This window comes from Ziziphus jujuba, chromosome 10 (assembly GCF_031755915.1).
Source record: "Ziziphus jujuba cultivar Dongzao chromosome 10, ASM3175591v1".
NCBI classification, from domain to species: domain Eukaryota; kingdom Viridiplantae; phylum Streptophyta; class Magnoliopsida; order Rosales; family Rhamnaceae; genus Ziziphus; species Ziziphus jujuba.
The window spans coordinates 17,873,734-18,017,912 of NC_083388.1; the positions used below are offsets into that span (position 1 = coordinate 17,873,734).

The window sequence follows — 144,179 nt, forward strand, 5'->3', positions numbered from 1 at the left end:
CAAAGTATGCGATACACCCCAAGGGTACCAAGACGTATGGAATGCTCACTGGATGACATGGTGGTTTGGCATGATAAAGGAAGTTGCAAGATCCGAATAAAGGTACTTAAGTCACCGACAAGTAAAGTAGGGAGATGTAAACATGGATTTCATGCTTAAACTATCATTCACAAAGAGAAGGTACGACAGCGTTTAGAGAATCAAGCAAGATCCGGATAGCGACTAAAGTTCTACTTGGTGGTTGATGAGGTTAATGAGATGAGGATGATTCCTTAGGCATGGTTGGATGTTTAAGCATGGTTATTTTTCATTCTAGAAGCTAAGATCTTGATATCTTATTTCCTTGGAGATTTAAGGTTCGTATTGGTGGTGCTTTATCGATTCAAGGTGGTTGATATTGTTGGTGATAATTTACAATGATAAGGAGTATGATTTTTGGGACGTAGTTAGAATTTAAGAAGTGTGGAATACTTTTATGGGTTAAGGATCTAGTGATTTGTTCATAGTATTGGTGGTGATGCTAGAATTAGGATTTAAATTCTTTATTGCTTGAGGTGTGGATTCATGGAATTTATTTGAAATGAGGGAAACTTAGAGTTTTCAAGAATGGTATTTGGATGTTGAGAATTTTATTCATGACCTTGATGAATTTAGTTAAAAGAAAGATTGATGTTTGTCGAGGTTAAGACTATTGGTTAATCAATGAGGAGCAAGGGTTTTATAATTGATCGAGTTACGAGAGTTGGTTGTTGGTTTAAGGATGCATCCTTCAGGAGTTCTCATGGCTAGCTTCCAGGTACGACCGGTGTTGGTGGATTGTATAGTAGAGACCTAAATGGAAGATCCTAAGTTGAGGACAATTAAGGGCAAGGTACAAGAAGGTCTTGATCCGGAATTTTCCATAAGGAGGGATGGAGCCCTCGTGTATAAAGGACGACTTTGTGTTCCGGATATCCCAGGACTCAAGAAGGAGATTTTAGAGGAGGCGCACAGCTCGATGTATGCGATGCATCCTGGGAGTACCAAGATGTACCGGACGCTTGTTAAGTATTATTGGTGGATTGGTATGAAGAGAGAAGTGGCAGACTTCGTATTAAAGTGTTTGATTTGTCAACAAGTGAAAGCAGAAAGACAGAAGCCTTCGGGACTACTCCAACCTTTACCGATTCCCGTGTGGAAGTGGGAAGAACTCAACATGGACTTCGTATTCAAGCTTCCTTCCACACCTAGAAGGTACGACGGCATTTGGGTAATCATTGATCGTCTCACCAAGTCAGCACACTTCCTACCGGTACGAGAACATTTTTCACCCGAGAAGTTAGCTTAGTTGTTCGTGCAACGCATTGTAAGTCTTCATGGAGTACCGTTAGCCATCGTCTCCGATCGAGATCCGCGCTTTACTTCACGACTATGGCGGAAGTTGGCTGATGCACTAGGAGCAAGACTTAACTACAGCACCGCTTTTCACCCGCAATCTGATGGACAAGCAGAGTGCACAATTCAGACATTAGAAGACCTGCTAAGGTCTTGCATTATGCAGTTTCGTGGTAGCTGGGATGATCAACTGCCATTGATAGAGTTTTGTCCTCCTGCCTACCGTGAAGCAAGAAGGAGAGAGTTCGAGGAACTGCGACAGAGGAACATGACAGTGATCGAGTACGAGAGGAGATTCCGAGAACTATCAGAATTCTGCATGCACCTGATTCCCGACGATCACACGAAGAAGGTGAGGTTCATAGACGGATTGAAAGAGAGCATCGGCTACACCCTTTCCGGATCAGTACATCCCACCTATCAGTCCGCCAGGGATGCAGCGCTCGAGCTAGAGAGACAGGAGGAGATACACAGACCCTCAAGGCGCAGATCTTTCGAAGGTTCGTATAGCGGAGTACCTCGACAGGGGGCAGCAGCTTGTATCAGCAATCACGCATTAGTTCTCCGCGGATTTGTCCACTTTGTAGGGGGAATCATTCTGGGCAATGTCAGATGGATGGGTTCTGCTTTCGGTGTGGGCAGCCAGGTCACATAAGGAGGGATTGCCCTTATGGTAGTGGCAGTGTGCTAGAAGCAGGTCGACGGACACAGCATACAAGGGTATTTCCAGGATAGAGTTCCCAGGGGAGTCAGCCAGTAGGAGTTTCTTCGGGATCAGTACAGCCGTCTGCAGGATCGAGTCGAGGTAGAGGAAGGAGAACCCAGCAGACAAGTCAAGGCCGGGTGTTTGCTATGACGCAGCAGGGAGCCAGGACTACGCCCGACGATTTCACAGATCAAGGGATGGAAGCAGACCTGATCCTGTTGGATCTATCCGGACTTGAAGTAGTGTTGGGCATGGATTGGTTGGCAAGGAACTACTTAGTCGAGGAAGCAACGTGGGAACCCGAAGCACAGATGCGTGAGTAGTACCCGTATCTGTTCCAGTGACGTGCGGAAATTTCGAGGACGAAATTTTTGTAAGGGGGGAAGGCTGTAACACCCCGTCCCAAATCGCACCGGAATCCGTGCACGTTGACCGAGGTTGACCGTTGACCGAAGGGGGTCAAAAGTTGACTTTTTGACTCGGTGAGAATTTTGAGTTGACTAGGGTACCGTGGCGAAGTGCATGATGCCCTGAGTTCGTAGACTAGTAGCACGTCGAAAACGGAGCTACGGTTTGAAAGTTATGGGCAAAACAAGTTGAGGTGTAAACTGTCTAAAAGGTGCCGGGAGTTGACTTTTTCTTTTGATGTAATTGTGAGTTGACTCTTGTATGGTTGTAAAGTACTCGTCGATACGAGTTCATAGACTAGCGGCACGCTTAAATCGGACATGTGGTTAAAAAGTTATGGACGTTTGAAGTTTACCGGATACCGTATTATTTTAATGTTTTTGGGTCGTGAACAGTGAAATGCCACGTGTCAGCTTCTGAGTGGTCCACGTGGCATGAACAGTGTCATGCAGGGTTTTAATTTTGAAAAACTCTCGGGGAAGAGAGAGAAGAGAGAGAAAGAGAGAGAGGAGAGAGAAAGAGAGAGAGAGGACCCGCCGGCCGCCGGTCATTTTCACGTTTTTCCGGCCTAGTTACTGTACACGCGCCGGCCAGCCAGATTGCCCACCTCATTTCCGGCAAAACCTCCAAATTTCACGGCGAACGGCCGCCGGACGCGCCCGGATCGGACGTCCGAAGTTTGGCGGCGATTTTTCCCCCTCCACCGCCGGCCACCGCGAATCGGCACTATTCCGGCTAATATACAGTACACGCGCCATACACCCATCATCCTCTCCTCAAGTCCGGCCTACCCACCAAAAATCACGGCCATCGGACCACCGACGCGCCGGGATCGGAGCGTTTTCCGGCGAGGGGTCGAAAATCTTCAAACGGTGATTTCTCCGCCGTCCGACCTCCGTTTTGCTCACCGTCGGTCCCGTTGGATTGCTCTCCTCACGATCTACAAATCTGCAAAATTTCACAGCAAACGGCCACCGTCGGAAAATACTGTTCCGGTGACGGTTGCCGGTGACGTGGCGGCCCGCCGGAAATTACTGTTCCGGCGAGTACCCGAAAATTCCGGCCAGCTCCAGTCCGCAGTGTTCGACCTCCTGAACCCAAATCCGACTTCCGTTTCCGCCAATTCGCGACGGTTTGGGAGAATTGCGGAGCCGAAACCCGAAAAGCTTCCCGACGAAATTCAAACCCCGTCGGGTACGATCATCGAAAATTAAGACCGGATCTGTGATTAGCATCACTCGAGCTTCGATTCGGTATATAACTCGTAAATTCTAGATATCGTTTGTGTTTTGACCCCCCGGGTACCGGGTATTATTTACCCGAATAAAATATTAATTTATTTGACTGTCTGTGAATTTTGTTCTAGGAGCACCGGTGAGTCGTAGAATCGATCCCGTAGTGGATCATGGGTTAATTGCGTGCTCCAGGTGAGTGACCCACCTTCAAATTAATTTTGGGGAATTTAATGGATGAATATATTATGTGTGAATTAAATATTTGGAATTTAATTTCTATGTGCCAAATATTTATTGGATTTATTGTAGAAGTATTTATGAACTTATTGGATTTAAGAAAATGCGAATTCTACAAATTTATGCCGTGTGGAATTATTTTATGGTTTTGAGGATTTTGAAATTGGTGTGGTTTTAATGGTAAATTGGGCACGATTTGATTTTCAAATATTTCAAGGAAAATATTTGGTTATGTTGGTGATTTCAATTTTTATGAAATATGCCCATAAAATATTATGGGATTTGATTATGATATTTCGAGAAATTATTTATGCTTGGAAAAAAATGTGGATATTTGAATTGATGGATTTGGGAGTTGGTGGATTTGAAAATCATGGAATTTTTGGTATGGATTATAAGGAAATTGTGGAGAATTTCCCGGTTCAAGAGGATGGATTATGCCCGCTATGCTTATAAAAAATGTGAAATTTGTTTTATGATTTAAATTTATGGATTTTATAATTTTTAGATGCACCGTGCACGTACTGGTGTTCTGATTATGTGATATGGTATATGTGATATGGTTAGTGTGCACACGGTTGTGATTAGCGCGCAGGTGGGTGTGATTAGCGCGCAGGTGATGTGATTAGCGCGCAGGTGGGTGTGAGTAGCGCGCGGTTGATATTATGAGGGTGTCCTGTGGATGCCATCGGAGAGGGCGGCCACCCCCCTTTGGCCGGGACACCAGGTTAGCAGCGGCGCTGTGGGACGCCACGCGACCGTATGCCGGTTTCTTTCTATAACCTCCTGTCTAGCGGTACCTTGGGACGCTGGGTACTGTTGGCGCCACTGGTATATAGTGGGTGCATCAACTGATTTTGGAACTGTGTTTTAAAAATAAAATGTTTGGAAACTGTATTGGAAAAATAAAATTACTTTTACTGTTCGGATATTTATTTGATGTCTTGGTTTTCGGGGAATATGAATAAAGGGTTTTGTGAAAATGTTTTAAAAGGGAAACCTTTCCAACTGAGAGAATTGTAAGGGTTTTGAGAGACATTATTATTTCCAAATAATTATTATTTATATACCTATTACCGTGGTATGATAGTGTAGAGTAGTAGGGTCGCTCACTGAGATGATTAGCATCTCACACTCTTAAATTCCGTTCCTCTAGGTACCAGGTTGTCGGTGTTCACTCGGAGCGGACTTGATCTTCCTCGCTGTATTTGTTCGCGCAGTACCTTGTTCTTCTTTTACTGCAGTTGTAATATTTCGTTCACTTTTGCTGTATTCTGTATTTTGTAGTACTTCATAAAGCTCTGTATACTGTATGGGACACTTATGTATTTGTATTGCACTGGATTACTGTATTTTTATTTTGGAGTGCTGAAATTTGTGGAACCAGTTCGTCGTACTGTGGGAGGAATAAGGGAACAATTATAGAAGTGTGTTTTCAGTGCAGGAAATTTTGTGGTAAGTCCATCCCTTAGGGGAGGTTCTGCCGGATCTTCCACAGAAGGGTCCGGTAGGGTTTCCCTGGGATCAGGGCTTGTCTAGGGTTCCGGTGGGGAACTTTGGACGGGTCCTGACAGATGTGCCAGCGAGGACGCTGGGCCACAAGGGGGGTGGATTGTGAGATCCCACATTGATTGGAAAGGGGAACAAAACACTCCTTATAAGTGGGTGTGGATACCTTTTCCTTGAGAGGCCTTCCTGTGAGGAAGCAAAACCATGAGGGGTAGGATTGGGCTCACCACCTAGCTTTCAAAGCGGACAATATCTCGGCTGGACCTGGGAGGCGCGGGCCAGTGGGACTGGCAGGTGAAAGGGTGGGACCCCTAACCACTGAGAGGCCTTTTAAAACCTTGAGGGTTGGGTTGTAAGAAGATTCTCCAGAGCCAAAGTGGACAATATCTCATTCGGGTGGACTGAGCTGTTACAGTTGGTATCAGAGCCACTACCTAGATCGGTGTGCCAGCGAGAACGCTGGACCCCAAGTGGGGTGGATTGTGAGATCCCACATCGGTTGGAAAGGAGAACGAAGCATGTCTTATAAGAGAGTGTGAATACCTTTCCCTTGAGAGGCCTTTTAAAACCGTGCGGACTGGACTCAAAGCGGACAATATCTCATGCGGGTGGATGGGGCTGTTACAGTTTGGTACATTTTTTTTCTAAACCCATAAAATTTCACATTTTTTTTTAAACCATCATCATAGCTCTAACAATTTAAATAATTCAATTTTTACCACAATAAATCCAAATCCATAAATATTTAAATGTACAAATATATTTTTGAACATAATAATTTAATACAGTTATTTTTCTCAAATCTTTAAAATTGACCTATGCAAAAATCACGTTAAATCACATAAAATTCACATATAATTAAAATCACATAAATATATTTTATTATGCATAATATATTTAACAATAAATTAACACACTAATTTATTTAAAACCACAAATATAAATTTTATGTTAACAAAATAATTTATTTAAAACCATAAATATAAATTTTATGTAACACATATATTTAAGTCTACATCACAATAGAATCAAATAGCAAACTTTTCTTAAATGTTACACACATGTAATATTTTTCAGAAATTTAAATAACACAATATATGTATACATATATATATATATATATATATATATAAATATTTAACAGCCCAAAAATAATTTTTGAAAAAGGATCACTCTCAAATGCATTGATCACTAGAGATCCTCCAAAAATCGATCCCACAGTTTACATAGGTGCCTAAAATATCACAATACACAATAATAATTAAAATAATATTTTAATCGAGTATAATATGTACGGTTTACTCAGGAAGCTAACACAAATGTTGTCCAAAATATATAAATATACCAAAACGAAGCTTACAACAGAAGGATTACATATTGGATCTTACCTCTCGAAGATTGGATTGGTGGTGGTCAGAATCTAACCACAAAACTCAGGAACTAACTATTCTCAAATCTCATAATCTATTGAGATTTGGATGAAATGGACCTTGGACTTCGGTTTAGAGAGGTCAAAATAAGGGAGATAGGTCGGTGATCATGTCAGAAACTCATTTGAACGAAGGATTGGAGTGAGTCGTCACCGATAAACGTCACCGGCGCCGACGCGTCTAATGGCCACTTGCCGTGAAAATTGACGGGGAGGTAGGCCGGAGGGTGGGTAACACGATGATAAAGGCAGTGTAACAAAAGGGTAGCTGAATTAAGAGAAAATGGTTGGCAAAGCGGGAGGCGTGAAAATTTGACCGATCCTGGTGCATCGCCAACCTGCTGATAGTGAAACTTGTCCAGCCAATCGGTTTCAAGGCTACCAACCTAGTGGTTCGATATGTACACCAATGGTGGCCAGAGCACGGCAAACCAACAGTGGTCGATTCTCTCTCCTCTCTCCCTCTCACTCCTCTCTCACACACTTCTCCACCAATCAAAACTACCCGTGGATGCCATTGTGCACTCACAGGATTGGTTAAATGGTTGACATATGGCACATTGTCAATAGGCACTGTGCACACTTTTTTCACACACGCATAGATTGGTACGCGGTAAATACAAAATTTACAGATTTATAACTTTTTAACCAAATATCCAAATTAAGTCTGCCGTTAGTTTATGAACTCGTATTGATGAATATCTTACAACCATGTAGAAGTCAAAATCAAATTTTACAAGAATGAAAAGTCAAACATGGCACCACTCGAACGGTTCCAACCGCAACTTGTTTCGTTTATAACTTTTGAATTATAGTTCCATTTTCAGCATGCTACTAGTCCACGAACTCGGATCGACTCATACTTTATAATGATACCTTAGTTAATGCAAAATTCCATCTGCAACAAAAAGTCAATGTGGGCCCACTCAATCGAGACCTATTAATTTTGTCAAACTTGATAAATACATAAAAAAATTTCAACGTATTTCAGGATGGGATATTACATTCATTAACACCAAAGACATGTATTTAGTCAGGTAAGCAAAATTAGATTAGACCATGGATTAGCAAGCTGTTTAAGGAGCTTAAGCAACTGATCTACTTAGACATACTTGATGAAGTGGTATACTCGGATTTGACCACTCTCTCAACCAATGCAACAAACAACATATGTCAAGCTTCCATGGAACTACTTTAACTCAATGCAAGCGATATGGAACAAGCAAATGGTAAGTATTTATTCGACCAAAGTGTGTTAACATTACATTCACACCTATAATATTTTTTATGAAAAGCTCTTCGGTTTCATTGATAATTTGGGCAACAAAACTACATGGATTCATTCTTCTTTAATATATAATATAACTTGTATTCATACTTCTTTTATATATAATATATACACATAATATATCAATGAAAATTAAATCTTTTTTTTATCCATTTTTGTTTTGCAAAAACCTAACAACACTTATTCATAACCCAGTTTGAATAAATAGCTCATTAGTTGCTTAACATATTTGCAAAAGCGATGGCCGATAACAATAATATCAAGCCAAATAATTTTAAGTTTTCTTTAGAACCAATTCTACTTTACTTCAAACAATACATAATAACATTTTACATCCTTGCTTTTTTTTTTTTTTTTTTAATATGCCAACTTTGTTAAAAAGTTAAAAAATAATAATAATAAAGCGCAATTTAAGGTACCAGGAAAAAAGAAATGTATGGCCAAACGATATATATTTATATTTATGCTAAATCGTTTTGGATGCATTACTATCGGTGTCTCTTTATTTATTTAATTTGATTAAACTGGGAAGTTTTTTAAATTCATTAGCCCCATTTTTTATTTTTATGTTTTTTTTCCAACTCCAAGAAGCCACCTTGATAGCTGGATTCGCTGAGCAACCACCATTGGGACACGTCAACAAAATTCGAATGATCCAAAAATAAGAGTTTTTTTGGGAAAAAAAGAAAAAAAGAAAAAAAGAAAAAGAAATATATGATTATGAGGAGGAGAGAAACAAACAGGTTTTTGTTATAGTTGTTTGCTTGCAGATTGCAATGGGTGGCAAAAAGTCGGCCATTGCAACACTACCGCACAAATTCAAACCCTAAAATTATTTTTTTTTTGAAGGGGTTTTTGAATTATCCCTGAAATTTCAGAAAAGAATTGCCGGTTTCTCTCTCTCTCTTTCCCATTCTTTTTTTTTTTTTTTTTTTGGTTGCCTGGGTCCATGGATTCTATACTCGGGTTTCGGTTTCCGTCGAAATGTTCAAATTGGAACCCTAATTTCATGTTTGGTTGTCCAGAAATTGTCTGAAAGGGAAAAAAAAAAAAAAGAACAAAAAAACAAAAAAAACGAAGTAAAAGCTTTCAACATTTGAAATTTGCGAGTCTTTATGAAGGAGAGGCTTTACTTGATGCCACTCTTTGACTTCGTTGACGTGAGTTCTACTTATGTTTCTCGTGAACTGGAACAGCTTGTAAATCAAGATTCGAGGTTTTCCTTTTTCTTCAATTTTCTTTACGACCAAACACGGGGTAGTTAGTTGTTTTTCTTTTTTCTTTTTTTCTTCTTTTTTTCTTTGAATACAAGAAGAATCTCTTTTTTCGGAGATTGGGAGCGAAAGCAATGGACTCTGCTCATGGTTTTACTTCGTTGATCCAATTGGGCTTATCATCACCTTCTTCATCCTTTTCACTCCACCGGCATCCAATTTTCGCTCCTCCAATCTGCCAGAATCTCGCGGGAAGATTCTATCCTAGGGTTTGTCCCATAATCTATTGCAGACACCAAAATCCATACTTCATCGTCACAAAACAGAGTAAATTCCGAGAATTTAGGTTGTTCAAATCGGTTGAGTTGGACCAGTTTCTGACCAGCGACGATGAAGAGGAAATGGGTGAGGGTTTTTTCGAGGCAATTGAGGAATTGGAGCGGATGACGAGGGAACCATCCGATGTTCTTGAGGAAATGAACGAGCGGTTATCTGCCAGAGAATTGCAGCTTGTGCTGGTCTACTTTTCTCAGGAAGGTAGGGACTCATGGTGTGCACTAGAGGTGTTTGAGTGGCTTAGAAAAGAGAATAGGGTCGATAAGGAGACCATGGAGCTTATGGTTTCGATAATGTGTAGTTGGGTTAAGAAGCTGATTGAGGAGGAGCGTGATGTGGGTGATGTAGTTGACCTACTTGTGGACATGGATTGTGTTGGTCTGAAGCCAAGTTTTAGCATGATGGAGAAGGTGATATCTTTGTACTGGGAGATGGGTGAGAAAGAGAGATCGGTTCTGTTTGTGAAAGAGGTTTTGAGACGTGGAATAGCTTGTTCGGAGGATGATGGAGATGGACACAAGGGAGGGCCTACTGGATATCTTGCTTGGAAAATGATGGTAAGCTTCTTTTGATTCATTTCTAAATATTATGGTATTCAGTTTGTAGATACTCACTTCAAGATGCAGTTTTGGTTTGTTCTTGTATATAATGTAATGTAGATTGTAGAATGAGGCTTTTACTTCCTTATTGCTTGCTAACCTTAGATGAGATTGGTCTCGTGGATGATAATTTTTGTGCCATCTTCCACCACTGGTATTATATTTGTGGTTTGAAATTGATTTGATGTCCTGTGAATCGAATTAGAAGGCATTGCATGTAGTGCTTAATTCCTTTGTTATTGGATTTGTACTTGCTTGTTTCATATTGGCTGTAATAAATTTCATTTTGAATGTTGATCTTACTTGTTTCAAATTGAAATAGTGCTTGTATCCAATTGAAATAGTGGTAACAATACCTACCATGTTTCGGCCAAATGTGCATTATATAGATGAAATTGTAACATTTTATTTTTTGATAAATGAAATTCCATTATGAAATTAAACTGCAAATGCATCAAAAACCAGCCAAATAAGCGCCCATCCCATAACTTTAGCCAAGAAAAAGAGAAAAGAAGCACCCATCCCACAATTTAAAAGACTTAAAATCTTACTGACAAAAAACACTAAGATGTTAACCAAATAAACAACATAGTGCTGGTAGGCGGCCCTTACTAACAGGGGAGTAACCTATTCAATTAACAGCTCTCAACTGAAATTAGACAAAAAGAGGAAGCTACCACCTTGCAGATTTTCTATTCATAGGTCATCCATAATCATTACCCAATAACGAACAAGCAATTTCTCATCTTAATACCCTTTGTACTTTATGCACTTGATTCCACTGATTGCTAATATATATTGCAACTCTTCCATCCAAATTTTGTTAGATAAGAGTCAATGAAATATCTTGGAAGCAGTGGGACAAAAAGCCTTAAGGGGCAAAGAATGAAACCATGGAAGCTCACTGTTCTTAGCTTCTGTTTGGTGATTGGTAAACAAACTAGCAAATATCAGCTCTCATAAATCTCATACATGCAAAAGCTACTTTCAGAATTGAAATGGTCATGATTCTTAATTATGCTAGAAATATATAACCTTGCAGTATGAGCCTCAGTATCAATCTACCCATGGTAGGATGACGATTCTTACTTGCCTGATATTTTATGTTAATCACAACATTGTTCAATTACTTAACCATTCTTAGCCTACTTGACTTTGAACATTTAGTTTTTTGGACAAATGTTTATAGATTTAAGTCACATGTTTTAAAATCTGTACATTTCTCGTTTTTTCTTTTTTTTCTTTTTTTGGAAGCTTATATGAATAAATATGTGCAATGTATTTCATCAGGCTGAGGGGAACTATATGGGTGCTGTCAAGTTGGTGGTCAATATAAGAGAATCTGGGTTGAAGCCAGAAGTTTACAGCTACCTCATTGCCATGACTGCTGTGGTTAAGGAGCTGAATGAATTTGCAAAAGCCTTACGCAAGTTGAAAGGTTTTGCAAAGGATGGGCTGGTAGCTGAAGTTGACACAGAAAATGCTGGGCTTATCAAGAAGTATCAATCAGATCTTCTAGCTGTTGGAGTACGCTTGTCCAATTGGATTACTCAAGAGGGAAGCTCTTCACTCTCTGGGGTGGTTCATGAAAGGCTCCTTGCCATGTATGTTTGTGCTGGTCGTGGACTTGAGGCCGAAAGACAATTATGGGAAATGAAACTTGTGGGTAAGGAAGCTGATGGGGACCTTTATGACATTGTTTTAGCCATTTGCGCATCCCAAAAGGAGGCTAGTGCCATAGCAAGGTTGCTCACTAGATTGGAGGCTACGAGCTCTCTACGCAAGAAAAAAAGCCTTTCATGGTTGTTAAGAGGTTATATTAAAGGGGGACATTTCGATAATGCTGCAGAAACGGTATTTAAAATGCTTGATTTGGGTTTGCCTCCAGAGTATTTGGATAGGGCAGCTGTGTTGCAGGGTCTACGAAGGAGGATCCATCGATCCGGTGGCTTAGAAACCTACCTCAAGCTTTGTAAGCGCCTTTCTGACAACAATTTGATCGGACCTTGTCTTCTATATCTGTATATAAAGAAATATAAGCTCTGGATCATAAAAATGATTTGAAGATATAATAGATGGTTAGATCAAGATATAATAGCACCTAGAACCTAATTTCTGGGTGCTTTTTGCACGTTAATTTTGTACAGTTTTTGTATCGCTATTAGCAGTAAAGTTGTATGTGTGAACAATGTCCTGGGAAGACCAACCGAATTATGTAAAAATTGTTCTCCCATGTATTGTTTATGAGATCGAATATTTGTATTTGCTACTGTAAACTGTAATAAAGCTTCAACATAATGTAACTATACTTGGTATGAATTGCGCAGTATGTTTTCAGTGTTCTCCATTTCCTCCTAGTTTACTCCTTGAATGCCTGTTTTATGGTGAACTGCAACCTGTACTAGGTAAAGCCAGATTACAGGAGCATAACGCTTTGCTGATGAAAAGCCAACTTACGAGGAAAATCCTTGAAGCTGCCATAATAATCTTTTATCTATTCATTTTGCCCCACTCATTATTCAGCTACAAAATACACATTATTTATCATATCTGCTTAAATATTAGGTGGTCAGAAATGGTTAGTCGGGCTTTCTTTATCCAGGCCATTCTTTATGGACCTTGAAGACCATTAATATTATAATTGCGTTGGCATGGATTGGTTTGTAGGGTACAAAGATATCTTCTGAATTGCATTATTGGAGCTGGTGGTGAGATTTTTTAATGAGTGTTGCTACAGTCACTGAATTATTTAGCAGATTATGAATATAAGGAATCTTTTTTATTGAGTGGGTGCTATGGATGTTCACGTGTATATTATGTGATGTGTTATGACTTTCAAATATTTTATGCACCTTATAATGGGGTTGTTAGGGAGCTGAAATTAGCTGACATTATTAATATGTTATCCATAAACCTGTAAAGACGTCCATTTTCGCATTAAATTCCCTGTGAAGTGTGAATTATATCTAACTTTTTGCGTTTCTTTGCATTGATTTCTCTGGTACACCATGATGTCTGACCTGATAGCATCCAAATGGACCAGCTTGAACCTGAATACTTATATGGACCCGATCACAGTTCAAAATTTTTAGGTTTTATTAATTTAATTTTTTTAAGAACCAATACCCCATTGAAGAATGAGTTATTGCCAAAGATAGTTGATTTGAATTATTTGGGTATGTAAAGCTAACAATTTGTTGTCAATGTGTTTGAATGGCAGAGCTTTGGTTGCCCGGTTGGCTGTGCATATAAGTTTAATAGGAATGTTTTCTTTGCATTCGTTTGGTTGATGTGCAATGAGCGCCCCGTAGTTCCTGGATTGCCAGCTGAAGAGAGGACAGCCATGTGCAGAAAAGCTAGGCATAACAATTTTTCATAATATTATATGCACACCCATTGGAAATAAAAATCAAGGTAGTTTGAATCTGAGTAATGCTTCCTTCCATGATTGCATCTCTTTCAGTTTCAATGATTTTAAAAGGTATATTGAATGGAGGAATTTTCATCTCAAGAGAACCGACATGTTAGAATACTATCAAGCATTAATTAGTTCATCCAATGGCTTATCACTTGCAACATAACCATCTCTTGTTTAACCAAATTAGCCATGTGGATAAGAAAATTATTCTCTCATCTCAACATGTTTTGATATATAAAGAACTTAATTCCAATATTACATTATTATATTGAAAACTTATTAATATATCAAAGTTGTTAGATTGTTATTTGTCTAATTAGATTTTTAATTTAAAACATTAATCACATTTAATATTTAATACATTTTTTCAGTTTATGAAGAAACAAAGTGACATTAAGATGTAAAGAAATTATTATATGAAGTTGTGTATATATGCAATATTAAATCGTATAAATTACTTTTAAGAAATTACTAACATTACATTGAAAACGGTTTCTTACTTCCATATATTGATTTTATCATCCTTGCGTGTATGCATTTTAGGAAGCCTCGATTAAAAACAGAGTTTGGTTGTTTTCTTTAGATTTTGCAAATTGGCTTTGTAAGTATCAGAAGCAAACTGATAAAACGAAACAAACTGTTCAGAATGGTCACATGGGTTCCTTGACATGCCATCACATTTTCTTGGCACTATGCATTATACTACTCAGACCCCTGATTGGCATATATTCTTTTTCTTTTTCTTTCTTTCTTTTCTTTCCTTTTTTTTTTTTTTTTTTTTTTTGGGGGGGGGGGGGGGGAATTTTTTACTTCTCTTAATTTTTTGGTTGGAGATGGTGGGGTAGGTGTTGCAGAGGGTGGGGGAGTATATATTCTTGTTCTATCATTGTTTTTTTTCTAGATAAGGGCAACAACTTGTAATAACCTCTAGCTTTCTTTAAATTATTAACTTCATTTTTTTTTCTTTTTTTTTTTTGGGTTTTTAATGAGTAATATTTTAGTCATCCAACTGTAGGGCAAAAGCTCCTCGTGGAAGAAAGACCACCATATATTTACAATTCAATCTTAGTTATTAAAAGGTGTACTTAGATCTAAGGCTTTGATTTCCTAACATATTCATATAATTTGGTGCATATGAACCTTTTTCATCCATAGACTATTTTTATTTTTTATTTTTTATTTTTTGGTTCCAATGTTGACTTATTCATGCATATGCACAGATTCATTTATTATTTAGATTTGATTTTGTGTCTCCAAAGTTTTTAGAACTAGAGACCCTCATTGTTCCCTGGTGACAAATTGCAGAATCGTATACGATTTTTTAGACTATTACTTATTACTAATAGTGACTGATTAAATACTAGTGGTTGCAATTATACATATGATAGTGAATCCCACATTAAAATTTTCTTAAAAGAAATTAAAAATAAATATTATACTTACAGCCAACGCATTGTTGGTAATTACATATTGAAGAATCTCTCAACTAATTGAATAAGAATATAATTCTAAATTGGATACTATTTACATTTTTCTTTTTTTGAAAATAGTTAGTAAGCAAATTCATTGTTTTTTCTCATCTTTGTTTTTTTTATTGAAAAATTATTTTAACCTCGTTTTACAAATGAGGACGCAAATAATAGATTAAAAGTTTGGAAAATAATTATAAATTGAAGAAGTTGGCAAGGAAAAATGCTGCTCCTAGATTAAAGGGCAGGTTAGGTGTTTGATAAGACTCACAAACTAATTTTAGTTAGTGTTATTCACAACCTTACTCTATGTTCATGCCTTTGCTTAATATGCAATATCATTTCAATCCACCTTTTTAATTTATTTACTTATTTATTTTATTAGAAGCCAACAAACAAACAAAAATGGTGGTTTTTTATTTTTTATTAATATCTCAACTTAACCCACCTCTGTAATTAGTTTAATTGGCAATTAAGAATGAAGATAGCTTAACGAATAAAGTTTTGGGCTTGAGATAGCCTGATGAAAAAAAAAAAAAAAAAAAAAAAACTGTATTATAACGAGTTGACCGGCACACTTGAGTGGGTCCCACTTTACAAGAAATTGAGTACGTGGCATAAATGGAGTGGTTAATGATAGTGGGTTACTTGAACTGAAACTCTTTGATTTGGAGTGAGCCACCTAATCAACTGGAAATGGTTTCCGGTAACCAAAAACTCAATCCTTGGGGTGGAGGGGCTTTGCTTGCTTAAAGAATCTGTCCCCTCCCCATGAAAGAAAGTCCAAGAAAGATGCGAAAAGCATTTTCCTTTCTTATTTTCTCGAGAATCTAACGCCATATTGTATGCTTATACTGGCTTAATAATACTCTACTTCACTACCATTGCCCTTTATCTCTCTTGGGCGAATTCTTTTTTTTTTTTTCCAAGGCCAGAGGTAAACCATCCTCTCCTTCACTACTCTCTATTTTTATTCAACTTCGAAATTTTGATTTCAAACTGTTTGAAATTATATATGCATTGGATATATATTTCTCCGTAAAATTATAAAAAATAAAAAAAATGCGTGGTCTTAAGCTCCTAGACAGATTCAAGAGCGCTCAAGTTCACGCTTTTAGTCCCCCCGAAGCTTCCACCGGAAAAACCCATGTTGGAGCGAGCAAAGCTAAGCTTAACAGTCACCTAATAAAATCTTTTGGGTCAAACTCAAAACCCAAATCGGCCAACTCAATCTCAGTCGCTGAAGCTCTTCTACTTCTACCTTATGGACTCCCTGCAACTGAACTCCTTGAGCCCACCATAGATGCTTACCTTAAGCCAGTCGATTTCGTCGATACCTTGGCCGATTTCTATCGCCGCTTAGAGAGTTGCAAATCGCAGTCCCAGAAATCGTCTTTGTACGTCGAGCAGTACTCGCTCCTGCGTGGCGTCGGAGATCCGAAGCTGCTGCGCCGATGCCTCCGTGCAGCTCGGCAACACGCTGTGGATGTGCATTCCAAGGTTGTGCTCTCTGCGTGGTTGAGGTTCGAGAGGAGAGAGGATGAATTTGTGGGTGTCTCGTCCATGGATTGTGGTGGGCATATCCTTGAGTGTCCTAAGGCTGCTTTGGTATATGGGTATGATCCTAATTTAAATTGTAATCGTTGCCAATGTGGTTTTGACTCTTCTGAGACAATTAATGTCCCGATCTTTAAGGAAAATGATTGTTCGCTTTTGGAGGAAAGTGATATTTCGTTTTCCATTGGTGATGAAGAAATCAATTGTGTCCGGTACAGAATAGCTGCTCTTTCAGGCCCATTTAATGCTATGCTGTATGGTAGTTTCAAGGAGTCGAAAATGATCAACATTGATTTTTCTCATAATGGGATTTCTGCCGAAGGGATGAGAGCTGTAGAGGTGTATAGTAGGACTGGTAGGTTGGACTCTTTCGGTCCAAAGGTTCTTGTGGAGTTGCTTTCCTTTGCGAATAGATTCTGTTGTGAGGAGATGAAGTCTGCCTGTGATGCTCATTTGGCTTCATTTGTTGGTACTGTTGAGGATGCATTGGTTCTTATTGAATATGGTTTGGAGGAGACGGCAAATCTTCTTGTAGCTTTCTGCTTGCAGGTTTTGCTGCGAGGGCTACCAGATTCTCTGTATAGTCCGAAGGTGATGAAATTTCTGTGTAGCTCCAAGACTAGGGAGAGATTGGCCATGTTGGGGCATGCTTCCTTCTTGTTGTATTATTTCCTTAGCCAGGTGGCTATGGAGGAAAGCATGATCGACAACACAACCGTGATGCTGTTGGAGAGGTTAGGAGAGTGTGCAACGGAGAGGTGGCAAAAGGCGCTTGCAACGCACCAATTGGGTTGCATTTTGCTCGACAGAAGAGAGTTCAACGATGCCCAACGTTGTTTTGAGGAAGCTGCCAAGGCAGGTCATGTTTATTCATTTGCTGGTATTGCAAGAGCTAAGCACCATCAGGGGCAACAATATTCAGCCTATAAGTTGATGTGTTCCGTCATCTCCAAGGATAGACCAGCTGGGTGGATGTATCAAGAACGTTCTCTCTATAACATAGGGAAGGAGAAGGTTCAAGATTTAAGCAGTGCCACTGAATTGGATCCCACACTTTCTTTTCCATATAAATTTAGAGCTGTTGTCAAGGCGGAAGAGAAGCAAATTATGGCTGCCATTTCAGAGATTAACAAAATAATTGGGTTTAAGCTCTCACCTGACTCCCTCGAATTGCGGGCATGGTTCTTCATTGCACTGGAAGATTATGAAAGCGCTTTAACAGATATCCGTGTCATATTAACTTTAGAACCCAATTACATGATGTTTCACGGCAAGGTTAGAGGGGATTACTTGGTTGAGCTCCTAAGCCATCGAGTTCAACAACTGAGTCAGGCTGATTGCTGGATGTGCCTCTATGAGAGATGGTCTTCTGTCGATGACATTGGCTCTCTGGCTATCATTCATCAGATGCTGGAAAATAATCCTGTAAATAGCCTCTTGCGGTTTAGGCAATCTCTTCTTCTTTTGCGGTAAGTTTTTTCCAAATATTGTTTTAGCTTTCTATCTTACCCACTGCGGTTTGTGTTGTTGTTGTTGTTTTATGTATGTATCTATATTTATGGGCCCTGACGTTCTTATCTCATTTCAGAAGTTCCTCATACTTCTATTTTAAGTATTATTTCTGATTTTCCGGAGACCCACTTAAGTTGCATGTTCTAATTGGTAGAAACCAAAATTCTCTTCTACAACTTAGTTAACTCGTATCTGCTCATATCTGATTCTTCATATGTGTTTCTAAGAGGGGATTATATATCATCCCTTATCTGCGTCATTCTAATTGCTTGCATATTGGTTAGATGAACTATATCTATTGTTAATCTATGACAAGGGTTATCTCTTGAATTGTACATTCAGTGCCATGACTACTTCATGTTAAATGTGGATGTCTTAGGTTAAATTGTCAGAAAGCCGCAATGCGCAGTTTGAGGTTGGCTAGAAACCATTCTAGCTCTGAGCATGAAAGGCTGGTCTATGAAGGATGGATTTTATATGACACTGGCAATCGTGAAGAAGCTCTTTCTAGGGCTGAGAAGTCTGTTTCTATTCAGCGATCATTTGAAGCCTATTTCCTTATAGCTTATGCATTGGCAGACTCGAATCTTGATTCTGAATCATCATCTCATGTTATTGAACTTCTGAAGGAAGCTCTTAAATGTCCTTCAGATGGTCTGAGGAAAGGACAGGTGAGAATTATCTCTGCTTTGTTATTTGGTGGTATGATTCAATGCACTTTTGTGATCTTGCATTGTGATATATTGCAGGCGTTAAACAATTTAGGTAGTATTTATGTGGATTGTAGTAATCTGGATCTGGCAGCAGAATGCTACATGAATGCCCTAGACATTAAGCATACAAGAGCTCATCAAGGGTTGGCACGTGTTTATCATTTAAAAAATCAACGGAAAGCTGCATATGATGAGATGACCAAGCTAATAGAGAAGGCACAGAATAATGCATCAGCTTATGAGAAACGGTCAGAGTACTGCGACCGTGAGATGGCAAAAAATGATCTTGATATGGCATCAGAATTGGATCCACTGAGAACATATCCATACAGATATAGGGCAGCAGGTAATCTGATCCTTATCTCCCTTTTTTTGTTCCGTCTTGTTAGCTGTTCGTTTTATTGGCTTTTTTAATTTTTGTTATAATGGGGGTGGGGGTAATTCAAACTTGGAACCTTTGTCCAAAAAAATTGTAGCTTTGCTATTAGGCTGTTCCTGAGGGGGTGACTATGTCCTCTCCACCCCCTTCTACTAGGGTATTCATGTTGCATGCTTGCGTATTTCTTCTATCATTGTTATTTAAAAAAAGTCATCTGGTAAACCCAAAATTGAATTAATATGCCAAATTGCATGTCACCAGTCTTGATGGATGACCAAAAGGAACATGAAGCTGTAGAGGAGCTTACAAAGGCCATAGCTTTCAGGCCTGACTTGCAGATGCTCCATCTTCGAGCTGCATTTTATGATTCCATGGGGGATGTCTTTTCTGCTGTACAAGATTGTCAAGCAGCTCTCGCCTTGGATCCCAACCACTCGGACACTCTTGATCTGTATAAACGAGCACGCAATTCAGCTATTAATGAATGACAAGTAATTCACCATATTTATGATGCTCTCCATATCAATATGTGGGATGTGGGATTTGTTGTGGCCAGTGCTGAGGGATGAAATCTTGGGGACTCCATTCCTTAATCTAAAAATAATGTTCCAGAAATCAAGTTGTAAAGGTGGCAGGCAGGCAAAGTTGCCAAGCAAGGGGAAAGAAATGGGTCTGGGAAAAAAGGAGGAAGCATGGAGTTGGCATGTAGATATGGCATTGTAGATGGGATGGGGATAAATCAACAGTTTGCCAGCAAACTTTTAGACCACTTTAGTGAAAGGAGGTTATGCCACAAAAGAATCACGGCATTCTTATGTTCAACCTGGAGCATGGATTGAAGGTAGCTTTTTGTGTTGTAACTTATACCATGGTAAATTAAAAATTGTATAAGCATCACCTTAGGCATCTTGTCAGAATTACAATTTAGATTACCATTCCTCTTGTACATGAACAAAGCCTTAAAAACAATCAAATCTCTTGTTTGTTTTTACAATATAGTTGCACTTTTCTTTCGTGCTGGTTAAAAGTCCTTTTCATGCCAGAAGAACATGGAAATTCTCTCCCCTATGATTGGGGTGATTGTCTCCAGTTATTGTGGACCTGTAGATTCAAACAAGCAAAAGTGATGCCACTGTCTTAGAAAATAAAAATGTCTGGTGGTAGACAGGCTCATCTTTTTCGCTTAGTCTGTATGGCAGACCCAGAATCAAATTCTCATAAGAAAGTCCAAAATGGTATTCTTTCTCAAATTCCACTTTCATCAAGAATCTGATTGCTTTAAACAATAGTATGCCTCTTTTTATTTTATGCCAAACATGCTATGCCTCTAAAGAAGATAGGAAAAGATATAGGAAATGGAATGCTTTTGGAGGTTGTGAGGATAAAGCTGAGACAAGAATGGACAGAGAGAGACACCCAACATTTTAACTTTTAGAAACTAATAGTCAAAAACATTTTATTTGTTTCAGAATTATATTTCAACATGGTAAAGTATAAACTTCCCACAGCCAGAGATATCATCTCCCCTTCTCAGTTATGTACAGAGATATCAGTGCCCTATCTTGCATTAAATACAAGCATATCTACCCTATACACTTTTGCAGCTATAATGGAAAAACAATCCAAAAAAAGAATCAACACACTCGAAGAAAACTTGTAAGTAGGTACATGAAATGGTCATAAAAAAAATTTGGAAGAGAGGCAAGGATTAATTAGCTTTCTGTAGACATAATTTCAAGTTCAGCCCACCAAAGGGGAGATAATTTTGGTGTTGCACCATGAGGATCCATAGCTGTAATCTCTTTCAACCTTGATGTGATTTCTGTCATTGTCAGTCTCTGTTTTGGATCAGGAAGGACACAGTCTTTTATTACTTCAATTAGTTTCTCAAGCTCTTCTTCTTGGAAAGACTTCAAGGTTGGATCCACCATTTCACTCAAGGGGTGCTCCCCCTTCAGATAATCTGTTGCCCAGTTAGCAAGGGAGAAATTGTTCTCAGAATAAGGAATCCTTCCTGTTATCATTTCAAACAAAATCACTCCAAAGCTGTAGATGTTGCTTTCCATATCTGCTGGTGATGTTTCCAACTTGTTCATGGTAGGTGATGCCATCTTTGCTGCAGTTACTTCATTCCAAAACCTAAAATCTGATATTTTGGCTGCATAATCTTCTGTCAAGTATACAGAGGATGAATGGAGGTCCTTATGGACTGCAGGAGGAGTCAGTTGGTGCATATAGTCTAGACAGTACGCCATGCCCATAGCTATACGAAGTCTCATTCCCCAGTCCAAGTGTTCAGCTTCTTTCACTGCAAAATACAGAATTAATGCAATATTATCAGAACCATGGAAAAGTAAAGCTTCATTTACTACAAAGTGGGTGTCCCTTGTATTTCTGAACATGTCAAAAATTGTCATTGTAGTAGGCAACCCAATCATACTCAGCTGTTAGGCAAATTTTGCAGTAATGCGGCATGATTTTCAACTATCGTGACAATGGTATACCAGTTCATCTGCTACTCAATATTAACTCTAAAAGAATACATTCATATGCTTCTTGAACAACCACAGTGAGAAAGATAGTAAGCCATAACTATGATTGCAGATACATAAATACAGCAGTGTGACACAAGGGGAATATCCTCTCTATATTTGGATCATAAAAACCAAAGTTTCCACTATAACTTTAGCTTGAGAACTGGGAAAGTTTTAATGAGCATGACTGGTAATTCTTTTTCAGATAATTTGAGATGGTCTATGACAGTGCAATGAATTTTGGCAAAGTTAAACATGTTATACAGACAGAACATAAAATTATGTTCTTCATAACTATGGTGCTCACCATGTAGATGTTCAAACAATGTTCCATTTGGTGCATACTCGAAAACCATCATCCTTGTGAACGGTTTGTCATCTTCACAAAATCCTATAAGGTTCACAAAATTCTTGTGGTTCACTTTTGACAATGTTTCTATCTGGAAAATAAAAATTATAGAACATAAGTGACATTTACAAACCGTGAGACTGAACACATAAAGACAAATCAGAATTGGTTCTGTTATGTACCTTCTTTCTGAACTGTTCTTCCAAATTTTTTGACCAGTCTGCACGAGATATCACTGCACTAGATGTTACAGCTATTTCAACCCCACTGGATAGAGTTCCCTTGTATACTGTGCCACCCAAGAAAAAGCCAATTATATTACTGAAATCTTCACAGGCTGCTACAAGTTCTGATCGGTTGAGCTTTGGTACACCTGGAATGGGAACCCTCAAAATGAGTACTTAGATATGGTCATGACACTGAAGCAGATTATAATCTAGATTAGGGACAATTTATGACCTGTAAGGTCACAATTAGGTAGATGAAACAGGAAGCAATTATCCATGTCCGAAAGAACAACTACCTGTTACAAATGCTTTCTGCAGCTGCCCACTTAAACCTGTTGCCCATGGCTTCACAGTAACAACTTCACTACTTCGGAAGAAGACAATGGCAATGACTGTAACTAAAATGAATAAAGCACCACCAATGACTCCTGTCCAAATAAGAAGTACACGATGGTTTGGCTTCGATCTATCTTTAACCAACTGACTATGAGACTCTGTTGGTCCAGGAATAACAAGTGGTGGATTTGCTGGAGCAGAAGAGCTTTTAGTTGGTTTAATCAAAGGTGAAGGTGAAGGAGTCAGGAAGATACTGGGGGGAGAAGCTACTGGGGAAGATCTTGATGATTCAATAGGAGATGGTGAAGGTGAATCTGATAATGGTGACAACGAGAGTGGTGAATCAGAGGGTGAGGGTGAAGATGATGGTGAGGAAGAGGGAGAAAGTGAAGGGGATGTCGATGGTGATAAATGACCCTTTTCGTTATTTCTTTTGGCTCTGGATGAGTTTGGCTTATTCAATACCTGCAGAAACCTACGGTAGGCTACATCTCGAAGTCTGGCTGTTTTCCTAACATATGAAAGATCACATGAATGATTAGAGGAGGCAAATATATGCAACAGGACTAAAAATAACTAAAACAAAGCAAATATATACAACAGGACTAAAAGAAAAACTAAAACAAAATAACTTTCTGGAGAAAACTTGTGAAATGCCAAAAGGTACAGAATCTCCCTAATCTAACTTTTGGAACCAAGTCACTATCATTGCAAGTGTCAGTAAAACAGAAACAGTTTTCAGTTGTTACAAGAAAATAGTACTTGTTTGGAAGATTAAATTTTATTTCTCCCATTTTGGCCCATAATTTATTACCTGATGCCTCTAATAAAAATACTAACATGAATGTTTTAAAGTGCACAGCAGGAACCTCCAACTTCTATCTCTCTTTTCCAAAGCTCTCTCATCTTTTAATCCGATTCTAATTAAAATTCCAGTTGCCAAAGTTTCAAATAGGCAGTAATTATAATTCTTCCCACATAAGTTTTTCCAAAGTTGATTTCAATGTTGCTTCAATTACGTTGGTTTTTTCTTTCTTTTTTGAAATTAGCAATGTTTAAACGCAACATGGTAACACCAATTCGACACAAATCATCCTTTAACCCTTGAATCATTGCCTCCTCACTTTTTCCAAGTTATATTTTTAAGGAATAAGAAAATGTTCATGCTCATTTCGCATGTTTACCGAATGATTGATCTGCTTTTCCAAGAGGAAGTCAAAGTAACATCTCTCTGCTTGGCCTTGTCTACTTGAAATTCAGAATGTTTCTTAAGCTCATAGAATTCAGGAGATGAAGTATCAAGGAACCTGTTGTTGTCGAGTAAACTGCAAGAAGAATCACTAGATTTGCTTAGAAACTTGTAAAAAAAATATAAACTATTGTGAAAAGTTTGAAAGAATGAAATTACAGGGTAGTCAAGAACAGATTATTGCTGAGATCAGAGGGAAATGATCCACTGAAGTTATTGTATCCCAAGTCCAAAACCTCTAGCTCCTTCAATTCTCCCATCTCTTTTGGAATGTTTCCAGAAAAAGAATTGTTGCGTAAAATGCTAGAACAAAGAAGCACCAGATTCAACCAAAGCAAAGAAATAAAGTGAATTTCTTTTCTTTCTTCCTTTTTTTTTTTTCCCCCAATTCATGAAAGAATGGAGCTAATAATAAGATAATAGTAATATAGAGGAAGGGTTGTTGTGGTCAAATAAAGCTTACATAGATTTTATATAAACCAGCTTTCCAATTTCTGGTGCCAACGTTCCTCCAAGACAAAGATCCTTCAAATTTCTGCAAGATGGTCAAAAAATCTAACTTCAGGATTGCAAAATAAAGTTCTCCAACAATAATAGTGACAAATAAAAAAACTAACTTCAATGAACCATAAAAAACAATAGTTACTGTTCTCCAATATAAACATTTATTAGAATTTCCCTTGCATAAAGCATAATTAAGCATTCCTTTAATTATTTTGCAAAAGATGTTAGGTTGACAAATAACTGCAGTTTGGAACATTCTCCATATGCAAGAGCAAATTGGTGTTTTCGAAATTACACTGCGGTAAAAATCAATTTCATATAAAATAGGACAAATTATGAGATACTATTGAGAAGGAAAGCAAGATTTACAACAAATTAATAATACATTGACAATAGACAATCACTAATTTCAATCTTTTTACAGAAAAATGCAGTACTAATTTCATCTCGCAAACACTAACAAATTAATTACATATAAATGTTAAACATACAGTGACAAACACATTAAGGCATTGTTTGGTTAGAGTTTTGGAAACATTTTTCTTCTGCAGAACAATTATACGAGACACCAAATAAAATAAATAAATGAAAAACTAAAGATTAATAACATACAGGACCACCACTTTTCCATCAGAGCATTCAACGCCGAACCACGAACACGGATCAATGTCGTCCTCGCCATCGTTATTCCAGTTCAATAAAACCCCATATGGGTCCTGAACCACCCTCTCCCGGAAGCTCAACAAAGCTAAACCTGCATCCAAACAAAGCCATATCACAACACCCTTTTACGGCCATTTTCATTTCCCATTCAAAAAAAAAAAAAAAAAAAAAGCCACTTTGAACAACAATAACAACAACTATACGGACATGCAGAGCTCGTACGGACCTTCATCGTTGAGAGACAAACATAAACTCAGGTTATGGTGAAACCACAACAGCCATACGATCACCACCCCCATCACCATTCTGTGTTGCAGCCGATCAAATCTCCACCGTTCATCCATTTCCACACCCAAAAAAATAAATAAAATCAATATTTCTGGAGTACTACACTATACATATACAAGCAGCTGGAGATAGAGAGAGTTTTGGAGTCTGAAACCAAAAATTTAGACACGAACCGAAGAAAGAAAGCGCGTGGAATGAAATCGGTGAATCGGTGTTTTTATATCCCACATGCTTTAAATCATTATGAAAACCCCAAAAAACTTACCGATTCAAACCACCGAAATATTGGGTGGTGGCGGTCAAAGTTAAAGTGTCAAGCACAGGCTACGACCCGGTTTTGATAAAATGGGTTATTGGGTTGGCGGCAAATCCAGTAAATAGTAATGCTCATGGATTTGCTTCTTGTCTTGTAGGATTTGCTTCTTGTCTTGTAGCGACCAGCTTACTAAACCCATTTTCCATATATATATATATATATATATATTTATAGCACCGTCCTATCAAAGCCACGTGCTTCGCGCGTGCTTTTCCTTTTTTCTTTTTCTTTTCTTTTTTAAGAAAAATTATGTTACCGTATTATTCTTCTTTGTATTTTTTTGAACCCATTTTGACGTACTTAAAAAAAAAAAACCAAACACATATACTGAAATTTGATGGCTTTGACGATATCTGATCTCTCTCATGAGAGTTGGCATGTGCCATTTGATGAACGTTTTCAGTTTGATTAGTTTGATAATATATATGTATATATATATATATATATATTTGACAATGATTGATGAAAATAATATATAATTCAATATTTTTCTGCGGGAAAATAATTCAAGTATTTGGGGAATATGTAGTATTTTTTTTTTTTTGGGTGCCTAATGTTCTTTACACATGTTTAAGCCACTTCCATTGACCATTTTATACAGAGATCATACACATGGCCACATGTGGTCCAAATAATTTCCTTATATATATATATATATATATACATACAAAAATAGAAAGAAAAAATAAATTCATAGACATTCATCTCAAAAGAATTTAATATGGTTTTGGTATGCATTTAAAACTTGCGTTTTTCTTGTTTTCAAAAGCAAGCAAATGAAACATATACTGACTAAAAACAGATGACCGGACCACCATTTTTGTTCTCAAATGTATAGGTGACACAATTTTTTAAAATTTTTAAAAACTAAAAATTGTTCTCAAATTTGATTATTAACGATGATAGTATATTCTCTATCGTTTAAACTTTCAGAAATACATAATAATTTATCATGGTATTTGAACAGTAAATTTTGAGTTCATACATAGCAGCTTGATCGGTTGCATGTACAGTTGTAAGCCTCGTATATATATAATAAATTGTATGTTAGTTGGCTATATACAATTCATCCATTTACTACCATTTTATAAATCTTATAAAAACTGTTTCAAAATGATCATATATCAAATCTTATTTTCTTATAAATGTAAAAAATTGAACAGGCACACATTCCAATGGCCCAACAAAAAAGAACTCATAATTTACCAAAAAACAAAAAAGAACCCATAGCTAAAATTAGTAGAGTTAATTAAAAAAAAGGAATAATAGAGTTACGGCCTGCACAAGGCAACCCCATTAACAAAATAGTGGATTGTGGCTCATCATTGTTGTATTATTTTATATGATCAAATACAATGATTCATACCAATTTGTCAAGTTCAGGAAGGTGGGCTCTCAATCATCTTCTTCGTCATCATGACAATAATATCCCAGACCCACTTATGTGTATGCCATGTGTACCAACAGTAGTACTCTGTTTAATTTTTTTTTTTTTTTTTTAATTATTGAGTGAAGCTGCAGACTTAATTAAAATAGTATCTGAGTACGTCATGCAGTGTGACATTGATAATTAATGGGGTTGGTTTCGCACACAAAAAGAGTCATGGCGTGGAAGTTAAGTTGTGAGATTTGGACACATATAATTTTTTTCTGAAAAACTATTTTGTTTATAATATATGGTACGATAATATAAAATGTCATATGGGATGTTTTATTAATTGGAAAGATAATTTTAATTTTATATTGGTTATCTTGAATATTTAATAAATCAATAACTTTTTATTTTAAATTGCATAATCTTTTATATATATATATATATATAATTTTGATATAGTAGAAAAAAAAATTATAAAATATATACAAAAAGTAACCATATACAGTTTAAAAAATTATATAGATCTGATAAATTTATATATTGTATTTCATAATCTTTTTTATAAAGCTCTTATCATATTATATATATATATATATATATATATATATATATATATATATATATAGAGGGGTGTAATATGTAGTTATGATAAAGAAGATGGAGATAAAGAAATATAATCTTCTATGAATATGATTATAGTAGGGTAGAGTATGGTGGTGCATATCTTTTTAAGGTTTTACTTCCAAAACAAAGATTGTGCTGGGGACTATAAAGCTTTTTGTTAGTTGTTCTTTCGCTTAATGATGGGGACCTTGATGAAGCATGTTTTTCTTATTGGGGATAACCTTAAATTGTAGTCTTCAAAAAAAAAAAAGGTGAAGAAGAAGGAAAAAAGCCTTAAATTGCTGACTTGTCTTTTTCTCTCTGGAACAGCAACAAAATTTAAGAAATGGTTATATGTTAACATTAGTGATGAAATACCAATAATTAGATAGTTGATTATTTGATAGATTCCACATCAAAAAATAAAAAATAAAAAAAAACACACACACACACACACACACAAACCACCCTGCAATTATGTTTATCAGATTCGTCAATTTGTATATTTTTTTTTATGCTGTAATTAGTGCAGAATGGAAAGTTTAATTTGGAATTTAGCAAAAGCTCTTCAAAGTAAATATGAGTATGACATAAGAAATGCCCAAAAGCGGCTCAATGGTCGGACCTATTGATCAGATCAATACAGAGCGAGGGGCTAAGTCTGATATGGACCACATTTATAATAATTTTTAGAATTGCTCATGCAACTTTTTCTAGGTGTTGTTTCTTAATGGAATCGGACTCGTGACCTGAAGTGGGCCTTGGTTGGTCTCTAATTTTTTTGTTTTTTTTTTTTTTTCTTAACCAAAAAAAAGCTAAAAATAGACAACTTAACCTACTGGATTGAATGGAAAATGTTGTACGACCTATTTCATTAGCGACATCGAAGCGGCAATGTTAGTTTTGTGGGCTTATAAGGTTAAATACATATTTTACCACCTTCAACCTTCACATGTTTTGCTCCACCTCCAAAATTACAAAAACTTGAAATGTTCTTGGTCTCCAAAATTACAAACACTTGAAATATCATGTTCTTGGTCATATTAGTCCAATTATACGATTTTGTTAAATTAATTTGGTAAAATTATAGATAAGCACCGGTTATAAATGAAATAAAAGTTAAAACAGTATTTATATAAGTTGTATGTGGTTAATTTCATCAAATTTTTCTGTTGAAAATATATAATTGAACTAAAATGACAAAAAAAAAAAAATGATAGCTTAGAGGCAATATAAGGCTTTTGGTAGTTGGGATAAAATGTGTAATGGTAATTCAACCCTAACCCTAACTTGCAGGTCTGTAGGCAGATGCTGGGTTGACCCAGAAATTGGGTCATGTTAGTTTTGTGGGCCCAGTGGACGCGGTCATTGTACTCTTGGCTACTTTTTTTTTTTTTGGGAATGGCAGCCAATCTGTCTCAATTATTGTCCTTTGTTTTTTTTAATTGCAGACTATGCATGCTGACATGCACATGCACATGCTTGTTACGTTTTTTCAGAAGTGCATAGAGAGATGGCCATGGTTCTCATTTTCTTTTTGGTTCCGCATATAGTACATGTTTTCTGGTGGGTCTATTTTGGTATCTCATCCCTATCAACTCTAATTGGTGATCCATTAGGCTTATGATCAGCCTAGGCCCAATACCAAGCCCACGTGACCAACAAAATAAAGAGACGAAATAAAAGATTAACACACCTTCTAGCCTCAAAACTGCTTCTAATTAAAAATGACAAAAATCCTTGTTTAACTTAATCCACTGGAACTCCTCATAATAGGGGTGAGGGTTCCATTCTTGATTAAAGCGAGGAATAGGATGGGGAACAGGACAAGGTTGTCAGGGACGAGGATTGTAGTCCCCATCCAGTATAAATATAATTATATTTAAATATATTTTATTATAGTTTAAATATATTTTTATACTTTATTATAAAATCATGTTTTATAAATATTATATTTATATAATATATTCATATATATTGTATTTGTATAATATGTATTTTTATGTTAAAAATAAAAAATATATTTTAAAATTGATTTATTTATTTATTTATTTTTTTAATTTTTATGGGCTAATGGGAAATCCCCACCCCACACTGGCTCAAAATAAATGGGGAACGAGATGAAGCAGGGAAAAATAAATAGACAAGGAGCAATGAAGGCCACTCTGACCCGTTTTGCTCCGTTGTCATTCTACTTTCAACTTTTGAAAAATTATATCAAATGAAATCTAAGACTTAGGAACAATTATTTATTTCAAATGGTGATTCTAGTTCTATACCAATATCTCATTACATAGCTCATTTCATAAATTTTTCTTATTTAGTACACTATATAATCATTTAACCCAAAAAAAAAAAAAAAAAGTATAACATGTAATTAATCATATCACGTTTGACACATTGTGACTGAAAAATTGAACAATCTAATTAATATGTTCGAACAACAAAAGTCAAACATAAACACTAATAGAATGTTTGAATTTAGAAGCTCAATGGTCATACCTTCTCAAATTCTTAGTAACTATGGAAGAGTCCACGACTAAGGAATGCAGCAAATACACCAATATTTACCTTTCCAACATTTTTATTACTTAAATAAAATAAAATTAAAATTTTTAAAAAAAAAAAAAAAAAAAAAAACAGAAGAAGAAAAATTATACTTTACATCTTTGCATTTTGAGTTGAGTGTCGATTATTTATGTTAATAAAAAGGAGATGAAAATTACTACTTTTGGTATTCATACAAAGAGCATTTCCATATCGCTTGGATATAAAATGGTAATGGTTCAAATGTAAAAATATTTACTTTTTTAATAATAGATTTTTTTCAGAGCAGTTGATTTTAAAGTTCAAAAGGACTCTAGGATTAGCAGTGCTTCAATGGGAGCAATCCAAAGAATAGGTGACTCTCTAAGAAATCTGAACAAAAATCTTATATCGTATGAAGTGCCGGTAGATAAATTAAGGAAAATAGCAGTGGAATAAAAGAGTAATACGCCAATTGATGTAATATTACAGATTCTATAAGAGCTTGTACCTAGCCAAAAATGTGCCAGCAAAAATGATGGATCCCAAAACAGGTAGATTGCAAAATCTATGAGCTCTAAAGGATGTGAGGCAATAAGGGGTAAGGTAAATGAGTAGTTAGGAGATGAATTATTGTAAGACCTGTGAGCCATGAAGGATGCAAAGTAAGAATGAGCAAAATCAGTGAGCATTCTCACATTGTCCGAGTGTGAAACAGTAATATTCAAATATAAAAATAGTTACTCTTCTAACAAAATATGTCTTTTTAGAGTAGTTAGTTTTAGGGTTTAAAGAACTATCAGGTAAAACGTGCTTTAGCATAAGCAATCCTATAAGTCTAAACAAAAACCTTGTATCATCTTAAGCTAGTGGATAAATTAGAGACAGATCTATGAGTTCTTAAAGATGCAAAGTAAAAAAGGACAAGATCAATTCGTATTTCTATACCACCCGAGTGTGAAAAATTAATGTCACTATTTTAACAACAGAAGCCTTTTTCAAAATAGTTAGCTTTTAAAGTTTGAAAGAACTATGGAGTTAAGCATACTCTGGTTGGAGCAATTATAAGATGTGTGATCTTGTAGGAAGTTTAAACAAAAACTCTATACCATTTAGAGTAGAGTAGATAAATTGGAGACAATATTAATAAAATAACAAAGTGGGTTACCAGTAGATGGGGTGTTACAATGGATCTCACCATCTAATACATCTCATATTGGAGAATTTTAACCAATGAGGGATAGGTTTATTATTGGATTGTGCTATTTCATTCAATCACTTTCTTCTTTTTTCTGTTTTTTTTTCTATTGCTTCAGTGCCTACATAATAATCCTTTTTTTCACAAAAATTGCTCATTTTATTTTTCTTTTCACAAATAATAATAATAATAATAATAATAATCAATATTATGATCAAAATTTACTAATATAATATTGTTCATTTTGGAGCATTAAGCTTCTAATTTTGTTCTTACCCAAGAACTACTTGCATGCACAAAAAATATTATACTAGTAAGAAAAGTGCTTACACATATATGTTATTTCACCAATTACTTTTCAAATGATGTGAGACTGCTTACTAATCTTATCAATTTTTTTATTCCATTGACAGAACCTTTCCCGAGATCCCTTTCAGAATCTCTCGAATAGTCTAGCCTAATAAAATTTCACTGAGCAATCTCTAGAGAATATTCAATGAAATTTCACTTAAACTACAGACAAACAACATATGCTATAATAAATGATACCTCAATATAAATATAAAACAACAACAATATATAAATCCACAACTATGATCTACAACTACAATCCATCAGATTATAGGCATAACTGTACATACATAATAGAGTTATTACTGTATCCAATTTTCAAATTAGAGCATTCTAAGAGTATTGTAAAATTTAAAAGTATAACCGATTCAGATAAATCTAGAAATATAAAAATAAATAGGGAAAGAAAGATAAGTGTTACTGCTACCATGGGTATCATAGGATAATAGGTGATGCGCAAAGTAAATTGTCAGCTAATTGTTGGACCTGGAGGAACTAATTTAAAATAAATAAAACATGAGATAAAAATATCATTGATGGCATAGTATAATAGAAAAATAATATTTTATTATAAATCTTTCTCTCAATCTCTCGTTCCACCTTTTTAAAAGGTTTCCTGTTTAAAATCATTTCACAAAACTTAAACTTGTACCCTAAATCAATATCACACAACCAATGCTCTAATAATATAAAGTGAATGATTATTAAAATATTATAAACTGGATTAATCATGATATAAATATTGAGTATAAAATAATATAAACATTATTTTACAAAATAATTATAAAAGTGCAGTAAAAATCATAAATATATATAAAAAAAAAAAAACAATAATATAACAAGAAACATAAACAATGTATCATACAATATACCCAGCATTGTCAAGTTGTGCATGGTGTCCTAGAACACCACCGGACAGTAAAAGAAATGAAACTTGTTGGATAAAAGAAATGAAACTTATGGGATAAATCCATCTCACGACCCTTAGCATCTTAAAAGCGTCATGGCAATATAAACTTGTGAGATGAACCACAACTTCATGACCTTTAGTATACGAAAGACAACATAACAATAATGAACCTATGGGATGAATCCAACCTCACGACCCTTAGCGTACTACAGGTATCGTGGCAAACATGCACACTATAATATAATACTGATCCAAAACACAGGTACAATATGGTAGACCAATTAAAAATAAACAATACAATATCCATAAAACAATCTTTATAAGATCATACATTTGCAAATAATATTGTATCATAAAACATAATTTAATATTCAAATACAACTATTTGATTAAATATCTCAAAAATTTCAAATCATTATTTCATGTCAAAACTATAATATTACAGTAAATTATTTATCATCATAAATAATTTTTTAAGCACATAAAATTATAAAACACTTAAATATGCTTAAAAAATATAATTTCCAATATTTTTCTCAAAATTAATTAATTTTTAAAATGATTAAAACCTCAACTTAAATATCAAGATATTTAAATACCATGATCCACAAGTCCATTATAAACTCAATAGAATTGGAAACCATTTAAAATCTTGTCAAAAATCACATAAAATAATAACATATATATGTAAAAGTAGATATTTATATATGCATAAAATAAACATTTAAATCAAACGATATATATATATATATATATATAATAACCAAACCTTATATTGTACAAGCATATCTAAAACTATTTAAAAATATAACAACTTATAGATACCGTTGATGCTCACTCCTGTTTTTTGGCATGGTCACCTCCAGATTCAATACATGTGCTTATACTATAATAAAATATTTTTCAAGCTCCAGCAACTAAACCAAAAATATTAATGTGTACCAAATATATTAAAATAATTTATACAACTATAAAATTACATAAAGTGGATATCAAACAGTCCAATTATACTATAAACCTTTAGGATTCGACATTCAAAATTGAGATTTTTCACCCAAAGGCCAATTTTATGAAATTAAACCTTCCAATGGGTTCTGTTAATATCTAACTACATAAATATAACTTCAATTTTGTCCAATTTGATTAATTTTCATCCAAACACAATCCAATTTTAGTCGGTATTAACTAATTGACCCAAAAATGAAAAATTTTTACAAAATGATGTCCAAAATTTACAAAGTTTATATCAATAGAAAGCCCAAAAGATAAGGAATACATGATATGTTCACCTCGGTCCAAAAGTGTAACCGGTGGTAGAAAAAATTATCATAAAACTTGACCAAAACTCTCATTGATAGATCTCTCAAACCATGAGGAATTTTGATGAATGGAGCATGAAAATGGATTCTGAGAGTCCAAAAAAGGGGGGAAAGGAATATTGGTCAGGCTGAAATGGCCGAAAAATGGTCAACTGGTCAGAAAATGCCAAACAGCCACCACGGGCTTGGTTGCTTGTTTGCTACGAGGTGGGTAATGTGTGTGGCTGGTGTATGTAGATAGATGATGGCCAAAATTTGAGAAAACGACGATGAACCAATTGCGTGTTAAACAGGTTCAGGCAGACCCAGTTTGGACCCGTGGATTTGGAAAGAGATTTGTTGAGTTTGGAAGATAAAATAGATATTTTAAGATTTGTTCCCTGTTAGGCACACCTTTTTTTAACATTTATTTAGAGTTTAGGATTACTAACAGACAAAAATTTATAATTAATTTGAGTATTGATATAAAACTGATGTTAAAGAGTTTGCAGAACCATAACTTTTTATTCGTAATTCAAAATTTAGCATTCTAACAATCTATAAACTCGTATCAACGTGCTCGACGCAATGGTACTGATCAAACTAAAATTTGATCCTATAAAAAGTCAAATATGGGATCCACAAACTATCTAGTTGGTCAAAATCAATCAAAATTTTAAAATTTCAGGTATTTTTTAGGATGGGATGTTACATCCATCTTTGAGGACTCATAATTCTTACAACCAAAATTCTATTTATTCCACAAAAAAGGAAAAAAGTATTATCTTTACCGGACTTTGTTTGTGAATATTCTATTTAGTTTAATTAATTATATCATGCTATGATTGTATCTCTCCAAAATAAAAATTGAAAACAATTTACACTATTTTATAATGTGTGCCCCTTGAAAATTTTTTGAAATCCACTACGATATATATTATATGAACCCAAAGAAGAGTTAGTTACAGCAATAATTAGATATTCAAATTTGATTATTCACAAAATTTGGAAATTACTAAAATGAACATGGCATATATAAGTTTTTTTTTTTTAAAATACAATAATTTATATGTAATTATGTTATGATATTTTTATACTAAAATTAAATATTATATAATAAATTATCAATAATTTTTGTACTTTTTATTAGAATTTTTATTTTGAGTTGTTATTATAATATTTTAATTTGAATATGATTACTTGATAGAATAAAAGATAAATATAATATTATATTATATTAATTAATTAAGGATATTTTAAGCATTTAAATTTATTTATTTTGATTATAAAAAAATTGAATTTTTAAAATCATACTAGAATCTGATTCTAAAAGTTACTATATAGCTATCAAACTTCACAAATAATCAACCTTGTTATATTTTTATCAAACATCTAAGTGCTTAAAATATTTTTGACAATAATTCTAAAACTCTTAAAATTATTACCAAACTAAGCCTAAATAGGGGTGATGTAGAATGAGCTAGACAACAAGCAGATTGCACGGGTGCGTGATGACTAGATTTTTTATTTTTATTTTTTTGCAATTTATATAACATATAAATATATATCGAGTTGACAAAATATATTTGGTATATGATTTGAATTTTAAGAAAAAGGAATGTTTGAGTTGGTCCCTATGGTTGAGAGGAGAATTTCTTTGAAAATTTTGAATTCAAAATTGGTGTTGAAGTTATAGAGTTAGGAAGACACCGCCAAAAGGGAAGTAAGGAAGAGGGAATAATATGGAATGGAATGGAAGAAAGTCTTATACGGTTGGCAATTTCATGCCACATCATATCTAATGTGGTGCTTAGATGTCAAAGTATGTCCTTTATATAAAATAAAATAAAAATAATACACAAAAGGACTTATTTGACACTTTATCAGAGTACAGGGATTTAATTGCCAAAATATAAAATGTACGGACTAAATTGACACTACCCCAAAGGTATAGGTTTTCTTTTTTTGGTCTCTCTCTCTCTCTTCTTTTTTTTTTCAAATTATATGTAGTTTGTTTAGTTTAATAATTTGGTTATTAGACTTTCTATAAATTATAAATGTAAGGGAAAAAAAAATCGATTACAACCCCTCAAGCTTGTCATAATTCAAATTTAGTTTCCAATTTTTAGACATGTAATCATTGCCGTTTATGCATCATTTAATGCATGTCACCCTCTCTCCTATGTGCCAACTCAAATTACTTTTATAACACACCTTATAGTTGACAAAAGCCGATATTCAATCGTCGCATTTTCCATGGAGATCTAAGTAGATCTGCCATCCTTTTCCTCCCAGGGACGCTTCGATCTCCTTATCTATTTGTCTGGTGTCTTTTCTGAATGTGCTTTCCCTCTTCATAGTTGATACAGATCCAGTTTCAAATGGATCAGAAACAGACTCTCGTCATCCTTTTAGACGAATCGCTCAAATCCCTTTCACTCATTTCCAATCCAAACTCAGAAGAACAGGTGAACAATAGAGTCTTGGTGGGGAAAGCCCTAACCACCAGAAACTTCCGCAGGTTCACAATCAATGAAATTGCTTTAAAAACTTGGAATTTGAAGGGTAAGGTTCGCATCGAAAAACTTGAGGAAAATGTCTTCAAATTTTCCTTCGAATCTTCAGAAGACAAAGAGAGGATTTTCAAGAATCGACCATGGTCCTTCAATGGTGCTCATTTTGTCCTTAAAGAATGGCCAGGGTCCTTAACTCTTTTTGAGATTTCCTTTCGACTCTCCACCTTCACAGTCCAAATACATGGCATCCCTCCCATGTACCTCCATGAGGATACCACACTTTTGATTGGTGAACGGCTGGGCAATGTTTCGAAGGAGTCAGTTAACAAGAAAAGCATAGTGGCACAAAGATACCTCCGCCTCAGGATTGATATAGACGTGGACAACCCAATCCCAGTAGGTTTCTTTCTGGAAAGACCTGTAGGTGCAGACCCCTGAATTCAATTTAAGTTTGAATAGCTTAGTGATTTTTGCTATAAATGTGGACGACTCTCTCACACCACTGGCAAGTGCTCATTCGGCTCTCCAGCAACAATCACATCGGCGACCGATTCGAAGGCCCTACTCTATGGTCCCTGGCTAAGATCAGAGATGCAGGGAAACATGCGGTTTAACAAACCCCGGTTGGTGTCAATGAACCATGCCAGCTAAGCAACAATTTCAGATCTGTGAATTCAAAAGGTGTTGTGGTTCCCAACAAGCTCAGGCTAAAGAACACTCTACACCAACATTTTTCAGAACTCGAGGAAAATGGAAAGAGCAGCAGCAGCCAGAGCTGAAATAAGCAGAAAGAAGATTATGACAAGGTTAGAGCCTTGTGCCCTGGATTAGAAGCTCTGAGTCTTACTCTGAGAAACCTAGAGCTAAAGAAGGAAAAAGAGTTACAAGCAGCAGTATTCCATAAGATTAAAAAACCTTGTTTTAGTGTTATGGGCCTTAGTGATTGGGCTGCTAATTTTTTACAAGTAATTGCCTTGTGCAAAAGAGAAGATAAAAGAAGTATAGGCCCAATTGTCTCAGACTTTTGAAGCCTTTGGAATGAACCCTTTGTCTTCAAAAAAGGTCTCAGGTGTCAAAATAATTCAGGAAGAAACAGAAGCCTCAGTTAAAGCTTGTAAGCGACCACCTCCCTATTCTCCATCTGGACCCTTAAGAAGCTATTTGAGAATTGCAGAACCCATAAGTGAACGAATTATTGAAGACAGACATATCCAAACAACATCCCCGAAGCAGGAGATATGGGAAGACATTAATGATTCTGCACCTTAGACATACAAGAGAGCGAGCTCTTTGGAGTCTGTCAGGGCAGGAAGGGATGAGTTGGCTCCCATTTATGAAGAGGTTACAATTCAAACTCAGAGTGAGGAAGGCAGGGATGGTCATGCCACACCGAGGACTTGGAAAAAACACCCCAGCCCAGAACGAGGTCGACGCACATGGTCTTGGAAAAGAGAAGCGCGACGAAGGACTAGGCATCCCTAAGAACCAAGCCAATCCAGGATAGGAGCCTCAAGCTCTTCCTCTAAAAGACAATTGGATTTTCAGTAGGCCGAGGAGACGGGCCTAAACAAGCCCCCCCACGGCCATGAAGATACTTTTGTGTAATTGTCGGGGCTTGGATCATCCAGAGGTAATTCAAGTGTCAAAAACCATGTAAGAATTTCCAACCCTTCTTGTGCTTTTCTGTGTGAAGCTAAAGGTGGCAGGAAACTTTTGGAAAAGGTCGGTGGAATTTTAGGTTTCCTTAATGCTGAAATAATTGAGGCTAAAGGCTCTGCTGGGGGTCTCTGCCTCATGTGGTCAGGTGATTCTAATTTAAAGATTGCCTAGAGTAATGAGAGAATTATTTGTGGAGATGTATGTGATGCTGAAGGCAAATCTTTATGGCAATTAGTAGCGTGTCACGGAACACCTTACAACAGAGAAAAGAAAATTTTCTGGAATATGATGAAGGACTGCTTATTAGATTTGAATAGACCTTGGCTCTTATTCGGCCACCTGAATGAGATCATTGATAGCTTTGAAAAGTTTGGGGCCGTAATATCTGGAGAAGAAAACTTCACTTGAAAGATTTTATTCAAGATGTGGCCGAAGTGGACTTAGGCTTCATTGGAGGGCATTATACTTGGGATAATTGACAGAGTGGGCAGGCTTTAATCAAAGAAAGGCTAGATAGAGCCATTGCGAGCAGAGACTGGCGAGATAACAACCCTTTGACAGTAGTGGAACACCTACCCTTCGAAGAATCCGAGCACTATCCCCTTCTAATTCGGCCGGAAGGAAAAGAAAACAACAGAAAAAGGCCTTTCAAATTTTTAAAGGCTTGGATCACTGATAAATCAAGTTCATATGTCGTGGATAAAGTTTGGAACGCAGATTGTGGGTTAGGGATGGATCACAATAAACTTAAGAGAAGCCTATCGGAGACCTCAAAAGCCTTAAGAATTTGGAACAAATAGGTTTTTGGTTTTGCAAACATAAAGATTTAGGAGCTGGAAGCAAACTTGAAGTTAATTCAACAAGAGGATTCCAAAGATGTGGCTAAGGAGTCTTACATTCTGGACCAATTAAGAGTGCATCGTGAAAGGTAGGAATCCATCCTTTGGCAGAAATCGATAGACGTTTGGTTAAAAGAAGGCAATAAGAATTCCAAATTCTTTTATTCCAGCCTGCTTATTCGAAGGAAACAGAACAGTATCAATGCCATTAAGGAGGAGCAGAATTGGATATATGACTTTGAACAAATAGGCATGTACTTCATGAATCAGTTCAAAGAGTTGTACAAATCAGATTTCCCGAGGATCCCAGAAGAGGTTAATTTATTGGGCGAAAATTACATCACTAGGCAAGACAATCTGGATCTCATTAGAATCCCCACAGCTGAGGAAATCAAAGATGCTATTTGGAGCCTCCACACTCTAAAGAGCCCTGGTCCGGAAGGATTTTCGGGTATTTTTTGAGGAGCTACTGGAAAACAATGCAGGACAGGATTGTTAAGTTCACGCAGGAATGCTTCAGCTTCAAAAGAATCCCCTTCTCGCCTAATGAAACCTTCATCGTCTTAATCCCTAAAACAAATCAACCATAGAACTTCAACCATTTCTGACCGATTAGCATGTGCAATTTTGTCTACAAGATCGTGGCAAAAATTCTGGCAACAAGACTCAATTATCTTATGAATAGGATCATCTCACCTAATCAAGGTGCTTTCGTCAAAGGTCGATGGATCGCGGAAAATACTGTCATTGCACATGAAGTAGCCTATAAAATTCGAACTCATAAAGGGAAGAAAGGATTGATGTTAATCAAAATCGACCTGAAGAAGGCCTATGATAGATTAGAATGGAGCTTTATTGACAAGGCCCTTGAGGTGTGGGGATTTTCTCAGGACTTCCGATGGCTGATTCAAAGCTGCATTAGCTTGGTCAGCTTTTCTTTGTTGCTGAATGGAAGCAAATGCGGGTCCTTTAAGCTCAAGAGAGGCCTCCGAGAAGGAGACCCGCTGTCGCCACTGTTGTTCATCTTGAGTTCAAAGTTTCTAACTCGATTACTATCAAGAGAGGAGGATTAAAGAAGGATTCATAGCATTAAGATTGCCTGACTAGATATTGTAGCTGGACCGTTCAGCAGATCAGTTTTGAAAAATTGAATATCCTCTTCTCTAAGGGCACTCCAAGGAAAGTCAGGAAAGTGATCAAAGATACCTTAAGGTTTAAAGATATGGGAAATAACGTAGTCTATCTAGGAAACTCTCTAGTCATGGGAAGGAACAAGTCCAAGGAGTTTTTCAAGTTTAAAGACAAAGTCAGAAGCAGACTGGAAGGTTGGAACAGACATCTTCTTTCCAAAGCGGGCAAAGCTACTCTCATTAAGTCCATCGTTCAAGCCATTCCTACATATACAATGTCTACACACCTCCTCATTTTCGGAATTTGTGAGGATCTAGATAGGCTAGTGCGTAAATTCTGGTGGGAAACCAATCCCAAGGCTCAGGTTACTTGGCTCTGAAAGCATGGAAAGACATATGCAAGCCAAAGGATTTGGGAGGGCTGGGCTTTAGAAGGTTCAGGGACATGAATTTGGCTCTTATCGCTAAACTCCATTGGAAGATAGCTTGTGGAGAAGCTTGTTTATGGACCAGGCTGCTTAGGGCCAAATACCTCTCTAACTCAAATTTCTTTGGATATACCCTGAAGACAGGAACTTCTAATGTTTGGAGAGGGATTGTTAAATCTAGACAGATTCTTCGCAGAGCCTTTTACTTTCGGTTGGGTAATGGTTCCTCTATTGATCCTTGGACAGACCCTTGGCTTCCTGGTCTCCCTAATAAGGTCCCCACAGCAAAGGAGGGCTCAGATGCTTCAACCTGGCGCAGGGTTTTTGCACTATGGGATGAGAATTCTCATGCATGGAATGAAAGGTTAATCCGCAGCCTTTGTAATTCGGAATCGGTAGAATTCATCTGTCAGCAAGAGATGTCACCTTTTCAGTGTGAAGATAAGCTTATCTGGCAGGGGAATAAGGAAGGCACTTTCTCTGTTAAGAGCTGTTTTGAATTTTTGTTTGAATATGACAGGTAAAGAGAAGACAATGGAAAATGGCGGAAACTCTGGAAGCTTAAAATTCATGAGAGGCTGAAAATCTTTATTTAGAGAGCGCTTGCGAATGTTATTCCTACCCGAGAGGTTCTTTTTAACAAATTTGGCAAGGGTGAGCAATAATGCATTTTTTGCGATGCGGAAGTCGAATCGGCTTTCCACATCTTCAAAGAATGCCATTGTATCAGAAGGATAGCTTTTTTCCAACAAATGGGGATGTATGATAGAGAATTGGGAGGTGTCTAATGTTGAAAGCTGGTGGATCTTTGTCTTAACCCAAGACCCGGAATCTACCCCCAAAACATGGAGGGAGGGAATTTCACCATCTTTCTTTCCACACTTTTATACTATGCTTGGAAATGCAGGAACAAGAAGATCTTCTCCAATGTTTCTCCTAATTTGGATGTGATCATTCGTTTCAACTGTCTTGTGGAAGATTTCTTAGCTTCAAAGGCTTCAGTCAAGGAAGGCACTCCAAAGCCTACAGAATACTGGAAGGCCCCCCCTGAAGGATGGAGAAAAATCAATGTTGATGCTGCCTTTGTCAATGGCAATGCAGGCCTAGCATTTGTAGTAAGGGACAGCAACGGACACATCATACAAGTTGGTTCGAAGAAGGAGTTTTGTACCTCTCCTGAGGAAGCAGAAATTAAGGCACTAGTTTGGTCAACTAAGGAGGTTGCAAATTTGAAGTGGGATAATATTTTTTGGTCCTCAGATTCGACCTCGGCAGTCAATGAGATCAACCACGAGAACAACCCCCCTTCCTAGTCATCCAGATATGACCTCCCTTTTCTCAGACACCTCTTCTCTTCTTTTAACTGGCTTATCTTTTGGAACTCTAGGAATTCTAATAGGCTGGCAGATTTGTTAGCCAAGAAAGCCCTTCATGAAAACTTTTTGTTTGATGTTGGTAGTGATCTAGCTTCCCTCTCTTGTGATATTTTGAATATCCAAGCTCTTGACATGCTTGGATGTGGTGTTTCTTTGTAATTCCTCCTTTTTGTGGAGGCTTTTTGGCGGTTTTCGCAATACACCTCGTTTTCTATAAAATAAAAAAAAAAACTCAAATTACTTTTATATCTTTAATAAAAAAATTAGATTATCTTTAAATTCCAATGTTTCTACTATTTATTTATTTTAGTTAAAAATTATAGAAACTTTTTAGGATTAAACTTAAAAAGTAAATGATTTTTTTAAAATTCTTTTGTTAGTTATATTCATTTAATATGATTTTTAAACTATGGAAAAATGACAATGATTTTTAAAATAATTTTTTAAACGAATATCTAACTAAAGTTAAAAATAATAATAAGTGTTTAAAAAAAAGTAATAATATATATAAAACGGAAAAAATTATATAAAAATTATTATTTTATAATTTTACTCCTATATATATATAATATAATTTTTTTCCCTCTCACTTGCTATCTAATGTTACATTTTCTCACTTGTTATATATTATTAATTAATTTGAAACTTTTAATTAATGTGATTTAAACTATTTATTAATTTTTATTTTTATTTTTGGCCAAATGTTAATTTTAATTAGATAAGCTAGAAAAAAAAAATTAACAAACCTTTTCACTTTTGACAAATTTTTTTTCTAATTTATTTTACAACCAACAGTTAAACATAAATTCTTCATTGTATGTATTATTTTTATTTAAACTTGTGTTCAATTTAAATAATTAAAAATAAAATTTAAAAACAATTAATAAAATAAAATAATCACTTAACTAAAAACAACTATTAAATTATAAAATTATAAATTATTGCGATATCTATCTTTCACCGTAAATAATTTTTATTAATTATCTTAACCCACAAATCAAATTTTCACTTCTTCATCTTTATCCTCTCTATTCTTTAGCCCAAAAAGAAATGTATATGTATATTTTTATAAGTCAATTGATCAGATGAATGCCATGAAAAATAAAAATTAATATGCATGTTCTAATTGTACCAAAAATAATAAAGAAAAAAAACTATAAATTTTAATTTTACATTAAAACAGCATAAATTAATTACACATAAATGAAGTCGTCTGTGGGGGGTCTCTCCACCGGCAAAATGATTATATTTATTTTTTTTTTTTTTTTTTTACCCGAGAGAGAGAAAGGGAGAGCGGGAAAGAGAGCGGGAATTTAGAAAAAAGAGTAAAAAAAAAATTTCTCCTCTTTAATTTTGTTTTTGAGATTTTATTTTAAATTTATTTAATTTTTAAGCTGCAATTACACTTTTACCTATTAACTGTTAATTTTAACATAATCTTATTATCGGCAGAGATTGTAAATGGAATGTTTGAAAGTTAAAGGGGTTCAAATTAAATAAAAACAAACCCATAAACTGCAATTAAAATTAACAAAAAATATATATAAATAGAAAATAAAACACAATTTAAAATTGTATTAGTTTTAAAATTTTTTCTTACTTAATATTTTTGACTATTTAGCATATTTAACAAATTATAATTGCTGATAATAAACATTAATAAACCATTAAAATAAGAAAAATACACGTAATATAAAAGATAAAGGAAAAATACAAAAATAAAAAATAAAAATTGAATTTGTTATCAAATAAGATTTAACATCTATAAAATTGAATGCTTTAAGAATTTAGTATATAATTTCATATAAGAAGAAAAAGTGATTATAAGTAAAATAATAAGGATACATTTAGTATGTAAAATAAATATAAAAATGGAATGGTTATTCTATAGGATTAAGTATTCATATATTTCATGGTAATTTGTATTCTTTCATTTTAAAAAATAATTATTCCTTTCAAAATTCTCACGATATTTATTAATTTTTAAAAATAAACATACTTATCATATTTAAAATATATTTAAATCTAAATTGATTATTTTGTGCTAAAAATGCATAAATAACTATAAAATTTGACTTTTAATTAATTTTGAACAAATTTAATATTTATATTTACAAAGACTAAATATTGAATTTAGTTCAATATACTAACTAAACATATCAATAAAAATAAATATTCTAATTTTTTTTAATTTTTAAAAATATATTGCTATTTCGTCAAAAATAATTAGTCTGTATATCAAATATGATCTAAATGTTTATTAAAAAAAAAAAAAAACTAGAGACCACAAATAAAAATAAAAAAATTGTTGTTAATTTTTTAAAAAATTTACTTTTTATACACAAATAATTTTTTAATAAAAAATATATTTTTAATTTTAAAAAGTATCCTTTGAAATGACCTAAGTATGTTCATGCCACAAAAGCTAAACGTATTTTTGACAATATAATTAAGAAAAAAATTGTCTATCCAAAACAAAATAATACTACCTTATCAATTGTTTATTTGTTTTTTTTTCGTTTTAATCAATTTGTTAGATACCAATTTTTAAGCCAATTGAAAAATATGACCTTAAAAGTATTATCTACGTTCATCTATACATATTGTCATCTATAAATTGATGTCTACATGCAATCATTTACCAAACAACACAAAAAAAAAAAAAAAAAATTGAGAAAAATTAAGAAATTGATTTCGTCAATATATCTCAGTCATTTTCTATTGACAGTTTCTCATGAAAAATGTAGCTGTACAAATGATTCATCAGACAATAATTTTCCTGCAAGTCTCGATCAAATTCTTATCCAAAAAGACAAACCCATAAACAATTGGACAAGCGCATAAATTGGATTGGACATCAAGTTTAGGATATTGTATTCATAAGTTTCTATTTGTATAATATTTAATATTAATAAAATAACAACATGAATTAGGTGGGGCTTTACAAATCAAAATCTCCATCCACGAATGATTTTTTTTCCTTCAAAAGGGATGACCTCAATGTATTTACGGGGCTGAATCATAGTTTTGTTGTTGTTTTTGTTGTTGTTTTTTTTTTTTTTTTTTTTGGTTTAATGAATGGTTGAATCATAGTTTTCTTCTAAAGTTACCTACCAAAAAGGATATCCAAATCAAGATTTCAAAAATCGAGAATTTCCATGATATTTCTGTTTTTTGTAAAGTGGATAAGAAATTTAGATTCAAATAGAAACGGATAAAATTTTCAAAATTTCTATTAAAATTTTTGATATTTCCATAAAATTTCTATTTAAATTTCCGTCAAATATTCATATTAATTTTTTTATAATTTTGTTAACAAATCTATAATTTTCATAAAAATTTTCAAAATTTTCATGAAATTTCTATGGAAATTTCTATTAAATTTATTTTTTAAAATTTTTTATCAAAAATTAATAAATATTATTGATATTTAACTTTCTACTTATCCATTATTTTTACGATAATAAATTTAATAGTTCCATAAATATTCGTATATATAAATTATAATGTAGACAAAAATATAAAAATACATGTGAAATAAATGATAAATATTATAAAGTATATAAATATTATAAATATGTACAGGAAATATATATTTTATACAAATATAGCTAAATGAATTAATGGAATGTCATAGTAATAACTCATGGATATCGTTTCAAATTCAACATTAGAAGATAATGATTTTGCATACAGTCAATCAATATCATATAATGATTATCAACTAGAATAACCACATTTAATATAAAATCCATATGATTATATATTAACAATTATATACAAAATTATCAAGGAGATACAATTTTTAATAATTAATTTCTATATTTCACAATTCAAAATAAAAATGAGGAAGAAATAAACAATTTTTAACCATCCAAAAGTTCTATGTGGTATTGAGTTGACATTTTATGAAATATAATATAATTGTAATAATTATTTTATATATCTTAATTAATAAATATTTTTATCAAATATGTATTTTTTGCATTTTTTTAATGACAATATTATATTTATAACCATTAACATTTACTATATATTAATTGTTTAAGAGAAATATAAAATTCATTCAATATTTTAGGAATTTTTTTAGTCAATTTGATAATTAATTGATTAAATAAGCTAATTTTAAAATTTCAATAAAATTTTTACTTTTTAAAATCAATTTCCATAATTTTTTATAAATTTTTATTGGTATTCAATAATTTTTTTATATTTCCAGAAATATTTTCATATTTTTAACTTTCAATATTTCCGTCAATACCGATTATCCATACTTACCGTTCAAATGTTATATCATACTATCATAACAACTAATAAAAGTTTTTGTTGGAAACACAACTGTCCTGGTTAATGCATACTTTTTTTTTTTTATTCTAAAAAAAAGAGAGAAAAAAATTAAAACTAGAAGAAGGACAAACCATTAAGTGCATTATTAAAAAAAAACAAACATTAAAATGCTATACTAAAACCAATAATGCTACTAATATCAACTTGTTTATCAATTTTATTTATTAGTTGATATAACAAATAATATGATAATTTTTATTGGTTTGAGTTATATAAAATTCTAATCCAATAAAATAAAATATATTATTTTATTTATTTTTTTGATAACTTTTTGTCTACATTAAATGGTAAATTAAATTGGTACTTGTTACATTACTTTACTGAGGACTACGGCTGAGATTAGCAAGGTAGTCTGTTACTTTATTAAACCATACTATTCAGTCTTTTCTATGATGATATTTCTCATCATAATAGTTCTTTTCTATGATGAAAATCATAATAGTTGCAAAAAGAAAATAATGAACAATAGAAACCATAATAATAGTTGCAATTAATTATAATCCAAATAGCATCCGTAATGAGAACAAGCTCACCTGTAATAATCATTCACACGGTTTGAATGGTATAGTTAAGAACTGTCGGGTTTAAGAAAAGAAGGGTGTACTGAGAATTATTTGAATAAATTAATTAGTAACCATATCAAGAGGTTTATGGGAAATCCCATTCTCTGAAGGGTATAAAAGCGTATAAAAGCAGATTTTCATCAAATTTTTATTGGTATGTTATGTTGATTTTGTTTTTCTAATAATTGTCTTACCATTCTAGCTTAGTGAGACCAAAACATAGTTAACACATTAAAGAAGAAATTAGTTTTTCATAAATTGAAGGCAGGCATTCCTTCACCTTTCAACATTAATTTATTAGTCCATGAAGAAAAAAAACATTGCTTATATTATCAGAAATAATCTTTTGGGTCTCTGTTTTAACAATGGAAAGCCCCTGGAAAAAGCAAGTCTTGCCCAGAACTGGAAGCAACTTCAAAATCTGAAAGAGACATGCAAATTCAAAGTACATTTCGAAATCAATTTTGCTTGTAATAGTTTTTTCTTATGAAAAAGATTGTTACTGAACATTTTTTTAATCCCCAATCGCATCCTCACAGGTAAATATATATTTACTTCCAAGCAAGTTTTTAGATAACACACTTTTTTTTTTCTTTTTTTTTTCTGAATAACAAAATGTTTCATGTCAAAAATAAAATAAAATAAAATAAAATCTATCCTACTTTCTGGATCCACACCTGCATTAAAGGCAGAGTACAATAGAGTTTTTTTTTTTTTTTTTTTTTTTTTTGGTAATCGAGTACAAGAGAGTATAAGAACTTGAAATTTACCCCTTATATGCATCATGTCTGCGGTAAAACCAAAATATTATATTAAAATAAAAATAAATAAAAGAAATAAGATCCCTCCATTTGCAGAATGGACGCGTGGCCAGAAAATAGTAGTTGAGTAGTTGTATCAACCAATTGATTGACAGTTTGATCCCAGGCTTGTCGTAAACAAATAATGTGCATGTCACTTCCTTAAAAGATGGAAAACTAGAAAAGTGTAAGTGTTCCCAAACATGTTTGGTCCAACGCATATTTGGCATTTTTGCATGGTTATTTTATACTTTGGAAACCAATCCAATGGGCATTTGACATGAAGAAATATAATGCGGTATATCTAAGAGGAAACCATGAAAATTCAGAAGCACTAGTTGAAGTTCCATATGATTTATGGGCATGCATGAGATATCAGAGATAAGATGAGAGCAACATCTATGAGAGTGACAGAAAAAAGGAGTTGTTCTACAAACATAATCAATCACAGTGCAGAATTTTGTGTGCATTTTGAGAGGTTGTAGCCCAAATAGCAGAGCAGAGAAGAAAAGGATTCGGTAGCTACCTTTGAGTAGGGAGAGGGATAAGGTAGTTGGTTTTGTTTCAATTTCATATAGGATTATCCTGTCGTATTCCTGCAGAAGATACTAGTAACAATGTGCTTAATTGTTCCACACTTCGGCAGTGTAGCGGTTACCACACGTTTTCATTGCTCGTTTCCATCTTTTTACCACTTCCACTCCTTGAACTAAATTTAGTCTCTGTTTTGGTACTTGTAACTGGAGTTTTTATATTTGTAAATTCAAACTACTTTTCAATTTGTGATGAACCATAGGGTAATAAGGCAAGACGCATTGGTGAAATGTCAAGTGACATTTCAATCAATGATTTAAAACTAAAACCTTTACAGAGGATCTAACAAACATAATAGTTGTTATATTACCATATCTTTCAATTGTAAATTTGGAGATAGCTCTAAGAGATTAGAATCTGGGATAATCCATTTGTACATTCACAAATGAAAGAAATGGTGTAAATTCAAACTACTTTTCAATTTGTGATGAGCCATATGGTAATAAGGCAAGGTGTATTGATGAAATGTCAAGTGACATTTCAATCAATGATTTAAAACTAAAACCTTTATAGAAGATCTAACAAACATAATAGTTGTTATATCACCATATCTTTCAGTTGTAAATTTGGAGATAGCTCTAAGAGATTAGAATCTAGGATAATCCATTTGTACATTCACAGAATAAAAAGGGTATATTTAAAAAAAATTAAAAAAAAAAAAAACGTTACCGCCAAATCCCAATGCTACTTTCTCTCTATTTTCTTCTCTCTTTCAATCCTTTTCTTACTCTTGGATGAATCATATAGAAGTTGTGCATCTCATAACTAGCAACCCTTTACTTGTCCCATCAAGAAACTTTCTAGTTTTTATTGGCAAATGAATAAGCAGAGACACAATTATAAAGTAATTGAAACACACCCTAAAGCCATGGGGGGTCCAGAAACCTAACCAAAAAAAAAAAAAACCATAACCAGGAAGTTTAACAAATTCTTTTTTAAGATAAAAAAAAATGGATAAAAGGTAGGTAAATTTGGCATTGCACTTTACAAAATCTTAATCATGCAACTTTTAACTTGATGTATTAAAGAACAAAACTCCCAAAATTGGACCAAAAGAGAGCCAGAAAAGGAGAAAACTAAAGACCAGTCCATCAAAAGGGAAAAATACTGAAACTGACCAAAGATTTTAACACATTGTAAAGCACAAAGTAGCTGTCAAAATCTTAGAAAAAATTCTGCGTATGGAAATGAAATAAATGCAAGAACCTTGATAATAATATAAACAGCAATACTTAAGCTTGCTAAGGTCCATTTTTTAATGTCACTCACTCATTTTTTAAGTACAACATTATAAAGTTAAAGAAAAAATAAAAAAAGTCAGCAGCATAATCTTCACAAAGCGACAATCCAGCTGGTAGCTGGGTTTGGGGTGCCATTGTAAATTTGTAGCTCACCCTATTTATGCTGGGCCTACCCATTTTCTTACATACCCAACAAAAAAAAAAATGAAAAAAAAAAAAAAAAAAAACTACTACAAAACTGATTACCCAGAAGCTGAAAAAAAAAAAGGAAAAAAAAAATAATAATAAAAATTAAGATACAGAAACTCGAAAATTAAAAAATAATAATAATAAAAAAGCTCTCTCTCTCTTTTTTTTTTTTTCCCTCATCAATATTTTTTTTATAATGGTATTCTAATCAGACGGATGAAAGTGGCGCGCAAGAACAAGAAGGGCACCTGATGAGACCGTTCTCATTGCACGCGGTACAACTCTTGAAGCCACCTTTCTCAGAGTACAACTTGTGGCTGCCATTACACTCGTCGCACAGAATGAACCTATAGCCGCCGCACACGTCACACACACCGGGTTCCGCTGCGGGCAGGCCTTCCACTAGTTTCTTGAGCTCGCCCACCTCGTGCAGCTGCTTCACCTCCTCCGCGCCGCCTATGTACCTCCCTCCGATGAAAACCCTCGGCAGGGTCAACTTCGTTTGACCGAGGATTTGCTGGAGCTCCGTCAGAAAACCCGAGTACATTGACAGATCTCGCTCGTCGATCGAGACCCGAAACCCTCTCAGGATCGATTGTACGGCTCTGCAATCCTCGAATGTCGACCTCACCACGCGTAGGCTCGTTAAGTAAACGACGACACGTTTCTCGGCTCCGGGTATGGAGATCGTCGGGTCGGGTTGTTTCGGGCTGGTGGTGGTGACGATGGGGGATTGCTCTTGGGGGTTTGGGTTTGGGTTTGGGTTTTCGGCATCGGGGGGTTGGGTTAAGGAGAGCGGGCGAGTTGACCAGGCGCGGAGGAGTGAGTTGGCGAATCGGACTCGGTGGAAGATTGTGGTCGATCTCTTCAATGAAGTAGTGGGTAACAATTGTTGTGGGTCTGCACAGAGGGTTTGAATGTCCTTGAACGAAGAGCAAGAAAATGGAGATGACGGTGACGACGTGTCGTGAATCCGAGTGGTCGATTTTCCCCACGGCCGCCACATTTGCGGGGATGGGATCGAAAATTTTTTTAGACTCTTAGATTCAAAACCCAGATGAGAAAAACCGCAAAAGAAATTAGAAATCCAATAGAATTGGAACCCAGAAGAAAGAGAGAGATATCAATGGCGAACCTTGGGCTTTTTTTTGTAATTTTCTCTTTTTCTTTGCTGGGTTTGAGCTTTCAATTGCTTGAAGCGATGGCCTTGGTGGTACAAAAAAGCAGGTGGGTGTTTTTGCAGGTGTTGAGAGGGCTCAGGCTTTTTCTTTATTTATTTTTTTGTTTTGCTGTTCTGAGTTTTCACAGTGCTTTTTCGAGAGAGAAAGAGAGCGATGGATAAGAATGGAAATTGGGGAATGAGAGAAACAAAAGGCAGAGGAGGAGAACAAGGAAGGTTAGAATTTAGGGGTGAGGCGTTGGTTATGGTAGTTGAAATGGAGAGGCATGTGTGTCCTTTTTGGTAATTTTAGTTCAAAAGTGGGTTTAAAAGAGGAAAATTTTATGAGATAAGCTGTGGATTTGTGGGGTGTCTAATTATAGATTACACCAGAGGCTCTCTTTTGTTTTTGTTTATAGTAATTTTTAATTTTGTATAAACAAATTTTTTTTCCCCCCAAATTTCACACCCTTTTTTTTTTTTTTTTTTGTGTGTGTGGTCAATTTCATGTCTCCTACCTTAGAATGCTTCTCTTTCCCTCCCCCTATTGGCTCAATATTTTATTTGTTCTTTCATTATTTTTATTTTGACTTTAAGTCTTTGCTTGCAAAGCGTCTCCACCTTAAATCAAAGGCTATCTTATTTATTTATATTCTTAGTAATTGTTCTTTCACTAAAAATTTTATATGAATTTATTTTGGGATACGAAATTTTTTAGTAAGTGGTAAAAAAGAGTCAAACTTTTCAAGATGAAAAATAATATCTTTATAATCTTTTATTAACCTTGCAACTTCTTAATAATGAATAGGTAATGGTATCCATGTTCTTGCAATTATTATACTTCAATTTTTTCTTTTTCTTTTAAAGTTTTTATTTTTATTTTTTTCTTTTAAAGTTTAAAAAATTTCTAATTTAGAAGAAAAGAAAATGTGATAGTTGAAATTGATGATTTCATATGTGTAAATAATAAGAACATATCAACTAAATCAATCTTATTTAAAAAATTTATGGCATCATTATTTTGGCTTTTTATTAATTGAATATTATAAACGATTTAAGGAATAGGATTATGATAGAATAACAATCATATATTTGATGTCACTTCATATTTTCTTTTACCTTTTTGGTCCATCCTAACATTTATTTAATACCCTTTTCACTATTATCCTTTGGTAACAAAAAAAAAAAAAAAAACTTTAAATTGTAAAAATTAAAAAAAAAAAAAAAAAGTGCTATCAACTTTAACAATTTGTTAACTAGATCTGTCCTCAAAATGAAACTCTTGTCTCATTGTTCATTTCATTGAGAAGTTCCAAAATGATTTTGGTGCTTCTGCATATGTCCAAAACAAATATCCGTGAAAGATTTTGAAAGACTTTCAATCTTAAATTTTATAGAGAAGGAAGACAGAAAAAAACCCTATAAATTTATAAGATAGAAGAAGGTGATGAAAATGTACATAGTGATTGCAAAGAGTATGGAAGCTTATAGGCTTCCAGGGCATCCCATTAATGGCACATCCACATCCTATTTTGGATTTGTAGCCTATAATTCAACCAGTTTTAAGGAAAAAAGACATTGATAGGAGAAAAAGAAAAAGATAGGATAATAATAATAATAATAATAATAATAACCCAAAAACCAAAACTCCAAGTCCAAGCCAAACATGTGTGTATGGGGACCATATGTATAATTACAATGACAGAGAGGGGCAGAGAGACAAGGGCATGTTTGATAAGAGTTTGTTCTGAACCAGTTGTTTCCTAAAAAGCTAAAGGGTTAAAGTAGAAAGTAGAAAACCCACCAAGTTGGTGGGTTCTGAAAAGTTTCACATGGAGGCTTTGGTTTTGGGGGGGGCAACAGAGTAAAACACCCCCACATGCACTTCATTAACAATAACATAGAGATTGCCCATTCAACCACCCTCTTCTTCTTTTCTTCTTCATGTGAAACCAAAATTAGGATTTCTTATTTTGTTCTTTGACCACCTGGATGCCATTATTTGCGTCCTTTCTTACCTCCCAAAATCCTTTTCACATTCTATCCTCTCCCATTTCATTTCAGTTTCGACTTCATTGGATCTAATAAATGGAAAAATCTACAGTATTTCCAAAATACATATTTCTATAATGATGCACATATATATACGAGAGTGTGCACTTCCAAAAGTATTATATAATGAGGTAAAATTTCTTCTACTACTTTTCAGTATATTTACTCCATAATTTTATGTTTTTACAATTCATCATCAATCTCTTTTCTTTTCAGTTTTATAATGGTTAAAATTAATATTTTATGATTAGATAATGTTGTCATTGTTACTTTTATTTGTTAAAGTTAATTGAAAAAATTGATATATAGAAAATAGAAGGTTAATGATTATTTTTCAAAAGTGTGAATGTAATTTTAATTAGAGCAAAATTGATAAGATATTTTTTTTTTTAAATATTCTCATGTTCTATAAGATTATAACACCTCAAGTTGTCAACTGAACTACTATTTGTAAAATCAGTTTATGTTTTTTTTTTTAATAAGATTTGATTGATTATTATAACAATTTTTAATTTTTTTTTTTTTATTCATCTCATTCACTTTTTTTTTTTTTTTGGGTGAACGAGCCTATAAAGTAAAAAACATACTCTAAATTGTAGTGCTTCAAACAAAGGAAGTAGAAAGACCATTTCAATCTAAATTGTGATTTCCTTAATAATGAAGAAATAAAAACTATTAAAAAAAAAAAAGGGAAAGTAAGAGATTGTTTTTGTCGTTTGATAACCAGGCTAAAACCGCAAATTCCACGGCATGTCGTTGAGACGTACGACATGGTGTCCTTTTGCTTCCCCATCGAGTCGTTTTTTAAGCGTGTTAAAGTCTTTGCCTTCGGGTTTCTTTGCCGTGCAGAAAACAAAAAATATTAAAAAATAATAATTAAATAAAAAGCAAAGCGATGCAAAAAAATAAAATAAAAAAACGGAGTCTTCGTTCTTCAAAAACGACGAAAATAAAAAAATCAGAAACACAGCAAAGCAGCGCGAAGAGCCAATCAGCATTGCAAGGAAGGAACAAGAAGAAGAAGGAGAAGAAGAAAATGGAGGGCGATGCCTCCACCGAGAAGGAGAGCAGCATAAGCATCAACGTGAAGTTCGGCGGGACGACGATACCGATCACGAATCTGTCTCCGGAATCCACCATTAAAGACCTCAAGACCCTTCTCCAACCACTCACTAACGTCCTTCCGCGTGGCCAAAAGCTCATCTTCAAAGGTTCTTGCTATGAAATTCTCTCTCTCTCTCTCTCTATATATATATATATATATATATATATATTTTTTTTTTTTATATATAATTTGAGTTTTCTCATATACCCAAAAACGTAAATCTGTGTTATTTTTATTAATTTTTTTTTTTTTTTTTTAACGATATACGGGTCTGTTTTGATAGGGAAGCTTTTGGTGGATGGAATGACGCTAAGGGCGTCTGAGCTCACGAACGGGTCCAAGATCATGCTCATGGCTTCTCAGGGTTTGCACCAAGGGGTAATTTTTATTTGATTCGGTTTTTCTTGCCCATTTTCTTTCTCAAATTTGAGCTTTCTTTTTTATCTGGGTTTTCTTTTAGTTCAATTGTTTGAATCTACTAGGAATTAAAGAATCTGCCAAAAATAAGCATTGTAATCAGTAGAACTTGCTCTTCTGACAGTGTCTTTCTGGAATGTTCTTGTAAATTGTTTAACCATATGCGTAAATAGATTGTTTCTTTTTTTTTTTTTTGCCCTTTTAAGGTGACAAGTTTTATGAAGCTTTTTTTAACTAGTTGTATTTACATTTTGTCAAAGTTTGCCTTTCCGAAACAAACAGGAGGTAGAAATTTAAAAATTCTCTGTCATTTACTAATTTTGTTTTGGGAATTAACAGGACGGTCCCATCCTTAAACAAGCTCAAACCCGCCCAATTGTTAGGGAAAACAATGTTGGTAAATTTGCAAAGGAAAAGATGCAAGTTTCTGTTGATAAGAACCGGCTGGAACGTTGGAAGGCTACTGGAGTTATAGCACTTTCCGAATGCAACTTGAAGGTATATGAAATCAGTCTTATTTATGGGATGGTTTTTGTGTCAATTATCCTCATTGTCTATTTTTAACCCTTCTTTTTTTGTTTGTGTATGCCGGATTGGCATTTTGTTTGTCTGGATGATCATTGGGTAATTCTTTAATTGTATCTTGCTAATTATATTTCATTGGGTTGAATGCCATTGCAATTCAATCCCATTTTATAAGCATACTCTGTCTTCATGCAGGACAAGTGGGCGGTTATTGTTTTTGGGAGATCATCAATTAAATATAAACTTCATGCAGCCATTTTGACTTTTTTTTTTTCTTTTTTTCTTTTTTTCTCAGCCATTATATAAGATTGTTTGTGAGAAGCTTGCATGTATGTAACCTTAACATGTGAGTGTCGGTGACCAGCATCATCTTTTGTGTTTTACTTTTAAGTCTTTTTTAATTTGTTAACAGAACTATCTTGCAATTTTTTTCTTCCACCTCTAGAAATAGGAATAAGATTTGGATATTGAAATATTCATTTATATTAACGTCTTTCCAACTATATTTTGAAGAGTGGTAAGGTTTCTCTGACGTTTAATTTCTCTTTTTATCAAAATTGATAGGTCATACCGGATGAAGTCTGGGCTTGTGGAACTTCTGCAAGAGTTATCGACTTCAGCAATAATGCTATTCGAGAAGTACCTTCACAAATTGGCTCTTTAAATTCAATGCAGGTAAAGAAAAATCATTTCTGCCTTTTTAGTTTTCTTCATTTGAACTACTTGACCATCTTTACTTAAATTTTCACATTTCCATTCTCAAATTTTTACAGAAGTTAAACCTGAATGCAAATGATATAATGGACGAAACAATAAGCTGGAAAGGAGTAACTTCGTTGGTGTATCTAACGGTTCTATCTCTGAACCAAAACCAGTGAGTATTATTTTTCCTTTATCATACAAGCTTGATGCTTCCTTAATTCAATATAGAACACTTCTATCATGTAAGAGGGCAATTCATATTTTAGAATATATTTTATTATAGTACCTATTTCTATTTCTAAGGAATGCATAGAAAATTTTACATTGTAGCTTAAATAAGCATGTCTGTTTAACATGTCTGTATTACTCTGATGCACGTGATTTATGCAGATTAACTACTTTGCCTTCTACACTGGGTGAGTTGACTTCGCTAAGGCAACTTCATGTTGCAAACAACAAGTTGACTGGCCTACCAGTTGAAATAAAATTTCTGACTCAGCTTGAGGTGTTGAAAGCGAACAACAATAGGTAATATTTAAAGTATGTAAATTATCTTCATCTTTTCTGTTTTGTTTTTGTTTTTGTTACTTCGAGGGGTGGTGGCAGCCGGCATAGAAAGTTGTAAATCTGGCTGAAAACAAGAATCTGTTGATTTTTGAATGGTGTGGAACATTTTAAGCAAGATTAAGATTCTAGTCTATTATGCAATGTTGATGTGTTAGGCTCTTTAAAAATTTTATTTAGTTCTATATCATTGGTAATAATTGCCTCCTATTTTATTTGATGCCACTTGTCTCTCTGGCTTAGGATAAGCACCATTCCAGCATGCATTGGGGACTGTAATGCTCTTACTGAGGTAGCACTCTTGAAATTGTCTTTAGTTCAACTTTTATTATTATTATTATTATTATTATTATTATCATAGTTTCTCATAAGTAATAGCCTATCACAATCTGGACTGGTGGGCTGGTTTTGATTTCTTGATATCCAGTTATCCATGTAGTTTTAACGGGTTACAATCATTCTGCAGGTTGATCTTTCTTCAAACCTTCTGTCCGCATTGCCAGATACATTTGGTAATCTGCGTAATTTGAAGGTCTGTACTTCATTCCTAGTGTAACACTCGTTTTCTTTTCTTTTCTTTAACCTTTTCTTGCATAAAATATAATAATAACTTCGATGCCTTCTACTTTTCTGGTGAGCGGTGTCTAAGATGGAACAATTCATTTGGCTTGTTCATTTTTAATTACAATGTAATAATTACATGAAAAGTATGACTGGAAAATAATATGATGGTTTTTAAAAACTCTCTTTGGAAAACAAAATACACAGGTTAGGGAAGCTTTCCGACATTGTGGATTGTTGAAGATCAAGTGCTCTATATGAATTACTGGTATTTAGAAATATTAGTACAACGCAAAATGAACATATATTACTTTAGAAATATATAGGTTTAAAAGAACTAAAAGGAACTTGAGCATTACAAATTGCAGATAATTTGTAAACCAGTTACCATTTAGCAATGTTTCTGGATGGTCTACATTGTGCCTTAGCTCTGACCAGTACTAAACATATCCTAATCTTTGCAGTCATTACATCTTGGTAACAATGGGCTCAAAACCCTTCCTTCCACAATATTCTCGATGTGCCTACAGCTAACAACACTGGATCTGCACAACACAGAAATCACAGTAGATCTTCTTCGCCAGGTTTGTACTTTATCGCTAAAAAGCAGTACTAGTCACATGATCCAATTTATGGGTTTTATTGGATTTAACTTTTAACAACTTCTGACAGTTTGAAGGATGGGAGAATTTTGAGGAGCGCCGACGCCTGAAGAATCAGAAGCAACTGGATTTCCGAGTTGTGGGCTCTGCTGCATTTGATGAAGGTGCTGACAAAAACTGATGTCCATAATTTTTTAGATTGCAGATGGAAGTTCCAAAAATTCTTGGCCGAGCTGACCTTTGTACTTAGAACTAAAAAATTAAGTTCAAATACATGCTTTAGGATTGCTATAGGATGTATATCATTTCATTCATGACATCAAAAAGCAGTTATGAATACAAGAACGATTCTAGAAACAGGTTTCCTGTCCATTGGAGGTTCAGCTACCTCCAGTTAGTTTACAGTTTTATCGAAATGGTTTATTGAGCAGTGACATAATTGGTTTCCATTTTTTTGTTTGTTGATGAAAGTGTGTTGTGTTCTCTTCTAAATTCATAAGATTGCTAGATTACAATAACTGTGAATGCATGTTAAAATTGTTACGATTGATAATTATCATCTCAAGGTGTCAATAAAATCTAATTTTCACCATAAATCCATAGATAACACGATATGGAGTATGAAATGCTTTTGGCAATTGTTATGTTCAAGTGTATTATTGTTAAATTCATTGACTACATACTGGTTAAGCAAAAAAGTTACAAAATGTATAATGCAGCAACTAGCATTTTCATTTCCTCATTGACAAAAAAAGGTCATTTCCTAATGACCTTGCATATACTACATTTGGATCTTACCATCTTAGAATTCATCCGTTCAAAATTGAGAGAGAGAAGTATATATCATTAAAATTAGAAAAAAAAAGATGTACATTCTGTAAAATCTATTTCTTTCACAAAAATAAGTGATGATTATTTTTGAAAAATAGTAATAAATTACCAAATTAAGGTTAAATAAAGGTTCCAAGTGAATGGAAAATAGGAGGATATATTGACCCTCAAAACAAGCCTGATATAATTAGGCTTTCACCCAGTGAAATAAATTTTCATTTAATGTGAATGTATTTTAGGTAAGGCATTGTGAATGTTCTTGATGGCTTCTAATAGATGCTCTACTTTCAAAGGCTTGCATAAGTGAGCGTTCATTCCAGCCTTAATCGTCCTGCTGGCTTCCTCACCTGATGTGTAAGCTGTTAATGCGATGATCGGAATATGGACACCATAAGATTCCTCCATCTTCCTTATCTGCCTTGTTGCTTCATAACCGTCCATGGTTGGCATCTGCTAAACACAAAGAGCCTCATATCTAATATCATCATCATAATATAATGTATATATGTATATATATCATTGTTTCATAGAACTACAGTTCAAATGTCCCAATCCTAATGTCAAACAAATGGATTAAATTGATATAAGATGATAGAAATCATAATCTTTACCTCGCAATCCATCAAAATAAAATCGTAAGGAAGAGCCAAGGAAGCTCCTCGTTTCATTTGATTGCCCAAACCATTGGAAACCAGCTCTAAAGCTTCCTTTCCATTTCCACAAAGCTCAACAGTTGCACCAAGCCTTGAAGTATGATGCATAGCCAGCCTGCCCAATATTCTGCTATCTTCAGCAATCAAAATCTTTTTTCCCTTCAAAGGTTTCTCAATCTCCTCTCGCGTATCTTCCTGTCGAAGTCCATGCTCGTGACCTATTGGAGACTTGGGTCTAATATGAGACCCATATGAAACTGATTTCATCGTCTTCCATCGTTCCCCATTGCTTGAATTACCATGATCTTCCATTTTATATTCGACGTCTTGGGTTTGAGATTGATGCCTTGATGAACTTGGAGCTCCAGCAACTTTAGCACTTCCTCTCTTTGGAAATGCACCCCCAAACTCTGGAAGAAGTTTTACCACTTCATATAAACAATTTCCATGAAATGGTTTGTACTTTATAATATCATCTGAATCAAAAATGACCCTCTTGCTGTTGAAGCCCATCCTACCATGTAACATTGGATTTGCTAGCCAAACAACCTTGCAACAACCACTTTGAAGGTCACTTTTGAATTTACTCACAATCTTGCATAATTCTGAAAATGGTCCAGAAGTAACATCGATCACTAGCAATATAAAGCTCGAAGCACCGCGAAGATGAGTCTTTCTGAAGAGAGAAAGTACGTAATTATTATTTCCATCCATGGAACTTGAAGGCATATGATCTTTTGCTCCAATGCTGGTGTTAGTGGATGCAGATTTGCTCAACCAATCATTATGAAAACTAAAATCTGATTTCCCAGAAAAACCGTGATGGGAATTGCTGTTCCATTTGTGTTTTATTTTCTTAAGAGAACGAGGAAGTCTTTCCCATTGATCCACCACTATTACTTTTATCCCAAGGCTCTCCATGAACTTCTGTGAAATTCTTCGCCGTTCATGATTCTGAATCATCAGCACAACATGTGATCCCTCTGCTTTAGGACTAGATGGATTACGAACTCCACTTCCATGGCTTGGAGTTAGAATGTTTAAGCGGGGTCCTGGTGTCTGAATGGTCAACCTGGGGGGGCTATGAGTCTGCCTGGTTATTCCAGAGTCATTTTGCTGCATGCCATGATTGCCATCCATGGAATTAACCACTATTTCAATATTCTCTTCTTTTGTATCATTGTAATACATAGACTCACATACAGACAGAAGAACATTGAACCTGAAGCAGCTTCCCTTTTCTCCAATTTCCTTCTCCACAATTCCAATTTCTCCATGCATCAGACGTACCTAGAGCCACAATATATATATATAACAGTAAATGTGAATAATCTGAGGCATTATTGTGTGTGTGCATATATATTATATGTACACTTATCTTTTGTCCTGGATCAGAGAGTTTTTCGTATATATGTTTATGTGTATGCATAAATGTACTGGAACTTACCAGAGATTGTACAATGCCAAGTCCCAAACCAGTTCCTCCTAGTCCAAGAGCAGTTTCTCTTACTTGGACATAGTTTTCGAAAACTGCTTTTTGCTTCTCTTTAGGAATTCCTTTACCGGTATCATCAACCTCAAATACAAAGTCCATGACATTTGGATCATCCATGGCGTCCAAGTCATCATGATCATTTGCTTTGTTGTTTTTGTGAAATATGCAGCACAAGTGACTTAAAAAACCATTCCGGTTTGAAGCAATAATGGAGTTCTTCAACCTTGGTTTTCGAACCCAAGCCCGAACTGTTACCTGTCCTTCAGAAGTAAATTTCACGGCATTGCTTAACAAGTTACATAGTATTTGTTTTAGCTTTCCTCTGTCTCCTTTGACATGTGAAAACTTTATAACAGACCCATCAAAAGGATCCAAAACAACATCTACTCCTTTCTTTATACCAACAGGGTGATAAAGATCAACCACATCTTCAACAAGTTGTGCCACATCAAATGTGTCCTCTTCTAATTGCATTTTACCAGCTTCAATTTTGCTTGTATCAAGAAAAGAATTCAATATACCTAAAACAAGAAAACTTAAAAGGAATTATAGAAATGCAAAACTTTAAAAAATATATATAAGTTAAAAAAAAAATAGAAAAAAGAAATGAAGATAAAATATTACCTAAAAGGTCCTTGATACATGCATCCATTTGTTTTAAATTTGTTTCTAATGGGGAACCAAAGGCAACTTCATCATAGCATATCTCTACCAATCCGGTAATGGCAGCTAGAGAAGCTCGAATATCGTGGCTGGCGCTAGCAATGGCGAGACTTTTGTTCATACTCTTGGTTTCAGCTTGTCTTGTGGCCTCCATCTGTTTTATGAGAGATGCACACAAATGCATCTCTCTCCTTGCAACTCCAACAATTATGAAACCAAAACTTACAATGGATACACTCATTGTAATGATTGTCGATACAAGGAAGATGAGTGCTATTTTGCTGCACTTGTGAACCATACTTACTAATCCATTTTGTTGGGTATTAGCCAAAACATACACCTGAAAAAAGTAGTTATATATATTTATATATAAAAAAGTTAATGTACGTATACACATACAACATAAAAATTATTATAATTTAGTGAAGAATAGAACACACAATGAAGCAGAAAACTATGTTCTTAATTCCTTGAATATTACTTAAACAAGATTTTCTTAAATTGTTATCGCTACCTCCTTAAAAAATCCATACAAGCCAAATAGTTGGTTATTGCTTCAACCCTAAAGTAATAACTTCTTTTCCTTTAAAATTTAATGTGTTAAGAAATAAAAGTTCATAAGCATTGTTCCATTTGATTCGGCTTCTTGAAACCAGCTTTCATTAACCATGCTAGGTTCAATATCACACTATTCAATTTTATTTTGTTTTTATAATAAAATAAATAAATAAATGTTGGAAAGACACAGTTTGGCATTCCTTTTCTACCATTCACTGTGTCTATCACACAGTCTATATACATTTACTTTATAGTGTTCTACAGGTTTGGTCAAGTCTACAACCTAAGAAATAGTGGTATTCCAACCTCTACCATTTTGGTCAAAATCCAAATCCCTTGGCAATCCATCTGTCAGTATACTGGTCAGAGTCACAGGCTACAGGTTTGTGTACCAAGTGTACATCATTTGTTGTATTCAAGGTGCTTGATTTAAAGAGCAAAATGAAGAGTTAGAGTACACTATTGATATTTGATTGTTGCAAGTATGGTGGGAAAAAGAAAACATTGAGCCTTCAAACTCAATATATGAAATTTGGTTTATATGTGATATTATGAAACAAAAATATGAGGCCACCTAGAAGAAGAAAAAAGTTGATAAGCTTTATACAATTTTATCAAACGTAATAAAGCACAAATGTACATTGTCCTAATGGGAAGAGATAGCTACTAACCTTATTATTAATCACAAAAATTGAGAGATGAGATCCATTGATAGATGAACTCAGAACTTTAGGTATATTCGTTGATGACGAGTTTGATGGATGTAAAAATTGTGCTTTGTTCTCATCCGAATGTAAGTTAAGAAAATTCTTGTTTACATGGTGCTCCACATTTTTTATCATACCATATAAACATGGTATGAATAAATTGGGAGATAACGACACTGCAAGAGCCTACAATTAATAAATACAAACATTATGCTTTAAAAAAATCACAAATATAAGGCTACATTACAAAGATATCTTTCTTGCAAGTTGTAACAATATATTAAATTTATTTCCAAGTTAAAATGAAAATGGAAAAAACAATTAAATTTAAGAACAAATATTAGTCTTTTGGTAATGACTTGTAATGACAAAATGATAGTCTTTATAACACGTTTAGAATACAGAATTAAACTATATAGAAGTAGATTATTTTAGACTTTTGTCCAATCAAATTTGGGTAAATTAAAAAAAAAAAGTTTAATTTGATTGGATTAAGATTAAAATAGTTCAATCTTATGAAAACCGGTCTTGCATTTCAAATAGGTGTTTAAAAATTTTCTTTTTAGCAAAAATTTTTAACAAACAGTATAATATTATTAAGGCAAAGAATTGGGTTAAAAACTTACCAAGATGATGAAAATCAAGAGAAGAGGTTGTGTTACCAAAGAGTTGAGCTTCATTGATGCCATCGTGATAACTGTATCAACCAACGTACCAATGTTAATGCTTTTTGAATTTTGTCCCGAAACAACATAAACAAATTCTTTTTTTTTTTTTTCTATCAAACAAAATAAACGACTCAAATATTAAACAATAGCACAAAAAGGAAAGACATTTTCAATTTTTTTTCCTCTTTTTATCTAAAAAGTTTTCTCAGGCCAAGGTGTACTTTCGCACGTAATTGTAAATTTATAATTATGGTAAAAAATTTGTAAACAAAAACAATAATTTTTGCCAAGATTGGCGGTGTCAATAAATTTTAAAATCTAATAGGCATGACATAAGGAGTAAAACTCTTTCATGGTTATTAATAATTCAAAAAGATTTTTATTCTATTGGCCAAAATAATTCTACCATTTGATGATATATAAACGATATATATATATATATACACATGTTAAATTAAGTTAAATTTACCTTCATCTCTAATACGTTTCCTTTTCTTCGATATTATACTATTTTTTCTTTAAAAAAATACTTAGACAATAATAGCTTCAATAATAAAACTTTATTTTTGCACACATGAATTTTCTCAAGTAGTATAAATCTGTGTATAACTGCTTCAATAATAAACACTTTTTCTGTTTTCCTTATTATTTTTCTTATAAAAAGAGAAATGTAAAACAGAACGTCCGACAAGGATCCTCTCAGATGAGAATTTTATAATTTGGGTTAATTAAATTGTACCATGTCAATATTTTAGATACAATGGTTAGAATTATGATATGCCATTATTATTAATTAGGAAACAATCTCATTACTTGTTAATTAATGTTGATTTCTTTTATATGATTTAGAATTAAATTAATTCTTTTCAGAAAAAAAAAAACAATTCCAAAATATAGTAAAAAATATATCTCCATGATAATTATCTTTTTAATAATGTTTAGAATTAAGTAATTAAATAAAATAAGCTAAAAGCAAATTATGCTCAAATTTTACTGCCAGGTTACCATTATTCAATTATTATATTGACTTTAGCAGATTTCTTTTCACCCCAAAAATAAAAATAAAAATAAAAAAACCTTTAGCAACTTTCACAAAGTCAAAAATAAAAATTTATGGTGAAAAAGGGGAAAAAAAAAACTAATTTACAATTTCTTTTCACATATTGATTATATATATATATATATATATCTATAGATATAGATATACCAACTTTACTTTTAACTACTTGTTTTATTATTTAATTCTAAACATTATTAAGAAATAAATTTTATGGAGATAATATTGTTATATTATTTTTTTATTAATAATATAAAAAAAAATTTCCTTGGAGGTAATCAATTAGCAATTATATTTTAGGTAGCCATACTTTATTTCGCTAGTTTTAATTGTTTTTTGTTTTTATTTTTATTTCTAAAATATGGAAATTATTCCAAATTAACCAGTAATAAGATCATATCTAACTATTGAATCGATCTAAGATGTAGACGTGACATGTTTAAATCAGATTTCATTTCTAGAGAAATAAAGAGAATCCTTGTACATCTGCCAAATACTACTTTCTTTCTTTCTTCTGTTTGAACACATGAATGCACACCCAATTCGCTCTCTTGCTAAAAGAATTTTAGATTTTTTATATAGACTTTTAATGTCGATTTCTAATTTGGCTTCCACTATTTAATCTAGAGTTACTCATATTCTCAACAAAAAAATAATTAAACAATTTTATACTGAATGAAAAAAGAATTCTTAGACAAAAAATCCATGAAAAAAATAACTCAATCTACTGAGACTACCATTGAACAACCATAACAAAAACAAAAACAAAATCTAGATAGAGATAGAAAATAAACCTGAAAACTACCCCGCAAAGAAGATGATGAAGATGTTTTGTTTTGATGGAAACGAGTTTTCTCAATAGAAATTATATTGTTGTGTAAAGGCCGGACACAGAAAAAAGAATGGAAGATTGCATATGTTTCATTTATGTAAAAATTTTGTTTTACTTTTCTGACATTGCAAGGAAAGTTGAAAAAGGCAAAAAAAATCTTTATAGATCTGCAGAACATCCACATATGGCAAAATCAAAATTATTTATTAACTACATGTATCCAACAAGGCAATGCAAGAAAATCTACTTTCTTTTATCTTTTTAGGTTTTTCCACTCATTCACAAGTGCAGAATATTTTCTTTTTTGGTATGTTCTGGCTGGGTTGTACCATGAGTAAAGAGTACAGCACACAGATTAAGGGTGGTGGTGCTAGTTACCGAGACTATAAATTTTGTAACCTTATTTGGCTTTAAGTGGACCATCTGATTTCATCAATAGTAGAGATTGAAAAGTAAATTTAATCACTAATCAGTTGACTATTTTAAACTATGGGTTAATGCCTTTCTAATATCAAGTATAGTGGATTTGTTTCAATTTATAAATTATAATATATATATATATATATAAACAGTTATGATCATCTTATATACAATATTGGTATGACACAATAATAAATAAGGATTAAAAAATGTCAAACTTTTATATTTTTTTGTTTAAGAAAATTCCAGTGTATTCCATTAAAGGATTCATTTTTTCTTATTAGATTTTAAACATTGAAAAATAAAAATAAATGCTAGAAATTAATATCATCAACCATGATTTATCAATATTATCCTTATTTAGCCAACTATAAAGTGAAGTAGGTTAGATATTTTATTTATTTTACTTTTTTCCAAAATGCTTTTTGGTCCTTTGTTTGGAAGGAGAGAAAGCGTACACACGGTAAGATTTTGAACTTCTGCTTTATAATTTGCTTGGAGTTCTGTTCATCAAAATATGTATATATTACTTGGAGCTCAAGTAATTCACATATTCACTCGAGCATTAATTCGCTTCTATTGGGAACAATGAGGCAGATTAATCTTCGAGATATGGTATGTTTGCTCCTCCATTCGTTCGCTAAGATGAATCTAGATTTTTCCGAAAAGTTAATGGGAAAGTGGAGGAAAAATAGGATACATTTTATATATATATATATATATTTTTTTTTGTCTCATAAGGTTGGTCCATGTGGCAACCCACATGACACTTTACAAGAAATAAAAAATAAATAAATAAGCAAATCGAAAAACCCCTATTAGTACAGAAATCTTTTTTTTTTTTTTTTTGGTCACACACACCAGTTCAATAAAGCATTTTTTTTTTTTGAAAAGTAATTAATTTATGTTACGAGTTTACATTTTCATTAATTTGTAATTGTCACCTGCGGTAATAATTGGACAAGTGAAAGCCAATGTACGAGCTTACAAAGACATCTCCATCCATTTTTGACATAATCCATTAATCGGAACTTTAGGCACACAGCAGGAATGACTTTGCACTTAAATGAAGTTAAAAAAGAGTAAAATTGGTAGTTTATGGCTGTACTTGTAATTAACCCTATTAGTAACACAACCAAAACATAAAGGACAAAAAGCAAGAACAAAGATACCTCTACACTCCCCATCATCCTTTGACGAGGACGATGGAAGACTCGACAACATTATAACCATTGGATATATTCAAAGTTACAGGGTTCTTTAAAGTTGTTACCTATTTAAATCATGTAACAAGAAATCCTTAAAGCAAATTGCTCCTTAGGTCCATTTTCTTCAACTGAATCGGTGTACCAAGGGAAAAAAGCAAAAAAGAGCGGGAGAGAGAGAAAAGGAGCTTAACGGAAATAGATTGATATCTGCGGAATGTCAATATCATTATCTTCGTCATCCTCGCATGCCACCACAACATCCAAATGTCGACGGTAAGGAGGGAGTTCCATTTTCGCAACTTCTCTAGCCAGATCCACCACCTTCTTGTCCATTCGCTCCCTGTGTCGAGGAAACATACTATTATAAAGCAGACAACTCCCACATGAGATGCTGTAAGCATTCAGTCCCTTAGCTTTGAGCCATTCAAGTAGTTCCCTTAGAGTAGGATTGTCTTTCAGGATCCACCTATCCCAAACAGTCCAGCTCATGTCACGATGCTTGATAACCTTTGGTGGAACTGGCTCGGCCATGGAGAACAAAGGCAATGCAAGATTGGCAAACGTGTTTCGATAGTCCTCTAGCTTATGGCCTCCATCCAAAACCTTGTACAGCTCCAAGCACACGAGACCTGTTGCCATTGCTGTGGAGGTTGCAATTGCAGGGATAATCCTTCCAGCAATAAACTTGGCTTTCAGCTTGTCAACCTCAGGAATGCTGTAATTTCTGGCCCTCATGTTGGCAAGCCCAGCGATTAAGTCCATATGATAGTTGGTATCATCATCCTGCATGGCCAGCTAAGTTAATAAAGATCAAATAGATAAATAATAGATGATAGAATAACATAATGAACCTGTAAAGAGTTATTCCAACTGTCCAAGGAGAATTTAAAGAAAATGAAGAAACATGATCAGAATGGCATATCCTACATCTATTTTCAGCCAGATTGCTTGCTTTAGAAAATATATAAAGGACATATCCAAGCATCATTCCAACAGATCCACAGCCATACACGGCCATTACTTCAATCAATAATTAGAGTGATACAAAGTCAATCATGCTAATCTATAAGATATATTGACTACATTTGGAAGCTGTGTCTGAAAAGATGCCCATTTAAAGAACAGAGAAAGACGAGCAGAGAACATAGATATACCTTCTCAAACTGAACTGGTTTCATCTTGAACCCTGGTGGCAAGTTCTTTCGACAATGCTCCAACTTGTTAATCAATTCATTAATTATAAGTGCATCATCTACAGATGCAGCAGTAACACTGGTAGTCTTCTCATCAGTCACAATTTTGACATCTTTCTTGGGCTGAAACTCTGGGACGATAACCCTATCTACAGCCTCAGCCAACTTCTTAGGATTTCTAACCCAGTCAGGAATTGGAATACCAAATGTCTCAGCTCGTAGTATAGATGCTGCCATAACAAAATGAAGATGACCAGGATCATGAGCTGAGAATTGCAGTGGATGGGGGAATCGCTTAGGGGCTGACCAGAATGGAGCTCCAGTACTTGTTGGAGCATCTTCAGGAAAAGTATAAACCAACTGCTTAACTCTATTAGCAAAATAATCTTCAAACCTGAGAAAACAAAAATCAGATGATCACAAACTAAATAACAAAATATGACTCTGACCTGTGATTTCAAGAAAATTTATTTAAAAAAAAAAAATCATTATTTAGGAAATTACTTTAAGCGAGCCCAGAGAATACAATCTTGAAATGTCTCGCATTTTTCTTTGTCAAGGCACTCGAGGACATGCTCCAAGTTATCTCTAGCCTGTGCATCACCAGAATTACGCATAGCTGCAGCATATTCACTTGGATTGGACAGATATGCATTCACTTCAGCTGGAGTCTTCTCAAGCAAACCCTCAAATTCAGATCGAGCCCATGTCAAGCAATGGTCAATGTTATGTGGAAAGGAGTGTACAGTGCACATGGGTGCTTGCTTCTCAGGTGGGTCTCTCGAGGCACCATAGTTTTCAGTTAGGTGAGGAATAACCATCTGAGTGTTGCATTTAGCACCAAGAGTCCCCGACTCAAGAAGTGGCTTCTGGAAATATAGACACCTCTGATCAACATAAAGCCTGGCATTGACATTGTCTAGTGCATTAATTACGACACTCAAATTTTCCCAGAAAGCATCATCAAACACATTCTCAGTTTCAGGCCCAACTCGGTTCTGCAAAGCTTCAATATTGAGATGAGGATTTATCAATGCAGCAGCAGAAGCAGCAACCGTGGATTTAGCCTGCCCAATGTTCCAATCACGGAAGAGGAATTGCCTACTGAGGTTACTCTTTTCAATTACATCATCATCTGTGATTGTTAGCTTCCCTTGATTGCCACATGAAACACCCATCAGGGCAACATTTTTCAAAAACTCACATCCTAGTGCACCAGATCCAACAATAAATGCTTTAGCATCCTCTAGCTTCTTCTGAAGCCTAGATCCAAACACTGAAATTTGAGCATCATAACGGCTATTCAATGGTCTAAATTCACTGGAATCTAGTGGCTCTGTTGGAAGCGACTCCACTGAGTCAAAGTAGAAGAACTGTAGAAACAAGTTAACAACAGGTTACCACTTACCAGAACCAAAATCCAATATTCCTAAGTATCACATAACTTTCAGCACTAAAAAATTAGCTTTTTGTCACGAGAAAGAATGCGTACTTGACATAGTTCTGCATGCTCTAAAACAAATCTGCTAAATCAGTTATTATTTATTGTTAACTTGTTAGTCCCAAATTCCAATATTCATATCTATATTTACGCAGCGGTAACGAGGGTGGTAAGGTGGGTGCTTGCATCTTAATTATCTGTTGTTTGTGTGGATGGCATTTAAATGTAAATCTGTTTTGCATTTGTGCTTGAAAATTTTGATGCAAGTGTGAGAAAGTGAGAAGAAAGTACCAAGTCAACTATCTTACTAAGATGCTAAATGCTTATCCACACTAAGAGAGCAGAATATAAAGAATTATAAGTGCACATGTGATCCAACCTTTATTATATAACAATAAATCATAAAAATGTACAAGTAATAACCTGGAAGAGTGGGTGAAATTTTCCAGAGCATGCTTTTACAATTTCTTGTCCAACAATGCCACCAAACATGGCAGCCATAGGGTTCAGTACTGCCTTGGCACCAAAGGCAAAGTGCCGCAAAAGTTTTGGATTAATATCTTTCAGGCTCCCATCTCCCAGAGTCTCGTTGATATTACCAGCAAGCAATATAAGCTTCTGAGCATCCTCTTCTGAACCAGCAATCGGGAACCGTCCTAACTCAGACACAAACTTATCCAGTGCTTGAAAAGCCAAGTGTAGGAGAGGTGGTCGATCAAATTTGGAGAAGTCACTCAGAAGAAAATCACCAGGATCTCTAAGTGCTTCTTTTAATGGCTTAAAGTTCAACACTTTGGGTTGTTTCACCTGCGTGACAATACCACCTTTCTCATAGGTACCAAAATTCGTGGTATCCTCTTCAACAGTAAAAGAATAAGGCCTAGCATTTTTAATCTTCCTAGGCTTTCCATCATTCAGTTCTGTCATTCCATGAACTTCAGAAAAGACAACAAGATCCCCATCCTGAAACTCAAGTCTTTCATCATCAACACACGATACTAGAGCAGGGTTGTCATTGCTGATGGATGCGATTATACCAGTGTGTGGGTCTTCTCCATCAACATCAAAAACAGTGAACTCAGGTCCAAAGTCACAGAACACAGAACCAAAAAGGCCTCTAACTTCAGTTTTAATGAAGGCAATAGGAGGCTGATGACTATGACAGTAATCATTAAATTCAATGGCCTTTTGAAGACTGATATCAGTGAATACAACAGCCTGCAATACCAAAAAATAAAAGAGGCGACTCAATAACACATTATGCAAAATGCAACCAAGATGCATGTTTGAATACCTGCATAAGCAATAAATATATAATCATACATCACAATTTCGAAAATCCAGATTTAACGCCTCTATCAACAACCATGGAAAAATAAGCCACTATTCACATACACAGACGTCCAGACATGCCTCAACAAAATAACCTTTAAACAAATAAGCATCAGATGGAAGTACCTGAAAATCAGAAAGTTGTTCTTTCTTCAACTCCGAAGTCAATGTATGTACAATAACAGCATTGTTGAGCTCTTGCAACTTTTGGACAGAAGCAAGTGCTCTGTTCTTACCAACATCATTCTCAGAAAAGAGAAAGTTACCCGAAAAATCCCAAAGCTCCACCACCCCTTCATCATGCAAGGTCACAGATTTGACACCAGCAAGAACGAGGTTCTTTGCTGCAAAGCAGAGATCACATTAAAGGTTGAAAATAACTAGTTACACGGTTCAAATCTCAACCCAAGAGAATAAAAATCTAAATTCCACATGAACGCTAGACAACATGTCAGCACAATTCTAAACACCGAACAGGTACACTTATAAAAAGATACCACTTCAGTTGTCTCTACCTATTTTCAGCATAAATAGCTCTCTTAAAAGTCATAATTGTCCTTTTAACAGGACCAGATAAATAACAAAAGCCAGACACCTCATAACTAAAATTTCCTTAATCAACTTAAATTATCAAAGTTTCTAAATCCAATTCCAACCAGAGCCGTTCTCGCAAATAACTGATATTATCCGTACCATGAAATGAGAACAATCAACAAACATATCTACAAGGGGGGGGGGGGGGGGGGAAATGAAAAACCCAGTACCAAACAAGGACGAATTATCACCAACAAAATATTAAAAAAAATAGAAACTACATCCTAGTCTACTAGAGCAAAACGAACTAGCATAACAAACTAAAAGGTTTCTAAAATCCATACCAATCTCAGCACCGAGACCCTGCAGCCCAGATACAAGGACGTTCGAGGCAAAGAGCCTCCGCATCGTTTCGCGGCCGTAGACCGCGAGCTGTCGGCTGTGCAGATCCTCATCGATGTCGGAAGGGTTCGAATCCCCCATAGCCATGACGATTGTGTGTTCTTCTTCTTGTTTAGCTACGCTACTGCTACTATGATTGTTGTTGCTGCTGCTGCTGCTAACGACGTTCGTGGCCGGTCCAGCTGTGTGGGCGGAGAAACAACCGATCCGATGCCTCTTGATAGGAGATGCGCTTGCGCTGTTGTTGTTGTTAGTATCCCTGTCTTCTTCTACAACCGCTCCTTCGCAAGCTCGCTTTCTTGGAAGCATATAGTGCAGTAAGCTGCTGAAACATCCACGAAACCCCACCATCACCAACAAAACCACCACAAAAGAAGAAGAAGCAACAACAAAAACAATCAACCATACTCCGATACCATCATCGGCCACATATCTTTGGAATAAGAATCCAAGAAAGATCGGGGCAAAAGCTATGAACCCAAACCCTAATCCTAATTTAAGCATAATTCCCAAGGCAAAGATTCGAACCAAAATAGAATGATTAACTATTAATCAAAGATTCGAAACAGAAAAAAAATGAACGTACCGATTAGTGGTATGAGTAAGAGAAGAAATGAATCTTTGCGAATGACAGGTTCCAGATTTTGATTTATGAGTTTTTTTCTTTTTTTCTTTTTTTTTCTTTTTTTTTCTCTTTTAACTTTTCCTACAAGTGTCTAGGGAGAGAAAATTTGTGAAAGAGCTTAGCTATGGCTTTATACAGTGAGGTTTGGGAAGAGAGACGAAGGGCATTTATGGATTTGCATTTTTTTTTTTTTTTTTTGTGTTGGTATTTTTTCTAGGGTTTTTGGAGAGGAAGGAGCTGGGGACAGGTACCGATTGAGGATTGTATTACACCATGATCTTTCTGCGTAGAGAGAGAGAGTAGGAGTTTCTAGAGAGACGAAATGAATTTGGTTTTGTTCTCCAACACAGAGAGAAGTCAGCAGAGGGGTAGAAGTGTAAAAATGACTCTGAAACTGGTAAACGTCGTCGTATGGATATAAATGCATGTATAATTGTATTATCTAATTTTTCAGTGTGAAAGTGAAAATCGTAGCCCTTCTCTTGCCAAAAAACAAAGTGTATATATATATATATATATATAATTAAAAAAAATTATGGGCCCTCCATCTAGTGGCCTTTGATGAGATTTAATTGGAAATCTAGCACCTTTTTTATAAAAGATCTTTAAATGAATTTTTATTTCATAAATGAATTTTTATTTCATATTAAAAGAAGATTGAGTTTTATTTTTGTGTCCTATTTTGAGTTTAATTTATGGGGAAATATCATCAAAAATACTTAAACTATATGCTATGTAATATTTTAATCTGTAAATTATTTTTTTTTATGACAATTCAAATCTCAAACTCTTTGAAACAGTTTCAAATTTAAATTCCATCTAAATATTTAATAAAATATAAATATACCTCTTATGTGGGGCATTAAAAATCATTTCTATTCAATAACTATGGGACTTTTCTGAAACATCTTTTCAGTTTTCATCATGCCAAACTCCATCACTCTTGGGACTATAACCTTCAATATTGCACCGATTATGAGTATTTTTTTGGGAAATACTGGTTATAGCTACTTGTCTGGTGTGATCATCGGTGCACTAAAGACATCATCAAAGGCAAAAAGGCTGTTGAGCCTGGAATACACACATCATCCATGTCGACTTTGACTCCAGATGCCATGGGGTCTTTGTGAATCAGGTGTAGAGATATATGCATCCATATACGGAGGATATTATGAATTTTGGGAAGTTGATTTTTTCATGAATCATAATTTTTAAGAGAGAGAATAAATGGATTTGTAGGTTTTATCCTTTTTTTTACAGACAATTTATTTTATTGAGTATTAATTTGGAGAAATTTGATATATTTTTAAAAAACAAATTTGATTTTAAAATAAAATATGATTAAATTTGATTTTTTTTGGGGGGGGAATTGATTAAATTTGATATCTACCATATTTATTTTTATCCAATTATATTAATTAATTTGGACTTGAATATTGAGTTATTTATATTTTTTGTTGCAATCTTGTATGATGAAGTAGTATAAAATAATTTTGAATTTTTTTTGTTTTGTAAATTAATGAGATGTTTAAAATTGAAATTTTTTTTTTAACAAGTAGTTATGAATTTCAAAATCAAAGTTGCAGAGTTCATAATTTGCGACGTTCTTCATGATCTGTTATACTAATTGAGAGATAGAGAGTTGCTAAGTTAAAATGACTTTCAATATCCTCATAAAATTGGCACATAAAAGACATGTGCATATTATGTTAGATATTTAGATGGAATTTGAATTGGGATTAATGGTGTATTGTTATAAAAAGTTTAAAATGTAATTGTCACAAAAAATTAGTTTAAAGATTAAAATATCACATAAAATACAGGTTAAGTACTTTTGATAACATTATCCCTTAATTGTTAAATATTTTGATTCTTTTAAGGAGAGTTTAATAAGTAAGAATTTAGAAATCCAACAATTTATCAATCCCAAGTGTCCTAAATGACAAATAGATAAACTAAGAAAAATATGGTTTTTTGGGGAAAAAAAAAATGAAAAGGGTTAGGTTTCCATTTTTAGGAAAAACATGGTGTAAGATGTCATTAAAGCACCCCACGGGTGCTACGTTACTAAGAATATGGTATAAAACTATAAATTAAAAGGAGTTTTTAAGTCAATTATCTTAGGGTCCATTCCCTTGGGGTGCAAGTTTATGTTAAATTAGACTTATATTATTTTAGGTTTGCAAATTTGAATGACCTAAATTTAAAATCATTCAATTCAACTTAATCAAATCATACATCACAAACATGTCTTTAAAAATTCGTTACTTGTCAAGTTTTGAGATAAGTAAAACTAAATTTATAAAATTTTAAATTAAGCACATCTGAATCAGGATTAAATAAATAAATAAAATGTTGAAATGAAATATGCAATCGACTTCAATTTGCAGGCCCACAAAAATTGAACATGTATAGATTGATTTCGACTTGTTCAATTAATTCAAAATGTTACGAATTAAATTTGACTCTTACAAGTTTAAATGAGCCATCTGTCTACCAAGTGAAATTTGGAAAGAAATTGATTTCAAAATTATTCTTCTCATGAGCTATTAACTATTTATTTTCACCTGAAATAAAAGTGAAAAATCTTCTTCACGGATGGATGCGTAAATTGCTTTTTTAAGAAAGTGCTGAAATCTAGATGTCATAAAAACACCCTGAAATTGTCACCGTAAAGTCATTGTCATAGCATGTGAATTTTAATTTATTTAATTTTTAGACTTTGAAAATTTTCAGTTTACGACGTCGTTTCAAGGGTTTAGTTGCTAGATCCCATACGGCATAAAGAATCTCTATGGATTTTAAGTGGCTCCTTCTTGATTGGTGTGAATCAGACAGAATGATCGGGTAGCTGGCTGACAGATCTGCACATAGAAATTCCCTGTTAATTGGGATTTGGGAGGATTGTACATTCCAAAATTTACCTGTGCAACCCATTTTGGATAATGATTCCTCTAATTTGGATATTTTCAATGTAGGTTTCCTTTTTTTCTTTTTCCTTTTTTTTTTTCAGATAAAAAGATTAATATTCAATGCATTTTGTTTCTTTTCTTAATTTTTTGGAGTATTTTAGAATATTAGAAAACAAAATTCTAATAATATGGTAAAAATGAAAATATTGAAATAAATTAATTTTTAAACATTAATTTTTTGGAATTCAATTTAATAAAAATAATTTTTTTAGAAAATTTTAAAATAATATTTTTTTTAAAAAAATTATTTTTCATCTCAATTTTTTATATTATAAGATTTATTTTTTGTTAGGATCCATAAATTTTTTTTTTTAAATTATGCAAACAATTTTTTTTTTTTTACTTTTTCAATAAATTTTAGATTCCTTCTAAATTTATTATTATCCAAACATCTTATTAAAAAAAAAATATACAAGGAAAACCGAGAGAAAATTGAAAGAAAAAGAGAGAGAGAGACAGAGAGAATCTGTATATTGCTTTCGATGGTGGAGCTTCAGTAGTAAGCTATTACATAGTATTTGGGCAGTTATAGCAATAACAAGAACCCTGCTCACAACTAAAAACTAACAAAGCCTCTTAAAGCCCACCTTTTAAAACTGACTTACGTCCATTCAAAAAAACTCAGAATTATTCTTTGATCAAGTAGGGACGAAATGAATTTCACGGTATTTATATATTTGCTTTGTGGTTTATCATTGTTTTGTTCCATTTGCCACATCACAGTAATTAAACTACTGTACTATAGATTTATGTGCTAACAAAATGGATTGATAAGAAGCTTAACTCTAATAATAATAAAAAATATAGATATTTAAGATTACTTTAAGCGCACTTGTCTATCATTTAAAAATGCAGCGACACATCAATTTCTACCCTTCCAACTTTTTTATATTTATAAAATAAAAATAAAAAAATAAAAGAAGTATTTTAGTGTGGCAAGCAACCAAACTTCCATCAGATTAAAGTGGTTTAGAAAAACTCCACCTAATTATAATAAAATCATCATTCTACCAAACAAAAAACATAGGTCATGATCACAGCTAATAAAAGCGTCCCAATTCTGCCTTCTACTAAAAGAAAAAGAAACCACGTCTTTGCACGTAGAAAACTCAAAGGCAGATGGCACATGATGTATACATGTAAGCACCAGTGCTTGATCTATTTGTTGCTGGTGCACGTGTGGCCCTTGTGCTGCTTCTTAGATGTTTCCCATTGTTTTTGTTTTCCTCTTTGGTGCTTCCAATTGTCGTTGTTGTTTTCATTTTTCCCTTTAATATGTACTACTTTATGTTCCGCCAAGCACAGACCACAAACTCTGGATTGTTTCTTTTTATCCTTTTACCTTTGCTTTGTTCTCAAGCAGTCCCAAATAAATTATTCTTCCTGGTGAACTTTTTTTTTTTAAACATTGAAATGGGGATTCTAATTTAGAATTAATATAAAAAAATTAATATTTTTGCCATTGGATTGTTCCATACCAGATGGTGAACTTTTTTCTATGAAGACTTGAAAGTATCATTAGAAAATGAAAAAATAAGGGGGAAAAGAAGAAACACACACACACACACACACACATTCCGAGCACGGAAAATAATGTTTAATACATTTTATTTAATTTGTACTAAAAAAAATATATATCTACTAAACTTTTGTACCAATTTATGACGTTGATTGTCTCTTTATTGGTACGAAACTGGTGTACTTTCTTATAATACCAACCATGAAATCAATGATTTACCCCCCCCCCCCCCCCACCACCACAAAAAAAAAAAAAAAAAAAAAAGAAAAGAAAACCATGAAATCCTTGTCTAAGATATTTTTTTGTTGCATTGTAATTATGGGATGTGTTTTTTCACATAACAGGAGAGAGTAATGGCTTTCCATTCATTCTAAAAGACTAAACCCCTCCTTCCCAATATTAATGTTTGTTTTAACTCTCTATTCACCAATATATATATATATATATATATATATTAATGTTTCCTTTAATTCCATCTAAAGCATGCTATTTTCATCAAATGTATATATATATTGGGTATTTGTTTTCTGATTTATTATGGCATCACTCTCCCAACAAAAAGAAAATTATGCTACCACTCTCCCTTAACTTTGGCAAAAAGACTTTTATTGGGGATGTCATAGGATGATTTACATGTGTGTTAGCACAAATTAAATAATAAATTATTTACATATCAACCTATACCGAATAATTAAGGGATCACTTAAGAAAATTGTATAAAGCAACCTGTTATTTCATTGAGTTTTTAAATAGTATTACTTTTGATCATATAAGATATGCTACTATTCAATCATTTTCCTCGCATAGTCAGAAAATGAGGGAAAAGAAAAACAATTGAATGCTACTTCATAGTCTATAAACCAAAGCTTACCAGCATAGATCAGCATTGTTTTTTTTTCTTTTTTTTTTTTTCCCCCTAATGTTTAATTTTTAATTTTTTTGAAATAGACCATCTACTTGGATACAGAGAGTAAGAACCATAAGAGTAAGAACCACAAGAAGAGTTTTCACCCATATCAAAGCAGTGGAAAAGCGATTAATTAAGCCCGATCCATCAAAAGGAACACACATTGGACCAAAATACCAACTACAGTAATACATGAACAATCATCCACTTGGATGTTTCCGAGACATGTGTGATTAATCGGGAAGGTTATTTTTAAAGAAGAAGAAGCCATGCAATATGTATATAAAAAATATATATATATATATATATTATATATATAATTATGTTATCTTTCGAAATTGTTTAAACTCTTTCTCCTTAAGAAATAGTCAATTATCTACAGGAACAATTGATTCAAATACTGAAAGTCAAGCCAGGAAACTGGTCGTGTAAAATTTTATTTCTGAGTTTGACTGGAACAGTCACATGCAGATGCACATATAGCATGTGCAGCCTAGAGAGCATGGTTAGCCTCAACATGTGACCTCTGCCATGTTCAAACAGAGTCTGCTGCCTTTTAAGACAATCAAGCAAAACGCAAGCCATAATTCTTCAGAAATTGTCAAAGCCCTGACGCTAATACTAACACACATATATATATATATATATATATATATATTAACTTTCACCGTAAAACCAAGTCCTTTCCAAACCACTGTTCACGTGAATCAATAATACCCACCAAACTTTCAATAATCATTTGCTCATGTAATTATTTTCCTTTCTCTTTTTCTCTTTCCTTTTTTCTTCTTCAAGACCCATGTCTTCTTATACTGTCCCAAACCCTTTTTTATGCTAACCCTTCCACCAATGCAAACTTCAATATATTCAAAAAATACAGCTCAAAACAGAGTTTTCCCAAGAAAATAATGGATATTGTTCCTTGGACAATCTTCGTAAATATATATATATATATATATATATAAAACTGATCTTTATTTATTTATTTTTGGTGAATAATAAAACTGATCTTTATATGCCAGCTGAAAGGATGGGTTTTTTTATGGCTCTGTATCCATGGAACAAAATAACAAGAATGACCCCATTCTCGGCCCTTTTAGATAGCCACCAGACAAAACACTTTGGAAACTTTTAATTGTTTGGTCCGTAAAAGAAGAAAATTTGGGATACTTGCTATACGCTTTTATGAGTGTATCTAAAACTTGTAGGCCATCCATATACAGAATCTTGTTTCCTCTAACTTTTTTTTCTCATTGATGTTGGTTGGATTGTATATGAGTGGAAATAATTACATGGGTTTTATGATTAAAGGAGCTTTTATTATAAAATATAATTGAAATTGCATGATAGATTTAGAGCTTTTTGTTTAACATTATTAAAAGGGTGTACCAGTTCTAGTAAAAATAAATAAGGTGGGAGGCAGAGTTGTTTGTCGTTTCGCTAAGGTGATATATATACGTAATAATCTTCTTAATGACGATAATTTATCCTAAGTCTTTCTCAATTAATATGAAATGTCTAATCATCTATGAAAACACGTGCCAGGAAATAAAGCTATTCAATATTTTCGGCCATCTAAAACACCATCAAATGAACCATAGAAAAAAAATTATATATATGTATAGATATATATATATTTATAATGCTTTTTCCATAGAACTACAGTAAAAGAGGAATTGATTTATCTTCATTTCCAAGAAAAAAAGCTTTTGCATCTACAATTTATGCATAGCAGCTCCTACATGAGAAGGGATTGCATTAATAGAATGGCATATTATGTTCCATGAGACAGTAAAGGTCGTTTACTGTTTACCTATTACTGTTGTTGTTGTTGTTATTGTTTGGTCGCAGCAGTATTGATAGGATTTCGGAAAACTGAGGGCGCTTTGATGGGCAGTTGTTCCAGCACTTGGTCATCAAAGATTTCAGCATTTGAGGACAGTCCTTCGGAATATCAGGTCTAAGGCCACAAGCAGCTATACCAACTGCTGCTTGCACTGGTGAAAATGCAGAATAGGCTGCCTCACCGGTCACCATCTCCCAGATAACCATCCCAAAACTATATACATTACTCATCCATGTCTCGGATACACACTCTGGATCACCAGCAATAATCTGTACTCATAAAGTGGGAGGAGGAGAATAATTAATACTATATCTATTACCTCAATTACTCAGATCAGGAATACAGAAAAAAGAACAAACTTCATAAGTAAAAAGATTTCACTTTAGGTACGGGTGGAAAAAGAAACAGACCAGAGGTCACAAAGGAAAAAGAATTGGTCATTGTTGGGGTTATTGGTTTCTCAAATAGATAAATAAAAATGGAACTGAAAACGACAAAAGATGGTTAAAGTGGCATGAGAAAGAAATATTTGGTAAAGTTGCAAGATACCTGTTACCTGCATTTTGCTCACCTCATTTCAAGATAGAACAAAGAGCATCAATATTATCATAAAAAAACAAAAAAAGAGCATCTAAAATGGGGCATCTTAAAATGTTCATGGTTCATCATGAATTATGCAAACTCAAAATGATTATCAGGTACCTAAAGGTGTTAGGTATATACATGGACAGAGAATATAAAGCTAAAACTCTCAAAAAGCCTTTTTTTGCCTTTTTGTGGGCTCCACAAATAGTACCCTTGTAATTTGTTGAAAATACCACTGCCACAAGGTAGCGATGAAGCTGATTTGTTTAGTGGAATACATAAGGGTGCTTAAATAAAGGTAAACACAAGATTGAAATGTAAAGTATTAGCAATTATGAATACATGTTATGCATGCTAGAACAATTATGTCGGGATAAGTGACATAAAGTCCCTTTAAGTGGGAATGGTTGGACAATGATAACTTTGCCCGAATTCATTGAATCCAGATTACAACCTTGGATGCATAATGAAAGAAATAATTAAGAAATTGTCATAATAAATAAATAATATGAGTCTTGGATGCTGGTAAGGTTTATACAATACGAATCACAAGAAAATCAGTGTAAAGAGACTCAAATTCTAACGCACAGCTAAAGAGACAAAGGATTGCTTACGTGCTCAAGCTTTGCCAAGCAACTATATGTATATATATATATATATATATACACATATATATAGATATATAAAATATGTAATAATAAGCACAATTTAAATATACCAGAATTGCTCAATTTCTATGCACAGGGTACCAATGCTTTTTATCTGCACGACTAGTTAGGTTAATCAATCCTTGGCCTATGGCAAATGAACAGTTAAGTTTAGCCATATCTGGGCATCAATGGAAATTTGACTGTGTCAATTTGTTTCAGAGCTTCTGAAGATATATAGACAGATTGTTTCACAGGGTTTTAGAAGGCTCAGGTTCTACTTTGCAGTAAAACTATTTTTATGACTAGCGAGGCAAAACGTCCTAGTGCTATAAATTCAATAAGATTTTGCAGATAAGTAGACAAACCTCCGGAGCAAGCCACCGATAACCGTCAGTCTCATACTCCATTGCCTCGCCAACGCTCTTGCACGCAGCTATGATACCCATATCACCTAAGCAAGCATTCCCATGTCGATCCAATAAGATCCTCTGTGTGTTGAGATCTCTATATGCAATTCCATGGTCATTAATGAATTTGATTCCCTCTGCTACATCAGCAGCGATTCTTATTATTTCCTTAGTCTGAAGCTTCTTGTTTTTAAGCATTAAGTCATGAACAGATCCACCTTCCATCAACTTCGTCACAACACACAACCCATGATTCTCATCAACACAAACACCATAGAATTGCAAAATATTCTTATGCCCACATGTCATGAGCTCCAAAAGATCTTTACGGAGCTCAAAGTCATACGCATTTCCTTTTTCACATCCTTTAAGCTTCTCAATTCCAACCCGTTTTCCCTTGTAAACTCCTTTGAATGAGCTTGGTCCTATCTGGTCGACAAACTCAACATTATCAGAGTTCAACAACCATTTCCCTATTTCATCCACAGCTGATTGGACCGTCTGCCATTCATCAACTGATACAACAAACGACGAAGTGGGTAGAGGCATCTGAAGCTGAACCTTGTGGCTTGAATTGTCAATTCCATTTCTAATATTTTGTTCCCCAACGTCCTCCTCAATCTCTCCCAGTTCTCTACCCCTGGTATTTTCTTCCTGACACCCACAAAGCCCGAATGGAAGCTTCACCGAAGTGGGTTTGGGTTTCCTGATAGCTGATTTGAGTGCATTTTCAACCCGGGTCTTGAATGATTTCTCTTGCCCAGCTTGGACCAGAAGAAGAACGATGCCTAGAGTAGACCCCTTCTTCTCAAAGAGCTGGATTTTCTTGCAGCAAATGGAGGCATTATCAAGTGCACCGGACATTACAGGCCATGAAATAGAAGAGTTGCAAGCAAATGTGAGCTTGTAACCAGGCCCCTGAATTTCATCATCAGATACTTCCTGAATCAATAAGGCAGGGTGGTCATCCAAAGCTGCCTGCTCTATCAATTTAATATGAAGAAACACTTCTTTCATGTCAAATTCGGCCTGAGCATAACTGTTAAAATCAGAAGACAAAAAATAAAAGTAAAATAAGCAAAACTCACCAAGCGACATAGAAAATTCTAGCTTGGCTGCTGATAAAATAGTTGAAGTAGGGGATAGAAAATTAAATCTTAAAATCTGGGATATTAATAAAACTCAAAACCCCTCTACTGACTGAGTGTAAAACCATGGCTTAGCTCAGGTGAAATTTTCATTCTTTAGATGGCCCACAATCTTTTTTCTTTTTTTTCTTTTTTCCTACTTTTACCTCCATTTTCTCTGCAACCAAACAGTGCTGAAGAAAAAAAAATTGTAAAAATGATTCATATTTTGCTAGGACATCAAACCTCAGTGGCAACGAATCGTAATGCTTGCGAATGTTGGAAACGAGCTTCTCCGGTAGCTGACTACCAGGGTAGAGCTGCGTCAGGTTCCGTACCACACTGCACCAAACGACTTTCCTGCAGCTCTCGACCTTGGCGGTCGAAGACGGAGGCGGGTCACGTGCCGAGTCGAGATTCAGCGAGTTCTTAAGAGATGCGATAGCCTCGGATACGTTCCGACTCAGCCTCTGAAGCCTCTTCTGCATAGCCGAAGACTCTTTAACTCCGGCACCCGATGAGCTCTCCGTCAGAGCCCCTTCGGATCTGTCTTGGGTCCTCATCAACACCTGCTCCACCATATCCTCGTCCGTACTAGCTCGGCTCGACCAACACTCCAAGGCTGCAGCCATGGCTGGTTCTAGTCTTAGGCTAGCTCAGATGCAGAAAGAACCCAAATGCCGGCTCGGCGTAAACCAGTTTCCAAACACACACACTCACACACACACACACACACACACACTCACTCACTTTGTCTCGCTAGCTCAACTCCACCAAAGCAAAAACAGAGTAGACAGAGAATGGGGTTTGTTTGGGATTCCTGAGTTTTCTTTTCCCATATTTTCTCTCCGAGTAAAAAAAAAATTTGAGGATGGTCAGGGTGGTAGTAGTGGTGGTTTGTTTTTATGACAGAGAGGCGAATAAATTGGTTAAATAATACTAATAATTTTTTTTTTTTTTATTTAAAGTAGGGTGTGATTGAGGACGATGAGGAAACATTGATTTTGATGCTCTATGATTTGATGGACGGTGGTGATCACATATTGGACCCCACTGGAACTCGATGCGACCGTGCAAGTGGGGTCCGCTGTCAAAAAAAAAAAATTGGTCTGCCATGTGATGGTACAATTAAGGGATGGAAATTTGATCCACATCAAACGCTGATATACGGGCCGTTGATCAAGGAGAAATAGAAAATCTTTTTTTTTTTTTTCTTTTTTTAGCATAATCTCCCCATTTGGGATTCGTACGCTCTCTCTTTTTGCCTACTTTCCTAGAGTGGGACCAAATTTTTTTTTTTGGATTCTCTTTTTTTATAAAATTTTATTTTTAGGCTGAGATGGGGTCCGCTATTTAATGCGAAAAGCAAAAGTAGGTCCCTCCTTTTGTTAAATCGCATGTGGATCTTATTACCAATCAACCAAAATACAGCCCTATAACGAATTTCTATCACTCAAAAAAAAATTAAAAATAAATAAAAACTCGTACGACCATTCTTTTACGGATCAATGAAGACAACCTTGATTGGGCCCAGCCCGGCCCGACCGGCCCAGACATCCTTTTCAAACGAATATTTCAAGCCCTGGCCCTGATTAAGTAAACATATCATTTTTATTTTTATTAAATACTATCAACAAGGATATTATAAGATTGACATGGTAATGATAATATTAAATTTTTTTTTTTCTCACAGTGGTTGAATTTTTTAAGTCTTTTTTAATCAAGTCAGGTATATCTTTTAAAATTAAATTTAAAAGATTAATCTGATAAAAAAAAAAACCTCTTTGAAAATATTACGTCAACATAAAAAAATGTTAATATATATATATATTATCAATTTTAGTATTGATAAAAGGCACATGGTAATGACCAAATGGAATTTTTGTAAAGTCCATAAAAAGCCACCTAGATGATGGGACACAGAAGATGGCATGATCTTCCATTCCTGGAATCTCTATCTATTTTATCTAATTCATGTTCATGTCCATCAATCATAATAGATTTGACAGCTTTAGAAATTGGATTCCCAACCCTGTATCTTAGTCACTTTAACTTACATGGATATTAGGTAAATCTACCAACCAATTAGTTCCCTTGTTATTCACCGAAGAAAATAATAATCAGTTCTTGTTAATTATAGCAAATCATAAAACTATTGCTATCCTTTGTTTATATATATACATATATATATATATATATATATATGTAATTATTTGGTATGGAATTCTAAAGCAATTTTTCATAAAATGTATATTTTTTTCAGAACATATGTATATTTTATTTGCATACACATCCTAAAATTGGACGAAAATTAGTTTAAGAATGCACAAACAAAATATTATATTATATATATATATATATATATTATGGTTGATGAATTGAAAATTGGTATAGGAATAATCGGTTTATCATATGAAGCGAATTTATTATAAAATGCAATATATTATGGATTGTCATACATTTATTACGAGTACAAATTGAAACCTCCTCGCAGAGATTGTCCATCTTAATATAATACATCAAATTAGCCCAAGGTTTAATCTAAGTTTAAATCTTTCATTCTCAATATGAAAAAATATTAGTTAACAATTTCAACAAAATTAATCTCACACATTGTCCAACAAAAAAGTAAAATAGAATAGAATAAATTAGTTTATAAATAAAGATTTATAAATTGTTTATGTTTGATTTCAACAAATTCATTTATTAAAATATATGATTGAATTTAATTGATAATAAAATATTGATCAATGGAAATGTTAAGAGGGTTGTTTTATGTTGATTTCATTATATTCAATCAAACTTTTTTTTATCATTTATAATAATTTTTTATCTTTTTAAATATTTTAAGCGTACGATCTTTTAAATATGTATAGGGATGAGTAAGTATACTGAATTAATCTCATTTAAAACAAAATTAGTCTTTTTTACGATCTTTTAGATATGTATAGGGATGAGTAAATATACTGACTTAATCTCATTTAAAACAAGATTAATTCTTTTTACAATGTAAAAAACAAAAAAAACAAAAAAAAAAATGTATACAGTTCCATGAATATGTAAATGACTAAAATATCCATAATTAATTAAATGAAAAAAGAAACCCTCTTGCTTCTGCCTTTATTCCATCCCATGGTTTCTCTTTACAATAGTTCATTCTTATGTTTTGACCTCAAAGTTGGGATGTTTCAAAAGCAGAAGCAAAAGTAAATTACCTCAAGGCGAACAAAAGTAGAAGGAAGAAAATCGAGTGATCTAGAAGACCCTACAGAGCTGAAACTCTTCTCCCCAACCTTATAAATCCATTCATTCTCCTTGAAATAACAAAAAAAGACCAAAAATAAAACCCCAAAATCTTCTCCCCACCCTTGGATTAATCTTTCCGTCTCCTTGAAATAGCAAAAATGGGTCATTTTCCTCCCTAATATTCCAGAAACATGTATAAAATTAGAAAGTGAGCAAACCCAATTTTCAATTGCAAAATATGAATAGAATTTTTATTAAAAATAAATAAAAAATGATTTGGATGTTCTTGAAACGTGGATTCACATATTTGATTTGATAAATATTTCCCATGGAATCAGATTAAGAGGAGTATTTATATAGAATTGGCAAAGCAAAATATTTTTATCGCAAGAATAGGTAATCATGACATGGGAATTGTTGTTTTTGTTATTTATTTTTTTCTTTTTTAATGAATAAGAATGCTGTTTAAAGCAAAAAAAAATTCAAAAGATGCAAGCTAACAAATTCCTAAAAGATTAGAGAAAGCAATTTCTTAAAAATTTGAAAGAACGAAATCTGAACTAGATCCTTGAAAAAGAAAACTACAATTCTCAAATAAGCTTTCATTTACAATACTGTCAACTATTCTATTTAAAACTTATGCATTACAACATAATTGCCAATTAAGCCTGTTCATAAGCTTTTTAACGAGGATAACTTGTTTTGCAGTTTGTAATATTGTAAACACATTAAATAAGGGCATTTTGAAAATTCAAAAATTATGGGACTGCATAAAGAACTTTATGAAGTGCAACTAGCATTTCTTTTAAAACAATTACAAATACACATCAAGCTAGTTTAAATATTAACTTGATGAAAATCTTCCCTTCCTAGATTGTTATAAATAGTAGCCATGTATTTTTTTAATAACAAATTACTAGCCATATTTAACAAAATAATTATGTGTTATTTTCATATAATCATGCAGAATATTAAATAGTCAAAAGATATATATTATGGAGAGCATGTTTAATATTTTTTTTAGAAACTAGCGTAAACTATGCAATAAAAATAATTATCAAGGGTCGACGACGTTATTTTAATTATAACTGCTTTTTTGTGAAATTAAAGTGGGAGATTCGGACTTTGAGACCTTTCTCAACCAAGTAATGGCTTGGTCACTGATTATCATTTTGCATTATTATGTTAATCACTTTATTTTTCCGAATTAGGCTTGAAAAATCAACTTTTTGTTATTTTAATAGGTAAAATAAAAAAATAATGCAATGTAAGGGACAATATAGCAATTTTAAAACGACTAGAGACTGATTGTTTAATTACGTAAAACCTTTGTGGTGGTAATTACAATTTGCATAAAATGATTTCTCAATCAAAAAAGTCACCGGAGTAACGGACACTGTAAAAGCAGGAAAAACTCTTTCCACCATTTTCCCAGAGCAGATAGATCTCAGATTCTCAATATCAGTGTAATTTTTTTGTTTTCCAATTTAAAAAAAAAAAAAATAAAACAAAAAAAGAAAAAAAAAAAAAATCAAAATACGGTACATAGATCGTGCCGTATATTCAATCTAAAAGATACGCATTTTCGGTTACTTACGAGTTTCTCAGATCTTTCATGGCTTCCTCAAGCAAAATCGAATCTGATGGAGAAGATGAAGCGCTAGAAGAAGAGGTTTTTTTTTTTTTCCCCTCCATCATTTTCCTTTTTCATTTTTACTATTTAATTTAAAATTTGATAAAATTTTCGATTTTTTTTTTAAATGATTTACAAAATTATTTTTGTCTTCAAATTCAATATCCGACTCCATTGCAGTAGTTTATACCTTTTCTCTCTTATAGTTTATGTAATGGATTCAAAATCACTTAGAATTGCGTTTGCAAAGGCATTTAGGGCAAAAAGAATCGCAGTTATGTATCCTTATATGAAACGCTGATATTAAAAATGGTGTCTGTTCTGCAGCTTGAGCATTTCGATGATTTTACTCTTGCTTCTTCATGGGAAAGGTACTTTTGTATACAAACGTATTCTATATGCATTTGTAATTCATTTTATGTGTTTATGGATTATGTATAATGAGTCTCGCTTAAAATTGAATTAAAGTTTTAAAATGAGAGAGAATTGGATTGGTCCTCATCTTTCAAAAATCAAATCTATAAGGGCTATAAAGCAAATCCTAGGTTGTTCTGATGATTTGCTATATATATATATATATATGTATATAATATGTGTGTGTGTGCGCGCGCTTATGCAGGTATAAATTTCTGAAGTTGTTATGTTTTGCACCATGTAACTAAAGTATGGAACATTTTGATTATTTTAATTTTATATAATTTGTTAGGTTCATCTCTGAGATAGAGGCAGTTTGTCGGCAGTGGATGGCTGATGGACCAAAGAATTTGTTGGTATGTTTGATTTGAAGAATGTTTTGTCAATCAAATTTTTGTCCTGTGAAGGTTCTTTCACCATGTTGCCTGGTGTGTTCTGCAAAGGACTTATTTGCACAGATGCTTTTTGTTTTTTTACTAATTGTTTTCATTGGCAGTAGTACTACTTATTTACTCGGCCCTAGGGTTTTGATCAAATTAGTACACAAAGTACGTTGTGACCAAGATATAAAATAACATATGATATGCTTATGTATTTATATGTATATGTGTATTCCTCAAATAATTTTCTATTACTATTTTAATTGTTAAATTGTCTAAAGATTCAATCAAAGTATTTCTAGGATTAATTGATTCTTAGAGATTTGAATATAGACAGATCCTTTATTGACATTACTTAAAAAATATTTTGATCATTTTGAGTGAAGGTGCTATAAGTAACTTCAGTTATCAAGGTAAGTGCAGGTGCTAAAGTCCTCATTTTATTTATTCATATAATGACTTCTGTTTATATTTTGTTTTTTTATTTTTATTTTGCATTAATATTTTAGCTGTAGGTGTATGTTTTTATATTTATGCATTGTTATTCTTGTTGTTTTAATGTTTCTTGAGTGTTGTCAAGTGTTATATTGTGCTTCATTTTTGTTGGATGACTTCTCTATGACGTTCAATGCCCTTACCAAAACCAAAAAAAAAAAAAAAAAAAAAAAAGAAAGAAAGAAATTTTCCATTAAAGAGGCAGGTGATAGAGCTTGTCATTTATTTTCATCAATATAATTGACCCTGAATCGATGTCCAAACCTTTGGTTGTAGGAAAAGCATGCAGTTCAGGTGGAATTTTCAACAGATTTATTTAAAGTCAAATCTGAGTTGAAGGATGTCACTAAAAGTTATTGCATAGAATACTACTTTAAAACCAACAATGATGGTATGCCAGTACTTCTGTGAAATTTTTTTTATTAATAACTTGGTTTGGATTGGAGAGTAATATATTTGCATTCTCTTTTTCAGCTAAGGTTGTGGACTGGAATTCCACATCACATGATTTGCAATTGTGTTTTGGGGTCAAAGAGTTTTTAGTATGTTTTAATTACACCTCTCACTTTGTATATCACTCAGTAGTGCTTCATTATTTTAATACTTATTTTCTTTCCATCACCAGGTAATTGCTCCTCAAAGTGCAAGTGGCGTGGTTCTTGATACACCAGAGGCTAGCAAGTTGTTAAGTGCAGTTGCAATTGCTTTATCAAATTGTTCTAGGTGTGATTTTCAGTTTGGAGCCCTTGCTATATAACTTTTGGTGAAGTCAAGACAAATGCATATTTACTATATGACTAAATATCTCGTGTTAGACCATACAACATATGGTTCCTAGTCTTCAATTATAAAGATATTTAATAATGGTTCTGAATATTTTTATAAGTTAAATTGAGTAATATATGCTGAACTGTAATCTCTTTTTGAATTTGCTTTCTAGTTTGTGGCCTGCATTTGTTCCTGTGCATGATCCTTCTCGGAAAGCATATATTGGTATCCAAAATATGGGAACCATTTTTACTAGAAGATTTGAGGCAGATTATATTGGTAGCCAAGTTCCAGTAAAACTCATGCATTTGGAGGGATTATACGAGTTGTTCATTTCTAAATTTGTAAGAATTTATCACAATTATTCATTTCGTGATGATGATTATTATTGCTTAATATATATATGCTCTTGTTTTTGTCATTATATTGAATTTATACACTTTGAAGCTGATAACATTATTTGTCATGTGTTATTCTTGATGTTCTCTGTTCTGGTCTCATTAGATAAAGCTATTAAGTAGAAAAGCAAGGAGCTTAAACCTTTGTTTTTTTTTTTGGGTAATAAAAGTAAGGAGCTTAAACTAGTTCCTTAAGGAAAGGACTCCCCCCTCCCCTTTTTTTTTTTGGCCTCATAAGGCCAAAATATACATAATTTTTCTCAATCATATCAAAGACTTAGGTAACATTTTTTACATTATTATATGTCTTGATCTGTAGTCAAGTTGTCTGGATCTCTGTACTTGCAACATATATTTTGTGCCATGGCTTAAGTATTGTTATTAAAAGTGTGCTGAAATTGTGTTGGCTTGTGGATTACATTCTAATTTTCTGTCCCAACCTAATAATGTTTCATCTGATGTTGAAGGCCTACTCCACGTTGGACTTATCGATGCATCTTTTCAAAGTCCATTTTAAAATGAAGTTAACCTTCCAAACCCTTCCCTTTGACGATGATAATGATGACGTTGAAGGAGTTGATGCTGATATTGCTCAAGCTGGAGGATATCCTGATGCCGATACCCACCACAAAACACAATGGGATGATGATTGTCCATGGAGCGAGTGGTATTCTGCAGAAGATCCTGTAAAAGGTAATAAGTAGATGAAAAGAATTCTCTTTTATTACTGCTATATTTATTTGTCTATTTGTTTATTATAGAAAACTTAAATTTATTAATTAAAAACACATTACTTAAAATTAAAGAGGATGATAAATCCTCAAAGAAAGCTCAGTGATTAACTACAATTCATCCTTCCGGTGCAACAAGATTAATGATGTTGGGATATCCCTAAACTCCATTGAAGAAGCAGCCCGTAAAGAAGCCCAAAACTTGATTAAAACCCATAAAATGTTCACATCTTGATTCCTATCTTCAGAAATCCTATCACTTGTTTCTAACCATAAAGACCAAAATAAAGCCATGATAGCAGAATTCCATCATACTTCTGCTTTATGTTTGAGAATTCATTTTCAATTTTTTCACTTGTTTCAGTGTTGGGGCATGTATGCGATGAATCAAACTTGCCTTTATGTCACATTTGTGCCCTTTTGAAGAAATTCAAATATCGCATGCCCATCTGAAAAAACTTTATCTTCATGGCTTAATGACTGCATATGGACCATGCATTATCTTATTTATTTGTAATTCACTAACTATGTAATCATATCTCTTTCTAAGGGGATCTAATAATTGCCATATCTTGTGGTTAATGTAAGCTTCCTAAGTTTCATTCTTGCTTTATGCCCATTAAATGTGGGGGATAACTAATTTTCTTTTGGATGCATTGACTGCATTAGGATTTGAGTTGGTTGCCACATGGTCAGAAAAGATGGTTGAAAGCTCCCTAGAGATGGCCGAACTGGAAAATGCATCACCCCATGAAGCTGAGAAGTGGATGTTATATCCGAAATTTTCTCCAAATTTGTAAGCATATTTTTCCATCTGCAAAGTCAATAATTTTGTGATTTAAGATCAAAACCTATGCTTATATGCAGGTATGCTTTTGATGGTTGCAAGGCATATCATGTTTGCATTTTGCTTACATTGCTTTTGCTATGTGGTTTTTGTTATTATCTTTTTTTACAGTCAAGTTCTAAACCAAAAAATGATTATATTTCCCTCAGGAGTGATGGTTCTAGAGGAAACAGAGTTGGTTTTGCTTCCCAGTTGCGCCTTTTGATTGATGCACTGGATATGTCCTTCCATGCTCAATTTATGGAAGATTTTGTGTCAGGTTTAAATTAGTTCTATGTTGTCAACATGTCATTTTATTTATTGACATACATTTGATGAAAAGTATATTTTGGTCGTATTAGTTGGAGATGCATGATTGCTCAAGAGACCCCTTGTTTATTTCTTGCTGTTTTATTGCAGTTGAAAACTCAGGTTCTGATAATTTGAAGTCCTCAGCAGTTATACCTCCACCTACAGTTATTGACCGTTTGCTTAAAGAGCTATTTCACGAGGGTGCTTCCCCTCCCCGCAGCTCATCTTTAGACATCTCTCTCTCTCTCTCTCTCTCTCTCTCTCTCTCTCTCACACACACACACACACACACACACACACACACACATCATGCACACACAGTGAAACATGCTATAAGTACATGCAATCAAGTGAAAATTATGGATGCTCCCTGTAGATTCTTAGGTGCAGCTTTCTTGTGTTAGAAGTTGGTGGAAAGATCTGTCTCCAAATTCTGAAAAAACTGGAGAAATATTCACTTTTCAAACATTGCATGAATTTTAAAAGGACCATTTTACTACCTTAAAGCTGATTTTGAACTATTATTGTAGGGGTACAACTCCCGGATTTTTCTAACAGTGAGCATAAGACTTCTCGAGCTATTAAAGGGGCTCCTCGTGAATCCCTTTTTGCACAATTTTGTTTACATTCTCTTTGGTTTGGTAACTGCAACATACGTGGTAAGTATGAAATATAGGTGTATTATCAGGGAAAATAAACTTGTCCAAAAAAAAAAAAGATATAGCATGCAGTTTCTTTTGTTTTTTCGTTTGTATATTTGCACTTTTATGACGATCTTGGTTTTTATCATGTGTGATCAGCAATTGCTGTACTCTGGATAGAATTTGTTCGAGAAGTTCGTTGGTGTTGGGAAGAGTCGCAGCCATTACCCCGAATGCCAGTCAATGGTTCAATTGATCTATCGACCTGTTTGATTCATCAGAAATTACATATGGTACCAAAATTTACTTCCATATAGTTGTTTTGTCATGAATTTGTTCAATTTATTTTTTTTGCCAGGTCTCACGGCCATTATTTTGTGTTTATGATTTATTGCTGAGCAGAGACAGATTCAATTTACAATTTGTTACTTTCCCATTATTCACATCAATATGCAGATACAACTGGGAAATAGAATTAATTGCCTGATATTTCTAATTTTAACTTAACTTTGAGAAAGTGGATATGACATGATGATGTTGGACAGTGCACTTACATTATTTGAATAAATTCATGTAATTTTTTTTTGAGTGCTTAATCAGTGAATCATATCTTGAATCCCATGTATAATAATAGTTCTAGCATTCACTGTCTTAAAATTACAATTAAAGCACCTTATGGCGTCGATGCTGGTAATCTTTATCTGGGACAACATCATGGATCTCTGGTGTGGTGTTAGTTTGTAATATATTGGTTCAGCATAAATTGTATCCTTATTTATTTTTCTTAAATCTGTTGTGAACTGTTTTCTTTTCTCACTGAGATTTTAAGAAGTTGTGTTATGAAATGTTGTCCATCTTGAGAATGATTAGCGCCTACATTTGGTCATGCTCCAGCTAATAAAAAGTACATGCACATGTAGGACTAATCTTTTTAATAATTTATGTTTAGATGTGAGTGCTTTACATGTTATTCATGCCCTCTGAGATATTTTTAATATAATGTGCTGTCTGATTTTTAGGATTAAAATTCATATGCATTCATGAATCAAAAATAGGAATTAATCATGCTTGTCAGGAGGTACTTGCATGTTTCAAGTCCTGAATATCATCAAGTGCAAGAAGACGGTGTCCTGCTATATCTTGCTAGAACTAAGTCTCATATTAGTGGAGAAAATCTGTGTTTTAAATCATCAAGAGGTTTCAGTTCTTTTTTTTTTTTTTTTTTTTTTTAATGATATTTTTTGAACTCCCATCTCTGAATCAAATTTTATCATTATTGGACTTTGATGTTGCATTTTCTAAAAGAAATCAAGATCTTTCCCCTTCTTATTAATATTCTGTGTTGGTTGTCAAGTTTGGCATCCTAAATATTCTTTCATTCTTTTTGACGTATATCAGTCATTGGACAAATTTTGGTATGTGAGTGGTTAATCAGTCATTTATGATTATTGCTATGCATTTTGGTGGCATATATGACGCAAAGATGACAAAATGTTTATGTGTCTTCTTTGTTCAGCTTGCAATATGCATTGAGAGGAAGTGTCAGTTGAATGAGGACTTTCAAGATTGTATTGGAAGCAATGATCAATCTTCTTCTCTTGAGGTAATGGTGGTGTTCTAGTTTGCTTTATTGTTGTTCTTTTAGGGTAAAGTTTCTTTTGACAATAGTATGTCTTTGTCTTGAAATGCTTTATTGACTATGCAGGACGATGACGTAGACATGGAGGACCCATCAATTCTGGGAACACCTAGTGAAGACTTCACAGGGAAACGTGACAGGTGAACTAAGCAAGTGAGATCTCCTTGGATTTTCTTAATTGAATACTGAATCATTTTTTAAATGATTTTCTGTTTCTCTTATTATATAAAAAAAAATTATTTGGGTTTAGCTGATAAAAGTTTGATAGTTTTGTGCTAGGGTATATCTGAATTTGCCAATAAATCCATTTAAGTAGTAAAAATCAATGAGCCGAAAGCCTGGACAATTGAGAAACAGATGGCTTTTCTTATTGGTACAAAATAACGATTTGACCATTCATTCTTATTTGTATTTGTTACTCCATATAAAGCTATAACAACTATGCTCTTTATCCCTTTTACAATGTTTAGATAGGTGTTCATGATTGTTAATTTGTCAGAAACTTGCTTTCTTCTGATACTTGTAAATGGTTATAGACTCTTTATTTCAGATAAAGTGAAAAATAAATAACTTCCATGGTCTTATAATAAAAGAGAGTTGCATAATTGCAAGCCAAAAATTTTGCTGCATTTTAATAGTACAAAAATGCCCACTAGTGTTGCTTAATTTTACCTAGTTTTAACCATTTGAACATGTATACTTTGTTGAGGATAAAATATAATTTTTATAAACCCTTATAAAAATTACCCTTGAACTTTCAAAAGTATTTCTTTGATACAAAACCCTCAAGTTGGCTTAAAGTACATGGCCTTAGATAGTTGAAAGTGCCCTCAAAGTGGTTTAATTTACATGACTTTTTTTTTTTCTTTTTTTCTTTTTTTTTTAATTTCTCTTTTTATGTATATAACTTATAAAATTTCCCACATACAATCTTTTATTTTCAAGTTATTGTCTTGTAGATAATTAGTATTTTGCTATTTAGAGTACTTGAAACTACATGGACTATCATGATTATGAAGGAGTATTGGAATATGAAATATTATTTTTACCTTATTATCTTTTATGCACTGCAATTTGTTGTCAAAAAGTTACCCATTTTTTAGGTCTAGAATAAGGTATTAGGAGGATAAAATTCTCTTTTCAGCTTAAATTTGACCTAACAACTTTTCATATTATCATGGATAACATCATTATTGCTCATTAAGCAGCCCTGTAACACCAGATGATTTGCGAGGTTCTGGAAGCACTGTATCAAGATTTAATTTTAAGCCTGAAGACATTATTGTGGCTACTGATCTGAAGCCTTTGGATAGTACCAGAAGGGGTTCAGCTGGTACTGTAGGGACTATGAAGCTTCTGAAGTCATATCAGAGCATGCATAAACCATTTACACAGGTTTCTGTAATATTATAACAAGTTGACATCTGTGACACTTTTCTTTCACTAACCCCTAAGAATATGACAGTAAATATTTTCCTCTTAATAATTGTAGGATGCCCCACTTATGACAGAAGACATGCATGAAGAACGGCTCCAGGCTGTTGAAGCATTTGGTGATTCATTTGTAAGCTGGAAAACTTATTAGGCAAATTATTTAACTCTTGAGTGTTTCATAATATGGTGTTTGTTTAGACAGTTCTGCCTGCAACTATTATGGATATCTTCTTATGTAGCTACAAATCACATTCAGTAGACAGTGACCAAATAAAGGAGATTGACATCCTTGGTTTAAGTGCAATTTTTTTTTTTTCTATGAAATGTTACTGTGGAGATTATAAGGCATTTAAGGAGTCTGAAAGTCGAATGATTTGTTTATTATTACTCTAGATCCAGGTGCTAAGTGTTGACGCTTTTCCCATGTTCATTGAAATGCATATTTGGATGAATATAATAAGAATGCCAACATTGTTATGGTGTACAACAAGCATCTTGTTGGATCCAACCAGATGATGCAAAACACATGGATGACCTAGCTGGTTCAAAGAAATTTGGGCATGGGGAAAGTTAATATTAGTGTCGATGGATCTTTTGACAGATCCTTGAGAATTTTCAAGAGTGGCTTGTAAATTGAATAGACAAATTAGTTTTATAGAAGTTTATGTTTCAAATGAAATGTAATTTAGTTTCATAAGCATCTTGCTTGGAATCTAGTGTCTAATTAATGACTTAACTAACAATATCTATCTATCTATCTATATATATATATATATATATATGTATGTATCTGCATCAGAGAAGCCATTTATTTCCTAGAATTATGTTATGTTAGATGTTAAATTTAGATATTAAAATTCTTGACAATGAGCTACCATATGTTTGTTAATTTTATAGAAATTGTTACTAATGAAGGTTTCTTCTTTATCAATCTTTTGCAGAACTTTTCTGCTCAGTTGGAAAGAGAGGTCTTATCTTCAGGTAATTAGCTTGGTTATATTCTGTCATCAGTAGCTGAAATTGTACATTTTCCTTTTTTCATCGCATGCATTTTAGGCCCTATCTGAAGAATGTCAACTAGCAGCTTATGAAGTTTGTGAAAAGTTTCGCAATGTTGGCAGAACTAATCAGAGCTCCCTATCTCATACTGATTCAAATGATGTTTTAGTTTCTTACTTTCCTTGATATATGTAGTACTAAGTTACTGCACTTCAGATGTTGGTGGTCTGGTTATATTAAAAAGAATTTTGACAGCATCCAGACATATCTGATTGACTCTGAATGCTCAGAAATAGTTTGTTTTCCTTTTCTCCTTTGGTTTTTTTTTTTTTTTCAGAAAACAAACATGACGTCTTTTTCTTTTGCATCCTTTCCAAATATGAAAGCAGTCCAACCCGATTTCTTATAATCTATCTATTTACGTTGGTGTTGCTTAATGTTCTAGAATCCTGCTCACATTTGTTGTCTTTTACAATATGTTTGGTATACAACTGGAGAATGTTTTTCTTTTCCCAGACAAAATCCAAAACAACTAGAAATGGTTTGACTCAGATGATTTTAAGCCTTTATCCAAAAAGAATTATGATCACCTGTACAAGATCTAGGGAGAGAAAATTAGTTGGGTTTTTTAGATAAATTCTTCCTATTTATAAAGCCCATATGCTGCATCTCTGATGATTATTTCCTTAATTAGAATCGCAGTTCGTAACTGAACTATCTGAAAACTCAAAACAACTTTTCCCAGTTTGAGACAACTGAGTAATTGAAATAATATTTTATAACCCCTTGTAAAAAGAAAAAAAATTTGTCTCTCAAGCAATATTCAGAAACAATGTTGACGGGAGAAGCTCAAGTGAACATTCCAACCCCTCTCCACCCCAAAACAAACTTCCTTCACTGGTTCTGGCATCTTGGCACTTTCTTCACCTAACCAAACATATCAAACTAAACAACTTCCTTTGTAATTTTCTTGTTGAAAGTAAACTATTCAGTGTTCTAAGTTCTTTCTCTGGCATTTTGTATAACCATCTCTATCATCACTATAACCTCTGAGTCATGTTTCTCCTTGGTCCAATTGTATTGACAGGAATACTACTTTGTTGTTATAGTAGCACACCATGTTGATCATTGATGGACTTTTAATTTTGAATCAGACATGTCAGCATTTAAAGCAGCAAATCCAGATGCTGTTTTTGAAGATTTTATTCGGTGGCATTCTCCTGGTGATTGGGAGAATGATGACATGGAAGAAACTGGATCATCGAAAGGTTCTTCAACAGATAGGCCAAAAGACAATTGGCCTCCCCGAGGACATCTTTCAAAGAGAATGTCTGAGAATGGAAATATGTGGAGAAAGATTTGGAATGATGCATCTGCTTTGCCAGTTTCTGAGCAGAAGCCACTTCTGGATCCAAATAGAGAAGGAGAAAAAGTAAGGTTATTTAAGTGTTATACTTTTCTTGTGTACTTTATGTTGCTTTTTATTTTTGGTGTAGAGCTACATTGCCTTGCTGAGCTTTTCACTTTGGAAGGTCCATGAGATTAAAAATGATTGGTGCACGTGAAAGTTTTCTGCTGATAATGTTAGCAAATCAATTAAAAAAGGGCTCTTCTAGCTCACGCTTTTAATTTTTTTAAAACCTTTTTCAGTCTGTATATTCTGACATAGCCATTTAATTATGTACTACAAATATTGTTTATAGAAAAACCCAGACCAACAGAATTTAGGCATAAGAAGCTAGTCTCCTTAATTTTTTTTTGCTACAGGGAGATCTCTTTGCTAAGATTTCTTAGAGAATGCTTATGGCATAGCCTGAATGATTTTGTGCTTTATTGGAGTTACTGCATGATGCTACCTGCTCCTGGCTTTTAGTTCTTCTCATTGGTTGAGGAAATACATTGACCAATTCTGCTTCATCAGGATAACCCTAGCATACTGCATTTAGGCTACCACCAAAGGATGAATTGTAAACCATGTTCCTAAATATTGGAAGCCCTTCTTTGTCCTCGTTTAAGATAAATGAAATTAGTTTCAAATGTTGTTCTTCTATGCCTGATCTGTTAAAACTTGGCCATGGGATATGGGACTATCTTAGAAATCTTGTAGAAAACATCCCAGTGATTTCTGTAACATTTTTGTCATTAGGGACAGAAGCTATATACAAACATATCAGCTATCTAGGACTATAGCAAAATTTTTCTCATGTAACTTCACACTGGTTAGAAGGAAACACAGCCATGCATGCATACATATATTTATTTACACAGCCATGCGTGCATATATATATATATATATATATATTTATTTATATATAAAGGAATTTAAGAACTACTAGGGGGATTCCATTTGGCTCAAAGGCTGCTGGCAATTTGCCTATGTACTTGAGAAAACAGTCAGTAAAATAGCAACAGTAGTTGTATGTATCTGGAAAGAAGTGAAGGATCTCTATACACAATTATTTGTATTGCTTGAGATGCTTTCCTTTGTTTACAGATCTTTCAGAGTTTCACTGGTGTACTATAAGTTGTCATGTCTTTTTGAACTTCCATAGATACTCCATTACCTGGAAACACAACGGCCACATCAACTGCTTGAGCAAATGATTTGTACTGCCTTCAGAGCATCAGCAGAGACTTTGAACAAGACTAGTTATGGTGGATTTAAACAAATGGCAACCAAAATGGATCAACTTTTCATTACTTTGGCATCTGGATTAAAGCGTCTGCGAGGTTAGTTTCTTGGTTTATGTATATGTGATTATATTATTATATCTATATTTACTATCAGGTACAAATTATTCGGAGGTGTAATTCTAATTTAACAATTTTGGTGCATGTTCAGTGAATAGTTTATCTGCTGGGAGTGAGAGTATTGAAGACCTTAGACGGCTGTGTGGTGTTTTTGAACATGTTGAAAAGTTACTCACTGTTGCAGCTTCTCTTCATCGCAAGTTCTTACAAGCCCCACGCCTCTCCGAAGCAATTTTTAGTGACTACTTCAGTTTTTATCTTCAGAGAATGGGAACACGCTCAAAAGATGACAATGTTCAAAAGGTAAAATCACTTTTATCTACAATTTACCCTCTTTAATGTTAAGAGTAAAGAATATGAAAACTTCATGTCTTCCATAGAACATACTTGATCTTTAGGCCTTGGTAGATCACTTAATTTTTTGATACTAAATTTATATTTATCAGGTTCAGAATATTGAATTTGAAAATGATTTGATATTTCATCATAGTGGTTCTATGCTCTCTAGTCGCTTCATTTTTGCAGGCTTTTTTGATGCACAACGATCATCATTTAGGTAGGATTACCTATTATCTTCTACAACTTGGACTAAATGTTTAATCTAATTTTTAACTAGGAGTTTGACAAGAAGCAGCAGGTTAGGTTTCATGAAAGACCAGTAGTGTCGAACATGTTTACACCTCCCACTGCAAACCAGTCATGGAGGAAAGTTTTAAGCATGGGTAATCTTCTGAATGGCCATGAACCGGTAGTGAGGGAGATAATATTTTCCATGCGTGATAGTGTGAGTGGCAATCACTATGCATCCAGGACTCCCAATGTGCATCAACAAGAAATAGAAACATATAGAATGTATATATGTGGAACCTCAAATGACCTCAGAGTAGCCCTCTCTATTACCTCATGCGATTAATCTCTTAAAAACCATGTGTACAAAGTTAATATTCATATTTTGTCATAATTTCATTTTAGTTGCCTAAGACCCCGTATAAAGATCTTATATTGAAGTAGAATTACCTTATATATAATCTGTTCTTAACATTTTTTTTATTTGTCGTTTTATATAAATTAATTTTCTTGTTGAAAATTTGAAAATTTGAAATTTTGAGGTGCACTTGCTAACTTTTTATACAGTAGTTTTTTACTTGATAAATTATTATTTTTAGCCATACATAAATTTCCCCTTGGACAAGGTGGAATTTAGGGTGACGTATAGGGTGATATCAGCATTTTTGGATTGCGGAAAGACATTTCTATCCTGTTGCAATTTCCGACCAAAGTTTTGTAAAACAAGATTTTCACTTGATCGGAATTTGAGTGTCTAAATTTGTGTTTGCCATTAACTCATTTTGTTGGCAAAGGACTCGTGTACTAGTCCCTTCAAACGATGGAATGATTTTTCTAATTTTAGTACACATGCCTACATAGACCAAGAAGATTAAAAAAGGAAAACCAACTGTCATGGACTTCATGAAATCCGGTAAAGAATTTCGCTCTGGAATACGACAAAAAAAGATAGCACAAAATCTACGTGTATCTTGGATGGCATAAAATCTACGTGTATCTTGGAAGAGTTGATAACTGTGATCCTGAACTTGCAAAATCAAGAGAAAAAAAAGAAAAAAAGAAAAAATCATGAAAATCAACATTATAACTCTTATTTAGTATTTGAAACTATTTTAAATAATTTGAACCATCATGAGATAGGCTGGCCTCAATGCTTGCATATGAAACACCACATTGAAATTTTAAATTCAAAGACTCAACGATGCCACAACTCAAGGAAAAGACCAAAAGGTGAGGAGGGTTAAAGAAAGAAAAGTAATGCCTCCAGCAAGTCTTACAAACTTGATTGAAATCCATCAAAACTACGATCAATGATCAATGAACCGCACGGAACAATCATCCATCTACAATGCAAGAAAAGCAAATAAATTTCATGAAGGTTATTAAAAATGTACAACTATTTTTTATTTTTTTATTTTATTTTTTTGTTTCTTCATAAGGTGCAACTAAGAGTAAAACATGACGATATAATGAACATTATTCTCAATTCTTGCTCCCTAGTTGAATACTATAAAAGTGTCCACAACTGAAACTTCTAAAGGATTAAACACGGTGGCAACAAGGAAAGTCTCCAAAATCCGAAATCAGCTAATGAGCAATCATCACACCCCTAAACAAAAAGCAACCAAGAGTCAAAAACTTTAAAAAAAAAAAAAAAAAAAGTACGAAGAATAATGAAACAAAGAGGCAACAAATTGAAACTTGTTAATCCCTAGTTCATCCTCAATGTCCCAAGCCCTTGACAGAATACAAGAGTGGAAGCAAGACATAAATATCCAAAAGCATATCTCAGTAGGACACAGAATCCAGTACAACCATTAACTATGAAACTTGATAGGAAAAGCGGCCAATTATTAGCAACAAACATATAGGCTGCTAAGTACAAAATATAGAAACTATCATACTCACAACAAACTATTTTGGTTGCTTTTAATAAATTATTTTCAGTATCACTGAAAATGTGACAACTTTCCATCTAGACACATTGTTCTCAGCCTTCATAGGCCTACTCTTCTTTACATGTGTACACATTAACCAAAACAATCTAAATCAACTCACTCTTTCCAAATTTTTGTCACCTCCCAGGTCCAGCCACTAATCCCTCCCATATCCTCATTCACCTCAAGTCATACTTTCTTTGCTAACATTTCCTAATAATTATTTGGATGGAACAAGATTGATTTAAAGATAGCATGGTAACTTTGCTTAAATCTTCCCAATCATCAGAATACCATACGATCATGTATCTAATGTGAACCATATTATCTCCAGTATATAGAAGACTTCTATTTCACAATATCCAAAGCACTGGCTTGGGTTCATTCGAATATGAAACCTGAAAAAGCCTACTAAATTTGAAAATTTCAGAGTAACATAATGTTTAATAATATATAATTAAGGCTCCTATGCTTTATTACCTATAACATGAAAGCTATAGGAAGATGCAAGCCCCATAAGTAAACATGAAAGTCATTACATTATGAATAGGTTAACTAGAACAACTACTTAAAAAAAATAAATAAATAAATAAATAAAAACAAAAAACAACTTGAGCCATCCATTTAACAGTTAGATGGTGTCTACTTGAGCCATCCATTTAATGGTTAGATGGTGTCGAACTTTCTAGTCAAGGTATCATGGTCTTCTAAGTTAAAGAAATATTCCAAACTTGCATTGGGTAATTTAATCTTCAACATAAATGCATAAATTTCTGAACATTCAACTTTCTTATAAACCACTATGAGAAAACTTACTCTCCAAATGATTAAACACAATGAAACCAAAAGATTTTATAGCAATTGTAGAGCAAATCTTGATTTAAAAAAAAAAAAAAAAATCATCAATTCATAATAGTGATCCTCAATATCTGACCCTACAACCAATTATAAAACCCATTGAGGAAGCCTACATACAAGTTTAGCTCCTTTCTACTTTTATAATAACTGGAATGTTTTTCACCACCTTGGTTTTAGGGCGCAAGTACATAAAACAATATTATCCTTATATGGCTATACTGACATGAGTAACAATGAACATTAAAATTAAAGTTCAGGTAAAATTCTGCATTATACTTCTTCATTACCAGTCAAGATGTCCATGGTTCATATGAAGACAATGTCATCAGAGATTCAATCCATAAGCAATTAATAAAAAATTGCAGGAATCATGCACACAAGAGATACCATTAAAAAAAATTAAAAACAAGGTCAAACCAAATTTTGGGCATTTGGTGTTCATTCATTTTTGGTGCTTCCTCAAAGAAGCAGCTTCTTATGAAAGAAAATACTTGGCCCAATAGTCAAGCAATAAACAGATATGGGAGAAACATGCAATTTCGTTTCAAAAATGGAAAAAATAACTAATTGATTAAGAATTTCTACAAATTTCATCTGTTACATTTCATCTGTTACATTATCAACCCTAGAAAGATGATCCTCTCATCTAGTCTACTGAAGAGAACATTTACCAATACTTTCAACAGTTGGACAATAAAAACAAATCCAAGTTCTCCATATTTGATGCTTGATCCTCATCTAGTCTTGTCTTGCCCTACAAAAGAAAAAAAGGCATATCCATTCTTTCATTGTGCAAGACAGAGAGATGTAGCCAAAAAATTTACTTTTGAATTCCCATAAAGTTAACAGCTTTACGTGCACCTTATGCAAATAAGATGTCGAACTAATTAAGAAATTCACTTGATTAATACAAAAGGCACTGATTGGTGGTATGTTTCCCAACAATTCTCCTCTAACAACATTGTTGACATTCAGAATTGTATAAGCATATGTCTTCAGGTCTTTTATATTCACAAGTACCAAGGAGTTTATCATGGGGCCAACCATATTTTAGCCACAATATGGTTACCATTTGACACACAATCTAGTACATTTAAACCATGATTTCCCTTAACTTGTCCCAACAACATATTTCCTCTAAATGTAACTTTTCATATTCATTGACAAAAAAGGTAACCTAGAAGCAGGTATGAAAAATGATGAACCACTAAGGAACCCTGATTTAATTTCAATAACAGACAAACGAAAAAATAAAATAAATAAATAAGGGAACTGAGCAAAAGATACATTCCAACACTCAAAGATACAAATCCAAATTCAAGAATACCTTGCATACAATATATAAGAACCAACAGTTAAATTAGAAACTCAGAGGCTGATAATAGCAATATCTATTAGACATCTCCTGGGACCATATAATCTGAATAAACTGGTGCTACAGCTAGAAGTTGGAGCAGTAAAGACTGCAGCTATATGCAGAGGAAGTGGAATTGGCATACAAGTCCTTTTAGCCCATGAAACCACCATTGTCCATCCACTTTCAACAACAAATATGGGATTTAAATTCATGCCATCTTATCATATCATAAATACAAAGCTAAAATAAAACTACTAGAATTTCAATAACAGTTCATATATCATTAACATTCTAACAAACACCTGCTATGCAAGATACTCCTCTGTTCATATTAAGGCTCTATGAATGAAGACTAGGGAAAACATGCATGAACTTACCAAACTGGCTTTAAGTCTCTTACTATATCAAAAGCATCTGTATACAACAATTAAGCCCACACAAACTATCCAAATTTCTGAAACTATAGCATTGTTCTTCTGATGAAATAATATCTCCAAAATGACATTATTTACAAACCCATATACATATATACAAACACACACACACACACACACACACACACACATATATGGACATGTCTAAATTAGTCTAAAATCTAATTTGAGCTTAATGCTCAAGTCACAATTATATATATATATATATATATTTAAAATCTGATTACTGTACAGAAGGTTTGAACTAATGGATGACAAAGTCATCTTCCCATATCTTTAATTACCAAGCCACCCTCTGTACAGAGCCTCTCTCTCTCACACACATACACACTCTGCCCAACAATTTATATCGCCCCATTTAGGAGCAGAGAAAGTGCAAACAGATACATTTCAGGTGTCCATGTTGTAAGAAAAATGGCATATTTAAATAGCTAGCTTAATAGACCATATAAACAACTAGAAAAATGGCAGTATTATTACTGAACTCAATTTCAATTCCAAGAAAAAAGAAAGAGAGGAATACCTTCAGGAGTCCAACCGTAGGAGCGGCGAGAGATGGAGAGCATCGAAGTGAGCAACGCAGAGGCAGTGGCGGTGTGATAAGGAAGCATCGATTCCACGCAGCAGCAGCTCATCTCCACAGGCAACCTTTTTATTTTTTATTTTTTATTTTTATTCGGCCATTAACAAACACACACTAAGCACAATCCGAAGTCATACATAACGATTGATGAATAACGAAATGAAATTGCGTTCAGGATGCGTTACCTAAACGTACGATTAGAGAGGGGATTTTGGTTCATGTTTTGTTTGGGGATGCGGAATGGAGAAGAAGGTGCTGGTTTGGATCTGCCTCCATTGATGAGCCTCGAAGCTACGGCGCTACGGGACCTTGCGGATCTGATGACGGACCTGGCAGCGGAGAAGCACGTCATGGTGGCTGGAGTTGCTGGTAGTAATGGTTTTTGGGGTTGGAGGTTTTCGGCTTTGTGGGGGTTCAGGGGATTGCCGCGATGGTTGTGGCTTTGGGTTTTATTAGGGGTTATGGGATTTTAGAGAATCCGCGCCCATCATATTCAACACCCTAATAGTTCGATCAATTCAAAATGAAAAACTAAATAAACAAATAAAATAAAACACCTATTAAATCCTTCACAATTTTGGCTTTTTTTTTTTTTTTTTTTTGGGGTAAAATCACAATTTTGGCTTGATGCTTAGATATTATGATATTATTATGAAATATCTTATTTATTTATATATATTAGTTTTAAAAAAAATTAAAATTATTTTTCAAAATTATTGACGCAAATACATTATTGAATATATAGATGGGCATATGTTACGTAATCAAACTCATAAAATCGGTCGATCATCTAATGAGATCTAATCCAAAAGTATAAATCAGACTAAACGAACAAAGCCTAGTGTGTTTCTTTGGCTTAATTTTAATATATTAATAGGAATCGATTATGTTCCTTTTAACAATTGCAATTTTTAAGAAAAATGGTTGCTTGGTTGGAGAATAATTTGAATGGTTAAAATTATGAATTGCTAAAAATAAAAATTTTTTAAAAAAATTCTTTTAAGCTGGTTTTCTCCACCTAAAATTGAGCCTGCAACTTATTAATGCATATTCTATCTCACACATTGAATGCCAAATCTCTTCTCTATTAAAAACAGAGAAAGTGAAACAATATACAAGAGAAAGACTCTCACCCTATACACGGACTAAAACATCAAATACAAGGGATTTTACAAAAAAATGATTACATACTACAATGGATTAAGACCAATATGACAATTAACCCAGACGAGGATATACAAATAATCATAAACTAGTATAATGTGGGGTCCAACCTTCTCCAAAAACCTAGTCCATTAGGATTTTCTTTATTTATTCCCTAAGTTTATTTAATGGCTAAGTTTACTTGGTGGTCAAGTTGTTTTGTGAACAAGACAACTTTAGAACTTATAAATAAGTGCTTAGTTTTCAGTCTTGTAACACAACACACAGATTAAAGACAACACAGTTCTTTTTAGAGACTTCAAAGAGAGCTTTTAGAGAAGTTTTTTTGTTTATTAATTTCAGAGAGAATAATATATCTTTTTCTTCTCAATATTTTGTGTTTTATCTTTCTTTATTTTCTGTGTTGGTTTTCTATATTTTTCGTTATTAGAGGATCACAATAAGTGGTATCAGAGCCAGGTTATCAGAGATAGGATTCATCATCAACAAGCTCAAACAAAATATTTGAGCGTACTAGGAGGTAGATCTTACAGAGACGAAGAGAACGAGCCCAACCGGACCATCACCCCCTTTCGCATGTGCCGCCATGCACTAGTCAAAACTTTCTGCAAGTCTTCTTACACCGATCAACTTGCCACACACCTAGGCAAGCCAAACTGAGCCACATCAATGGCTAGCTCACCTGCCATGTGGTGACACATCTTGTCTGCCACATCATCCAACATGTCAGCAATGGTCCTTTTTAAAAAATTACAAAAATGCCCTCATAGTTTTAGTATTTGCAGGTTTTACAAAATTTCTGGTATTTGCAGTTTGACCCAGAACTTTTGAAAATTATGCTTTGATCTCAAATTTTTGGAGATTCAAGTTTTGACCCAGAAGAGTTAAATCCAACGTTTTTAACCATTCTAAACGCAGTGGTGGACTCTATTTTGTCAAATTTAGCTCCAATTTTTTATAAATCTATTGCAGAGCAATATGTCAATGGACAAATCATATTCGGGAGCTATGATCAAGCTTACTGCCACCAACTATGCAATTTGGAGACCTCGAATGGAAGATCTCCTAAATTGTAAGGATTTGTTTGACCTTTTGGATGCCAAAAGAAGGCATCCTGATCCCATAAAAAAAGTAGAATAGGAAAAGCTAAATAGAAAAATGATCGGTCAAATCTGACAATAGATCGATCACAGTGTTTTTCATCATGTTGTGTAGAAAACAGATGCATACACCCTTTAGAAGAAGTTGGAGGACATATATCAAGCTAAGATTACTTGAAATAAAGCCTTGTTGATTAGACATTTGGTGAATTTGAAGTTAAAGAATAGAACTTTTGTAGCCAAGCACACCAATATATTTCAGAACTTGATAAATTAATTATATGTGGTGGAGTTACAAATAGAGAATGAGGAACAGACACCTTTACTTTTTAGTTCTCTTTCAGATAGCTAGGAGAAACTAGTAGTATCTCTTAGTAATTCGGCTCCTAACGACAAACTTATAATGGCTATGGTAATGAATGCCCTATTTAATGAGGGGCTCAGGAGAAAGGACATTGGCAATGATCAATCACATGCTTTTGTCATAGAGAAATGAAGCAGACAGCAAAAAGGTAGTAAAGACATGGGGAGAGACAGAAGTCAAAGTAGAGGCAGATCCATAGATGGAAGGAGGCCAAAATATAAATGTCATTATTGTGGCCAAGAAAGTCACTTGAAAAAGTACTGCAGGAAGATGTTGCAAGAGTAGAGATCGAGAAGTAATCAACTGAAAAAAGATTGTGAAATTTTAGTCATTGTCAAAGGAGAAGTGGCATATTGTTCCACACATGAAAAAACATGCCTTCACATTTCAAGCCAAGAAGTCGAATCGGTAGTTGAAACTGCAACATCCTACCACGTTATTGACACAAGTTTTTCAAAATATACAAAGCAGAAAACTTTGGCATAGTAAAGATAGAAAATTATAGTTTCACTAAGATTGTTGGAACTGGTGATATTCATATAAAGACCATCATTGGACATATAATTACTTTGAAGAATGTCTGACACGTTCCAGACCTTCTACTCAATGTGCTTTCAGGAACAGCCTTTGACAAGGAAGGCTTTGGCAACTACTGTTACAACAACACATGGAAAATGATAAAAGGTGCTATGGTTGTCACTTGAGGATATACTTTTGGAACATTTTACAAGACTCATGTGAAGATTTGTACAGATAGCCTCAATATTACAGAAGAAGAGGTATCCCAAAATTTATGACACCAAATACTCGGTCACATGAGTGAGAAATGAGTGTATACCTTGATGAAAAAAAAAAGCTTATCATTATTTCCAATGATATTGTGCTAGATCCTTATAATCATTATTTGTACGGTAAGAAACACAGAGTCTCATTTAAGTCTTTTTTAACGAGAAGATCAGAGTTGCTTAGTCTAGTGCACTCTGATGTTTATGGTCCTTTGAAGGTGAAATCTTTAGGTGGCAATAGATATTTTCTGAACTTTATTGATGATGCTTCTTGGAAGGTGTGGGTTTATTTTATGAAAATGAAGGATCAAGTTTTAAATCACTTTAAAGAGTTCCATGCCATGGTAGAGCATAAGACAGGAAAGAAGTTGAAGTATCTCCACTCAGACAATGAAGGTAAGTATATTTCTCAAGAATTTGATGCTTATTGTAGAGGATAAGATATTTCACATGAGAAGATGATCCCTCACACCCCACAACATAATGTTCTAGCTAAGAGAATGAATTGAATGACCATAGAGAAGATCAGAAGCATGATCAGTATGGCTAAGCTGCCAAAGCTATTCCGGGGAGAAGCTATTTGTGCCACTTGTTATTTGATTAACAGATTGTCATCAATACCATTGAATTTTGAAATTCTGGAGAAAGTGTGGTCTAGTAAGAATCCTTCCTATTCTCATTTGAAAGTATTTGGATATTTAGCCTTTACACATGTATCTAAAGAGTTTAGACAAAAGCTCGATGCAAGGACTACTGCATGCATCTTTATTGGATATGGAGATGAAGAATTAGGATTCATGTTATGGGATCCAAAGGTAAAAAAGATTTTGTTCTTGATCCCGCACCAGCACAAATTGCTACAGATGACCATGAGGTACATAAAGAATTACTAGAAGCAGAACATGAGAGAGAAAAGGATGTTGAGCAAAGAGAGACTCAAACACCAGAAGTTGCAGGACCATCATAGTGGTCAAGTTGTGGTACACCTCCCCGAATATTTGAATGAGATCATATTCTATAAAAAAGATATCTAGAATCTCCATATATTCTGTTACTGAAGAAGGGGAGCCAAAGAGTTTCCAGAAAACTAATTCTCATTAGAATAGAGAAAAATGGCTGCATGCAATACAAGATGAGGTGGAGTCTTTACAAAAGAATTATACTTATGAGTTGGTTGAACTTCGAAAAGAAAAAAAGGCACTGAAGAATAAATGGGCGTTCAAGCTCAAGAAAAATGACAGAAGATGGTTGGTGAAGCATAAAGCCCTATTGGTCATCAAAGGTTTTCTTCAAAAGAAAGGGAATGACTTTGATGAGACTTTCTCACCAGTGGTGAAGATGACTTCGATATAAGCTATTCTCGGTCTAGTAGCCTGTTTAGATTTAGAGCTTGAGTAGATGAGTTTGAAAACAGTGTTCTTTCATGATGATCTATATGAGGAGATTTATATGGAGCAGCCAAAAGATTTTGAGGTTTCAAGAAAAGAGAACCTGGTTTGAAAGCTAAAGAATAGCTCATATGGCCTCAAGAAAGCACTTAGGCAGTGGTACAAAAAGTTTAACTCTTTTATGATGAGTCAAGGATACAAAAAGACTAGTACAAATCAGTGTGTTTATATTCAAAGATTTTCAGATGAAAACTTCATTGCGCTTTTGCTATATGCCAATGACATGTTCATCGTTGGACAATGTGCAATGAAAATTAGTTAGCTTGATATGAAGGACTAAGCACTAACTCAACAGATTTTGGAGTGCAAATAGCTCGAGACAGGAAGTATCATAGATTATTGCTATCTCAGGAGAAGTATATGGAACGAGTGATAAAGAGATTCGGCATGGATAAAGCCAAACCAATCAACATTCTACTAGCAAAACATTTGAAGTTGAGCAAGAGATTATGCCTCTCATCCAAAGTAGAAATAGAGGATTTGGCTTAAGAGCCTTATTCTTTAGTGGTGGGAAGTTTGATATATGCAATGGTGTGTACCATACCCAAGGAAGAACAAGTCGAAGAAGTCGTTGAGATATTGCCGACCGCCGACAACAATAGAGGGGGGAAGAAGTTTCCATTAGTGATGTCGTCAGAAAGTTGTCGGTGCCATTCAGTTGAAAGCCGGCGAAATTTCGTGGGGAATTAGGGGGGGGGGGGGAAAAGACAGAGTGATGTTTTCAAGTGGGCAATTGGTCTATTGCAATGATGAAGGTTTTCTGTTTTTGGTCCAAAGGAAGGGTGTGAGAGGTGGAGAGAGAAAGGAAGAAGAAGAGGGAAAAACCTAAAAAAAAAAAAAAAAAAAAAAAAAGGGATCTAGGAAGAAAAGAAAGAACGTAGAAGGAGAAAAAGAAAACGCTCGGGGCGGAGGGGGTGCTGCAATAAGAAAAATCTTTTGTCTTTTCTTTGATAAAATAAAATGATTATCGATAATATATTATTTTATTGATATAATATAGTTTAAAACTTTTTAGCACAAATTAATAGTTTTGTTAAATTTTTTAATCATACTCAATTACTTTTTTTGTCCCATTTCAGTTAAATTTAATGAAAATTAATCAAAGATTGGATATTTTTAAATTATTTCAAATTATATGATATTTTTTAAAATGTAGGTAAAATATAATGATCTATATAATATTGATTTTTTTTAATACACTAATATATTCTATTTAAAATTTTAAACAAAATTCATCGAAGAAAAATTTTAAATAAATATTATTTGTCAATAAATACTATATTATTCAAACATCAACACTTTTTATATCCCTTTTCATTTAAACTTCAATAGGCAGAAATTTTAAATATGCTCTTAATTAGTGGTAAAAAAAAATTTTGAATATTGGTATAACTACTTAAAAGTTTTTTGAAAAAGTAAATATCTATATAATTTTTTTTCCTTTATTTTTTCACCCATTTTTTAATCTAATTTTAAAAAAAACAGAGAATATTTCTTTAATATAATTTTTTTTTGCTAACAAATATTTCTCTAATATAATTGAAAAATGTATACTTTTTGTTTTAATTAGAAAGGATACACTTGTTGTTGGATAATTCAATTAGCACAGCTAAGATAAAGTGTTTGTATAATTAGCATTTATTATTTATATTTGAATTTATCAAAGAATTTTTTATACTTTGGTATCAACAAATATTGTATTTTTTTTACTTACAATAATTTTTAATATTTATCGATTATTTTATTATCATTGTGTTCAAATTATTGTATTTTTATATTATTTTACTATATTAATTATTTCATATACAAAAATCTGTATTCTAAATGAAATATTTACAATTTCTATAATTTTATTGATATTTCCATAAAATTATACTCTCGACATTTCCATCGATACCGATATTTTGATCACTAACCATACCAGATATTGCTCATACAGTTGGACAATGAGCAAATTTCTTTCATATGTCAATGACATATTGATCGTTGTATAATGTGTAATGAAAATTAGTTAGCTGAAGAAAGAACTTTCCAAGTCATTTAATATGAAGGACTTGGAACTAACTCAACAGATTTTGAAAATGCATATAGCTCGAGACAAGAAGTATCATAGGTTATGGCTATCTTAGGAGAAGTATATGGAACAAGTGATAAAAAAATTCGGCATGGATAAAGCCAAACTAGTCAACATTCCACTAGTAAAACATTTCAAGTTGAGCAAGAGATCGTGCTCCTCATCCAAAGTAGAAATAAAGGAGATGGCTGAAGAGCCTTATTCTTCAGCGGTGGGAAATCTAATATATGCAATGGTGTGTACCATACTAGATATTGCTCATGCAATTGGACAAATCGCAGATTTCTTTCACATCTTGGAAAGGAACACTGGGAAGCAATCAAATTGATTCTTAGATATCTTAAAGGTACATCAAAAGTATGCTTGTTTTATGGGGGAGGTGATCCAGTTCTAGAAAGCTATACATACGCAGATATGACCGAAGATCTTGACAGTAGGAAATCTACTTCAGGTTATCTTTACACTTTTACTGAAGGAGTTGTATCATGATAGTCAAGATTGTAAAAGTGTGTAGTTTTATCTACTACAAAAGCATGGTATACTGTTGTAGCATAAGCCGGTAAGGAAAAGTTGTGGTTAAAGCGTTTACTCCATGAATTAGGCATCAAGTAGAAGGAATATAAGATGCATTGTTACAGCCAGAATGCTATTGATTTGAGTAAGAACCCAATGTGTCATTCCTGGACAAAGCATTATTGATATCCGATATCATTGGATACGTAATGTGATAAAGTATAAATTACTTAGATTGGTAAAGAATCACACAAAGGAAAATTCAGTAGATATGTTTACAAAAGTTGTCATACTAGAAAAGTTGAAGCTGTGTAGAAACATAATTTGTATAGATGGTAAGTGACCATTAGGTTTTTGAAATGCAGCTAGAAAGGAAGAATTGTGGGGTCCAGTCTTCTCATAGAGCCCAGCCCATTAGGGTCTTCTTTACTTGTTCCTTGAATTTAATTAATGGCTAAGTTTACTTGGTGGGCAAGTTGTATTGTGTAAAAGGCAACCTTCGAACTTTATAAGTAGGTGCTTAGTTTTCAATCTTGGAATACAACACAAGATAAGGGATAACACAGTTTTTTTTAGAGACTCCATAAAGAGTTTTTAGAGAAGTTTTTCCATGTGTATTAATTTTAGAGAGAATAATACATTTTTTTCTTCTTTATATTTTGTGTTTTGTCTTTTTTTATTTATTTTCTATGTTGATTTCTTGACTTTTTCGTGATCAGATGATCACAACTGTCAGGACCCGTCCAGAATTCCTTCCCCGGAACCCTAGACAGCCCTGACCCTAGGGAAACCCTACCGGACCCTCCAATGGAAAATCCGACAAAGCCTCCCCTAAGGGATTTACTTACCACAAATTACCTGCACTGAAAACACACTTCTATACTCATCCCCTTATTCCTCCCACAAACTACAAATTGTCCACAAATTTCAACACTTCTCAAAAACAACAACAGTCCAGTGCATAATTAAACAGAAGTATCCCAATAGTATATAGAGCTTTAAGAAGTGCTAAACAATAGAAATACAACAAGGCTGAAAGAAATAATACACTGAAATGAAAGAGTACAGAAGTACTTCTCGAAACACAACAGCAGCGGAAAACTTGGTTCGCTCCGGAAGAACGTCTACCACTACTTGCACCTAAGGGAACGGAATTTAAGAGTGTGAGATGTTAATCATCTCCGTGAGTAACCCGAACTACTGAACACCTTTTGATAATAAAAATAATAGTAATAGCAATTAAGGAATAGAACAAATACCAACAATTAATAAATAAATAATAATAACTGTTGGAAAATAATAATTTCCCTCAAAACTCTCACCAAACGCTCCGTTTGAAATGTTCCCTTTTTAAAACCTTTTCACAAAACCCGATGTACATATCTCCCGAAAACCAAGGGATTAAACCATTTGATACACAATAAATAAATGAAAACGTACCCCAAATATATAATTAAAAATATAATAAATTATAATAAATAATTTTAGAACACCTTTGGGGTTTAAAACATTATTTGCAATTTACACCGACGCACCACACCATATACCGGTGATGCCCTCCGATACCCAGCGTCCCAAGCACCGACTGGCGGGGGGTTAAAGAGAGAAACCTGCAACGGTCACTTCGGCGTCCCGACAGTACCGCTGCTAAAAACCATCAACCCGGCCAAGGAGGGGGGCGGTTGTGCGCAACAATAACCTTGCCTGCCCACGGTCCAATGGCAACTCACGGGTGAAGTAATAACCGCACGCTAAACCACATAATAAACGCGTGCTACCACGTGTCCATACACCATACACCAGAACACCAATACTGTATGAGTGCGTCTAAAAATAAACATTAATAACCAACCGTACCGTTTTTCCAAAAACCACCGTGGGAAGTATACCAAATTTTCACAAAACACCATCCCACATATTTTTATTCAACAACCTGGTACGAAACAGCGATAATCAACAAATCACAATTTTCTCGAAGTACGAAATGCAACCATAAAAATACAGCGGACATAATTTATAAAATTCAAACCAATATTTTCGTAAAATATTTAACCCAATTATGCCCGGAAAATCAAATTTAAAACCACGTACAAATGCTACCAAAATACACCTTGCTCATGCATAATAAATTAAACCACAATAAAACCATAATTAAATCACACCACATGAGCATAATTTAAATACCAATTAAATATAATTAATTGTCCAAAATAATTTTTGAAGGTGGGTCACTCACCTGGAGCACGCAAATCAACTAAGATCCTCCTCGGGATCAACTCCACTACTCGCGCGTGCACCTAAACAACCACAGTGCACAAACCAAAAATATTAATATTTTATTCAGGTAATTCCCAAATGGATACCCGGGGAGCGAACACCAAACGATATCTAAGGGTTATGAGTTATATACCGAATCGAAGCTCGCGTGATGAGGATCACGGATTCGGTCTTACTTTCCGGTGATCGGACCCGACGGGGTCGGAATCTCGCCGGAAAGCTTTTCGAGTTTCGGCTCTGTAATTCTCCCAAACCGTCGCGAATTGGCGGAAACGGAAGCCGGATTCGGGTTCAGGAGGTCGAACACAGCGGACTGGAGCTGGCCGGAAAACTGGGTACTTGCCGGAACAGTACTTTCCGGCGAGCCGCCACGGTCACCGGCAACCGTTGCCGCCGGCAGCGCGTACGATGGCCGTTGGTCGTGAAATTTTGTAGACTTGTAGATCGTGAGAAGAGCAATCCAACGGGACCGGCGGTTAGCAAAACGGAGGTCGGACGGCGGAGAAATCACCGTTTGAAGATTTCCGACCCCTCGCCGGAAAACGCTCCGATCCCGGCGCGTCGGTGGTCCGATGGCCGTGATTTTTGGTAGGTCGGCCGGACTTGAGGAGAGGATCAAGGTGTACGGCGCGTGTGGCCGGAAAATGGCCAGAAGTGGGTCGATTTGCGGTGGCCGGCGGTGGAGGGGAAAAACTCGCCGCCGATCTTCGGAGGCCCGATCCAGGCGCGTCCGACGGCCGTTCGCCGTGAAATTTGGAGGTTTTGCCGGAAATGGGGAGGGCAACCCTTCTGGCCAGCGCATGCACAGTAGATCGGCCGGAACAGTGGAAAAATTCCGGTGGCCGGCGGTCCACTCTCTCTCTCTTTCTCTCTCCTCTCTCTCTTTCTCTCTCTTCCCCGAGAGTTTTAACAAATAAAAACCCCTGTGTGACATTGTTCATGCCACGTGGACCAATCAGAAGCTGACACGTGGCATTTCACTGTTCACCAACCCAAAAACATTAAAATATTACGGTATCCGATAAACTTCAAATGTCCGTAACTTTTTAACCAGATGTCCGTTTTAAGCGTACCGCTAGTATGTGAACTCGTATCGACGAGCACTTCACAACCATGCACGAGTCAAAGCTCATTTTCCCATAAACAAAAAGTCAACTCCGGCACCCCTTGGACAGTTTGGACCTCAACTTGTTTCGTCCATAACTTTCAAACCGTAGCTCCGTTTTTTACGTGCTACCAGTCTACGAACTCGGAGCATCGTGCACTTCGTCATGGTACCCTGGTCAACTCGAAATTTCCACCGAGTCAAAAAGTCAACTTTTGACCCTTTCGGTCAACGGTCAATAGTCAACCTCGGTCAACGTGCACGGATTTCGATGCGATTTGGAACGGGGTGTTACAACAACATATAGCTAATCATATGATGGAAGCTCATTTAGAGAAAACAACTTTTAAATGCTTTGGATAAAGTCCCCACTAAACACTAGATTAGCATTTTTGGCAATAGTAAAAAAGATCAAAAGCTAAACTAATACGGATTCTCCCTTCAAAACCAATTACCAACAAATAAAACCAAAAAAGAGAGAAAGCCCAGATGACTTGATATTTCGTCATAGCTGTTCCACGTTCCTGTCTAATCGCTTCATTTTCGTAGGCTTCTTTTTTTTTTAGTTCACATTGATCATCAATTTGGTTAGGTTAATATTTTCCATGCGTGATAGTGTGAGTGGCAATCACTATGCAAATCCAGGACTCCCAATGTGCATTGTTACCCAAAAAAAAAAAGAAAAAAAAAAGAAAAAGAAAAAAGGGACTCCCAGTGTGCATCAACAAGAAATAGAAACACATAGAGAATGTATACATGTGGAACCTCTAAAACGACCTACGAGTAGCACTCTTTATTAAGTCATATGATTAATATTGTTAAAAAAAAATTGTGTATTTTTTTTTTTTTTTGGGAGAAATGAGTACAAGTTAACATTCATATTTTGTCAGAATTTGATTTTAGCTGCCTAAGGCCGATCCAAAATAAATATCTTATATTAAATATGTATTGTCTTACATATAATTTGTTTTTATCATTTGTTTGTCATTTTAATGTATTTTTTTTTTTCGGTTGAAAATATGAAACTTTTAGGTGCACTAGCTAACGTTTTGTAAAGTTGATTTTTGTTTTTCCGAATTAAAGAGAAGCACTTATTACTCTTTTCAGAATAATTTTCAGAAAATGTTAGATGCTGTTTAATTATAAAATATTTATTATTATAAAGTAGTGGGCTTCTTCCTGTTTTGGTGCCAGGCTTGATACAGGGCCTAAATCATGGACAGGGATTGTGGTCTTGACCCTTTTTGCTTTTAATTTTTTCTTTTCATAGGATTATTATAATTTATAAATGGATTGTATAAGTCTAATTACTTTGGGTGCGATGAATATTGTATTAGTATTCTTTTCAGTAAACATGAAAAAGGAGAAGGTCCAGTTTTACTATTAAACATATTTTATATAGTTTCATTATAAATTTATATTATTATTTCTATTTAAAATTATGATTAAAAATATTTAATAATTAAATATATTTATGTTAAAAAATATATGTTTAAACATTTCAAATATGTTTAGAAGTATATAATTGAATATTTCAAATGTATTCTTAACTATGAGATTGATTGTTTTTAAATGTAAATATTTCAAATGTATTTAGAAGTATGAGATAGAACATCTCAAATACGTTCAAAAGTATGCAACCAAAAGTTTTTAAAGACATTCATAATTTTTAGACTAAATACTCAAATGAATACAGCTTTCGATTGCCTAAAAGCGTTTTTATTGGGAAAAAATTTGTGGAGTTTCTGTGACTATCAGTTTCATCCAAAAGTGTTTTGATTCATTATCCAATCATGACTACCAATTTTTATGAAGAATTTTTGTAGAGTGGTGTTTAATTTATGAAAAAAAAAATGTTTTTGGCTTAGTTTGGAATTATATTCAGATATTAAAAATATTATATAAAATTATTTTATATTTTTTATATATTTAAATGATAATACGTGAAAAATAATACAACATAAAATTCTTTTATAATTATAAAAAAAATTCTCTATGAGAAATATATCAGTTTGCATTTTAAATTGTATGCAATCTTGATTTTTAGTAAATCAAGAGCATCTCCAATTAGATTATACTGTAGATTGTCAAAATAAACGTGCAACATAAATAAAATGGACAATATCAATTTCAACAATTCATATAAAGAACAATCTCCACTCACTATTTAAGATGTTGTAAAACTTTGTTTATTGAAAAATAATAAATAGAAGTGTTGGTTAGGAGTAAAGTAAGCCTATAACGCATTCGAAATTATATTAAAGTGGAAAATAACATATTTTATAAATTTTTATATTTAAATTATATTTTCAGAAATTACAAATTATTTTATTTGAATTTCTTTTGTTGACTCTGTGGTTTCTTTTTTTCTTTTTCTTTTTTGATTAAGCATTGACTCAGTGATTAGTAATACGAACATTTATTTTTTTAATGTGATAAATTTATCTTTCTTATATGTTTAACCAACAAACATATTGTTCTGCTCATTACCCCAAAAAGAAAAAAAAAAAAAAAACAAAAGCATATTCTTCTGCTTTAAAATACATATCTTATATAGAATATCACTAAATAGTAAATACTTGCATAAATTTAAAATTATGTGAACATATAATTATAGTTTTTTTTTTCCTTAATTGATGTCTTTAATGCTAAATCTGATGAGATGAATTTATAGTTTCTGCAAATACGAATAGGTGTTATTACAACCTATCTTACCTATTATATAGTAGTAATTTTTAAAAGAAATTTTAAGACATTTTGAAAAGAAAAAAAAAAAAAAAAAAAAAAGGCACCTTGCTGTATGGCAAAAACTATAGATCCATCAATAATTTTCTCAATGGTAGTCTATTTTTTTGATCATTGGGCTGCAGGGACTTGATTGATGATTATTTTGTTAGAAAATAGTAATTTTGTCATTATAAAATTTTAAGGTAGTTATATTTTACCCCCCTTTAATTGGAACTTGGGTGTTCAAGTTACAAAACCCTCTCTTAGCAGTTTTGTCAAATCATATGTAATATTTTTTTCTAATAAATTTAAGCAAAATCACCTTTTTATATTGTTAAATAATAAAACAAAATAAAACAGTTTGCAAATAGAATTACAAAAATTTATATATGCTTAATTTTATCAAATGCATCTGTCAAAATGCATGATTGGATTTTGACCGATCTAAAGGTAATAACTAAGAAAGCATGATTGAATTTTGACGGATCTAAAGGTAATAACTAAGAAAATTGGGATGGACACAAATTGATTGGAACTGATCAAACCAAATTGCTTCAATTCGTTTCTAGCCTATGGGCGGCTCAGTTCAGTTTTAACAATTTTTAGCCCAAATAAAATCGAATCCAACCGAAACAATCATATATATTATATATTAAAATTTAAATATTTTTATTACAATTAATTATTTTAATATATTTTTATATTTTTAAATTATTTGGTTAAATATATTAATAATATTAAATTTAAATCATTAAAAATAATAATATTTTTTAAAAAATTTATAAAATAATAAAATCAACCAAATCCAATCGAAAATAGTTTATTCATTTTGATTTGATTTTTCCTGGTAATTCAATTCGATTCTACTTGATCAGAAAAGAATATATGAAAAACAGATTTAACCGAACGATGCACACACTTACTATGGGAATGTTAAATTTTGTAGTATAGGGATTAAAGTACGAAAAGTAGCATAGTTAAAAATGGTTAAACCGGGTTACTCATAATTTTTTTTTAACACCAAAATCACTTCTTTTTATTTTATTCTATTTATTGGCAGAGAGGAATTCAGTTTGGGCTATCACAAAAAAAGTCCAAAAAGGAGGTTATAGGCATATAGCTCTAAATGTACGGGAATGGTAAAGTGGGGTCAGTACTCAGCAGTATCTCTGATAAGATTAGATTAGACTGCTTTTAGTCAACAACTAGACAAAGGAAAAAGTGAGGCCTACCCACCCATCACAAATATTATACCCTACTTAGATAAGTTTTGATTCCTACAATGTCTAATCTGAATATTACAATCTATCTTCTCCCACCAAAATTTCATATCTAATACGAAATAATCTTGGACTATATAACAAAATCCATCATTTTCCTATACAATTATTCTAACATGTGTTTTTTTTTTTTCTTTCTCAAATATTGCTCGCCTAATTCAGTAAATGAGTCTTCATCTATTTTTTTACAAGTGCCTTTTTTTCATTCGTGTAACAAAATTTTTCTTTTTTCTTTTTTTAATTTTGATTTTATGTTGGGGGTTCATCCAAATAGTCACTGTAAAAAAGCTTTTTTCATGCTTTGGGGTCAACATCAAGGGAAATAGACCCTACCTAAGAATGGGAACACCGGACATGAATGGTGGGTGGGGTTAATAAATAAAACAAGGACATCTGTACTGCTACTACTACTACTACACACACATAATATATATGTATATATATGAGATGCCAAGTTAAACATCAATGCTTTAAAGAGAGCCCGTGCACCATTCATGGTACATGTTTTTACTTGTTTTTAAGCCAAGAAAAAACAAAAAAAAAAAAAAGAAGGAAAAAGAAAAGAGATTTGGTGAGAATTTAAATATATATATATATATATATAGTAGTTCTACTGTACAAACCAATTCGTATATGAATTACACCAAAATCGATGTTTTTTAATATTTTGTAAAAAAATATATCGATTTTGTTGTATACGCTGTATATACATATACAATAAAATCGATATTTTTTTCCAAAAAGTATCGGTTTTGATATGATCCACCATACGGATTATATATATATATATATATAGAGAGAGAGAGAGAGAGAGAGAGATGGGGGTTCAAATTAAAATAGCTGATAATTTTAATATTAGATTTTTTATTAATTTTTAGATTATATTATTGAGTTAAAATTTAAAAATAATAAATATAAATTTATAAACATATTAAAATTTTATTTAAAAAATAAATTTTATCAAAATTTAGTGACTAAAAAATACAATTTTAAATATCAGCTTTTAATGTAATTTAAGACTAAAAAAGTAAATTCTAACGTTTTGATATTAAAAATTAATTTGAGTATGGTTGTATATATATATATATATATGTGTGTGTGTGTGTATGAATCCAAGAAATACTTTTAAATTTAGAGAAAATAAATTCGAAAAGTTATTCCAATCATATAGGTATTATTTAAAAAAAAATAAAAAAAATTATAAAAGTTTTTTAAAAAAGATAAACTTACCATTAATTTATAATATAAAATTTAATTTAATTATTTTTAAAATTTTTAAGTTTTTATTATTAACCAAATATTAAAAAAAAAACTGATTACTAGAAACTAATTTTTGAAAAACTGAATTTTAAAAATCATTTTTCTAAAAAATTTGACACTTTCCAACTACATTTTTATTTTCTTTTTGTTTTTTTTTTTTAATATTGGGATGAGACAATTTAATCCTGAATTCATTGGGTAAGCCCCGAGTAGCAATATTTCATATGTCGTGAACCCTTGAGATATAAAAGTTTTTACCATTTATTTTTATGACTTTATTGTCAAAGAAGAAAACATAACATAAGCCAATTTTTATTTTTATTGGACTGCAATGATACAATTATCAGCAATATATCTTGTCCGCTTATAATTAATTAATTAATTACAATTTTTATTTGGACGCCAAAAACAAACAAAAAATATTTTATATGTAAATGTACAAAGATTTTGACCCTTTAATTCCTCTTTGAAATTCCTTTTGCTGTTAAATTATTGCTTAGTTTTATTCATCCGGGAAACAAAAAAACAAATATATATATATATATATATATATTGCTTCCTTTTCAACAAGTCAGAACCTTGATTATTTGGGTAAGGCAGGTTTCATTGCTCAATTGGCCAAAAATGATTAATAAGCTCAACCTGGGGATTAGGGAGAGCACAGATAAGGAAAAGCTGGCAAAAATATAAGCATAAAATATTTCTACATTTCTTTTAGGAGAAAAAATGATAATGTAATTAATCCTACACGCATTGCGAAAAGTATTTTTATCCAACAGAAACAAAAAGAGAATTATAAAGAAATAAAGATGATAAATAGGATTTTCACACCATGGATGTTACCGTTATATTAAAAAGTGACCTTTTTGATGCTAGAAAGTTGCATTTTCAGTTGATTAAATACCTAGAAGGATAAGTAATTTTTTTTTTTTTTGCCCAAAAGAAATTTCTCTATAAGGAAATTAAATGCATGCTTTACCTAAAATAGTATTTCATAATTAATTAAATAACATTTTTATAGGTTAAAACAACCGCATATTGTTTCTAGTAACACTATATATTAAATAAACTAATAAAATTTATATAATTAGCTAAAAATAATCACATGAGAGAATAAGATATGAACATGCAACAACACTGAAAATTGAGTAAGGGAAATTTTTTTTGAGTCTTATTATTTGTTTTTATCAACGACGATTCATTATTTTATACGATAATTTTTAATTAAAATATTTTATTTTATTATTTTGTATTAAAATTTTAAAAATAAATTTTTTAATAATGATAATTTAAATTATTATTTAGAATATAAATCCCACTGACAAAAATAACAAATAGTGTTTTTTAATTAAACTGAAATTTGCAATAAGAAAATGCAAATTCCAATTTTGAGTATAATGTTGGGTCAAGTATAGAATATCCTGCTACACTATGGATATCATTTTCTCAGCCAGCTTTGATTGCTTAAGGAGATGAATGATTAAGAGGGAATCGTTTTTGTGGTGGGGCATAGCCACCCTATGAAAATACTAAATAGATATGAATTTGTGTTAAAATACTATTAGAAAAGAAATTGTGGGGTTTTGAGATTGACATCTTTGTCTTTAAATTTAGGGTCTAAGAAGAAAAATGGAGGAGGAAGGCATTGGATGCGTTTTCTTTTGCATAAAAAATTATTAGTTTTTAGGAAACTTTGCAGAGAAAGATTTGCACTAGACCAGACGATGTTAACCATTATCTTCCCCCTACGCTACTCTTTTCTAATTGATTATTATTATATCTAATTTATTATTCTAATTTAATTGAGGGATCAATGGATTAAGTTCCTTTATACAAATGATGCTCCATGAATATATATATATATATATATACGCGCGCGCGCTCCCACACACACACATACATACTGTTAAATAAAAATATAAAAGAAATCATGACAGACCTTCATGTGTTAAAGGAGAAGTATTAAAAATAATGCACCTTGTAACAGTTTAAATGGTTAGAATAAATGGTAATTCAATTTTTGAAATTTAAAATTTAAAATTCAAAAACTTCTCCAAAAAATAAAAAACATGTGTTAAAACTCCCATTTTCTGTTGGAAATATGTTGTGATAGAACATTATTTATGTTAGGATTAATGTTTCCAATAAAACAATTATATTCACTCGATAAGTCATCCACATGTATTGGAAGGTGGTGAATTCAAAATCACTTAGGTAGAAGGAAATTATTCTAATTACATTTTATATGGATATTGGTGGTTTCCTCATAGGTTGCAAGACATCTTTCTAAGATCACCATAGCTTTTTCATTACTAAGTGGAAGCTAATATGTATCTGCTTGAATTGATAACCATCAATCAGATTGGAGATGCATGCTTTTGGTGGAAAAAGAAAAAGGAAAAGAAAAAAAAAAAAAAAAACTTTCACGGAGTTTTTGCGTACAATGATTCATCTCTGATGTTTGATTAAGAAATAATTGAGCAACCTTGAGCTCATATTAATTGAAAACAAAGGTATCAAAAAATTCAATTGATTAGTAAATCAAAAAAGTGGAATTCAGAAAATACACTGACAGAACGCAAATCTAGGCTGTCTTGATAATATTGGGTTTTCAAGCCTGTCTTTGTTGATTTTAAGGACCCAAAATATATATACATATATATCATATACTCGGGTTTAAAAGGGATCCAACTTGATAAGTTTGAATTTAGTTCAAATGGTTGAGTTCAAATTGTCTCATGTATCATGATTTCAAATGTTCAAATCTGTTGAATTACTACTTATTTTAAAAGTTTAAGCTTATTAAATGTGGATTCTTATTTTATTTATATTTTTTTATAACATTTATCTTAAAATGTAGACCTATCTCTTTTTATGGAATGTGAGTTTTCATTTGATTTATATTTTTCTCAAGCACTCTCCCTTAAATATAGGCTCGTCTTTTTTTTTTTTTTAGCTTCTTTTTCGATCCTTACATGTGTTTCTAATTTATTTATTTATTTTGAGTGGAGTTGTTGAGTTTTGAATTTAGGATCTCTTGATATCATCCAAAAGTTTAAGCTTATGGAATGTGGGTTTTCATTTGATTTATATTTTCTCTAATACTCCCCTCAAATGTAGGTCTGCTTTGGTCAGCCTCTTTTGGCTTTTTTTCTTGCTCCTTACATGTGTTTTTAATTTATTTATTTTGGATAGAATTGTTAAGTTTTGAACTTAGAACTTTTGGATCTCTAACTCTAATATCATGTTAAATTACCATTTATTATAAAAGTTTAAGTTTATAGAAAGTGGACTTTTATTTAATTTATATTTTTGTCTAACAAAATTAGACTAGATACTTCCTATCATTCAAAAAAAAAAAAGGATTAGTGGATTATTCCAAATCTTACGTTTTAGAAAAAAAATAATAATTAATACAATATCCTATTAAGTTCAACAGAACTGCTACAATTGCAATGTTGCTTACTAAATCATGTGTTAAGTATAACTCAAAACAAATCTATAAAATAATGATATATCATTTTGCTAACATTATGGTAAGCATTTTGATGATTATAGTATTATTATAAGTTTAATTTATACTTATAAAAAATTTAATTTCAATTTGTTCACAAACCCCATCAATCTTATTTACCATCCATAAGGGCTAAATTACTGATTAAAATTATTACCTTCAAAAGCTTTGCTTGATTCTTAGTTAGAAATGACTCACTCTCTCTCTTCCCTTGCAAAAAGCTCCTTTAACTTTAATAGTTTAATTTGTAGTTTATTTGACAATTATATAGTGCAGATCTTGCTAGAGCAATTCAGATCAACATGATAAAGTTGTGCACTCAAACCCCAATATCCAAATTTAATTATAACGTTCAAATGTCAATGATCTCCATTAATTGCATTATTATTCCCAACAAAACTCTTTCTCACTGGACACAAGATTGGTTTGGAAATATATAAAATTAATGCTACTACTCATGCTACATGCCTAAAGTTCTTACAATGGGCCACAATGATTCAATAATGAATTTAACTTATTGGATAATAACTGATTATTTTTTGTTTTTTTGCTAATAAAATATTGAAAGAAGTAGATTATCTTTTTTATTTAATGAATGTAGATTAATTTGTTTGATGTAAATTGAAATTTAACTTTTTAAAAAGATGAAAAATTAAACTATAAACAATTTTTTTATTTTTTATGAGGAAATGCAAACGGTTATTGTTGTAAAAAAAAGTAGTTTTGCATTCCACCATTTCCAAAAGATAGATATAGGAAATTAATGGAAGAAGAAATGGACAATGTCGTTGTACTCCTTCTCCCCATTCACTTAACTCAGTCAGAGCTTTAACCAAATTCACATGTTTTCCCTTGTGTGTCTGCACCCACTCACATTAATTTCCTTTTTTTTTTTTTTTTTTTTTTCAAGTTTTCCTTCCGATTCCACCAAAAAAAAAGAAAAAAAAAAAGTTTTCCTTTCTGATTATATTCTCTGCCTGTCTTTTTTTCTTTTTCTTTTTTAATTTTTTTTTTTACTGCTTTTCGTAGATTTTTTCTGACATTTGGAATCCCACTGCCAAAATCCAAAGGTACAAATGGTCCCACGATTTGAAATCACCAGCCAATCGGAGAACCCCAGGCTATGAGAAATGTTATTGTTACCAACCATGGTACATTCCTACAACCCCCCAAAGACATTGGCTCCTACGTGAAAGTACATAAATAAATAAAACTTATTATTATAATTTTTCAAAGTAATTCATGATACCGGAGAAGAGAAGATTCGAATTTTTAACAATTTTTACTGAAAACGGTAGTGGTTTTATGATTTTTTCCACCAGCTGTTAAATCTCATTGCCGAGAACCTAAAAGTTATTATCAATAATAAGTAAAGATATCAAATAATTTATCAATTCAAAAGATAAAATGTTTTATTAATTTTACCGATATATAAAAGTTCACCCATGCATATCGATATTATATTTATTTATCAATCAATAAAAAATAACATATCACCTATAATTATCTCGTTTAGTAAACATTTTATAAATTATGAAACCATGGATGATAATAAATACCAATGAACATATTGAGATGTTAAATTTAACTATGTATTAATTTTTAAAATTTAATATAAAAAAATAAATTATTTTCGAATAATCAATTAAATTATCACATAGTATATGGATTTATTGACGCTCCCTTATCAACAATGGCAAATCTTTCTTTTTCTTCTCTTCTTCCCCAAAAGTAAAAGCACTGTTTTCATTTATTTATTTATTATTATTATTATTTTTTGTTTGCTGAGAAAAGAAATTGATACTACTCATTTTCTAATACCTAAATATAACAACTTAAATTGACAATCCAAAATTTAGCACCTATCATTAGAGATTGAAAAGTGATGTCAATGATATAATTTAACATCAACAGCTATGACTAAGAGGTCAGAGATTAGAAGATATCTAGATGGGGAAAATTATTGTAAATAATAATAAATCAGTTTTCAAAGAGTTTTATCCTTTAAAACTGAAAATAAAAAAATAAAAGATGATAGATAGGAACAAAAATATTAAATTATATAAAATTATAATTTTTTTTAAACATTTAAAGTTTTTTATATAATTATATATAACCAAACAATTCTTATTTTCATGATTATATATTATTTTTATCCCTCATGAAATCCACTCGCCAAATGCATAAATAAACAGCAAAAATAGAATAGTTTTCATAAAAACATACAAATTGGCCACAAGAAAAGCAGGCAGGTACCCCGTTTGAAAATACAAGGAGCCTCAAACCAGGTACAATGTGTAGAAGGTAAAATAGCTTAATTATTTTTTCCTTGCTCTTTTTTAATGAGAAATAGCTTAACTAAGTGCCTTTTTTTCTTTTTCTTTTTTTTCACTGAAGATGATTACATTATGAACAAACAAAATCACATACAACCATCTTTACTTAGACCCTAATTGACCTCTTGACTAACATAGTTGTACTAATTACCCATCCTGAAGTAAGAAAGAGAGCCTCAATTTACACCCCCCCCCCAAAACAAAAAAAAAAAAAGAAAAGAAATAGGAACACCCTAAAACACAACATAAGTTAACAAACAAAACAAAAAATATGAAGTAACAACGAGTATGGCAAATGTAGCTGATTCTGTTGGACCTAATTCTTTCTCCACATTAAGGAAACCATATTATGGAGTACCTTACCCTCATGTTTAACCACCTATGTATCCTACTGTCATATTTTGTTAATTCAAGAGGTATTTTAGTTCACAACTAATGATATTTATCCAATATACAAACATATATTTGTAGTACTCTTTTGTAACAACTGGAGGTAAACGAAAATATATATATATATATATATACGGAAATTCTATGGTGAGAACGGTCCGTATAAAAACCGCAGTATTAGTGACGGTTTTTCATAGTATTAACGACGATTTTTTAGAAAATCGTCACCATTACTATAAAAAACCGTCACCAATACTGTGGTCTGCATGAGGACCATCCGCACTATAGACGGACTGTATATATATATATATATGATTTATTTATTTATATTTTAGGAACTATGGCAATGTAAAGATCACAACTTGTCAAATGCTGTCGTGGATGACACCTTCATAAATTCTTTTAGATTAAATGGTTTTTGGCACAATGTATTCCTTCAGCATTTTTGCACTTTCCCCGTTATAGGATTGAATCTGTAGCAAACCCCTAGAAGTATGTGAATACAACAACATCAATCTCAAATTTAGACCCTTAAGTTTTGAACTGTTAACAAGCATGCGAGAAGCTTCTTTCACCCCTGATTATGAGTATAATTAGATCAAATTTCTTTTATGGTTAACAAGCTTGAAAAAAAATCATTTTACGGGTAGTAAACCAATCCTAATTTTATTCAAACCCCTCTAACTTATTTCCTACTCTCATCCTTTGTATTTGGGACATACATAAAAAATTGTTCCATAGTTAGATTCTATTTACGCGTGTTGGTACAAAAATCAACGTCAAAAAATTGTTCATCTTCCTTCATAAATGATGAACTTATGAGCCTGCAAAATAAAAAATGTCGCTAGAAAGCTTTGGAAGCACCGCGTGATGTTGACCAAAGACCTTTTGATGATCAAATAAAAAAAATAAAAAAAACATATATATATATATATATATATTAAAAAAAAAACATTTATATATATATTTAAGCGCCAAAAAACTATTAAAGTTGTTTTTGTTGGGATGGATTATGATATATTTTAACTTAGGCATGAGATTTTTTGAAAGATTAGAAAATTGACCCCTAACCCTACTGGGTTAGACTATACGGTTAAATAAGAAAACTATGAGAGTGATGAAATATACCTTCCAAATGCCCTTGACTAGGGGTGTTAGAAGTTAGTTTTTTTTTTTTTTTTTTTTTTTTTTTTCAGAAATGTGAGAAGCACACGCGCGCTCGCACGCGCACACACACAAATATATGATGATCTAATTAACTGCCTATTTTATTTTTATTATTGGCTATTTAGAAGTAGGATTAGCAAATAATATATGACAATATTTATTTTAAATATTTTTTCTTAATACTAAAAAGCTAGTAAGGAAAGTAAACCTTTCATGGAAGCTAAATAAATTCTCACATGATATACAAATAAAATTGAATTTAATAAAAAATTAAAAATTTGATATATTTCCTTTTTTTTTTTTTTATCTCCATTTAATTTTGCACTACATTAAGAATAAAAAACTCACAATATCTGTTTACATATTTGTGGGGAGGTTTGCTGTTAATTTGATAATATATATGATAAAGTGCAAAATCATTGAAAGTAAAGCACAGCATAATGTTTTCTATTATAATTTTGGAGTCAGATTTCACAAAATCAAAAAGTGACAAATAACATAATGGCTAATATTGAAAATGCTTTAGAATAAAGAACTTTTGAAATTTGTGTAGCATAATTTGCTGATTTGATATAGCTGGCCACTAAATAACAAATTAACTTTTTATATTATGGTTGTATTTCAATAATAATAATAATAATAATAATAATAGTAATCAAAGAAAAAAGAAAAAATTGCTTGTCAATTATATGGTCTTCAAAATTTTGGTCAGTGGGTCAATGACACCCACCGTTTAACAATAAGTGATATATTGATAAGATGATAACACAAGCAGAGGCTTCTTTTTTTTTTTTTTTTTTTAATTTTGTTATTTTTAATATGCACTGGACTTGCATATAAAATATATCCACAATAATCTCAACTATATTTCGAAAAAAAAAAAAAAAACACAACTTGCAATCGTAATTCACATTTTGAGATTCTGAAGTCAAAAAATAATCGAACCTACAAAGGAATTGAATTTTATGCCTTTCTCTTTACTTAATGGGTCGATTAATTAGAATTTTTAAGGCCAGCTGATGGTATATAGAATAAGATCTTCAAATTAATTTTTTAATGTATATATCTTGCATGTGAACCATGAACTCTTTCTTACCAAATCCATCGACTTAACGTTTCGTTGAGAATCAGATTTCTAGATCATTATTATTATTATTTTTTTCTCCCTTATATTTTAAGCTTTTTTGTTCATGATCAAGGAATCCATCATTTCTTAGTGGAGCTTACCTTCTTCCCCTTATCCAAGTATATGGTTTTTTTTTTTTTAATAATTTTTTAAAAAATTTTTTGTCATCAATGAATGCATTTGTTTGTTTATATATATATATATATATATATTTATTTATTTCCCCTTCTAGTATTTATAATATGCACCAAAATATAATAAAAATAAATATTAGCTAAGACCCAAATTCAAATCAAACTATTTCTAAATTTTCTATGTTAATAATAGTATGGCAAACAATGTCAATTATAAAAATATAAATACAAATTATTATTATTATCATCATCATCATCATCATCATCATCATCATCATCGTCAAAAATTAAATAAGACTGACTCAATTGATAAACTATTTACACATAAAGAAAATTTTTTTGTAATTTATATGTGGAAAATTAATTAAACTATTATTATTTTTCTAACAACATACACAAAACTAAAGTTTATTTTTAACATCAATCTAGAACTTTTTACATGTAACTTTTTTTATTGCTGAAATCTAACATGTAACTTTAAAGGTCCTTATATTGACCTGGTAAACTATTTAAGAACGCATTTAAGGGCATCTATATAAACTTTCAACAATTTTTCCAAAGTGCGTGCGTTACTGCTTCTTCATTAGCGGATCTTGGTGACGTCTTCATTGTACAATCTGATCTATCTGATCAAATAATGTTCCTTACTTTTTTCATGTTTATCATTCCAGAATTATTAACCAAACAAAACCATTTATGTTGATTTAGGGACATATAATTAATGTCATTTTTTGAAATTTAGCACTTAAATTGAGACAATCAATTGATTTAAAATTAAGGACCTTTATTTATTTATTTTGAAGAAGCCCAGGACCTTTATTGCTATTTACCATGTAATTAATTTTTTTTTTTGGGGTGAAAATGTAACATAGTTCTTCTCCAAGCAAGGAACAAATAATGACATAAGATACGACAGAAAAATCTAAAGAAATAGGGGTTTTGATCTTGTCCTTTGTTGGGCATGGAGTGAGATATAATATTATATTTTCAATACTCTGTTTGGTGGATGACAACTTTTTATTCTTAGAGGGGTGTATTCAATTTAAAGTTTGAAGGATTTTAAAAGTGTTAAAATGTTTGAAAGTATTCGATTTAGATTTTAAAGAAATCTATATAAATCCAATGATATTCAATTAAGATTTTAATGAATTTTATAAAAGTTCATTAAAATTCAGGTGTATTCAATTAGGATTTTATAAAATTCTTTTGAAATCTAATGGTATTCAAAAAAGTCATTAATTTTAAAAAATGATAGATTTTAATGGATATGAAAAGATTTTAACAGTGAAATCCTTAATCCCAAAAATTTTGTTGGATTCTTATAAATTTTTTATGAAATTTTATTTCATTAAATCTTTTAAAATCTATAACTCATTTTAAATCCATTAAACTTTAGATTGAATATATCCCCTTATTTTTATATATCTATTCTTGTATTCGTACCCAGTAATCTTATCTTATTTTAAGAAGTAATTAATTTTTTCACTTTATTTATTTTTTAGCTAAATTTATTTTTTTAATATTTTTACTTGCTAAATTTGTTTTTTTAATATTTTTAAATAAAATAACATTATATTATTGATGAACATAAATACAAATAGATTTTAAAAAAATCCAACTCCTATTTGGCATATATATATATATATATATATATTTTTTTTTTTTGGAATAAATATATTGAGTTGTAGAAATAAATATGAATTGCCTTTTAACACTTTAATCACTATTGTCTCAGAGCATCGCCGGGCATGCCATTGTCAGAATATGGCATGTAAGAATATGGCATGGTATCATCGCTGACTACTCCAATGGCAATTTACAAATTTTGTCAATGCCATTTTAGGTGTTAAATTTGATATCAAATTTGTAATAACAAAATTTGATAACGAAGTCTATAATAATCAAATTTGTAATAACAAAATTTGATAACGAAGTCTATAATAATAATATATGGGACTAATGCCATTTAAAGATGGTTTATTGAATTTAAAGTTTAAAGAATTTTAAACAAGTTTAAAAGTTTAGATGTATTCAATATCGATTTTAAAATAATCTATATAAAGTAAAAAATATTCAATTAAAATTTAATAGATTTTATAAATTAAAATTTATCAATTAAGATTTTATAAAAAAAAATTAGAATGTCAAAGTATTTAAAAAATTATTAATTTTAAAGAATTTTAATAAATTTCATGGAATTTTAAAAATAAAATTGTGTATAAAAATGTCCATCTAAAATTCATCTTCAATTTTAATAAATTTTATAAAGTATACAGAATTTTATAATAATCTATAAATTCATTTAAAATTGATATCTATTTTAAATACATTAAATTTTAAATTGAATATATATGTTTAAATGATTACACTTGTACAGTTAGGAAAAGTGTCTCACATTAATATTTAACAATATTTATAATTTTTAAGTGTTATAATTTAGCTTGTAATCAATATTAAAATTTAATATTGATATCTGACATTTATTGTTAAATGCTAATTTCAAATTTTAAATATTACAATTTCAATTAACAGTGAAATTATCAAATAAAAATATGTCAACTAATTACTATAAAAGACAAGCGAGTAATATTTATTTATTTAATTTTTTTTTTTTTTTTACCCCCCTCTTGCACACTTTTGCTATAAAACTATTTTTGTGGATTCGCTGACTCGGAAATATAGATCTGGAATAGACAAGTTTGCTGGTAGCTTAGCAAGGGAAAATAATAATAATAATAATAATAATAATAACACTGCAAAAGTAACAAATTAGACTTTCTTTTTTCTAAATTGTTTTACTGTTTTCGTTTTTATTCCAAAATGTTGGAAAATCATCATTCATCAAGTTTCTTACAATAATTTAATTATTAAAAATTAAAGCAATACGATTGATCAACTTCGAATTCCCATAATGTCTCTCCTACAATCTCAGTATTTGTTTATCATTTTATTGATCAAATATTGCAAATATAAGAAAATATAGAAAATCAAATACAAACTGAATTCACAACTCGCTAGATAAATAATAATAAAGTCATGCGATTATATAATTAAATGTTTCCATGGGTTTGAGGGTGAGGTATAAATCAAGATAACAATTTACTAACAAGGTAATTTTATTCACCCAGCGAAGTTACAATCACACCCCTTTTGTTTTGCGGTTCCGTGAAAATGCTTTTATATATCCATAAATTACAAAATATATTCACGAATTTATTCTTTTTTCTTTTTTTCCTTTTTTTTTTGGGCAATATTACCTCTTTTGTACATATATTTTTGTAAATTTTTTACTTGAAATCATCACATTTTCTGGTAATTACGATCACTTAAACCACAATTGCTCATCCAAAAAAAATTAAACTAACAATGTACTTGCACATTTCCATATAAATTTTTGAAAAATTGTGATTCAAAAAGAAAATTATGTATAAAGGATGACATTTGATGAAATATATAAAGGATGACATTGCAATATATATATATATATATACATTATTAGAAATTAAGAAAGGTATTTCTATAGTTTTAAAAAAGATTTATTACACTTTAGTGTTTTGAATTTTTATGGAAATGATTTGGATTCTAAGCTTTGAAATTGGGCTATCTGTGCATCAAGTTTCAAATTTTGTACAAATTGTTCAAATTACAAATGGAATTTTAACAGATCATCCACTTACACTTTACGTAATCCTTTTAATTCCACTTTAATACTATTAAATTTTAGATTTGTGTGATTTAGATCTTTAATTTTATTAACACTCTATTTAGGCTTTTAATTTTTCAAATTATGCCATATAGACTTTTGAATTTTTAGATAATATAAATGAAATAATACTTATTAAAAATTAATTAATAATCCATGGTACAAAATATATATATATATATATATATGCGTTTAAGTTCTATTTAAAAAACATTATTGCGAGGAAAAATATATTTTTCCTATAAAGTTTTTAATAATATTATTAATAATAACATTTAATAATAATAATAACAAAAATAATAAAGATTAATATAATGTACATAAAAAGGGGAAAAAATGTGTAAATAGGTTTAAATTCTATTTAAAAAGATTTTAGTAAAAAAATATATATTTTTCCAAAAAATTTAAATTAATAATTTAAATAAGATTTTTTTTGTGAATAAGTTTAAATTAATAGTTTTATTTTCCATTGAAAATTTTATAATATAATAAATAAAAGCAATTAAATCTTTATTAATTTAAAGTTGTCCACCAAAAAAAAAATTTTCTCCCTTTAAATTATTAATTAAAAATTTATTTTTTCTTGCTAAAATCTTTTTAACTAAAATTTAAACCCATTTATACATTTTTGTACTGTTGATTATTAATTATTTTTTAATAAATATTATTTGATTTGTAAATTCCATTATTTGAAAAATTATTTAAAAACTGAGAATATTAAAATGCAATTAAAAAAATAATGTGAATTGCATGTTAATGCATTTAAAATTCAATATTCAAATTACATAAAATAAATAATTCAGAGTACTAAAATATAATCGATCATTTTATATATATATATATATATAGAGAGAGAGAGAGAGAGAGAGAGAGAACAATTACCAAAACATAGATAAAATGTTACCGTAATTTTTCCTTAGATTGACTTGCAATTTAACAGTAAGATAATTATATAGAGTCTCGGTTGATTGACTTGCAATTTAATTTTACTTGTTTGACCGTTTAAAATAGACAAAATATATGCAAACGACATATATATCTGTCAATTTTGTGTAGTTGGCAATAAATAAATTATTGAATGGACAACATTGAAGACAGTGATTAACGCAATTACACAGAGAACACAATGCACGACCAAATCTGAAAAGTTGATTTCTAGTGGGATTGTACGAAAGAGAAGAAAAGAAAGAGAATGGCACGCTTAGTACAAGCTCAGAATAAATGTGACAATTACATTATCAGAGAGGGTCACTCATTAGAGCTCCCATTTTGGTAGAGATTAGATTTTTGGAGATGAAAATTGGTTTTTGTTTTTGTTTTTGGTCATTATATTATATGTACTAGGTCATATCTGTCAATCACTTTGGACATGTAGTATTAGAAATAGGAACATTCAATTCTCCACCAATACTTCCCTCATTTAGTATTCCCCCTATTCACTCCTCTAAGGTTTCTTTCCTGAAAACATATGTGTCTTTTCGCCCATGAAAACTATAGGATTTAATAAATAAATGAAATAAAAATAATTTTGAGGTAGGATTTTCTGTGTTGGGTTTTTCCTTTTTGGTGTAGCCTGGAAGATTGTGTCCATAGAAATACACGATGAGAGGTTGATTATTTGTTTTTGGTAAAATGACGAGAGATTGATCATGGAGACAAAGAAAGGGGTATACAATATACTATAGGATTTAATAAATAAATGAAATAAAAATAATTTTGAGGCAGGATTTTCTCTGTTGGGTTTTTCCTTTTTGGTGTAGCCTGGAAGATTGTGTCCATAGAAATACATGATGAGAGGTTGATTATTTGTTTTTGGTAAAATGACGAGAGATTGATCATGGAGAAAAAGAAAGGGGTATACAATATTATATAAATTATAAAATGTGAACTTCTTATGGTTAATTTGGCTCCTATATATATATACAGTCCGTTTATGGTGCGGACGGTCCTCATACGGACTACAATATTGGTAACGATTTTTCATAGTATTGGTGACGATTTTCTAAAAAACCATCGTTAATACTATGAAAAACCGTCACTAATACTGTGGTTCTCATGCGAACCGTCCTCACCATAGAATTTCCGTATATATATATATATGTGTGTGTGTGTGTGTGTGTGTGTATGTTTTGAACAATTGGCCCCTAAAAGTTTCTTGGCAGAAAAAAAAAAAAAAAGGGCCCCTATAAGTTAGTATGCCATTACTTGAAAAGCGTTTTTCAGGTGAGTCTATAATATTAATAAATTTTTTTATTATTACCTGAAATATTATTTATGGTTTTTAGAACGTAGAAAATGATAATAATTATATGGCATTTTAAGACCTAATTTGATTAGTTTTAATTCACATTGATTGACTATAGATGATTGCGATATAATGAATGATAAAGAGTTTTATTTTTTATTTTTTTATTTTTTTCTGTGAAAAATATTTTCTTTCAGGGTAGAGCGAGTTCATGAATTTCATTAATTCTTGTACGCATTGAACTCACAAGTCACACCCATTTATTTATGAAACAATTTAAGTTGACAAATTATCACTTGAAAGATTTCTAATTATAAATAGGTGGTAATTTTCTCCTTGTATAACTTTTGTTCTTTCTCTCTTCTAGGTAACTTCATTATCCTTTCTTACAATTTCGACTTGAATAATAGATTTGTTAGTAAAAAATATAAATAAAGTGAAAGTTCATTTTCTATTAATTTAAGCTTTTAGAATAAGTGGTATCTCAATATGGTATCAGAGCCAGAGATCTAAAAAATCCTGAATTCAAAAATTTAACAACTTCATCCAAAAATAGAAAAAATCAAATGTAAGGACCTAGAGAAAAAAGGGCTAACAAAAATATAAATGAAGTGAAAGTCCACTTTCATCAGCTTAAACTTTTGGAATAAGTGGTATTTCAACTAGATAAAAAATGATCTCTTTAATAAACTAACCAATTTATCTCTAACTCCAATATGTTTAATAAAATAAAATATTTTGTACATCTTTAATCTTCTTTCTTGTTGTCGTTAAAAGAAAATTTTTTTCTTTTCTTTTTTGTGTTTTCTTTTCTTGTCAAAAGGCAGAGTAAATATGTAATCTTTTATTGTTTAATCTGCAAAAGAAAATTAGATGAATCTTGTATATTGTATGGTTTAAAGACACAGCAAACCAATTAGGATGGTTTGGTGTTTGACCAAAGTTAATCGAAAAAAAGCAATCACTTCTTAGATTGGGCGGTACAGAATATATACAACTTTCAACATATATATTTGTCATGTATGTTCCAAAAGCAGCTGTATCAGAAATATGTTCACACTATGGTTGTGAAAATGTAAAACAGATAAACCAGTATATCACAAACAATAAGACCATAAACCTTCCACAAACACAAATCAAATTGCTTTCTCTTCATTACATATATTTTGTGTCACACACACACACATATATATATATACACGTAAAAATGATTATAAGGAAATTTATAAAAAATAATATTTATAACCATTAAATCTATATAATTTTTATAATTTAACAATTATAAATAACTGTTCTTTAAAATCACTTTTCCTAAATCTTTTTAACATCTCGAAATCCTTTATATGTATACATATAAATGCATATATATATATATATATACAAGATAGTTCTATGGTGTAGAACTATTCACATGCGGACAACATCAAAATCGATATTTTTTGAAAGAAAAAAGTATTAATTTTGCTGTGTATACTGTATACACATATACAGTAAAGACGATATTTTTTTTCTCAAAAAACGATTTTGATGTGGTCCCATTCAGACCGTCTGTACCATAAAATTTTTCGTTAGATATATATATACAGAAATTCTATGATGAGGACGGTCCGCATGAGTACTGCAGTATTAGTGACGGTTTTTTATAGTATTAATAACGGTTTCTTAGAAAATTATCACCAATACTATGAAAAACTGTCACCAATACTATGATACACATAAGAACCGTCCGTATCATAGATAGACTATATATATATATATATATGTATATAGATATACACACACATATATAAAAGATCCTCTAATTCATACGTATAAGAGAACCCTAAGTAGCTTTTAGATGTTTGACCTTACCCAGACCCCATTTATTGCTATCCACTCCATGACCAACAATAACACCCACACACCATCCTTGCATGTGGTTACCACGCAATTATACCCCCTATTCCCATATTTTCCGTACCGTCTTCTACATATTTTATTCAATTTTCTCGTATTTTAAATTAGACGTATGCAATGCATATATTTTAATTATATAAAAAAATTAACAATTATACATAAATATTTTTATTATAATTTTAATAAAAAAATGAAAATATTGAAATCTCAAAACTCCTCCAGTACATAATGTCATCTATTATGCAAATGCCAAATGCAATATATTATTGTGGGGGTTGTTTTAGCATATGATTGAGTTAATATAAGCATGAAAAATTTGTAATTAAAAAAATAAAAAGTCACAAGCGCCCCATGGTGCGTGGAAAATTTAAAAAAAAAAAGAAAAAAATGGAAGGAAATGAAGGAAAGAGTGGATGGCCGCGGGGGAGTGACTAGCAAACATGTCACGTCCAAAGGGGCCACCATGTGAATTTGTGAATCCCCTTTCTCTCTCTCTCCTCTCCAATAACAAAAACACAAACCTCTCTCTCTTCTATTTCTCTCTTCTCCTCTTCCAAACCTTCACTAGAATAACACTGTTTCTAGTAAATTTTTGTTCGGTCTTTCTCTTTCCCTTTCTCTTTCTCTTTCTCTCTAGCTATTTTTTTTTTTTTTCTTGTTTCTCTTCGGAGAGCAGTCTCATTCATATTCATTCATCCATTGCTTTTTTACGTCCCATCCACGAGAGCTTCAATCCTCTCTCTCTCTCTCTCTCTCTCTCATGATTTCAACTCCCTAAAACCCTCTCCTCCTCATACCCCCTAAAATCTCACCAAAAAAAATATATAAAAAAAAAAAAAAACAAAGAAAGCTTTCCCGGTGAAAAAAAGTCCACAGTAGTAGTAGTAGTAGTACTATAACCTTTGATGCTAATACCCAATCAAACACTCACACAGAGAAAGAGGCAAGCAAGACCTACGGTTTCTATTTTTATTTCTTATAGAATTTATTAGAGAAATTAAGTAGTATACTCGTAGAAATAGCTGATCAAACCCCACCCCTTTTTAAGTTTGTGTTTTGGCTATGGATTCAGCTTCAGGAGGAAGTGGTGGTGGTGGAACTGGACCATCCGACCCGAATAGTGGGGAGGGCCCGTCATCAGCAACCGGGTCAGCCATGGCTGCTGATCAAGCAGGTTCATCACCAGCACCACCGAGTCGGTACGAGTCGCAGAAAAGGCGGGACTGGAACACCTTCTTGCAGTACTTGAAAAACCACAAGCCTCCATTGACGCTGGCGCGGTGCAGTGGGGCGCACGTGATCGAATTCTTGAAGTATTTGGACCAGTTCGGAAAAACCAAAGTCCACATATCGGGTTGCCCGTATTTCGGGCACCCGAATCCGCCCGCTCCTTGCGCTTGTCCGCTCAAGCAGGCGTGGGGAAGTCTGGACGCGCTAATCGGACGGCTGAGAGCGGCTTACGAGGAGAACGGTGGACGGCCGGAGTCGAATCCGTTCGGAGCGAGAGCGGTTAGGATATACCTGAGGGAAGTTAGGGAAAGCCAAGCGAAAGCCAGAGGTATTCCGTACGAGAAAAAGAAACGGAAACGCCCCACCGTTACGGCCACCATGGTGGTTTCTTCGTCGTCTGCAGCAGCCGGGAATGTGTCCGTAGGTTCTAGCAGGGAGGGAATTGATGCTGGTGACGGTGCCAGAACAGGAGAAGGAAGTGGTGGTGGCGGTGGTGGTGGTGGTGGTGGTGGTGGTGGAGGGACTACTGAAACTGCTGGTGGAGGAGCTGCAGCTGTTGCTCCAACAACTGCTGCTACTTCTACAGTATAGGTTTTTACTAATTTTTCCCTCCCCCCCTCTCTCTCTATTATTATTATTATTATTTATTTTTTTTTTTTGAAATTTTCATTTTCAATTAAAATTGTGATTATGAGTTTTAATGTATATCTGGCGATTCCCTTATAATTGGATCGACCCCCCAATGGACCCAAAAAAACAACAAAAAAAATTAGAAGTTAATTTATTTTTTCCTTCTCTATCTCTCTATTTTCTATCTCACTTTCTTTTACTTTCATAACCAACCTTGGAAAATTAGTCTATTTTTTGCTCCCTATTTTCTTCACTTTGATGCCAACTCTTTCTGTTTTATTAAGCCTTCTTTTAGTAACCCACCCAAAAAAAAAAAAAAAAAAAAAAAAAAAAGAACAGGAATTTCCATATCCTTCATTTTCCTTCTTCTTCTTCTTCTTCTTTTTCTTTTTCTTTTTCATAATCACCATCACATTATTACATTATTGTAACTTATCAGGTTGCGTTTCTTTTCTCGCTTTTAGATCAAAGTGGTCCATAAACCATTCCAAATGGAAAAAAAAAGAAAAATATTTGAATTTTGACCATTTTTTTTCTTTTTTCCTGTTTTTGGGCTAAAGCTTATGGGGTCATGTATAATATTAATATATATAGGAAACAGTGTTTATTTGATTTTGAAAGTTGCAAGTACACCAAAGTGAGAGAGTCTGGAAGAAAAACTTATGTGCAACGGTCGCATCTGTGGAGGACAAAGGCATAGGCAATAGGGGGCAATGCAAAACAAGAGCAGTACTTTGGTGTAAGAGCCAAAATCTTTTTGAAGTTACATAGTTAGCACCCCCCCATTATATAAGACCTATCTGGTCCCCGGGGGATCGTTTCTTTGATCGGCTGCCTAGGCACAATCTATCAGTTCTGGTGCCCACGTGCGGTTCTGGTTTCACATATTTTTTGCACTTTCAGTTTCAGGTTCTATACCCCAACACACAAACACACACCCCCTATGTGTTTGAATTCTTAGATTTTGTTTTCAGATTTTTAAGATTTTGGGGGGTTCTTGGTATTTGGATTTGAGTATTTTTACTCGTTTAGATTATTTCTCTGTCTTTCTCTCTGTCTTTCTACTCTTTTATGAAAACAACATTTCTTTCTGTGATAACAACAACTGCAAAAAGATATAGAAATAAGCATCCATGGAAAAGAGAAAAATATATGTATAATCCCTTGTGATTGATGCCCTTATTTTTTTATTTTGGTTTTTTGAGTAACCACCACCTCAGTGTGAAAACGACCATTGGCCAACCATTTCTTCCATTCTATTGGATATATTATTATTATTATTATTATTATTGAATATCTTACAACTTATATTATTCTATTTGGATTTAATACCATTAGTCCCACCGGTCACTTACAAACAAAACCCATTTCTCATATTTCAAAATTATACCCATATCCAATAGAAATCTTGCTACATTTATTGTCCTACTCGTTTTATGTACTAAAATAACTCCATAACATTTTTTTTTTGTTTGATTCTGATCCTTTTCCTGACTTTTAAAAAAATTAAAGAATTGAAAAAATGGGTATTGATCTATATGCATTTAGCAGCGTCTTTCACTTTCTGGCTTTTTGTAGAATCACAATTTCAATACGAACACTTTCTTTTTCTTTTCTCTTCGTTCATTTTTATCTACCCCATATAATTTAATAACCACAAAAGTTGATAAGAAAAATGATTAGATCCCCTCTATCCCTGTGAAAGAGAATATATAAGAGATCCAAAAAGCTCTTTTCTTTTTCTTATTGGAATGTTAGTATGTATATATATATATATATATATGATCCACTTCTACCCAGGGTAAGCAAGGAAGAGAGCCTAGCTATTTTTATGCTATATATATCCTTTCAAATTGTTTCTTCCTATAGTAGGAATTCAAAGATATATAATACCAAATCTTTGAATGGTTGAGACCAAAACTATTACTAAAGCTCAATGGAAACAAAAAAATGTTAATTTCCTGGATGATTTTGATCTCTCATGCATATATGCTACAGTACATGGGGACAGAGAATTCTGAAACGAATTAAGTGCAAAAAGAGCAATGTCACAAGATTGATTGTAAGAAAGAGAATACAATGCCATTCTATTTGCTACTGAATTTTCTTTCCTCCTTTTGTCGTTATATTGGCATTCATATCATAGTCCTTCTCAGTTAGGCCTCAGTGACACTTCGTTTAAGAGAGAGAGAGAAATCAAATGGGGTTGAGCGAAATCTTTGCTTGGTGTGGGGTTTTCTTTCATAAGCTCCTGCACCGAATGGTCTTGTCTTGTCCATCACCACTGGGGCAGTGTTATTATTGACGTATTGTTTTTGCAAGGAATATATACCTTAAAATATATAGAGAAATTAAGCTCTCTCTCTCTCTCTCTCGCTCATTTGCAAAGCACCCACATGCCCTTGTATATAAGCACAAAAATATAAGGACAATACCTTAACACGTGGGGTAATGTTCCTGAACTTTACCAATCACCATTTTATTACACCAGATATTATATAATTAAGTACATTTTTTTTTCAAACACTAACTCTTTGTTTTTTGTACAAATGTTAATTAGTACAATATATCTATGATCCATTGGGGGATGATGGTTTTCTATCTTTCTTCACAGGCCAATTTATCCAAAGGGTCCTACTCAGGTCCCAATGAAACCAACCAGCAATTGTTTTTGCTCTTAAACTTGCTCATGATGGTGCTAAAAAAAATAATAATAATAATAAAAAAATAAATAAATAAAAAAGGCATTTGAGAGGAGGGCTTTAAGCTTTTGTTGAAGTAGGATTTGCTGGGTCAAGTCAAGGATGAGCCTTCCAGTTTTGCTCTTTTTGCAAACCTCTGAGCGGCAGAGCATGCAGTCATAGGAGGGGTGTGTTGGAGAAAGATCATGTTTGTCTGGCAGTTGAAAGATTGTCTGCTTCCAAAAATGGGTGTGTTTTTGGGACTCATTCCTTTGCTTTGATAGGGAAGGATCTTCTTCAGGTGATGCCATGAATTTAATGGATGGAGGTGCCTTGGGATTAATGTTCAAGAACCTTGAGGTTGGGACCGAAAATTCTTTTGCTTTAGGTTTTTTTTTTTTTTTTTTTTTTTCTTGGAAATTAATGATTGAAAAATACACAATTTTAATGTGACCAAGATTTTTGTTATATTAAAAAAGTGGAAAGAAGGAAAAAGATGGATGGGAAAATTAAAGGAGGGAGAACAAATTAATTGTTTGGTTAGGAAGGAAAATAGAATGGATGGAAAATTAGGAATAAATTTTTTATCCAAAACAATTATTCCTACATTATATTAAGGAATTATTGGAAGGAAAAATATTAAGTAAATATAAAATAGCACAACTTATTTGAGATTTTTTCATTTATTCTATTTTTCACTTTTATACAAATGAATAATGGAAAGTCGTTTTTTATACCTCATATCATACCAAATAACATGGAGGAAAATATGAACTTTATCCTCCCATCTCTCTCCATTTTCTATCCACTTGATTTTCATACCTCCTATCAAACAAGGCTAAAGTTTGAATTATTATTATTATTATTACAACATCTAAAATAAAAAAGGTGTAGTATTTTGAATCCATATTCTCATGAAAATAAGCGTAAGGAATATATCAACTTCACTTTTAATAGAAATAAAAGTAAGATGATTATTTATATAATATCTTGTAACTGACCGTGCCAAAAAACCTAAAATGAAATTCTTGGATGAAACCACCTCACTCCATAATTGTAACCGGATATATTTTCATGGCATTGGCACCACTCCCATTTCCCTCCCAAATTGTAAACGGCTCACCGAGCCACACTCTCATACGATTTGTAACAGTTTATCGAGTCTTCCAAAAGTATTAACCATTGTGGTTATAAACCCACTTATATACTACATTAGAGCATATCCTATGATCAATATCAGATTTTTGACTTTCGATTACCTTTATCTTCAAATGAAGGTTCTACAACAATTTTTAAGAATTAGTTTCCCCGTTGATCTATTTTTTTATTCTAAAAAAATTAACAAAAACTATAAAACTTGCAAAAATTTAAATTTTTTACCAATTTTCATACGGTGTGTATATATATATATATATACATATTTTTATTTTTTTAACTAAGAGGAGCTTTTTTGTTAAAAAAAAAAAAAAAAAACTATGAGGAGCTTTCTTTAATTGTTTTTTTTCAAACCACACCTAATGATGTGCTTTGCTCAGCAAATACTTTAGATTCCAATTTTAAAAAAATATAAAATAAAAAGATTTAAAAAATAAACGAAAGTCAGCAAATTATTGAAGCTAAAATAGAAAAGAAATTCTCAACAATATTCCTTGCTAATTTAATTTTTGTGACTACTCCATTTTTTTATTTTATTTTTATGGCTCTTAAAACAATTTGCTTACAGTACCTAGAAGCAGCTACAAAGGACACTGTTGTTGTCATGAGGCGGGGAGAGCCACGTGAGCAAGCAGGTGGCGGGTGAGGATTACGCTTTCTTGGTCGGTGAAAATTGATATTTCATCTGTATATGGTGGCTGTTTTGGATATCGCAGTGTTACTCACTTCACCAAATCAGTATAACATTAAATTGACAACACACACTGAGCAAATAAGCACCTTTAGCTTTTATTTATTTATTGGACTAAAACATTCCAAAACAGAATTCTATAAAAATAAATATTTTTCCATGACAACTTGTAAAATTCTATGGTTCATACCCATAGATCCTATTTGGTATGGCTTCTATACCATGTTGTTTTTGGATAAAAATAGTTAATGTTTTGTCAATAATTTTCTAAAATTAATACAGATATTTAGAAGGGCAGGACTTAGAAATTAAAATAACCAAAAAAAAATAAAAAAACACTTCTTAAGAATCTCTTCTCCATAAAATAGAAAATAGGAACAAAGATTATGGCGAATAAGATCTTAGATTATATGAATATTTGTGGATTATGGCATGTTAGTAAGGGATCGAATTTCGAGGCCGGGCTTTTTTTTTTTTTAAAAAAAATTCTTGATAAATATTCTAAGCCAGGCTTTATACCTGAGAAACGATGAACTTTGATATTAAATTGTTCCGAAAGGTTAAATAATACAAAAATAAATAAATAAATAAAAATAATGAGGCAGGCAAAGGCAAAATAAAAGTGGCGTGGGGGCTGGGAAAGCAAAGAAATTGAAGGTGTGATTTAGCA

At 32.8% G+C, this 144,179-nt stretch overlaps 11 protein-coding genes across 21 annotated transcripts; 5 read left to right on the plus strand and 6 right to left on the minus strand.

The window, feature by feature from the left end:
- The first annotated feature begins 8,803 nt into the window (after positions 1-8,803).
- On the plus strand, positions 8,804-12,664 carry LOC107411509 (pentatricopeptide repeat-containing protein At2g30100, chloroplastic). The gene is made up of 2 exons (XM_016019107.4): positions 8,804-10,293; positions 11,626-12,664. The coding sequence occupies exons 1-2, from the start codon at positions 9,535-9,537 to the stop codon at positions 12,397-12,399; spliced, it is 1,533 nt and encodes a 510-aa protein (XP_015874593.1). The 5' UTR covers positions 8,804-9,534; the 3' UTR covers positions 12,400-12,664.
- A 3,229-nt stretch (positions 12,665-15,893) lies between these two features.
- LOC107411508 (ethylene-overproduction protein 1) lies at positions 15,894-20,377 on the plus strand. Its single transcript, XM_016019106.4, has 4 exons — positions 15,894-18,248; positions 18,671-18,962; positions 19,041-19,350; positions 19,645-20,377. The coding sequence occupies exons 1-4, from the start codon at positions 16,285-16,287 to the stop codon at positions 19,869-19,871; spliced, it is 2,793 nt and encodes a 930-aa protein (XP_015874592.2). The 5' UTR covers positions 15,894-16,284; the 3' UTR covers positions 19,872-20,377.
- Positions 20,378-20,825: 448 nt separating this feature from the next.
- On the minus strand, positions 20,826-25,978 carry LOC107411481 (inactive receptor-like serine/threonine-protein kinase At2g40270). 4 transcript variants are annotated; one of them, XM_016019076.4, is made up of 10 exons: positions 25,799-25,978; positions 25,472-25,572; positions 25,195-25,336; positions 24,542-24,613; positions 24,238-24,381; positions 24,014-24,154; positions 22,790-23,340; positions 22,449-22,639; positions 22,225-22,357; positions 20,826-21,691 (listed from the first exon to the last, which is right to left on the minus strand). In XM_016019076.4, the coding sequence occupies exons 2-10, from the start codon at positions 25,548-25,550 to the stop codon at positions 21,096-21,098; spliced, it is 2,049 nt and encodes a 682-aa protein (XP_015874562.3). In that variant the 5' UTR covers positions 25,551-25,572; positions 25,799-25,978; the 3' UTR covers positions 20,826-21,095. The 4 variants fall into 4 exon arrangements, with proteins under 4 accessions (XP_015874562.3, XP_060667872.1, XP_015874563.3 ...); XM_060811889.1 differs by having other exon boundaries at positions 25,707-25,978; XM_016019077.4 differs by having other exon boundaries at positions 25,472-25,978.
- A 23,710-nt stretch (positions 25,979-49,688) lies between these two features.
- Positions 49,689-51,359, minus strand: LOC107411494 (uncharacterized protein At5g39865). Its single transcript, XM_016019091.4, has one exon. It carries the CDS (start codon positions 50,796-50,798, stop codon positions 50,001-50,003), a length of 798 nt encoding a protein of 265 aa, XP_015874577.1. The 5' UTR covers positions 50,799-51,359; the 3' UTR covers positions 49,689-50,000.
- Positions 51,360-53,847: 2,488 nt separating this feature from the next.
- Positions 53,848-57,928, plus strand: LOC107411492 (LRR repeats and ubiquitin-like domain-containing protein At2g30105). Its single transcript, XM_016019089.4, has 10 exons — positions 53,848-54,214; positions 54,392-54,486; positions 54,865-55,023; positions 55,615-55,725; positions 55,824-55,924; positions 56,143-56,280; positions 56,560-56,608; positions 56,783-56,848; positions 57,342-57,461; positions 57,550-57,928. Exons 1-10 carry the CDS (start codon positions 53,899-53,901, stop codon positions 57,658-57,660), a joined length of 1,266 nt encoding a protein of 421 aa, XP_015874575.2. The 5' UTR covers positions 53,848-53,898; the 3' UTR covers positions 57,661-57,928.
- Positions 57,929-58,529: 601 nt separating this feature from the next.
- Positions 58,530-63,075, minus strand: LOC107411483 (histidine kinase CKI1). The gene is made up of 6 exons (XM_025070820.3): positions 63,013-63,075; positions 62,351-62,572; positions 61,083-61,461; positions 60,411-60,979; positions 58,922-60,253; positions 58,530-58,760 (listed from the first exon to the last, which is right to left on the minus strand). The coding sequence occupies exons 1-6, from the start codon at positions 63,073-63,075 to the stop codon at positions 58,530-58,532; spliced, it is 2,796 nt and encodes a 931-aa protein (XP_024926588.2).
- Positions 63,076-66,532: 3,457 nt separating this feature from the next.
- LOC107411503 (ubiquitin-activating enzyme E1 1) lies at positions 66,533-72,447 on the minus strand. 3 transcript variants are annotated; one of them, XM_016019100.4, is made up of 7 exons: positions 72,060-72,447; positions 71,416-71,795; positions 70,664-70,881; positions 69,629-70,423; positions 68,269-69,137; positions 67,726-68,158; positions 66,533-67,354 (listed from the first exon to the last, which is right to left on the minus strand). In XM_016019100.4, the coding sequence occupies exons 2-7, from the start codon at positions 71,780-71,782 to the stop codon at positions 66,758-66,760; spliced, it is 3,279 nt and encodes a 1,092-aa protein (XP_015874586.3). In that variant the 5' UTR covers positions 71,783-71,795; positions 72,060-72,447; the 3' UTR covers positions 66,533-66,757. The 3 variants fall into 3 exon arrangements, with proteins under 3 accessions (XP_015874586.3, XP_015874587.3, XP_048323980.2); XM_016019101.4 differs by having other exon boundaries at positions 71,416-71,798; XM_048468023.2 differs by lacking the exon at positions 72,060-72,447 and having other exon boundaries at positions 71,416-72,047.
- Positions 72,448-79,087: 6,640 nt separating this feature from the next.
- LOC107411490 (uncharacterized) lies at positions 79,088-83,026 on the minus strand. The gene is made up of 3 exons (XM_016019086.4): positions 82,358-83,026; positions 80,943-82,023; positions 79,088-79,611 (listed from the first exon to the last, which is right to left on the minus strand). Exons 1-3 carry the CDS (start codon positions 82,741-82,743, stop codon positions 79,306-79,308), a joined length of 1,773 nt encoding a protein of 590 aa, XP_015874572.2. The 5' UTR covers positions 82,744-83,026; the 3' UTR covers positions 79,088-79,305.
- A 3,719-nt stretch (positions 83,027-86,745) lies between these two features.
- On the plus strand, positions 86,746-99,819 carry LOC107411504 (uncharacterized). Of its 3 annotated transcripts, XM_016019102.4 has the most exons (22): positions 86,746-87,029; positions 87,318-87,361; positions 87,697-87,760; positions 88,556-88,670; positions 88,754-88,821; positions 88,905-89,002; positions 89,220-89,391; positions 89,913-90,138; positions 90,846-90,972; positions 91,173-91,282; positions 91,423-91,515; positions 91,845-91,973; positions 92,115-92,248; positions 93,472-93,558; positions 93,661-93,734; positions 94,803-94,989; positions 95,087-95,158; positions 95,970-96,009; positions 97,182-97,459; positions 98,580-98,757; positions 98,870-99,081; positions 99,395-99,819. In XM_016019102.4, exons 1-22 carry the CDS (start codon positions 86,973-86,975, stop codon positions 99,689-99,691), a joined length of 2,862 nt encoding a protein of 953 aa, XP_015874588.3. In that variant the 5' UTR covers positions 86,746-86,972; the 3' UTR covers positions 99,692-99,819. The 3 variants fall into 3 exon arrangements, with proteins under 3 accessions (XP_015874588.3, XP_060667833.1, XP_060667834.1); XM_060811850.1 differs by lacking the exon at positions 87,697-87,760; XM_060811851.1 differs by lacking the exons at positions 86,746-87,029; positions 87,318-87,361; positions 88,754-88,821 and having other exon boundaries at positions 87,727-87,760.
- Positions 99,820-100,414: 595 nt separating this feature from the next.
- Positions 100,415-105,025, minus strand: LOC107411505 (protein NUCLEAR FUSION DEFECTIVE 6, mitochondrial). Of its 2 annotated transcripts, none has more exons than XM_025070567.3 (3): positions 104,700-105,025; positions 104,455-104,579; positions 100,415-100,688 (listed from the first exon to the last, which is right to left on the minus strand). In XM_025070567.3, exons 1-3 carry the CDS (start codon positions 104,864-104,866, stop codon positions 100,681-100,683), a joined length of 300 nt encoding a protein of 99 aa, XP_024926335.3. In that variant the 5' UTR covers positions 104,867-105,025; the 3' UTR covers positions 100,415-100,680. The 2 variants fall into 2 exon arrangements, with proteins under 2 accessions (XP_024926335.3, XP_048324149.2); XM_048468192.2 differs by lacking the exon at positions 100,415-100,688 and adding an exon at positions 102,678-102,894 and having other exon boundaries at positions 104,700-105,024.
- A 32,640-nt stretch (positions 105,026-137,665) lies between these two features.
- LOC107411558 (protein LIGHT-DEPENDENT SHORT HYPOCOTYLS 5) lies at positions 137,666-141,725 on the plus strand. Of its 3 annotated transcripts, none has more exons than XM_060812061.1 (2): positions 137,666-138,943; positions 141,597-141,725. In XM_060812061.1, the coding sequence occupies exon 1, from the start codon at positions 138,185-138,187 to the stop codon at positions 138,941-138,943; it is 759 nt and encodes a 252-aa protein (XP_060668044.1). In that variant the 5' UTR covers positions 137,666-138,184; the 3' UTR covers positions 141,597-141,725. The 3 variants fall into 3 exon arrangements, with proteins under 3 accessions (XP_060668044.1, XP_048324827.1, XP_015874653.2); XM_048468870.2 differs by lacking the exon at positions 141,597-141,725 and adding an exon at positions 139,577-140,156; XM_016019167.4 differs by lacking the exon at positions 141,597-141,725 and having other exon boundaries at positions 137,666-138,065; positions 138,195-139,151.
- The last annotated feature ends 2,454 nt before the right edge of the window (positions 141,726-144,179 follow it).

Bases quoted from the DNA above. Each gene is read 5' to 3' on its own strand.
- LOC107411509 (XM_016019107.4), top strand. From the start codon at position 9,535: ATGGACTCTGCTCATGGTTTTACTTCGTTGATCCAATTGGGCTTATCA. The intron at 10,294-11,625 runs GTAAGCTTCTTT...GTATTTCATCAG, and splicing joins ATCTTGCTTGGAAAATGATG to GCTGAGGGGAACTATATGGG.
- LOC107411508 (XM_016019106.4), top strand. From the start codon at position 16,285: ATGCGTGGTCTTAAGCTCCTAGACAGATTCAAGAGCGCTCAAGTTCAC. The intron at 18,249-18,670 runs GTAAGTTTTTTC...TGGATGTCTTAG, and splicing joins CAATCTCTTCTTCTTTTGCG to GTTAAATTGTCAGAAAGCCG. The intron at 18,963-19,040 runs GTGAGAATTATC...GATATATTGCAG, and splicing joins ATGGTCTGAGGAAAGGACAG to GCGTTAAACAATTTAGGTAG.
- LOC107411481 (XM_016019077.4), bottom strand. From the start codon at position 25,589: ATGGATGAACGGTGGAGATTTGATCGGCTGCAACACAGAATGGTGATG. The intron at 24,382-24,541 runs GTAAGCTTTATT...TCTTTGTTCTAG, and splicing joins CTGGTTTATATAAAATCTAT to CATTTTACGCAACAATTCTT. The intron at 22,358-22,448 runs GTACATAACAGA...TTTATTTTCCAG, and splicing joins AAGAACAGTTCAGAAAGAAG to ATAGAAACATTGTCAAAAGT.
- LOC107411494 (XM_016019091.4), bottom strand. From the start codon at position 50,798: ATGTGGCGGCCGTGGGGAAAATCGACCACTCGGATTCACGACACGTCG.
- LOC107411492 (XM_016019089.4), top strand. From the start codon at position 53,899: ATGCAAAAAAATAAAATAAAAAAACGGAGTCTTCGTTCTTCAAAAACG. The intron at 56,281-56,559 runs GTAATATTTAAA...TCTCTGGCTTAG, and splicing joins TTGAAAGCGAACAACAATAG to GATAAGCACCATTCCAGCAT. The intron at 57,462-57,549 runs GTTTGTACTTTA...AACTTCTGACAG, and splicing joins CAGTAGATCTTCTTCGCCAG to TTTGAAGGATGGGAGAATTT.
- LOC107411483 (XM_025070820.3), bottom strand. From the start codon at position 63,075: ATGGCATCAATGAAGCTCAACTCTTTGGTAACACAACCTCTTCTCTTG. The intron at 61,462-62,350 runs GTTAGTAGCTAT...TACTTTTTTCAG, and splicing joins TTTTTGTGATTAATAATAAG to GTGTATGTTTTGGCTAATAC. The intron at 58,761-58,921 runs GTAAAGATTATG...TGTGTTTAGCAG, and splicing joins TTATTTTGATGGATTGCGAG to ATGCCAACCATGGACGGTTA.
- LOC107411503 (XM_048468023.2), bottom strand. From the start codon at position 71,977: ATGCTTAAATTAGGATTAGGGTTTGGGTTCATAGCTTTTGCCCCGATC. The intron at 68,159-68,268 runs GTAATTTCCTAA...TTGTTTTCTCAG, and splicing joins ATTCTCTGGGCTCGCTTAAA to GTTTGAAGATTATTTTGCTA. The intron at 67,355-67,725 runs GTATATCTATGT...CTGGCCATGCAG, and splicing joins AACCAGTTCAGTTTGAGAAG to GATGATGATACCAACTATCA.
- LOC107411490 (XM_016019086.4), bottom strand. From the start codon at position 82,743: ATGGCTGCAGCCTTGGAGTGTTGGTCGAGCCGAGCTAGTACGGACGAG. The intron at 82,024-82,357 runs GTTTGATGTCCT...TGATTTTAACAG, and splicing joins TACGATTCGTTGCCACTGAG to TTATGCTCAGGCCGAATTTG. The intron at 79,612-80,942 runs GTTTGTCTACTT...TTATGAGTACAG, and splicing joins ATCGGTGGCTTGCTCCGGAG to ATTATTGCTGGTGATCCAGA.
- LOC107411504 (XM_016019102.4), top strand. From the start codon at position 86,973: ATGGCTTCCTCAAGCAAAATCGAATCTGATGGAGAAGATGAAGCGCTA. The intron at 87,030-87,317 runs GTTTTTTTTTTT...TCTGTTCTGCAG, and splicing joins ATGAAGCGCTAGAAGAAGAG to CTTGAGCATTTCGATGATTT. The intron at 90,139-90,845 runs GTAATAAGTAGA...TGACTGCATTAG, and splicing joins TGCAGAAGATCCTGTAAAAG to GATTTGAGTTGGTTGCCACA.
- LOC107411505 (XM_048468192.2), bottom strand. From the start codon at position 104,866: ATGACGTGCTTCTCCGCTGCCAGGTCCGTCATCAGATCCGCAAGGTCC. The intron at 104,580-104,699 runs GTAACGCATCCT...AAAAATAAAAAG, and splicing joins CTCTCTAATCGTACGTTTAG to GTTGCCTGTGGAGATGAGCT. The intron at 102,895-104,454 runs GTATTCCTCTCT...TTTCTTTTGTAG, and splicing joins CTACGGTTGGACTCCTGAAG to GGCAAGACAAGACTAGATGA.
- LOC107411558 (XM_060812061.1), top strand. From the start codon at position 138,185: ATGGATTCAGCTTCAGGAGGAAGTGGTGGTGGTGGAACTGGACCATCC.